At 47.2% G+C, this 125,504-nt stretch overlaps 1 protein-coding gene across 2 annotated transcripts; it reads right to left on the reverse strand.

Moving 5' to 3' along the window:
* Window positions 1-51,557: 51,557 nt before the first annotated feature.
* WNT11 (Wnt family member 11) lies at window positions 51,558-120,560 on the reverse strand. 2 transcript variants are annotated; one of them, XR_014156157.1, is made up of 8 exons: window positions 120,447-120,560; window positions 117,405-118,033; window positions 100,582-100,789; window positions 78,224-78,459; window positions 76,607-76,884; window positions 74,225-74,517; window positions 53,253-55,703; window positions 51,558-53,026 (listed from the first exon to the last, which is right to left on the reverse strand). XR_014156157.1 is itself a non-coding variant. In XM_081860643.1 (7 exons), the coding sequence occupies exons 3-7, from the start codon at window positions 100,656-100,658 to the stop codon at window positions 55,529-55,531; spliced, it is 1,059 nt and encodes a 352-aa protein (XP_081716769.1). In that variant the 5' UTR covers window positions 100,659-100,789; window positions 117,405-118,033; window positions 120,447-120,560; the 3' UTR covers window positions 51,558-55,528. The 2 variants fall into 2 exon arrangements, 1 of the variants encoding a protein (XP_081716769.1); XM_081860643.1 differs by having other exon boundaries at window positions 51,558-55,703.
* Window positions 120,561-125,504: the final 4,944 nt, after the last annotated feature.

Consider the following 125,504-nt stretch of genomic DNA (forward strand, 5'->3'; position numbering starts at 1 on the left):
TATTTATTTATACATACATACATACATACATACATACCCTGCCCATCTGGCTGGGTTTCCCCAGCCACTCTGGGCAGCTCCCAACAGAATATTAAAAACGAAATAAAACATCAAACATTAAAAACTTCCCCAAACAGGGCTGCCTTCAGATATCTTCTAAAAGTCAGGTAGTTGTTTATTTCCTTGACATCTGATGGGAGGGCGTTGCACAGGGCGGGCGCCACCACTGAAAAGGCCCTCTGCCTGGTTCCCTGTAACCTCACTTCTTGCAGGGAGGGAACTGCCAGAAGGCCCTCAGAGCTGGACCTCAGTGTCTGGGCTGAAGGATGGGGGTGGAGGCCCAAGAGAGCTTGGGTTGCAGCAAAAAGTCTCTGGATTAATCTCAGAATCTTATGTCTGAGTCAGGGACCTCACCCCGACACCATCATTTCAGAAATAGGCTGGGGGAAAACAAGGTTATGCTCATATGCCCCCGTTTTAATATGTCCAGGTTGGTGGCTCTTCACTGCCTCCTGCTGGAGAAAATTGCATATTTTATCTATGTGCTTCCTTTTAATGGCATCTACGTTGGAAACTACCACTGCTTACTGTGGGAGAGATTGCCATGGTTCACTAGAGCAAGACGGTTTGAGCACATTACACCGATCCTGGTCCGACTGCACTGGCTACCAGTTAGTTTCCAGGCCCAATTCAAAGTGCTGGTTTTGATCTACAAAGCCTTAAATGGCTCAGGACCGCAATGCCTCAAGGACTACCTCTTCCCATATGAACCTACCCAGACCCTGAGATCATCTTCTGAGGCCCTCCTTCATGTGCCACCTCCTCGAGAGGTCTGGAGGGTGGCAACAAGGGAACGGGGCCTTCTCTGCAGTGGCTCCCCATTTATGGAATGCTCTCTCCAGGGACGTTCGCCTGGTGCGTTCATTACATACCTTTAGGCGCCAGGCAAAAGCATCCCTTTTTGACCAGGCCTTTGGTTGAGCTTATTGACATCCAACACCCTTTTAGAAAGTGGCTTTTTTTGGAGGGGCAGGTGTTTATTGAGTTACTGTTTTTGGTTTGATTTTATATTTTGTGGTCCTGTTGTGAACCACCCTGAGACCTCCTGGTATAGGGCGGTGTATAAGTTGAATAAACAAGAACAACAACAACAACAACAACAATGCACTGCATGGATAAATACTTCTTTTGCAGTGGCGTGTGGTGAAATTTTTCATAGGAGCACAGTTAGGGCCAGATGCGCCAGCTTGCGAAGGTGATTGGCGGGGGAAGGTGAGTCCCGACGCTGCGCGTGTGAGCATCCAGAGCTTTGGGAAGGTGGCTCCAGGCTTTAATACTTTAACACTTTTCAATTATGGTGCTGGAGGAGACACTTGAGAGTCCCATGGACTGCAAGAAGATCAAACCTCTCCATTCTGAAGGAAATCAGCCCTGAGTGCTCACTGGAAGGACAGATCCTGAAGCTGAGGCTCCAATACTTTGGCCACCTCCTGAGAAGAGAAGACTCCGTGGAAAAGACCCTGATGTTGGGAAAGATGGAGGGCACAAGGAGAACGGGACAACAGAGGGCGAGATGGTTGGACAGTGTTCTCGAAGCTACCAGCATGAGTTTGACCAACTGCGGGAAGCAGTGGAAGACAGGAGTGCCTGGCGTGCTCTGGTCCAGGGGGTCACAAAGAGGTGGACATGACTAAATGACTAAACAACAACAACTCTAATTTACCAGGGGCATTTAGAAGACTAGCCTAGTGCCCCTCGTCCACTGACTTCATGACATTGGAGCAAACCTTTGAGGAATAAGGAATGGTGATGGGATCTGTGTGTGTGATCATTGGTTTGAAAATTGCAGGGCTGTTCCAAGAACGCTTGTTTGTTTGTTTACATACACTGGTACCTCTGGTTGCGAACGGGATCCGTTCCAGAGCCCCATTCACAACCTGAACGGAACGCACCCCATGTCTGCGCATCTGCACATGCTTCTGCGCATGTGCGTGACGTCATTTTGCATGTCTGCGCATGTGCGTGCGGCAAAACCCATAAGTAACCCTTTCCGGTACAGTGGCACCTCGGGTTACATACACTTCAGGTTACATATGCTTCAGGTTACAAACTCCGCTAACCCAGAAAAAGTGCTTCTGGTTAAGAACTTTGTTTCAGGATAAGAACAGAAATCGTGCTCCAGCGGCACAGTGGCAGCAGGAGGCCCCATTAGCTAAAGTGGTGCTTCAGGTTAAGAACTATTTCAGGTTAAGAATGGACCTCCGGAACGAATTAAGTACTTAACCCGAGGTATTACTATACTTCCGGGTCGCCACAGGATGCAGCCTGAAAAGACGTAACCCGCAGCGTTCACAACATGAGGTATGACTGTATCAGCATTTCCAAAGGACTGGATATTTAAAATCTCTAAGTGGTGTACAAGGATACAAGGAGTAGAACAGAGATGAAAACAGGACCCTGGTTGTAGTAACCTCTCGGGCTTCCCTCCAGACTAGATAGGATTCCATGCTATGAGCTAACACCACGTCAGTATAACCTCTCTGGTTTCAAGAGTCTTAGCGGAAGAATAAATTTCACCCTCTCCCCCACCGTAAGAGTAACCAGAGCAGGGCTCCCAATACATCACGGCACGCTGATGTCTTGACCCCTCAACTCTCTTCCACGCTGAATGGATTTGTCCTCGCGGCAGAAACATTTGCTACATTCCAAAATCCCAGAGCGTCAAAGACAGGTCAGTTTTTCATGCTAGCTGCACATGTTCAGTTTCAGCTGAGCCCAGCTAACAATGGATTAGTTAAGTTATACGAGAGCAGGATCTCACCCCACCTCATCCTCCCCCAAATGCCCCAGGATCGGCCACTTTCAAATTCCACCATCTGCATTGTTTCAAACACAGAAGAAAGTCCAGGTTAGGGATTCGAAGACTTTGAAGTCCCTTATTGCCTTCCATGACACATTGGCCACGGGATTCAATATGTTGTGAATCTCGGTTTTGCATGTTTCTAGTCCAGTGTGTGCATTGTGCCTCTAGCTAGAAAAAGCGTCTCACTTTTTTTGCAATAATATTTTATTCTTTTTTGTTATTCATTTGTTACTCAACAATTATATTCCAGTTTGACAAAACTGGTGACTTCCCACTCACCCAAATGTTTATAACTCAAATTACATACAATTGTGTTTTAATTTGCGTTTTAATTTCACCCTCTCTAACACGTTGATATATCCTGCTGTTTTCTTACACTTTAAAGCCCACTGTGATCTTTGCACATGGGAAATAACTTTTTCATATAGACTAGACAGGGTTTCCAGTCTTTTTTAAAAGATTCTAAATTTGTACAGTGGTACGTTGGGTTACAGATGCTTCAAGTCAGATAGTCCTTTATTTCCTTGACATCTGGTGGGAGGGCGTTCCACAGGGTGGGTGCCACCACCGAGAAGGCCCTCTGCCTGGTTCCCTGTAACTTGGCTTCTCGCAGGGAGGGAAGTGCCAGAAGGCCCTCAGAGCTGGACCTCAGTGTCCGGGCAAAACAATGGGGGTGGAGGGAAACCCAGCCAGATAGGTGGGGTATAAATACAGTGGTGCCTCGCAAGACGAAATTAATCCATTCCGCGAGTCTCTTCGTCTTGCGGTTTTTTCGTCTTGCGAAGCACGGCTATTAGCGGCTTAGCGGCTTAGCGGCTATTAATGGCTTAGCGGCTTTAAGAAAAAGGAAACAAACTCGCAAGAACTCGCAAGACGTTTCGTCTTGCGAAGCAAGCCCATAGGGAAATTCGTCTTGCGGAACGACTCAAAAAACGGAAAACTCTTTCGTCTAGTGAGTTTTTTGTCTTGCGAGGCATTCATCTTGCGGGGCACCACTGTAATAATATATTATTATTCTTATTATTCTTATTATTCTTATTATTATTATTATTATTACATTGGCCAAACCAGTTTCCAAAATATATACCATATCTAGGCAAGAAAGAGGCATTACCAGAGTTCAAGCCAGGAAGAAACATACAAGGAGGCTGCAAAGCAGGGCATAAGGAGATCAGGTCATGGCTTGGGAAGGTTCCTGGGGGCCAAATAAAGAGTCACAGAGGGCCACATCTGGCCTGATCTGCCCTGTCCCTGATTTAGGACATCCAAGTTCCACATTAACTTAGGAAGCTGCCTTCAACGTGTCTACTCTGCCCCCTTTCTTTAAATATCTAGGTCTGTTTCAAAGTGAATCAAACAATTGCCATTTCCACAGCAAACCCTGTGACCTACAAAGCCGCCCCCCTGAGCTTTGCGCCATTTCATCCCCTCCTCTCCCCCATAACCACCTCCAGCCCTTCCGAGCGAGCGCGGAAATTCTGGCAGCAAAACCCATCCGTCAAATTGGCAACATGGAGAGGAAACGACCCCTGACCCCAGCTTAAAATGAGCCTAGATGAGTCTCCGAAGGAGGAGGGGGGGGGACCCAGCAGGCTGCGCAAACCCTGCTCGCACCCCACCCCAAATCTTCCTAGCCACCCCCACCCCACCCCATCCCGCTGGCCCATAAATGTAATGAATAAAAAGCCAACATTTGGTTGCCATTACTGGTGATTAGGATAAGCTGTTTTAAAATATGAAGTGGGGGAATTTATCTCTATTTCCTAGGACTGCCCAGATGAAGACAGCACAGCCCCATCTCGGTTTTCCGAGCTGTCTCGGTTTTCAATCATTTTTCTTTGTCAGATATTCGTCTTGCTTGGCTAAAGACCCCAACTTAGAGCCAGGGCTGGTGCAGTCTTAGGAGGAGGCATTGACTGGTTATCTGCTGTGGTTAAGATGGCACAAGATGTCATAGAATCATACAATTGTACAGTTGAAAGGGGATGCAAGGGTCATCTAGCCCAACCCCTTGCAATGCTTGAACCCATGACCCTGCGATTAGGAGTCACATGCTCTACTCCTTGAACAGCAATTTCCTGGGGTGGGGAGTGCTGGATTTACATATAAGCTAAACAAGCTATAGTTTAGGGCTCTACTCTCTTGGGGGCCCCAAAAAATTTTAAAGGAAAAAAAAAACCCCTGGATGTACATTTCCAAAATATAAGATAAAAAACAAATAAAATAAAACCTACATACAGCGACAGTGTTTTATGTTGTGTAGGCTGCTGTGATATAAGTCATGGGCCCCGCCTCCTAGCCTGCTCCCTAAAATATCACTGGTTTGCTCCTTCCTATATATCTGGCTGGGTCTTCCCAGCCACTCTGGGTGGCTTCCAACAAAATATTTAAATACAATAATTCATCAAATATTGAAAGCTTCCCTAAACAGGGCTGCCTCCAGATGCCTTCTAAAAGTCAGATAGTCCTTTATTTCCTTGACATCTGGTGGGAGGGCATTCCACAGGGTGGGCACCACCACCGAGAAGGCCCTCTGCCTGGTTCCCTGTAACCTCACTTCTCGCAGTGAGGGAACCGCCAGAAGGCCCTCGGAGCTGGACCTCAGTGTCTGGACTGGATGATGAGGGTGGAGACGCTCCTTCAGGTCTACTGGGCAGAGACCGTTTAGGGCTTTCAAGGCCAGCATCAACACTGTTGCAGCAATTGGGGACCACTCCTCCTCCATCAATTTATGTACCTTTTCCCGATGGGCTGCCCCCACATAGCCAGAGACTGCATCTGCATGTAAGCGGCCATAATTCTCTCCTGGTTCTGGGAGACAGTGGTGTGGGATATGTAAGCAGCCAGCCCCTCCTTTGCCTGGCTAGCCTCTTCCTCCATCTCTGAAGCTCCCCCTGCCTCTAATTCTTGCCTTCAGGCTGATAAAAAGGTAAAGGGACCCCTGACCTTTAGGTCCATTCACGAACGACTCTGGGGTTGCGGCGCTCATCTCGCTTTACTGGCCGAGGGAGCTGGCGTACATGTGGCCAGCATGACTAAGCTGCTTCTGGCGAACCAGAGCAGCGCATGGAAACACCGTTTACCTTCCCGCCAGAGCGGTACCTATTTATCTGCTTGCACTTTGATGTGCTTTCGAACTGTTAGGTTGGCATGAGCTGGGACTGAGCAACAGGAGCTCACCCCGTCGCGGGGATTTGAACCGCCGACCTTCTGATCGGCAATTCCTAGGCTCTGTGGTTTAACCCACAGTGCCACCCATGTACAAGCCCCCCAAAACTACTGCCCCCCTCTCCCGAGTCAAATCCTGGCCCCCTTTACCCTGGTATACCCTCGTCGGCCTCCCGCAAGTCAAAGGCATTTTGTAAGTTATTTTGAGTCGCCTCTCACGAGGGGGGAAAAGTGCCTAATAAATTAACATAACAAATGCTAATAAGAGCAATTAATCTCGTTGGAAACCATTTAAAGTTACGTTACTGTCTGCTCAACTCATCTCTTCGAATGCTGGAGGGGTAATCAAATTTCTCTGGCTCGGGTCGTAAATCATTAGAAAAAATTAATTACACATGCTTGTTTATTTATTTAAACATTTGCATAAATATCAGGTGCCTGAGGTTTCTTTTTTAAAAAAAGATATTCATTTTGATTTTGATTCTCCTTGGAGGGCAGCACAGCGGGGTCCATAATTCAACATTACCCGCATGCAATATGGTTTAAACCAGACATTGATATATGGGTTTGCTCCAGCTTCTATTCAAGTCAATGGAATATTTGCTCAGGGCCTGAAGGAAATAGGCGAAGGTTCCGAATATTAACTTGCCTTTTCCTCCCGAGGAATCTCTTTCTGATTCTTAAAACAACAAACAACGCACAAACCGGTGCAGAGAGCGATGGGATGAGGGAATACAGCATGCCAGAACTCCGCCATAAATTTCAGGAGTTCATAAAGTAAGGCAGTGAAGAGAGAGAAAGAGGAGACTTCGAAAGAGAATGATCCCCTCTCTTTCTTCGTGGCCATCTGGTGATCTGTTTTTGTCCTGGTCGTGGCTTGGCAGAAATATCCCACCCGGGACAAGGAAGGTCACGACCAGACAAGAAGGAAATATAATTTCTTCCTTCCCTGAAGTCCAAAGTGGGGGACAGTTGAAAGGTAAACTCATCCGCCGGTGAGCTACTGCTATTTCCCCGCTAGCCAAGGAAAGCATGTCATGAACATAAAGAGGCCTTTCCAAAGCTTATGGCTTCAACAGAATGCAGATCTTCCTTCCCTCTGACACATAAGAAGAGCCTGCTGGATTGGGACCATGGCCAATCCCAACCAGATGTCTTTGGGAAACCCGCAAGCAAGATTTGAGCACAAGAGAACTCACAAGAGAGCCAGTGTGGTGTAGTGGTTAAGAGCGGTGGACTCGTAATCTGGTGAACCAGGTTCGCTTCCCTGCTCCTCCACATGCAGCTGCTGGGTGACCTTGGGGCAGTCACACTTCTCTGAAGTCTCTCAGCCCCACTCATCTCACAGAGTGTTTGTTGTGGGGGAGGAAGGGAAAGGAGATTGTTAGCCACTTTGAGACTCCTTAGGGGAGTGATAAAGCGGGATATCAAATCCAAATCCTCTTCCTCCTCCTCCTCCTCCTTCCTCCTCCTTCCTCCTCCTTCCTCCTCTTCCTCTTCTTCTTCTGTGGTTTCCAGAGACTGGGATTCAGAAGCACAGTTCTGGGAATGATCCTCATGCACCCGACACCTGTGCACACAAGGGATTTTGACAGATGGGCAGGACAACCCACCTGTCAATCAGTAGCAGAGCTTCAAGCTCCTGCGGGGGAGGCGAAGAGCAGGAGGGGCATGGCTGACACATGTCCTGGGTGTGTGGCAGATATCCCAGGGGTGTGGCACGCGTCCTGAGGGTGTGGTGCACCACCTGTCGGGACCTAGCACTCAGCGCAGGGTGGGGGGCAGCTGTGATGTCACCCCACCGGGATCGTGCTGCCAGGGTGGCACGCTCGCCCCGCACCTCTGTTCCTCTGCCAGTGCTGTCAATTCGTGCCCTGCCCATTTTCTGCAGCTGGTCCACCGAGCCAATAAAGTTCATCACCCCCCTACCCAAACCAGTGCTTTGAAATTGCAATAAAGAAGATTCTGGCTGAACACCAGGAGGAACCTTCTGAAGGCAAGATTTGTTCGACAGTAGAACGGTCTCCCTTGGAAGATAGTGAACTCCCCTTCCCTTGAGGTTTTTAAGAAGTGGTTGGATACTTTAGCTGTGATTCCTGGGCAGGATCCCTTCCAACTCTGTTTCTACAATTCTAGGAGACAGATGAGAGAGAGAGAGAGAGAGAGAGAGAGAGAGAGAGAGATCAGTTTTCACCATCGTCAAGACCATGGAAGTACCTTGTTCTCAGCCTCTTTTGGGCTGAGCACACCTGATTTACAACAGCAATCCCGCAGGCTGATGGACCTCAAGATCTGGCAGCCTCAAGGAAATCTACGCAGACACGCCGCAAATAATGTCGAGTCCATGTCCGTAGAGCTGGACGTGCAGAACTGATGCTCAGATTTATTAGCCAATCAATTTCTTGGAAAGAGAAGCGGAGGAAAGGAATGGTGCGGGAGGAGAGGGCAGAGAGAAAGAATGACAATGAGTTATTTGAAAATATTTCATGAAGACAAGCTGGCCCAGAAGTGTCTGGCGGATAGCTAGGAGAGGGTTGGTTTTTGTTTTGGGGTTTTTTTTGGGGGGGGGAGTTTGCACTGATTTGGCAGTTGCAGTCCCAGGTGGTTGGATATACCCGCTTGCGGAATGAATAACAGGCCAACCATCCAACTGTGAGTCAGGTTTTGCTCGCAAGAGCCGAAGTTGGAAGTTCTCCAAAGACTTCTTGTGGAGAAACTGGGTGTCTTCTAAAGGCCCCAGGCTATGTTCATCACCATACAAGGGGTGAAGGACTCTGTATTTAACAGAGATAATTGGAATTAAAGAGGCAATTAGTCCACTTCACTGACTAATTAGATGTCATGACGCTGTCAGGCAAAAAAGGTTCAGAGTGAAGAATTAACTCTTTATTTTCAAAAGTACACTTACAAGTTAGGAAAAGGCATGTGCACCAGTCCTATGTCTCTCAACTAGGTAAGGTAAACTAGGTAAGGCAAAGGACCCCAATGGCCTAATCCAGCAGGGCTGTTTTATGCCATGCTAGAAGTTTCAAGGTTGAGCAAGGACCTAAGCCAAGGTCACCCTGGTTCAAATCCTAAACACCGCACTGGCATTATCTCCTGCTTGGACTATCGCAATGCGCTCTACGTGGGGCTACCTTTGAAAGTGACCCAGAAACTACAACTAATCCAGAAAGCGGCAGCTAGACTGGTGACTGGGGGCGGCCACCAAGAGCACATAACACCAGTCCTGAACGACCTACATTGGCTCCCTGTACTTTTCTGAGCATAATTCAAAGTGTTGGTGGCCGACATTTAAAGCCCTAAACGGTCTCTGCCCTGTATATCTGAAGGAGAGTCTCCACCCCCATCATTCAGCCCGGACCCTGAAATCCAGCTCTGAGGTCCTTCTGGCAGTTCCCTTCCTGCAAGAAATGAGGTTACAGGGAACCAGGCAGAGGGCCTTCTCGGTAGAGGCGCCCGCCCTGTGGAACACCCTACCACCAGATGTCAAGGAAATAAACAACTATCTGATTTTTAGAAGACATCCGAAGGCAGCCCTGTTTAGGGAAGCTTTTAATATTTGATGAATTATTGTATTTTAATATTTTGCTGGAAGCCACCCAGAATGGCTGGGGAAACCCAGCCAGATGGGCGGAGTATAAATAACTTATTATTATTATTATTAGCATTAGTTTGGCACACATCAGACCTTTATATGCTGAATGGGCAAGTATATGTTGCGCCCAGTTCTGGGCAGGGGCTGTTGAGAGTCTTCCGCCAGCCTTATCCTCTTATTCACCCCAAGAGCATATAAACAAATCAAGAGGTTGACAGGAGTTCGGGAAGGTTGCTCTGCCAGGATAACGGATGGTGTAAACAAGCGCCTTCATGGTGGCTTAATCCCCTCTAGCACCAGCTATGTTAATCTACTCAGGGGTTTGATAAATGGCTTCGCTGCTGAAAGTAACACAAGACATGTGAGATCCCGAGCTGTGGAAATGTCCGCAGCTCTCCGGGTTGTGGAAATGTGATTGCTGCAAAAGATTAGGAGCAGGAGGAAATTGATGGTGTTGTTGGTGTTGTTGTTTCCTACCTGCCCTTCACCATAAGGTAGTAAAGGTAAAGGGAGCCCTGACCATTAGGTCCAGTCGTGGCCGACTCTGGGGTTGCGGCGCTCATCTCGCTTTATTGGCCGAGGGAGCCGGCGTACAGCTTCTGGGTCATGTGGCCAGCATGACTAAGCCACTTCTGGCGAACCAGAGCAGCGCATGGAAACGCCATTTACCTTCCCGCCAGAGCGGTACCTATTTATCTACTTGCACTTTGATGTGCTTTCGAACTGCTAGGTTGGCAGGAGCAGGGACCGAGCAACGGGAGCTCACCCCGTTGCGGGGATTCGAACCGCTTACCTTCTGATCGGCAAGCCCTAGGCTCTGTGGTTTAACCCACAGCACCACCTGTGTCCCTTCACCATAAGGTACCAAAGCAGATTTGGATTGGCGTTTGTCTGTCTCAAGAGACAATGGAGTCTGCCTCCGGGGGTGAAGTCAAAGCATTGCGTTTGAAGCATTGGAGTGACCTTGCTGGGGCGCAAGACTAGGTAGTATGTATGGAGGTCCTTGGCTGCCCAGACAACAAGACTCCCCTCTCAGACTCATTGATATGGCCCAAAAGAAAGCAGAGCAAGACATTTGGCACCAGCTTGGCTGCAGGAGTTGCCTGAACAAAAAGGTGCCATACAACGGTCTTAAGGACTCCACTCTGGATTTGTGTAGGGTTGACTTCTGAGCCTTTTCTTCTCCTGAAGATGTCCCACAAGGCAGCAGAGATTTAGGATCAGTGTTTTCCTTCTTCTAGATTAGGGTTACCAGATGTCCCCGGTTTCCGGGGACAGTCCCCAGATTTGCAAATCTGTCCCCGGACAAATTCCGTCCCCGGAATGTCCCCAGATTTGTAAATCTGTCTCTGGGAAACATGGCAGCAGCAGTCTCAGCAGCCCGGAGCTAGCCTGGTAGCGCAGTTGGCTCTGGCTGGCTTCAGGAGCTGCTCGCTGCTGCCTCCACTGCCAAAGGGGAAGCAGGGACATCCGACGGTCCAGATCTTCTGCCCCCTTCTCTCTTTGTTTTGACAGACAGGGGGAGGCTTGGGAGGCTCAGGCAGGCAGGCGTTGACCGATTTTTTTAAAAAACTCTGCACATTTATGTTTCACAGGGTGTGAAAGAAGGGCTTTGCACCTTGCCTGGCAGAGAAACCGTGCTCCTTGCGCCCCTCCTGGGCAATGGCCGCCCGCCCACAACTCCTGAGCATCCCCCAATCTGTCAAAACAAAGGGGGAAGGGGGCAGGAGATCAGGGAAGGCTCAGCAGTCACGGGCGGGTGGTGTGCCGTTGTCCAGTTTTTAAAAAACTCTGCGCATTTATGTTTCACAGGGTGCGAAAGAAGGTCTTTGCACCTTTATACAATATGCATGTGTGCTTGGGCCTAGGGTCTTTTGCCTCACCATCTCCACTACTGACTCCCTGTGGCTACTTAAAAAAAAATAGTGTCCCTGGATTCATTGAAAAAAAATCTGGTAACCATATCCTAGATGGGCAAGCCCCATCTGCCCCTCACTTCTCTCTACAGCAGGTGCAGTGTTAAGTTGTGGGTGAACATATTAGACAACACAGCGATTCTTCTGACAGCTCTTGTTTATTCACAGGCCAGAACAGAACTGAACTGAAGGGTTATATAGAGCTCAACTACAAAGCAACAGTAACAACTTTCTGTAACTATCCAATCACTGAACATCACTTTCAATTCCTTATTTGCATATGCGGACCTGAGTGAAAACTATTTACAGTATCCCCCTGCTGGCCCAGGGTGAGAACTTCAGTACATAACATGCAGAAACTGCCTTCTTGACCAATGAACCCACTATTGGTCTCGTCTGCTCAATCCACCAGAGCCTGTCTTCGCATGCAGGGGAAGTCCCTAACCCACCGAGGGTTTGAGACCCATTGGGTACCTTCACCTGGTGTGATGGCCTGGGATTCGGATTCGGATGCTGAACCTGAGGAATCCCAGCCTGCACATGATTCCCTGCCGCCAGAACCAGCTGAGCTGGGGCTGGGGCAAGGGTCCTCACCTGTGCTGGATCCTCAGGTGCAGGCACCAGCTGAGTCTGCTCTGGCTCCTGAGGTGATGGAGGACCCATTGCCTGCAGGTGCTCCACTCTCAGCCCCGTCAGATGAAGCTGAGGTTGCCTCTGGGTCCCGTAACCCTCCAGCCTCTCCTGAGCTGCAGAGGCTCAGGGCAGAGAGGCGAAGGGAACTAAGTTCCTGCAGGAGGAGTGCTCGCCTCCAGGCCAGGAGAGGCAAGTCACCTGAGGATCAGGGCCGCCCTGTGCCTCAGGGCAGATAAAAGCCAGCCAGCCTCAGTCCCAAGTTGCAGGAGCAACTTCATGGGTTTTTAGTTCCTGCCTGAACCCTGTCCTGCTATCCTGCTGGAGCTCCTGACCTCACCCGACTCCCTGCCCTGCACCCAGCTTCAACTTATTTGGACTGCCTCCATACTGCACCTTTGACTGGACTCGGACCTCGCCTCTCGGTTAGCCCATGGGACCAGCACACTTGGTTTAGCCAGCCAGTTGGAGCCATTCCTGGGATTGTGGCTGCTGTCACACGCTGACAGCTTCTAGGAGCCACAGGTGAGAGCTGAGTGCCGGTTGGGCCCCAAAGCTGGACAAACTACCCCAGAAGGAGCATGATGCGTCTCTCACCAGGAGCTCTTCTGGCATTTTTCAGTGCTCTATTTTGCTTGCCATTTGTCCTCGTGAACTTGTTGCATATTGTGTAGGTCTCCTCTCCCCCACCCCCTATTGTCTCCTCCTTCCACCTCTATTCTTTTTTGGCAAATCATTTTTCCCAGCTTTTTTTTTTAAAAAAGGAAAGATAGATTAAAAATAAAATAAACCCAGCTTCATGCCAGGCATCTTAAAACCATTTGGAAACTCACATCCTCTTCTGCAATCCATTATCTGAAATTCCCATGTGCTCTCCATCATCGGAGACGGCCAGATTGATAATGCGGTATTCAGCAGGGGGCCCCAGATGGGGTGAGAGATTAGAAATAGGATTACAGCATTCCTAATGTCCAGCCGTTTCCCGCTTTCGTTGCAAACCTGGTGAGGGTCAGGGAGACCTGCTAGCAGAGAGAGGGCAGATTGAGAAGAGAGAGAAAAATCACACTTAGTCCCGATGTTAAAGAGGTTCATATCCAATCACACATAGATGAACTATGGAACTCATTGACACTGGAGCCAGTGATGGCCACTAGCCTGGAGGGCTTGAAAAGAGAACTGGGTAAATTTTGTGGGAATGCTCTGGGGTGCAGGAGAGGATATATTGACTAATTATATCCTTATCCAACTTGTACTAACAAGTTCCCAAAATATCAGCAGAGTTTATAGACATTCCCCTTTAAGTACGCAACGGTAACGCTTGCACAGGTTCGCTAGAACCTCTATAATAATTACTCTGGTAATTTCCCCTTTGTTCCCTCTTAAAATACAAGACACGACACAGTCTTTATAAAAGTATAAAAGAGTTTACTCACGTTCTGTTCACAATATGATCCCAGAAGGTAGGCAGGCTTAAAAAGGTTACATGCACTTAGAATCTATCTTGTAGCAAGATATTACTGTCCTCTCTTGGCTGGGAGCCAAGAGGGCATGTTGCTCCTTCAGAAGATGAAGATGGCAGAGAGGCAAGAGGCAAGAGAGAGAGTGGCTGCCTGCCCTGTGCTTTTATCATTACCTGCACAGGTGAGGCCACACCCACCTCTGGTCACATGCGGAGGAAGTCCGTCCCCAGGAAGTTTACCTGCTTGCTGGACAGACATCCCTCCCCATGTTCTAACATGTACACTCTAGGAATGTTGTCATTGACTGCTCCTGTGTTTACATCCCACATACCCCTTCTCAGGCAATACAACATACACAAAACATAAACAACTTTATTCAACCACCCAGAGTCCCAGCTTGACACGTAGATTCTGGAAACTCTCTCTTGGTAGGGGTTTCGTCAGGATGTCAGCAGTCATCTCTTGGGTGCTGCAGTAGGATAGTTCCACAAGTCCATCCTGGATCATCTGGCGTATGTAGTGGTACTTAACCCCAATGTGTTTTGTTCTGGCCAGGAACTTCTCCCTCTGCGTCAGCTTCAGGCAACTTTGATTGTCCTCTAGCAAGCTGACAGGCCCTTTTCTCACCAACCCAAAGTCCTTTATGAGTTGATCAAGCCAGGCGATCTCTCTGCAGGCTTCTGTTGCTGCAACGTATTCTGATTCTGTGGAAGATAATGCTACACAGCTCTGTTTATAACTGCCCCATGAAACAGGTCCATCACCAAACATGAAAACATGACCACTTGTTGATTTATAATCAGCATTATCCCCAGCCCAATCCGCATCAGTATACCCAACCAACTTAGGGTCTCTGACGGCTGGTAACCTTAATTTACAATTCATGGTACCCTTCAAATATCGCACCACCCTCTTTACACCTGCCCAATCATGCTCAGTGGGAGAATTCACTTTTCTGCTAAGAATCCCCACAGCATTAGCTAAGTCAGGTCTACATGTGGTAACTAAATACAAAAGTTTACCAATCGCCGACCTGTAGTCATTGTTGTCTGGCAACTGCTTCGAATCCTGCTGATTCTTCAGGAAGTCAGTAGCCATCGGTGTAGCAACTGGATGTGCGTCTTGCATCTGCATGTGCTCAATCAGCTCGTGGATCTTCTGTCTTTGGCTGAGAAGAAATGAGCCGTCCTCTTCTCTTTCCACCTGGATCCCGAGGTAGTACTGGACATCTCCTAGCTCCTTGACCTCCACCTCTTTGCTAAGGTGTTTTACTATCTGTGTATAGTCTTTCTCACTTGCTGTGGCAATAATCAGGTCATCAACAAATGCTAAGATATATAAGAATTGTCCATTATTTGACTTACTGTACAAGCACTTGTCAGCGTCGCCTTGCTTGTACCCAAGTTGCGTCAGCATTTTATGCAACTTCTGGTTCCAGGCTCTAGCAGCCTGTTTAAGTCCATAAAGTCCTTTCTGCAGTTTGCACACTAAATGTGCCTCATGTGGTTTCACAAAACCTTTGGGCTGTTTCATATAAATTTCTTCAGAAATCTGCCCGTGTAGAAAAGCGGTAGCAATGTCTATGTGTTTCACTCTCATTTTCTTGGAGGCTGCAATGCTTAAAAGCATTCTTACGCTGCTGTACCTCACGGTTGGTGCAAAAACTTCATCATAGTCTTCACCAAAACGCTGTGAAAATCCCTGTGCTACAAGTCTAGCTTTGTAGCGCTGCACTTCTCCTTCTGACCCCTTCTTAACCTTGAAAACCCATTTACTGCCAATGGCCTTCTTACCGGGAGGCAGCTCAGTGAGTGTCCAGGTCTTGTTCTGATGCAGTGCATCCATCTCCTCCTGCGCGGCCTTCCTCCAGAGACTGGCTTCTGCAGCTGGCATCTCCTGTATCTCTTCCCAAGTGGAAGGTTCCTGTGGAAACGCCGACCCTGCAAAGTAGGACAACCGTAATGGTGGGACACCTTTGTTGGTTCTGGACGAGCGCCTGACCTCTGGTTCTGCGACCGCATCAGCTTCCTCATCCTCCTCCAACGCAGGCATGTCCCCATCTGAGTCCTCATCTTCGTCTCTGGTGCCGCCAGGGTTCTGGTCCTCTGCGTCTTCTGGTGTGTCGCCTGTAGGGGGCGCTGTAACACTTGAAGGCAGATTATTACTTTGTGGGGTCTCAAAAGGGAAATATACAAATTCTTGAGTCCTTTCTGACTCATCAGAAGAATCCACAACAGTGTTCTTAGTGTCTACTTTTCCATATTCATCAAAATAAACCGCATGGTATGCATTTGTCTTACCAGTTTGTAAGTCCATAATTCTATATCCTTTGCCTCCAGAGGCGTATCCCACAAGGATACCTGCTTTTGCCCTGGAGTCAAGCTTGTGTCTGTGTTCCTTGGGCACGTGGAAGTAACACGGACTTCCAAACACACGTATGTGCGACAGATTGGGAGCTTTCCCATGCCAAAGTTCAAATGGTGTGCGCTCTGCACCTTTAGTTGGCAGTCTATTCTGCAAATAGACCGATGTGTACACTCCTTCGGCCCACAGCTTCTGTGGCAAACATGCATCCTTTAGCATGCACCTTGTCATGTCCATAATGGACCTAAACTTTCTCTCAGCTATGGCATTCTGCTGTGGTGTGTAAGGAATTGTGGTTACATGTGCAATTCCTTCCTTGGCCAGGAGAGCCTGCATTTCATTTGAGCAGTACTCACCTCCATTGTCGCTCATTAGCACAGCTGGAGCTCTTTGGAATTTATTCTTGACCATGGCAATGTATTCCTGGAGCTTGTCCACTGTCTCACTCTTCTCTTTGAGGAAATACACAACACAAAATCTTGAAAAGTCATCCAGAAATATTAAAATGTATCTATTCTTTCCCAGTGAGGGAACATTCATGGGTCCACATATGTCAGTGTGCACTATGTCAAGCACTTTGTTGCTTCTTTGTTCTGCACAACGTGGAAATGAAGGTTTTACAGCCTTCTCAGTAATACAGCTTATGCACTTTGCTGGAGCTTTGTTGCTCTGCTTTACCTGCAAACCTCTTACAAGATCTCTTTTCTGTAGATCCAGAATGACGTTGGTGTCTCTATGTCCAAGCCTTCTGTGCCATAGGTCCAGATCTGCTTCATCCTTCTGGCTGGAATGTGCCACTTTTGCAGACTGATTCTCTGAAAGATCAAGCTCATATACACCATTGATTAGCTCTGCTTGAGCAAACACTTTGCCATTTCTAGTCACCTTGCATTCTCCATTTCCAAATGTGATCTGGAAACCTTTCTTGTCCAGTGTGGACACGCTGATTAAATTGCAGCTCAGCTCTGGTACATACAAAACTCTAGAGATTGTGTTCTCAATGCATTCATTGTTTATATTGCATTTCAGACTCATGGAACCTGCACCTTTTGCTTTAACAATGTTCCCATCTGCAATTTCAATTTCAGATCCTTCTTCATCATTTATCTCATTAAAATAGTCCTTTTTATATGAAAAATGCGAGCTGGCACCTGAATCAATTATCCATTTATTACGTCTATTTTCACGATTCTGGACAGTTAAATTCCTTTCTTGCAGTAGCCATGTGCATTCACATTTCCCCTTCTTTTCTCCTTTTGGCTGAAAGGGGTGGGGTTTCTTGGCTTTAGGAGCCCTGCAATTCTTTGCAATGTGTCCTTCTTTGTTACAATTGAAACAAATCACTTTCTTAGGCATCTCTTTGGACTTTGTAAATTGCCTAGATGCATAACTACTGTCTTTGCTTCTAGCATTTCTCACTGGAGATTCAGCTCTATCTCTGCATTCTTCTTTTAAATAACCAATCAAGTCTTTAAAAGTCAGACCTTGTCTATGATCCATCAAACTTACAAATGCGCTAAAGCGTGGTCCAAGTGATGACAACAAAAATGCTATCTTTGTATCTTCATCAAAAGCTTTGGGAGTCAGATCAATTCTTTGAATAATCTCAGTAAACTTGTTGATGTGCTCTGTGAATTCCTCTTTTGAATTCATCCTCACTCTGGTTAATTTACACACCAAGTTTCTGAAGCAGTTTATGCTAGATTCTCCATACACGTGCTCAATATCTCTTAAGATTTGAGATGCATCATCTGTACTATTTATTAATGATAGCTGCTCATCACGAAGTCCACTCAAAATTATGTGTCTAGCTTCGCTGTTCATGCGTTTCCAAGCACTTATCTTGGCTAAAGCTTCCTCAGACGATCCCGTAGGTTGAGGGTTTAAAGCTTCCAAAATGTGCTTATAATCTAAACATGCTATCAAGCGCTGCTTCCAGTGTATGAAATTGTGTTCATTCAGCACAGGCATTCCTAGCTTTGCATCACTATCAAAAGCTGCTCTAGCCATCTTAAAATCCAAAAATTTGAAAATTCTTCAAAATTTCAAAATTTCTCAAAATTTTAAAATCAAAATCTCAAAAATCTCAAAATACAAAACAATTCTTCACTGCCTTGGGTCACTGTGAACTCTGAGGGAAGGGGGGGGTTGCTTAATCCCCACTGCACAATGGAACAAAGGACCATGTGCTTACCAGGAAGTTAACTCAGAAAAATACTACTCAACTCAAAATCACAATCCAACGCAATCCTTCAAAAATACGCAGAAATATGCAATACTGGGCCCATAACCCTTTGTGGGAATGCTCTGGGGTGCAGGAGAGGATATATTGACTAATTATATCCTTATCCAACTTGTACTAACAAGTTCCCAAAATATCAGCAGAGTTTATAGACATTCCCCTTTAAGTACGCAACGGTAACGCTTGCACAGGTTCGCTAGAACCTCTATAATAATTACTCTGGTAATTTCCCCTTTGTTCCCTCTTAAAATACAAGACACGACACAGTCTTTATAAAAGTATAAAAGAGTTTACTCACGTTCTGTTCACAATATGATCCCAGAAGGTAGGCAGGCTTAAAAAGGTTACATGCACTTAGAATCTATCTTGTAGCAAGATATTACTGTCCTCTCTTGGCTGGGAGCCAAGAGGGCATGTTGCTCCTTCAGAAGATGAAGATGGCAGAGAGACAAGAGGCAAGAGGCAAGAGAGAGAGTGGCTGCCTGCCCTGTGCTTTTATCATTACCTGCACAGGTGAGGCCACACCCACCTCTGGTCACATGCGGAGGAAGTCCGTCCCCAGGAAGTTTACCTGCTTGCTGGACAGACATCCCTCCCCATGTTCTAACATGTACACTCTAGGAATGTTGTCATTGACTGCTCCTGTGTTTACATCCCACATATTTATGGAGGAAAGGACTATTGATGGCTACCAGCCATTATGGCTCTGCTCAGCCTCCATGGCTGGAGACAGCAATATTTCTGAATACCAGCTGCTGGTAAACTCAAGAGGGGAGAGTAGCTCTTGTTCTCAAATGGGTTTCCCATAGGGGCATCTGAGTCCTGAATGCTGGACTAGAAGGGCCATTGGCCTGATCCAGCAGCCTCTTCTGGTGTTCTTACATCATCCTATGTTTCTATCAAGGTAAAGGTAAAGGGACCCTGACCATTAGGTCCAGTCGTGGCCGACTCTGGGGTTGCGGCGCTCATCTCGCTTTATTGGCCGAGGGAGCCGGCATACAGCTTCTGGGTCATGTGGCCAGCATGACGAAGCCGCTTCTGGCGAACCAGAGCAGCACACGGAAACGCCATTTAGCTTCCTGTTGGAGTGGTACCTATTTATCTACTTGCACTTTGACGTGCTTTCGAACTGCTAGGTTGGCAGGAGCAGGGACCGAGCAATGGGAGCTCACCCCATTGCAGGAATTCGAACTGCCGACCTTCTGATCGGCAAGTCCTAGGCTCTGTGGTTTAACCCACAGCGCCACCCACTTCCCTCTTCTGTCTCTATCAAAGAAGGCCCTAATTCTGCATATACCATAATTCATTGAGTTGTTAGGAGACCCCTCCCCCATTCCTCTCACAGAGTAAAACCCCTTTGAAGAGAGGTTGACTGTTAAGCCACGCTGGGGATTGTAGCACTGTGAGGGGAACTGCGGGTTTCCTGACAACTCTCAGCACCCTTGGCAAACTACAGCTCCCATAAGTCACTGGGGGAAGACATAGCCATTTAAAGAGGTATCATAACACTTAAGGGACGCGGATGGCGCTGTGGTCTAAACCACCAAGCCTCTTGGGCTTGCCGATCGGAAGGCTAGCGGTTTGAATCCCCGTGACGGGGTGAGCTCCTATTGCTTTGTCCCAACTCCTGCCAACCTAGCAGTTTGAAAGCACACCAGCACAAGTAGATAAATAGGTACCACTGTGGCAGGAAGGTAAACAGTGTTTCTGTGCGCTCTGGCACTGGTCACGGTCCTCCGTGGGCCAGAAGCGGTTTCGTCATGCTGGCCACCCTACCTGGAAAGGTGTCTGAAATCGAGATGAGCACTGCAACCCCATAGTCTCCTTGGACTGGACTTAACTGTCCAGGGGTCCTTTGCCTTTACCTTTTTTTACCATAACACTTTAAACGTATGGTGCAAATGTGACCATTGCTCTACATTGTGTCATTTCCCATAGAATGCTGAGGTGGTTCCATGGACTTGAGATGGCAGGTAGGTGGGGGGGAATACCATGTGGAGCACTTCTCTGTTAAGTAAAAGCTTCATGCTAGAAAACGGACACACACTGCAAGGAATGGGCTGAGTCATAGTATGTTAGGTTCAGGTTTTGTTTTCATTAGAGAGATATGTGAAAAACGACATGGTGAACATTTAAAAATGGTAACCCCTCTCTGTCCCCCATGACTGCAGTGGTGGAGTCCACTCTACCACCCTAGGATTCTACTACCTCATTTGTCCATTGCAGGGGGGGGGGGGAGAGAATCCTTGGCTCAGAATCTAGATTTGCCCCATTCCCCCCCACCCAATGAAATCTATAGTGGATGCGATCCTGGCCTTCCAGGTTAGTGCTCTCGCCTGTTGGACGGCCAGACCCTCTCCACAATCAGGCCGCCCTTGGCTACCATGACGATGGAGCCAACAAACATTCGGCCCCGAAACTGGCACGGAACTTAGGAAGCGAAAGAAACCTGAAACCTGGCCTGGAATCCATAAGTCGTAAACACCCCCTTATGCAGGTCGGCAGGGAGAACACGTGGGACCCCCGGCTGCGGTTCCTGCTCACTGTCTCGACTCTGACAGCTGGGAAATTGATGCACCCGACATGAGGCAACCTTGGCCGCTGCCCATTCCCCAAAGTGAATTATCAAAAGCCCAGATAAGTTCTCCAAAAAAGGCGGCTCTCTCATACGCATCCGTTTAGGATCAGTGCTCTGGCAGCAAGGCAGGTAAACTTGAAAACCCAGAAAGTGGATGCCATGTTCCTGCACAATCTCAAGGGAGCCCAATTTATTCCTTCCAAGAGAGCCAGCATCCTTTGGCATGAATGGAGGCAGGGAGAGATTTTACTTTCTTGGGCTCCATGATAACTGCAGATGGTGGCCGCAGCCACAAAATTAAAAGACGCCTGCTTCTTGGGAGAAAAGCAATGACAAACCTAGACAGCATCTTAAAAAGCAGAGACATCACCTTCCCAACAAAGGTCCGTATAGTTAAAGCTATGGTTTTCCCATTAGTGATGTATGGAAGTGAGAGCTGGACCATAAAGAAGGCTGATCTCTGAAGAATGCATGCTTTTAAATTATGGTGCTGGAGGAGACTCTTGAGAGTCCCATGGACTGCAAGAAGATCAAACTAATCCACTGGAAGGACAGATCCTGAATCTGAGGCTCCAATACTTTGGCCACCTCATGAGAAGAGAAGACTCCCTGGAAAAGACCCTCATGCTGGGAAAGATGGAGGGCACAAGGAGAAGGGGACGACAGAGGACAAGATGGTTGGACAGTTTTCTCGAAGCTACGAACATGAGTTTGACCAAACTGCGGGAGGCAGTGGAAGACAGGAGTGCCTGGCGTGCTCTGGTCCATGGGGTCACGAAGAGTCGGACACGACTAAACGACTAAACAACAACATTTATATCCCCGGCCATCTGGCTGAGTTTCCCCAGCCATTCTGGGTGGCTCCCAATTGAGTGTTAAAAACAATACAGCATTAAATATTAAAAACTTCCCTAAACAGGGCTACCTTCAGATGTCCTTTAAAAACAGGATAGCTGCTTATTTCCTTGACATCTGATGGGAGGGTTTTCCACAGGGCGGGTGCCACCACCAAGAAGGCCCTTTGTCTGGTTCCCTGTAACTTCACTTCTCATAATGAGGGAACTGCCAGAAGTCCCTCAGAGCTGGACCTCAGTGTCCGGGCAGAACAATGGGAGTGGAGACGTTCCTTCAGGTCTACTGGGCCGAAGCTGTTTAGGGCTTTCAAGGTCAGCACCAACACTTTGAATTATGCTCAGACACGTACTGGGAGCCAATGCAGATCACTCAGGACCGGTGTTATATGGTCTTGGGGGCCACTCCCTGTCACCAGTCTAGCTGCCGCAATCTGGATTAATTGCAGTTTCCGGGTCACCTTCAAAGGTAGCCCCACGTAGAGTGCATTGCAGTAGTCCAAGCGGGAGATAACTAGAGCATGCACCACTCTGGCGGGACAGTCCATGGGCTTTCATCATTTTATTTTCTATAGCTGAAATTCTCTTAATAAAATATTATTTTTTTAAAAAGCAGAGGTTGGATGGCCATCTGTCACGGGTGCTTTAGTTTAGATTTAGTTTAGTTTAGCTGATCCTCGGGGTCCCTTCCATCTCTCCAATTCTATGATTCTGTGGCCTGCAACTCCCATCTGCTGCAGCAAGAATGGCCAATGGCTAAAGATGATAAGAGCTACAATTCAGTAACATGGACGGCCATGGATTCCCCATGCCTGTTGTATACAGGGAAGCTTCCAATAAGAGCTGCAGCACATTCAGCTCTTGAACTCAGGACCTGCTTGCAGGCATCCCAGTAATGCATCGGTTGGCCACTGTGAGAACAGGATTCTTGGACAGATGGCTTAATCCTGCAGGGCAGTTCTTATGTTCTTACGCATTTCCATTTAAACAACGACTTCTGCTGAGAACTCCCTTGAGCTGCAGAACTCCAGGTTGTCGATTCCTTTGCAACCGCAGATCTGCAGAGCTGCAGTCGGTCGGATGGGAAATGATTTGTTCCCCAGACAAAGCCAATTTAAATGTATATGAATTGGCAATTTGCAGGAGGATGAGAAATTGCTAAGGCATGGGAACTGGGTCTTTAGGGAGAGAGGAATCTTGGCTAAATGGGTTCCATCCCCACCACTGTAAGCAAAAAAATGAATCCCCGGGGTTTTTTTGCATTTAAGTGCCCTGTTAAGTCACCGGCTTGACAGATACTAATCGTTTTAATAACTGATGACCCCTTACGCTGCTGTCTGAGCTATGCCTGAGCTTCAACATGTCACAGGTTTCCTAGGGCCCTTGATCTAAGATCCGCTCATTGGGAAAGTCTTTCTGACAGTCTAAATATTAGCAGATCTTTCTCGCACCAGCGATGAGTCTCATTCCAGGCTGTCCTGTTGGCACAATCTCCTGATCGCAGCCCAGCTGAAGAGAAGTCGCTGCATTTGGAAATTATTTGGAGTCAATGAGTATCAGTGTGTGTGTGGTCAAAATGGAAAAGGATGTAAAATTAAGTTTGGATGCGTTGTTGAGGAACCACGTCTGACTGATGGGCCCATTCTTTAGCTCCCCATCCCCCTGCGGGCTGCCCACCTGTCAATCACCAGACATCACAATTACATATCTTCTGGAGGAAGAGAGGGGAACCTGTCCTGTTGTATATCAGGGGGCATTGTGTGGAGAAAGTCTCCTTTAAATTCCTGGGAGTTTACCTTAGTGAGGACCTCACTTGGAAAATGAACATAACTCAGGTGGTCAGGAAGGCCCAACAGACTCCATTTCCTCAGGGTCTTGCGAAAGAATACAGTGGTACCTCGGGTTAAGTACTTAATTCGTTCCGGAAGTCCGTTCTTAACCTGAAGCACCACTTTAGCTAATGGGGCCTCCCACTGCCACCGTGTTGCTGGAGCATGATTTCTGTTCTCATCCCGAAGCAAAGTTCTTAACCCGAAGTACTATTTCTGGGTTAGCTGAGTCTGTAACCTGAAGTGTCTGTAACCTGAGGTACCACTGTAATGTTATACAACAACTGATGAACTGCTTTTACTGGTCCACTGTCAGGGAACTGCCATCAGAGCCAGAGGCGGAGGGAGGGCTCCAGAGGGATGCCGGAGAGGGTCCCAGTAGGGAGAGAGGCAGCCCATCTGCTGGGGAAGGAAATCAGCGTAGCACCAGTGGAGAAGAGGGGCAGATGGGGGAATCGGAGAGGGGTCTCCAGGACTCTTCGCTGGAGACCAGCGGGGAGAGCACGGGTCCTCCGCTGCCCACACCCTCCCCGCACAGAAGACTTCCGCACAGGGAGAGTAGGAGGAGACTGGGCGTCAAATAACTTCTTTGCTGGAAGAAGTTCAAGAAATGCCCACTGACGGATTCTGCCAGCGATTGAGACAGCCACGGATGGGTGGCTGTCCGGACAGAAAGGGTTCACCCAGGTAACCCAGCCAGGTGTGGCGACAGCTTACGCACGAGCAACCCCTAGAACCATTACATCCACAATAGAAAGTGTCTTTTCCTATTGTATCACAATGTGTTATGCTGGCCTGACGGTCATGGACAGAAAGTCTCTACAGAAGGTGGTGAACACAGCGCATGATATCCTGGGCTGTCCCCTGAGCCCGCTAGATAACATCGCAAGAGATTCTTGCCTGAGGAGAGAGAGGAAAATTCTCAGGGACGACTCACACCCCGGCCATCACTTCTTTAATCTTCTACCCTTGGGCAGGAGATGTAGAAGTATAAACAGCCTTAGCAACAGACTGAAAAATAGCTTCTATCTGTGGGCTGTTAGGCTGTTGAATGGAAAATAACATAGCGAAATTGACTTGCGAGGTGGTGTGTTGTTCGATAAGAGATTGAGTGGTTTTTTTGGGGGGGGGAGAGGCTCGTTTAATTTCATTGTACACAGGTTGTACAATAACAATAAATGCATTATTATTATTATTATTATTATTATTATTATTAGACCCCATTTCATGGGCACAGTTTGAAATCAGCTCTGTGGGCAAATGACCAGCCTGCAAAGCAGCTTTCTGAGCACTGCAGAAGACCCAAAAGCTGGCTGGCAGTCAGGTCTCCAAGTGACTTGTAGGTGGCGGGAGGTTGAGTTCTTAAACCTAAAAATAAGACATAAGAACATAAGAAGAGCCTGCCGGATCAGGTGAATGGCCAATCTAGTCCAGCATCAGATGTCAAGGAAATAAACAACTATCTGGCTTTTAGAAGACATCCGAAGGCAGCCCTGTTTAGGGAAGTTTTTAATATTTGATGAATTATTGTATTTTAATCTTTAGTTGGGAGCCACCCAGAGTGGCTGGGGAACCCCAACCAGATGGGTGGGGTATAAATATATTATTATTATTATTATTATTATTATTATTATTATTATTATTATTATTATTTTCAGATTTAGTTTCCAGTTTCCCACAAGCATCTGCCTGGCCACTGTGACAACAGGATGCTGGACAAAGTAGGCCTTTGGCCTGATCCAGCAAGCTGTTTGTATGTTCTTACGTTCTGATGCTGAATTCTGAGCTTGGATATCTGCAGTCAGGCATAAGTTTGGCTTGACAAAGAGCAGAGTCCTACATCCGACAGCTCCTTTAATGAGCATCCTTGTGACACGAATCAGCACAAACAGGCGCACACATGCACACCCCACTCTTGCGCAAGTCTGTGGAGGTGAAGGGGCGTGATATAAATATTTCTCCAGACTCTGGGGCTCTCAGGTGTGCATCTCTGGCCAGGAATGGGATACAGCTGCTGCTTCCGGGATTTCATGGCCGACAAGTGGTCTGTTGACATCAAAGCAGCTTATGGGAACAGGTGCTGATGAACCACAATTGTGCATTGTTGGGAGCACAACTGCGGCCGTAACCACTTTCTCTCCCACTCATGAGATACCTGTTTTATTTAGTTTAAGGATTTGAAATCTACAGCAGCAGCAGCATGGCAGTCAGTGCAAGATCCAATATCATATAATGGAAGTATTGTAATTATCATCATCAGATTTATAATGATTATTATTTAGCCTGGGGAAGAGAAGGCTGAGAGAAGGTATGACAGCCATCTTCAAATATCTAAAGGGCTGTGACATGAAAGACAGGGCAAGCTTGTTTTCTCCTGCTCTGGAGGGTAAGACTCAAATCAGTGACTTCAAGGGACAAGAAAGAAGATTTCGACTAAACATCAGGAATAAATTTCTTCCTTTTTTTTGAAATTTATTCACTTTTCTTAAACACACATTACATACAAAAAAGAAAAAAAACAAAGGAAAAAACCACACAAACTAATCTTACATTGGATATTTCTAGATTTAAGGTAGTTATTACAGTTATTACAGTATACATCTCTTTTTTTGAATATTTTATTAGTTGAATATAACAACAACATATAATCAAATACAAGCAATCAAATGCAGTTCTCCCCTAACCCCCGCCCCCCAAAAAACAGCCCCAAATACGTCCAGGTAATTACGTTAGTAATATAATCAAATAAAAAATTATTTCTACAGTTGCTGGTTTACAAAATATTATTACAGTATACATAATCAAATTATCAAACCTCTAGAATAAATTTGTATTAAATAAAAGAAATAAAGAGAGAGAGAGAAAAGAAAAAGGAAAAAAGAAAAGAAAACACACGACAAAAATAATAATGAAAATTTACAAGACTAAAGATACCTATCGAACAAAAAGCATTATTTAGTTAATTCAAACCAGGAAGAACTTTCTGATCGTAAGAGCTGTTCGGCAGTGGAATGGACTCCCTCAGCAGGTGGCGGACTCTCCTTCCTTGGAGGTTTTTAAGCAGAGGTTGGGTGGCCATCTGCTATGGATGCTTTAGCTGAGATTCCTGCATTGTGGGGGGGTTGGACTAGATGACCCTAGGTGTCCCTTCCAACTCTACAGTTCTATGATGCTATGATTTTGTGAAAACTCTCTAAGCGGTGTACTGTACAATAAAAAGAACAGACAATATCATTCAAACAATACAGGAGGCGATCCTTAAGATAGCCTGATCCCAACCAGCGGATTCTTCCCACTCATAAGGAACATCCAAGAAATTTCAATGAAGGGAAAGGGAAAAGGAAAAAATAATTTTGCAAAATAAAAATAAAAATGAGAGAGAGAGAGAGAGAGAGAGAGAGAGAGAGAGAGAGAGAGAGAGAGATTTGCATCTTCCCAGTTAAAATTACAGTAGTCACAAAATTAAAAGATTCCTGCTTCTTGGGAGAAAAACGATGACAAACCTAGACAGCATCTTAAAAAGCAGAGACATCACCTTGCTGACAAAGGCCCGTATAGTCAAAGCTATGGTTTTCCCAGTAGTGATGTATGGAAGTGAGAGCTGGACCATAAAGAAGGCTGATCGCTGAAGAATGGATGCTTTTGAATTCTGGTGCTGGAGGAGACTCTTGAGAGTCCCATGGACTGCAAGAAGATCAAACCTATCCATTCTGAAGGAAATCAGCCCTGAGTGCTCACTGGAAGGACAGATCCTGAAGCTGAGGCTCCAAGACTTTGGCCACCTCATGAGAAGAGAAGACTCCCTGGAAAAGACCCTGATGTTGGGAAAGATGGAGGGCACAAGGAGAAGGGGACGACAGAGGACGAGATGGTTGGATAGTGTTCTCGAAGTTACCAGCATGAGTTTGACCAAAGTGCAGGAGGCAGTGGAAGACAGGAGTGCCTGGCGTGCTCTGGTCCAGGGGGTCACGAAGAGTCAGACATGACTAAACGGCTAAACAACAGCAACAACAAAATGTTGTTCGAGCATATAAATGGCTCCTTTCCCTCCCTTTATTGACTTGTGTACATTACACATCATCTGCTGCTTGGGCCTGGTAACCTCAATGGACGCAACGCCTTCTACATTGGACTGAACATCTCACTACACACAGATCATCCCCGTCCTTCTGGGCTGTTTTGATTTGGTCACAAGCCGCGCTACATCTTTTTCCAATATTATCCCGACGGAGGCCTTTGTTCCCGGAGCCGGGCCATAATATTGCAAATATTTAGTCTCCAGCTCTTGCCAGGTATAGCTTTATTAGTTTTGCCGCATGCGTCGGATCATGGTTTGGATTATTACACAATCAATTCCTGAACAATAAGACATTCCCATCCACTATTGAGTGTTTCCATATTTCCACCGTCCCCTGCAAATTCCTGAGTCCAATAGCAGAAAAATAAAATAATAATTAGCTGTGGCTCTTTGGCCTGCAGACGTCACCTCCCTGGTGGAAGAATGCCCCTGTAGCATCTGGGATCCAATCTTCCAAGCCAAAATCCAATAATTCGTTGGTTACCTTTGACAATATTTCTTTACGGCCGTTTCCTTCAACACCCGTCAATATTTGCATTCTATAGATGGCCAGGCCCTGGCTCCCAGGTTTTGCATCTTGGATGCATGCCCTGGACCTAGCGGGAAAGCCAGCCTTAAGACCGCAAGACCAAATAATTCCCTTTGCTTGTGCAAGGATTTCCCTTCTGGTTACTTGGCTGGGTTTGTGACTTCTGGACCGCCCGGTTCTTTCATTAAAAATGCCTCTTCTCTTATGAAAGGTTGAGGTTGTGCTGGTTGTGTTGGAAGGAACCTCCTGAGGAGAACCACACAAGTGAAAACCCAGCCATTTCTACTTAAGAAACAAGGAGAGGCGTAGCAAAACAAAGGAAAATATGATCCATCTTGCAAGAGGGTTGAGAAACTCAGCTGAGGTCACTGTGTGGAACCAGAATGTGGCAGATAGACTGGAGACTGGGAGCGGCCGCCGAGACCATATCACACCAGTCCTGAAAGACCTACATTGGCTCCCAGTACGTTTCCGAGCACAATTCAAAGTGTTGGTGCTGACCTTGAGAGCCCTAAATGGCCTCGTCCCAGTAGAGCTGAAGGAGCGTCTCCACCCCCATCATTCTGCCCAAACACCGAGATCCAGCTCCGAGGGCCTTTTGGCAGTTCTCTCACTGCGAGAAATGAGGTTACGGGGAACCAAGGGCTTCTTGGTGGTGGTGCCCACCCTGTGGAACGCCCTCCCACCAGATGTCAAGGAAATAAACAACTATCTGACTTTTTAGAATAAAAAAATTCCTTCCAGTAGCACCTTAAAGACCAACTAAGTTAGTTCTAGGTATGAGCTTTCGTGTGCATGCACACTTCTTCTTCAGATACCTGAAGAAGTGTGCATGCACACGAAAGCCCATACCTAGAACTAACTTAGTTGGTCTTTAAGGTGCTAATGGAAGGAATTTTTTTATTTTGTTTTGACTATGGCAGACCAACACGGCTACCTATCTGTGACTTTTTAGAAGACATCGGAAGGCAGCCATGTTTAGGGAAGTTTTTAATGTTTGATGTTTTATCGTGTTTTTAATATTGTGTTGGTAGCCACCCAGAGTGGCTGGGGAAACCCAGCCAGATGGACAGATGTATAAGCAAGCAACAAACAAACAAATTTCTCCTCCTCCTCCTCCCTGAGACTCTAAACTTAGGAATTGGGATTGTGGAGTTTGGGTGCTATGGGGCGATGCTTCCTAATTTGGGGGAGGAGTTAGTGGGAAGGGGTGGAGCCTAGAGGATAGGCATCTTGTAGTCACTGCAAGAATAGACAATATCAGAGATGGGGAACCTAAAACCTCCTAGCCTCTGGTCTCTTGCTAGAGTCTGGCCTGTCTGCCTTGCGGAGGATAAGTTTGCCATTGTTTGACTCTGGCGTTAAGTGGCCTTTAGTGGGCCCAGATTGTAAAATCCCCTTTGAGCCTTGCAGGCAGCTGTTAAGATGTGTTCCTGAAGAGATTGACTGTCCCATCTGGAAATGCCTGTGGCTTCTTAATGGCAGCAAGGCAGGTTTTGGCCAAACTGAAATTGAACAGCAACTGGGAAATCCCTCTGGATCTGCCAAACTAGGTGCGAAATCTGCCACGCTCGTAGTTTGCCCGTCGTGTTTGGATTCTGTCAGCCAGGAGGTTGCATGCTCAGAATTAAATACCAGGGTGCCTCTGAGCACGTTGTGGAGTTGCAAGAAGTTATGGTCAGAACCGGAAGCATAAGTCCTTTCACACAAAAACCTGCTCCTGTTATTTCCTCCAAACAACCAAATTTAAGAAGGGGGAAGATATTTAGTTAGCATTGTTGCTGGATAGCTGGGAATCTGAAACTCTTCATCATCTATTGCCAGTCACCCAGTGATGACACTGGGAGATCCCATCTGCCTGCAGCTCATGCTCAGTGTGTAGATAATGAAATCCCAGATGGTGGTGAGGTCAGATTCTTGCATTCACAACACTGAAGTGACATCCCTGAGGGTGCAAGCCTGGGCAGTTTGCCTGGAGGTCCTGGGCTGCCCATATGATAAAACCCTCCTCTTGGCCTCACCGATGTGGTCCAAAGGAAAGCAGAGCAAGACGTTTGGCACCAGCTTGCCTGCAGGAGTTGCTGGAAGGAGGCGTACAAGGCACCATCCAATCATCTTACAGGTCCCACCTAAGATTTGTATGGGGTTTACTCCTTGGCCTTTTCTTCTCCTGAAGATGTCCCACAAGGTAAGTACTGTAAGTAGACAACTATAGGATTATTCTCCATGAATTTGTCTAATCTTCTTTTACACTCACCCCAGTTGGCGGTCATCACTATATCTTGCAGGAGTTAATTCCATAATTTAAGTAGGCCCTCAGCAGCAAAGATCTTTTGTTTCTCATGAATATGCCAGAGTTCATCCTACACTCGAGTAGAACCCTGGTAGAGACACATGCCCGACTGGCATGTTCTCTCCCTCCTGGTCGATCGTTCAGGAGCTTCAAAAGCTTTCTTCAGCCCAAACATCACAGCGACCGATGCCAGCCAACATCGGAACACTTAGGGATCCGCAGAGTTGTGCATCATGCGTGTGACAGACCTCAGGAACTCAGCATTTTGGCTAATCTACTTTATTTACATATAAACACACACGGAGCACTGCAACATAGCTCCCTCCCTCTCTAGCATCAGACAGCAAAGAGAAAAAGAACAAAGGACAATCGTCCCACTTCACGGAACACAGTAACGCAAACATCCTGTCTCTGTTACTTCCCACTTTGTGGAGTCAAAACATACACCATCATGTGATAAGACAACAATCCCATGACTGCAATCATGGAGCAGGAATTCTAACAGTCTATGAGTTGTCGTGTCAAGTTCTCCTCTCCATCTATTTTCTTCATACCAGGCATTGACTCTTAACCTCCGCCCTCCCTAAAATCTACTCTGCAGAAAGAAGAGAAACAGGAGTGGTGAGGGTGCAAAAAAAAAAGTGCAAGAGTGTTGCAGTTCCTTGTTCCTCTACTGCTGTTTTGGCAATTGGATCTCCCAAAAAAGCACTTGGAGAGTTTAAATGTGTGGCCCCAAGGAAAGCAGAGCAAGATGTTTTGCACCAGCTGGGATGCAGGAGTTGCCAGAAGGCGGCATACAAGGTGCCGTCCAACCAGCCGAATTTGTGTATGTTAGGATATAGTTCTATTCCACCTTAAGAACAGGCATGTGGAGTTGTTGTATGTCATGTCTGTTTACTTCCAGCACAGTCTGCTGGGAACTTCCATTGTATATAGCTTTGCCTATGCTGGGAAGCAGACATGTTTTTCCTTTGTCCTGCTGCTGAATAAATGCTTGTAAATATACTTACACATGTCTCTGTCTGCCACTTCTGTTGTGAAAAGTTATTCATTCTGCTGATAAGAGCATGCTCAGCTTCTGAAGGCTTCTGAGGCTTGAGTCGCAGGTTTTTTTTTAATAGAATATTTATTAAAGTTTTCAAGAAATAATACAATGTAAAATAAAATAAAAAATAACAAAAATACAAAAATACAAAAATACAAAAACAATTAAAAGAAAAACACATAAAATTTCCATTACTTATTTTCTTTTAACTTATTTTCCAGACCTCCTCATACCTCCCTTTCTTGTATTCCAATTCAAATTGTTAGTTCAGCAAATTCTCACCATTAGTTTTTACTTATTTCTAAACCTTATTTTTCATATCTCTTAAGCATTACAGCTGGAAACCACTTAATTTCTGTCCAACATCGTTCTAACATTCATTAATTTTGCAATATTTCTGTAAATAGTCTTTAAATTTCTTCCAGTCTTCTTCCGCCGACTCTTTTCCCTGGTCTCGGATTCTGCCGGTCATTTCTGCCAGTCCCATATAGTCCATCTGAGTCGCAGTTTTGATGCTTTTCCGAGAACCGGAGTTCGCCCAGCTGCCTATTGCCCCCGTCTCCCCGGACACATCCCAACATAATCATCTTGATTGTTACTCCTTTTCTTCTCCCGAAGTTGTCCCACTGGGCACCGCAGGTTTAGGACCAGAGTTTTCCATCTCCAAGATGGACTCCCTTCCCAGGTTGATGAGCCCTATCTGCTTCTTCACACAGTGCAAAGTTAAGCTATGGAACTCACTCCCACGGCGATGGCCACCAATTTAGATGGCTTTAAAAGCAGATTAGACAAATTAATGGAGAAGAGGGCTCTTGGTGGCTACTAATTGACTATGTTCAACCTCAACTGCTGGATACAGATAGGTAGCCATGTTGGTCTGCCATAGTCATGGGAGACATAGTCATGGGAGACATAGACATAGTCATGGGCGCATAGACACCACCTTATACCGTAAACCAACTGACCGACAAACATATCTACATGCCTCTAGCTACCATCCCAAACATACCAAACAGTCCATTGTATATAGCCAGGCACTACGTTACAGCCGCATCTGTTCCAATTCTACAGACAGAGACCCTCACCTAAGAGATCTACAGCAAACCTTTTTAGAACTAAAATACCCAGCAGATGAAGTTAGACAACAGATCAACAGAGCCAGACTGATACCCAGAGAGAACTTGCTGCAAGACAGACCCAAAAAAGAAAATAACAGAACACCTCTAGTCAGCACATACAGCTCCCAAGTTAAAACAGTACAACGCATCATCAGAGATCTACAACCTCTCCTGGACAATGACAGTTCTCTTTCTCAAGCTCTGGGAGGAAGACCTTTCATTGCCTACAGACAGCCACCCAATCTTAAACAACTCCTAACCCACAATAATACTACAACCAAACTTAACACGGACACTGGCACCAGAGCCTGCAATAAACCCAGATGCCAACTTTGCTGCCACATACACCCGGACAACACCATTACTGGCCCCAACAACATCACACATACCATCTCGGGACTATTTAATTGCTCATCGTCTAACATTGTGTATGCCATCAAATGCCAACAGTGTCCTTCAGCTCTCTATATTGGACAAACAGGCCAAACCTTACGCCAAAGAATAAACGGACATAAATCGGACATCAGGAATCACAAGACAGAGAAACCAGTAGGAGAACACTTCAATCTCCCAGGCCATTCTATACAAGATCTCAAAGTAGCTGTTCTATTACAAAGGAATTTCAGAAATAGACTGGAAAGAGAAGCTGCTGAATTGCAACTTATTACCAAACTTAAAACCATGGAGAGACCTGGTCTGAACAAAGACATTGGATTCTTATCTCATTATACACGACAAAGCCATTTTTCACCTTCTCACCCCTTGCTTTTTCCTGTAAGACCTACTGCAGTCGTTAAGAGTCGTCAACAGGCTCATCACAGCTATCTGCCAATCACCCATTCCCACCACCCTTCTGAGTAATACCCCTCCCCACCTTCTCACTATATAGAAGGGTCTGGAAACTTCTGTTTCAGTGTATCTGAAGAAGTGTGCATGCACACGAAAGCTCATACCAAGAACTAACTTAGTTGGTCTTTAAAGTGCTACTGGAAGGAATTTTTTTATTTTGTCTCAACTGCTGGAGGCATTATGCCTCTGAATCCCAGCTGCTGGGAATCATGGGAGTGTGACCCTTGCGGTAAGATCCTGCTTGCAAGCTTGTCAGAAGAGACATCTGGTTGGTCCCTGCGAGAACAGGATGCTGGACTAAATGGACCACTGGCCTGACAGCCATTCTTATCTTCTTATCAGTTGGACTCCGTCACTCACTGGCAACCAGTAGCACATGGTCCCATAAGATGTAAAAATGTAAAGGTAAAGGACCCCTGTATGGTTAAGTCCAGTCAAAGGGGACTATAGGGTTGTGGCACTCATCTCGCTTTCAGGCCAAGGAGCCGGCGTTTGTCTGCAGACAACTTTCCGGGTCATGCGCCCAGCAGGACTAAACCACTTCTGGTGCAACAGAACACCGTGATGGAAACCAGAGTGCACAGAAATGCCATTTACCTTCCCGCCACAGCAGTAAAGGCAAAGGGACCCCTGACCATTAGGACCATCCAGTCGTGGCCGACTTTGGGGTTGCAGCGCTCATCTCGCTTTATTGGCCAAGGGAGCTGGCATACAGCTTCCGGGTAATGTGGCAAGCATGACGAAGCTGCTTCTGGCGAACCAGAGCAGCGCACAGAAACTCCGTTTACCGTCCCGCCAGAGCGATACCTATTTATCTACTTGCACTGGTGTGCTTTAGAACTGCTAGGTTGGCAGGAGCAGGGACCGAGCAACGGGAGCTCACCCCATCGCAGGGATTTGAACCGCCAACCTTCTGATTGGCAAGTCCTAGGCTCTGTGGTTTAACCCATAGCACCTATTTATCTACTTGCACTGGCGTGCTTTCGAACTGCTAGGTTGGCAGGAGCAGGGACAGAGCAATGGGAGCTCACCCCGTTGGGCAGATTTGAACCACCAACCTTCTGATCGCCAAGCCCAAGTGGCTCAGTGGTTTAGACCACAGCACTACCCACATCCCTTTTAAGATGACTACAGCAGTGATCTATCTGCCCAACCCAGTGAGCAGAAGCAGAATTGTACCCTTACCGATGCTTATGGGTCATTAAAGGCTGTTTCCAAAGAAAGCCCCGTGTAGAACGCATTGCATTAATCATCGCTAGCTCCGATGCGGTTCAAGGAGAAGAGCAGATTGCTCCATAAAATATCCCTTCCAAGCCTGACAAGACATCACATCCTAAGGCGAAGTTACACTAAGCAGACACAGCCCATTAAGGAGGGGAACCCAAATATGCACTTACTCCTGTCAGGGCAAATCCTAGTTGAAAACTTTGGTCCTTTAAGAAATAGCCGTGAGAAGATGTTTGCTCTTTAGCTCTATTACGCTAATCTATTCCCTTGTCAGTCCCAGCGACGCAGGGATGATAAATATGGGATCTCCTCAGCTCGGACTCCTGGCGTGTTGCCTATCGTGGGCTGAGGAGCTGCGCAGCTCTCTCATCACGAAAGCCACCTGCTTCCGAATGTCATCGCAGCAGAGCTGCACCAGCAGCAGAGGAGCTCACTAGCTCATCTTTCTGTTCAAGCTTTCCAGCCTGGAAAAAGGAGCACGTCTAGGATTGGGGGGATTTCCTTCCTAAGGGACATAGGAGCCAAGTCTTAGGGGCTGAGGTCCCTTCAGTCCCCCCCCATAAAATATTTGAGGGGGCTAGGATGGAAGGTGAAGAGATGTGTGGGTGTGCGTGTGGTTTTTGAATGCAGACAACTGCACAAAGGTATGAGGCACACTCGTTGCTCCACCCACTTTTACCTTAGGCTCCACCCACTACTGGCATGTGGCCCCTGGAAAATTGCCTACAAGGGATGTGGCCCTGGCACTCATTCTCAGTCCTGTCTTGTAGTTTTTGCTGGCCTGGACCTTTGCCAAATGTTTAAGAGAAATACTTGCTGCACACAGAGAAGAAGCATGTCGGGGAGAAGTCTTCTTATTCCTCTTCTGTGAAAATTCACTTATCCACATGTAGAGAATCATGCCCAAACCTTGCTATACGCTCTGCAGATTCACTTATCCAAACAGCTGACTTCCTTGTTTATTTGTGCTTCGCTGGTCTGTGGCAGCCATTTGCGGAGAGAGAGGGTAGCGAGATCAAATCTAGACATTTTGCCCTTAGTCTCTCTCTTTTGCTGATTGGCTGAAGACATTTCGGGAAGAACCCATGGAGAGAGGGAGGAGAGAGATCGGACAAATCCCGCATTAGAAATATTTCCATATGAAATGATGGAAATTGTGGACTCATTATGTGAACACTCAGCTGATGAAACATTTCCAAGGAATGCATTGTGTTTGGTAAGCAGGACTTGCACACAAAAGTACAAGATCTCGGACTATCGAAAGACTGGAAGGAAATGTAAGATACCAGTGAAGGCGCCCGGTGGGTGCCACAACATAAGAACCCTCTCTTTTCCCATCATTCTTTGAGTCTTCCTCAGAGGGGGGAACCTGGAGAAGGGTCTTAGGTGATCTAAGACAGCCTTTCTCAACCTGTGGGTCCCCAGATGTTGTTGAACTACAACTCCCATCACCCCTAGCTAGCAAGGGATGATGGGAGTTGTAGTCCAACAACATCTGGGAACCCACAGGTTGAGAACTGCTGATCTAAGAGTTCCAGGAGATCTTGGGAGTCCTGAGATGTAAAGGGCTTTAAAGATCAAAACCAGCATTTTGACTTGGAAGCCTAGAGGCAGCCAGTGGAGCTGGAACAATACTGGTGTTATATGATCTGTTCGCCTCCAACGTGTCAACAGTCAGCCAGCCACATTCTGCACTAATAGAAGCTTCCAAGCCGTGTTCAAAGGGAACCCCATGTAAAGAGCATTGCAATGGCCCGGTGTTGAGGTTACCAGGGCGTACATCTGTGTAACCCAACTTTCCATCTGACCTGCTCATTTTCTGCGTTGCACAAAACAAGCTCCTCTGTCTGAAAACATGGATTATAAATATGATTTAATAATATCATGCATTTGTATTTTAAAAGTCATTTATGTTTTTAAAATCGTTGCATACACTTACTAGGTATCCTTGGTTACGAATACGAATACGTTCTCAAGCAGCCGACCAAATTACGTGACTGAAAGCAATGCATAAGCTTGAAGGTTGCCTTGGAATTTTGCTTTCCTATAATTAACAGGCTCCAGTTTTTTGATAAATGTGTTTGGTGCACATCCTTCAGTATTTATTGAATTATATAGCAAGTTTTGTCAACTTGCTATATTCCCACATTTTTCTGTACCATTGCGTCAGCTGGTTTGTCCATTTTCCATTTTCTTGCTACGACTACTCTACTTCTCTCCCTTCACCTCATCACTTTGCGGTTGGCTGCTAAAAGTGTTCCCTTTGCCTGAATGTTGTGCTGAATCATGGATTTTTAAGAGGTGACTTCTTTTTTTGAAAAGTTTTTATTGTTAAAATAATTCATTAATACACTTACAGTGGTGCCCCACAAGACGAATGCCTCACAAGACAAAAAACCCGCTAGACGAAAGGGTTTTCCATTTTCGAGGCGCTTCGCAAGATGAATTTCCCTATGGGCTTGCTTCACAAGACGAAAACATCTTGCGAGTCTTGTGATTTTTTTTCGCTTTTTTCGCCGTTTTTCTAAGCCGCTAAGCCGCTAATAGCCTCTTAGCCGCTTTGCCGCTTAGCCGCTAAGCCGCTAATAGCGCTAATCCGCTAATAGGGTTGCTTCGCAAGACGAAAAAACCGCTAGACGAAGAGACTCGCGGAATGGATTCTTTTCGTCTTGCAAGGCACCACTGTATATTACAAATATACAAACATACAAACATACATTTCATACAATCCTTAAAAGTGTTCAAACATACCTACACTCAATCCCACAGATAATTCCTTTTCCCATCACCATCCACCCCCCCTCACCCCACCTTTGTGTTAGACTTCCAATCTACGCAATTGCAATTTCTTTCCACTTCTACTACTTTCTTTCACACACCTTTAACCTAATTTCATACTTCTTTTTCTATTACCCATTGTTATCCATCTTATTTAGTATTTCAGTATTTGAAACGGAACTTGTTTATTCTAATAGGAGTTCTGATTTTTCGATATGGTTTTGCAAGTATCTTTTAAACACCTTCCAGTCCCTGTCTATCTTCTCTTTTGAGATCCTTCCAATTTCTCCCATTGTTTTGGATATATTGTAGTACTCCAATAATTTGGCAAGCCACTCTCTAATAGAAGAGGTGACCTTTATTCCCACCTCCTGCCAATGTAGTACCTCTACTGTTATTGAACCCTTGATAGGTCGCGGGGAGAAAAATCATTGTCTCCAGGATCCTACAGCTGCCCAGAGGAGGCTGTGAAATCTCTAGATCAGTGTCTGAATGCAGTGGTGAACTGGACGAGAGCCAATGAACTGTGTCTGAATCCTAGGAAGATGGAGAATCTTTGGGCGTGTGGTTCCCATGTTGGGAAAACTGGCAGGTTACCTGTTCTGGATGGGGCTGCAGTATCTCTGAAGGAACAAGTGCATATTTTGGAAGTATTCCTGGAGACATCTTTGTCACTAGAGGCCCAGATGTCCTCTGTGGGTGGCTGACAAGGACTGGCTGGATGCAGAGGACCGCCAAGAGGAGGAAGAGGGAACCCCCCAGAGGAGGAAGGCTCAGAGCCAGGGGATTGGTGGTGGGACTCTACAAAAAAAACACAGCCTGTACATAAATAGTCTCTTAATCCTCTCCAGGTTAAAGGGACTCAACTCCTTCAGCCTTTCCTTGGAGAGCTTGCCCCCAGGTCCTTCACCATCCATACTACACTCCACCCTCCCACCCTCCCACCCATTAGGCTAGGCTCTTTGACGTTGCTATGAACTATGGTCAAGGGACCTGGTAGGAATTTTTCCATTTGGCAGATTGGCACCAGCCACTTGGTTTTTGCCTGCCTCGTAGCAATCTGTCACAACTCCTTCATATTGGCGGTTAGGCATTGGTAAGGGTATTGTTCTATTGTTATGCAGATTAAGGGGGGAAGGAAGCACCATCACCTTCCTCCAAACAAAAGGGTAGTCCGGTAAAGGATTCTGGGGTGTGTGGCCTTGTCCTAAGCCTATGGAGGTGTGGGCCCACGGCACGCCCCCACGCGGTAACTCCGGGGGGAGCTCCTAGTTGACGTGCCTCAGCAGGACTCCCCCTACTGGTGGTTAACCCTCACTGGTCTTCAAGCAAACGGGTTGCAGCCGGTTAGTTGTTAGGACCAATGCCTAAACCAATACCGCTCAATTCCTGTAATCAATGAAGTTGTGGCCTAATTCGACCCATTAACCCGAATTCTTGTGTCTCGTGTCTTTATTTCTGAGGGGGGAGGCGGGAACTCACCACGCAATAGCCTTGTTAAACCATGGTGCTCAGAACGGAACAAAGGACTCCAAGTGAGGTCTGAGCAAAGCAGAAGAGAGCAGAACCATTTGCTTCTTGCCATCTGGCCACTGTAACTTCTGAGGATGCAACCTCGAGTTGCATTGACCTCTTCAGATGCTGCGCCGCTTTGCCAAATCACGCTTAGCCTGCAGTCTACCAAACCCCCTGAGATCCTTTTCACATGCACAGCTGTCAAGTCATCTTGCATTTGTGCGTCTGACTTAATGCAGAACTATTCCTTTATCTCTGTTGAAATGCATTCATTTCTTCCTTGGTTTTTTGGCCCAGGTTCTCCATCCTGTCAAGATAAACTTAGATCTTGTTTCTGTCTCTGAAGGTATTAACCACCCCTCCCCAGTTGGGTGTCATTTGCAAATCTTTCCTCTGCTTCTTTGTCCAAGTCATTTATAAAGATGTTAAGCAAGACTGCACCCCCAGCTGTCACTTCTGTCCCATTGACGAGGCAAAGCTGTTGATGAGACCTCTTTGGGGTGCAAGTCCACCCACCACTTGCCAATCCACTGCCGAAGAGTATTATCATATAGCAAACATTTTTTCCAGCTTGCCAAGAAGAATATCATGGGGGAACCTTGTCAGATGCCTTCAAGATGAATTCAAGATGTTCAGTGTCCACATATAGAGGAGAGCCAGAGCTTACTGTGGAGATGAAAGGGAGACAACATGCTTTAGAATGGAGAACTCCAGATGCAAAGTCGTGAGAGATATGCTTTTGCCCATGCAATCATATGGTTGCTGGCAGACGCTGTGACAGCCATCTTTGAGGATCAGAGATATGTGCTTTAAAAAGAGAAGCATTCCTTACTTTTGAGGTGGACCTGCAGCAAGATGGGCTGACAACTCCCCTGAAAAAAAGATAGCCTGGTCTGATATCTCAGGTTGAGCACTGAGTTGAGCACCTTCTGTTTCAATCGTTCAACGTCTGCTGAAAACATTTGCCCTCTGCCAGGCACTTAAAGATATATCTTTCCATAACAATAATAATATTATAATAATTTATTATTTATACCCCGCCCATCTGGCCAGGTTTCCCCAGCCACTCTGGGTGGCTCCCAACAGAATATTAAAAACACGATAAAACAATTAAAACTTCACTAAACAGGGCTGCCTTCAGGTGTCTTCTAAAAGTCAATTAGTTGCTTATTTCCTTGACATCTGATGGGAGGGAGTTCCACAGGAAGGGCACCACTACCGAGAAGGCCCTCTGCCTGGTTGCCTGTAACCTCACTTCTTGCAGGGAGGGAACCGCCGGAAGGCCCTCAAAGCTGGACCTCAGTGTCTGGGTTGAATGATGGGGATGGAGATGCTCCTTCAGGTCTACTGGGCCGAGGCAGTTTAGGGCTTTAAAGGTCAGACCAACACTTTGAATTGTGCTTGGAAACATACTGGGAACCAATGTAGGTCTTTCAGGACCGGTGTTATGTGGTCTCGGCGGCCACTCCCATAACAATTAGCTGTTGGCCAGGACCAGCCCAAAACATCTTGGTGCCTGAGGCACACCAGAAAATGGAGCCTCCTCCCCACTAGGGAAGAAGGAGGGAGTGAACATCTATATCGGGGACAAGGATGGGAAAAGAGGCTGCTGTAGACGTAGCTTCAGGCATGCTGCTGCTGCTGCTGAGAAGATGGTAGATCCAACATCCAAGGAGCATGCCACAGCTTTCACTGCCACCATGGCAGCAGCAGCAGCAGGTGATGTGTACCTTGGAGGCTGGATCTGCTGCCCCTCCTGGACCTTGCCACCTGAGGTGGTAGTCACACCTTGCTTCACTGCAGTTGGTCTGTGATTTTGCCTCTTTTTTTGGTATCTATTATATTGTTTTGGAGTGTGGGTGGTCAGTCTAGAAGATGCCATGAGTCCCTTCCAATTCTTGAGGTCCCGTTCCTATTTAGGGTTGGAATCTAGCAGAGTTTGCTGAACTAAGGCAAGTTTCTTTGTGAGATAATGACCTTAAAAAGGTAAAGGTAAAGGTACGGGCCAGTCTTGACAGACTCTGGGGTTGTGCGCCCATCTCACTCAAGAGGCCGGGGTCCAGCGCTGTCCGGACCAGCGCTGTCCAGCGCTGTCCGGGTCACGTGGCCAGCGTGACAAAGCTGCATCTGGCAAGCCAGCGCAGCACATGGAAACGCCGTTTACCTTCCCGCCAGTAAGTGGTCCCTATTTATCTACTTGCACCCAGAGGTGCTTTTGAACTGCTAGGTTGGCAGGCGCTGGGACCGAGCAGCGGGAGCGCACCCCGCCGTGGGGATTCGAACTGCCGACCTTTCGATCGGCAAGCCCTAGGCACTGAGGCTTTTACCCACAGCGCCACGCGCGTCCCTAATGACCTTAGCTGGCCTCTTAGGTGTCCTCATCAGCATCCCAAAAGAATGAGCTCCATCGCAAGATCTGCAACTAAGAGATGGTGCCCTCCCGGATAATGGGCGGACCTTTCCTCACCCGCCTCCTCTCTCTAACACCTCCAATGGGTTTTCTGCTGACCGGCCAGCATGGAACTCACTCCTCCTGGAAGCAGTGATGGTCACCAACTTGGATTGCTTTAAAACAGGATTTGGCAAATCAATGGAGAAGGCTACTAGCCATTATGTCTATGTTCTGCCTCCACAGTCAGAGGCAGCAATGCCTCTGAATACCATTTGCTGGAAACCACAAGCTCTCTGATATCGTGCATTGTGTCTGGGTGCAAAAACTTTGCTCCCGGTTCACAATCCAAAACCCTGAGCCGCGTTCTCCAGTTCTTCCTTTTCCCCGAGGACTCAGCAAAGACATGCAACTGAAGAAGGCAGGAAATAAACTGTGTGAAGTAGCCTGAGGAGGATGGAAGACTTGAGAGGGATGACGGAAGGGGTGCGTGGAGAGATAAAGGGATGTGCGAGAGATTAAAACCTTTTCTGGTTTCTGTTCTTTCAGCTGACAGTCAGGAAGCTGGAGATCTCACAGCCTTCTCGAAGATTATCCCATGGGAGGCAGCTGGAGACTCCACCGCTTTGAATGTTTCGGAGACAGCCCATCTTGGCTTAAGCGTGGAAGAGAATTACCTCGCAAGGTGGGATGGAGACAGAAGCACTCTGTTTTCGCACATTTCAGGGTCCTTCCAGATGGTCTCCCACACCCAGGCGACTGATGGGATCACTAGTTACAAAAACAAGTTCTCAGCTGTGATGGCAGGAGCAACAGTCCTGCAGACACACCACTGTTGTGTGAACCACATCCTTGCCAATGACACCGGCTATTGCTCTGCACTAGGGCTGTGGGTGGCGCTGTGGGCTAGGGCTTGCCGATCAGAAGGTCGGTGGTTCGAATCCCCGCAACGGGGTGAGCTCCCGTTGCTCGGTCCCTGCTCCTGCCAACCTAGCAGTTTGAAAGCACAACAGTGCAAGTAGATAAATAGGTGCTCCGCTCCAGTGGGAAGGTAAACGGTGTTTCTGTGCGCTGCTCTGGTTCGCCAGAAGCGGCTTAGTCCTGCGGCCACATGACCCGGAAGCTGTACGCCGGCTCCCTTGGCCAATAAGATGAGAGCCGCAACCCCAGAGTCGGCCACCACTGGACCTAATGGTCAGGGGTCCCTTTACCTTTTATTGCAGTGCACTGGGTTGGGCTAAATTCCGAACAGGATCAGGCTGATTCAGGGAGATCTGGTGGAGACAGCCTCAGATCACTCTGGGCTGGGGTGCACCAACCGAAGCAATCTGGGGATGTTGGAAAGCAGGAGAGGCAGGCAGCTTCTGCAAAGAGCAGCATGGGGCTGTTTGCAAAAGGACTTTTAAACAGCCCTGCACTTCGCTTTGGCTACATGCCAGGAACAGTCAACTGAAGACATCTGAAGGCAGCCCTGTTTAGGGAAGCTTTTAATGTTTGACAGACTATTGTATTTTAATCTATTGTTGGAAGCCACCCAGAGTGGCTGGGGAAACCCAGCCAGATGGGCGGGGTATAAATAATAATAAATTATTATTATTACTCCGCTGGCTGCATTGGTCTCCTTCTATGGCATGTTTTACTTATCACACCTATATCCTACCTTTTTCTCCAAGGAGATCAAGGTGACATACGTGGTTTTATTCCTCCTCAGCTAATCCACACAACAACCCTGTGAGGCTGAAGTAAGTAAGTACAGTGGTGCCCCGCAAGACGAACGCCTCGCAAGACGGAAAACCCGCTAGACGAAAGAGTTTTCCGTTTTGGAGGTGCTTCGCAAAACGAATTTCCTATGGGCTTGCTTCGCAAGACGAAAATGTCTTGCGAGTTCCTGCGGGTTTCCCCCCTTTCCCCCCCCTTTTCCTAAGCCGCTAAGCCGCTTATCAGCTGATCCACTGATAAGCCGCTTAACAGCTGATCGCTAAAAGCCGCTAAACCGCTAATAGCGCTAATCCGCTAAGCTGTCAGTGGGCTTGCTTCGCAAGACGAAAAAACCGCTATACGAAGAGCCTCACGGAACAAATTTCGTCTTGCGAGGCACCACTGTACCTCTCACCGACCCCTCTCGCTCTCCAGGCTTTAGCGAAAGCAACGCGAAGCCTCTGGAGCATGGAGGGAGCGCTCCCTCTGCGCTTCGGAGGCTTTGCGTTGCATTCGCTCCATAAGACGCACACACATTTTCCCTTAATTTTGGAGGGGAGAATGTGCGTCTTATAGAGTGAAAAATACGGTAAGTAAGTAAATTTTTTTTATACCCCGGCCAAGACCAGGCTCAGGGCGACTAACATCAACTGTCAAATACATTAAACCACAATCAAACACTTGATTAAAATACAGCTTAAAAATTAGAATCAGGATAAAATTAAATGACTGCCCATGAGAGGCAGCGACAGGCCCAAATGAGCTTCATGGCTGAGTGGGGATTTGAACCCTGGTCTCCCCGGTCCTAGTCTGATACTCTAACCACTACACCACACTGGCTCTCAGGTTCCCTGCAGGACTGAATCCTCCACTCAGCAGGTCACCAGCTCACTGAGGGGAATGCACTAGCGAAGGAGACCCCTGGAGTGAGCAAAGGGTTCAGTCCTGCCCAGTGTGGTTTGTGTGCATGTTCCCCCGCTGAGAAGAAGCACCTCCAGCCAAATAGCACCATGGGGCTGTTTAAGCCTTGTTGAAATAAACCCTGGACTGCTGTATCATAGTATCGTAGGGTCATCTAGTCCAACGTCCGCCCTGCAAAGGTGGTGTTGCGGGCTTCACGCCCCCTCCACATGATTGAGGGAATCCCTGGCCGCGTCACCTCCTGGTCAGCCAATCGGCTGGCTCAGGGAGCGTGGCCTGCCCTATTTAACGCAGGCACAGCTGGGGATCTCCCCCTTTTGCCGCCTCCAGCTGCTCCGGTTTCCCACCCTCCCGCCCTTTAAGGTTTTCGTCCTTGACCTTGCTATGGACCTCAGTTGGTTGCCGTTGAGGGGCCTGGTAGGAATTTCTTCCACTTGGCAAACTGGCACCAGCCACTTGGTTTTCGCCTCCCTCGTAGCAAATCGTCACAACTTTCTTGGTATTGGCGGTTAGGCATGGGTATGGCTATTGTTTTGTAGATGAAAGAGGGGAGGTAGTGCCATCACCTGCCCCGCATATTGAAGGGTAGTCCGTTAAAGGATTCCAGGGGCTATGGCCCTCTCCGAAGCCTAAGGAGGTGAGGGCCTAAGGCACACCCCTGATCGGTGACCCTGGGGGAATTCCTAGTTGATGTGCATCAGCAGGACTCCCCCTACTGGTGGTTAACCCTTCCTAGACTTCAAGCGGACGGGCTGAAGCCGGATATAGTCAGATAGGACCAATGCCTAAGCCAATACCGCTCATCACCTGTAACCAATAAAGTTGTGGCCTTATTTAGCCCATTGTTGTTGTTGTTTAGTCGTTTAGTCATGTCCGACTCTTTGTGACCCCATGGACCAGAGCACACCAGGCACTCCTGTCTTCCACTGCCTCCCGCAGTTTGGTCAAACTCATGTTAGTAGCTTCAAGAACACTGTCCAACCATCTCGTCCTCTGTCATCCCCTTCTCCTTGTGCCCTCCATCTTTCCCAACATCAGGGTCTTTTCCAGGGAGTCTTCTTTTCTCAAGAGGTGGCCAAAGTATTGGAGCCTCAGCTTCAGGATCTGTCCTTCCAGTGAGCATTCAGGGCTGATTTCCTTCAGAATGGAGAGGTTTCATCAGGGAACTGACATCGGAGCCAGGAGTGGAGGCAGAGCTCCCAAGCGATGCCGGAGAAGGGCCAAGCAGGGAGAGAGGGAACTCATCGGCTGGGGAAGCAAATCAGCGTAACACCAGGGATAAAGGGGGGCGGTTGGGGGAATCGGAGAGGGGTCTCCAGGGGTCTTCGCTGGAGACCAGTGGGGAGAGCACAGGTCCTCCTCTGCCCACACCCACCCTGCGCAGAAGACTTCCGCGCAGGGAAAGTAGGTGTAGACTTGGCGTCAAAGAGCTTTGGTGCTGGAAGAAGTTTAAGAAACGCCCACTGACGGATTCTGCTAGCGACTGAACAGCCACGAAGTGAAGGGCTGTCCAGCCAGGAAAGGTTTAACCAGGCTAACTAGCCAGGCATGGTAGCAACTTACGCACGAGCAACCCCCATACATTCATTACAGGTTCGATCTTCTTGCAGTCCATGGGACTCTCAAGAGTCTCCTCCAGCACCAGAATTCAAAAGCATCCATTCTTTGGCGATCAGCCTTCTTTATGGTCCAGCTCTGACTTCCATACATCACTACTGGGAAAACCAGAGCTTTAACTATACGGACCTTTGTCAGCAAGGTGATGTCTCTGCTTTTTAAGATGCTGTCTAGGTTTGTCATTGCTTTTCTCCTAAGAAACAGGCGTCTTTTAATTTCGTGACTGCTGTCACCATCTGCAGTGATCATGGAGCCCAAGAAAGTAAAATCTCTCACTGCCTCCATTTCTTCCCCTTCTATTTGCCAGGAGGTGATGGGACCAGTGGCCATGATCTTCGTTTTTTTGATGTTGAGCTTCAGTCCATATTTTGCACTCTCCTCTTTCACCCTCATTAGCCCATTAACCTTAATAATTGTGTCATGTGTCTTTATTTCCACTGGGGGGGGGGGACTCGCCACGCAATGCAGGAATTGCAGCTTAAGAATCCCTGACAGATGGCCATCCAAACTCTGCTAAAAAACCTCAAACTCCACTTCCTCGTTGCGACTTACGGCTGGCTTGTTCCTGCCCCATTTGCAGGAAAAAATGGAATCGCAGGCAGCCATTATTATTATTATTATTATTATTATTATTATTATTATTATTATTAAAGATAATCTTTATTGATTTTATGATTACATACTTTACATATACACATTACTTTACATTTACATTTACTCCTAAGAGTTGACTTCCTCCTTCCATCTTCTGGCTGGCTTTTTTATGTCATCTCTAAGTTTTTCGCATTGTCTTTATCGATTTTGTATATCGTTGTTCTTCTCTCAACTTTATCCGTACATTGTCTATTTGTATATAGACACTGTATTATTATTAATAATAATAATCAAACTTATATAGCATCCTTCATCCGCAGGGCAGTTTACAGTAATTTTGCTCCAGGCAAAAATCCCTCTCTCGTGCTGTTTGCAACATTTTGGGAAGCTATCCTGTGTCCCTGGCCATCCTTGCACGTTCCGTACAGAAGAGGTTGGGGAGGCCATGTCACAGGGAGTGGTGCATGCAACCTGCGAGAAGGAGAGAGGGCTGGTTTCTCTTCCCCGGCACACCAGCCACATGGCTTCCACAGCAAGACACATTGAGTGGTTCTGCCTTCAGGGGTCTGTTTTCTAGCAGGAAACAAGGCTGATCCCTCCGGGACCCGTTTATCACTTTCCTGACAAAGCCATTGTTAATTGCATTCAGATTGCAGTTTTCCTCGCCCAAACCCTCTTCTGTCTCTCTCTCTCCCCCCCCCCCCCAAACTCCCAAATGTGTAGCTTCATGGGAAACAATGTCATTTGCCTTGTCTGTTGCGGTGTGTGTGTGTGTGTGTGTGTGTGTGTGTGTGTGTGTGTGTAAAGGCACTTTCCTCTTTTGCCTGTGCAACAACACCACACACACACACAGAGAGAGAGAGAGAGAGAGAGAGAATAAAACCCCACAAAGGGGCAGCTGGGAGTTTTCTCAAATGGACATCATTATTACCACAGATGAGGCGAGGCATCCAAAGGATATTAGACAGCCTGGAAAGAGGCCAAAACACAAGGAAGGGGGCTTTTTCTTCCTTTTTCTCCCCCCTCCTTTTTCCTTTCTCCTTCTGTGATGGAACTCCTATTTGGGGACTTCCCTGGCTTTTTTCTGGCCCACATAGGACCAGTCTGGATAGTTGGCCTTGGTGAAAATTTGACCTTTTCATCCCCCCAAAAAGTTTTTGATTCGAGTTCCGACTGAAATGAGGCTGCATTTTAATGTTGTATTTCAATCAATTGTTTTTATACTGGTGATAGCTGCCCTGAGCCCGGTCTTGGCTGGGGAGGGTGGAGTATAAATAAAATTTGATGATAATAATAATAATAATAATAATAATAATAATAATATTTTTTCTCAGCCCAATGGCCACATAACTTTCTAGGCAATCTTCAGGGGGCGGGGCACATCCCATGGCTGGGCGGAGCCGGAAGCAAAAGTGGGTGGAGCAATGAGTGAAGTTCACCTACTCAAACCATCTCTCCCTCATCTTCATCCATGCAGGCAAGAAGGATTATCCGAGTTCAGGGGTACATTCTAGAGGGGCGAAAAGAGGAGATTGAAAAGGAGGGCCGGGATGGGGTGTAACCTGGGGGGAGTCCCAGGGGCCAGACAATGAGGCTGAAGGGCCGCATGAAAGCCCCCAGGGCAGAGGTGCCCCATCGTTGCCACAGCAGGTCATGCAGGATGGTCCATATCAGTAAACAGTCCTAAGAACTGAAAAGGGAAGTGACAAAGGAATGGAAGAACAGCCTGCTGGATCAGGCCAATGGTCTAATAATAATAATAATAATAATAATAATAATAATAATAATAATATTTTATTTATATCCCCCCTCCCCAGCCAAAGCTGGGCTCAGAGGGGCTAACAACAATAAAAGTAACACAGCATTCTAAAATCAATTCGTTCTAAAATCAATTCAAAATCAAATGAATGGCAACCATTGGGCTAGAGTTCTGTGAGGATTACCAAAGGGGGGTCAGGCTGTGCCTTGGCCAAAGGCCTGGTGGAACAGCTCTGTCTTGCAGGCCCTGCGGAAAGATGTCAAGTCCCGCAGGACCCTAGTCTCTTGTGACAGAGCGTTCCACCAGATCGGGGCCACAGCCGAAAAAGCCCTGGCTCTGGTTGAGGCCAGCCTAACCTCCCTGTGGCCTGGGACCTCCAAGATGTTTTTGTTTGAAGACCATAAGGTCCTCTGTGGGACATACCTGGAGAGGCGGTCCCGTAGGTACGAGGGTCCTAGGCCACAGGGGTTGTGGGCCCTGTGGGGTGCCAGAGGGTTCTGTCTTGGGCCCAGTCTTATTCAACATCTTTATCAATGACTTGGATGATGGACTCAAGGGCATCCTGATCAAATTTGCAGATGACACCAAACTGGGAGGGGTGGCTAACACCCCAGAGGACAGGATCACACTTCAAAACGACCTTGACAGAACTGGGCCAAAACAAACAATGATGAATTTTAACAGGGAGAAATGTAAAGTATTGCACTTGGGCAAAAAAAATGAGAGGCACAAATACAAGATGGGTGACACCTGGCTTGAGAGCAGTACATGTGAAAAGGATCTAGGAGTCTTGGTTGACCACAAACTTGACATGAGCCAACAGTGTGACGCGGCAGCTAAAAAAGCCAATGCAATTCTGGGCTGCATCAATAGGAGTATAGCATCTAGATCAAGGGAAGTAATAGTGCCACTGTATTCTGCTCTGGTCAGACCTCACCTGGAGTACTGTGTCCAGTTCTGGGCACCACAGTTCAAGAAGGACACTGACAAACTGGAACATGTCCAGAGGAGGGCAACCAAAATGGTCAAAGGCCTGGAAACGATGCCTTATGAGGAACGGCTAAGGGAGCTGGGCATGTTTAGCATGTTTAGCCTGGAGAAGAGGAGGTTAAGGGGTGATATGATAGCCATGTTCAAATATATAAAAGGATGTCACATAGAGGAGGGAGAAAGGTTGTTTTCTGCTGCTCCAGAGAAGCGGACACGGAGCAATGGTTCCAAACTACAAGAAAGAAGATTCCACCTAAACATTAGGAAGAACTTCCTGACAGTAAGAGCTGTTTGACAGTGGAATTTGCTGCCAAGGAGTGTGGTGGAGTCTCCTTCTTTGGAGGTCTTTAAGCAGAGGCTTGACAACCATATGTCAGGAGTGCTCTGATGGTGTTTCCTGCTTGGCAGGGGGTTGGACTCAATGGCCCTTGTGGTCTCTTCCAACTCTAGGATTCTATGATTCTATATAGGGCCTTAAAGGTTAAAACCAGCACCTTGAACCTGATCCTGTACTCCACCGGGAGCCAGTGCAGCTGGTATAGTACCGGATGAATGTGATCTTGCAGCGAAGACCCCATAAGGAGTCTCGCCTCGGCATTCTGCACCCACTGGAGTTTTTGGGTCAGTCTCAAGGGCAGCCCCACGTAGAGTGAGTTACAATAATCAAGCTTGGAGGTGACCGTTGTGTAGATCACAGTGGCTAGGTCAGGGCAGGAGAGGTAAGGAGCCAACTTTCTTGGCAAGTGTGCCGTGATGCCAAGGTGGCAGCTCCTCTCCCCTTTCAGGACTTAGAAGCATTCTAGAGAAAAGAAGGCAGCGTGCAGCTACAGCCTCAGGGGGGCGCTCTGCTTTGCAGTGTGCCCGCTGTCCTCAGAAAAATATCAAAGCACAAGGGTCTCTTCCCCACTGCCACCTCATAAGCTTCCTTGGGGAGACCCCCAGTATGCAATGGGGATCCCCCAGAGGATAACTGTGCCCAGGGCTCCCAGTGGCTAGGTCAGGGCAGGAGAGGTAAGGAGCCAACTTACCTGTCTGGTCCATCATCCTGCTCACACAGTGGCCGACCAGATATTCCAAAGCAGGCCCATGAGCAGGACCCAAGAACACGCTCCCCTCCTATAGTTTCGAGCAAATGGTATTTGGTAAACTTACCGCCTCCAACTGTGGAGGCGGAGAATAGCCACCATAGCTAGAAGCCATCTCTAGTCTTCTCCATGCATTTGCCCAACCTTCTTTTAAAGCCATCCAAGTTGGTGGCCCTCACTGCCTCCTGTGGCAGTGAGTTCCATAGTTTAACCTTGCACTGGGTGAAGAAGGACTTTCTTTTGAAACAGCTTCCTATGTCCCTCTGTTGATGTCCTTCATATACAGGCTAGAAGAGAACCTCAATGAAGGGCTCTCTAGTGCACCCACCAATATACGGTGGTACCTCGGGTTACAGACGCTTCAGGTTACAGACTCCGCTAACCCACAAATAGTACCTTGAGTTAAGAACTTTGCTTCAGGATGAGAACAGAAATCACCCTGCGGCAGCGCAGTGGCAGTGGGAGGCCCCATTCGCTAAAGTGGTACCTCAGGTTATGAAGAGTTTCAGGTTAAGAACGGACCTCTACAATGAATTAAGTTCTTAACCCAAGGTACCATTGTATTATGTTCCTATGTGGTTGGGACCTGAAAGACATACTGGATAACAGTGTTCCAATGTGCAACAGGAGGTTGAGAGCAGCCATTTAAATTCCCCACAATGCCTTGGGGTGAAGCTACTTCGTGGATGTGGTAGGAAATTGGCATGGGGACTGTGAGACCTAGATGGTGGGCATTTCTTGGTGGTCGGGAAATTCAAGCCAGCATCCATGGTGGGTTTCGCCAGTGCCCTGGGACTCCCAGTATCTACCAGAGAGTGCTTTTCTATGGGACTGGCAGAAATGACCGGCAGAATCCGAGACCAGGGAAAAGAGTCGGCGGAAGAAGATTGGAAGAAATTCAAAGATTATCTTCAGAAATATTGCAAAATTAAGGAATGCTAGAATGATGTTGGATAGAAGTTAAGCGGTTTCCAGCTGTAATGTTTTAAGAGATATGAAAAATAAGATTTTGAAATAAGCAAAATTAATGGCGAGAACTAATAATTTGCTGAGTTAATAATTTGAACTGGAATATAAGGAAGGGAGGTATGAGGAGGTCTGGAAAATAAGTTAAAAGAAAATAAGTAAATGGAAATTTTATGTGTTTTTATTTTTTCTGTTTTTGTACTTTATGTATTTTTGTTGTTTTTTCTTTTTGTTTTACGATGTATTTCTTCTGGAAAAGTTTAATAAATATTTATTTTTAAAAAAAAATACCAGAGTGCTTTTCACTGGTGCAGGTGATGATCATGTGACCCTGCTCATGTATGCATTCCGTTTATATTCAGTCTCTCCCCCCCCCCCGTTTTATTCTCACAACAACCCTGTGAGGTAGGTTAGGCTGAGAGGCAGTGACGGGCCCCAATGTCACCCAGTGAGCTTCATAACTGAGTGGGGATTCGAACCCTGGCCTCCCAGCTCCTAGCCTGGCACTCTAGCCACTATGCCACACTGCCCCAATGGCATCTGAGACGCAAGTTGTCAGCGTCTGCCTAGGAAAAGCATTGCTTCAGGCTAATAAGCATTCTCAAGATTTGTGTGCAATTCCAGCCTTTATTTCATACCATTGTTAAGCTTGCTTATAATATATATATATATAATATATATAATATTTATATATAAAGTAGAATAGGGGGAGGGGAAAGCATCGGATATATTTTCATAAATATTTCTGTATGTTCCGCATACAAAACAAAATATGTACACCTGCGAAAGATAGTGGTTCTGTGCTGGGATTAATCCTGGCAGGAACGTGTGCAGCCTGTCCCAGTGTTTTCAGCGAGGTCTGCCAATAAGGGACAATGTCAGTGTCTGAAATTCATGCATATCCTTCTGTGGGGGTCTCAAGACTCTTTGTCTGTAGCTAGCATACACACCCAAACATGCACCCCCCCTCCAGAACCAACTGCAGTGAGACTCAGGGTACCAGCGATAATTCTTTAGTTGTGATTCCTGCTGGTCAGGGGGTTGGCAGAGATGACCCATGTCCACACCTTTCTCATCCCTGGCCTAGCAGAACCACCCACAGCCCAGGTGTGCCCAACACAAACCTTTCTCCTTGTCTGTGGTTGGGTATAAGCAACATTGCCGTTCATGAGAGGGCAAGGCTGAGACTAATAGGTAAAGGTAATGGGACCCCTGACCATTAGGTCCAGTCGTGACCGACTCTGGGGTTGCGGCGCTCATCTCGCTTTACAGGCAGAGGGAGCCGGTGTACAGCTTCCGGGTCATGTGGCCAGCAGGACTAAGCCGCTTCTGGCGAACCAGAGCAGCACACGGAAATGCCGTTTACCTTCCCGCTGGAATGGTACCTATTTATCTACTTGCACTTTGATGTGCTTTCTAGCTGCTAGGTTGGCAGGAGCTGGGACAGAGCAACGGGAGCTCACCCCGTTGTGGGGATTCGAACCGCCGACCTTCTGATCGGCAAGTCCTAGGCTCTGTGGTTTAACCCACAGCGCCACCTGTGTCCCTGAGACTAATAGATAGTCAGGGATGAATATTCTTTGCGGTTTCCTGCCAAATTCCCAAGCTATACCCTTCCCCTTCCCAAACTCTTCCTTCCCCTCTCTTGCATGAAGCAGCCACGAGAAACCAGCTCCCACCATGTAAGGTTTAAAATCCAAAGCCATCCTTGTAAATCTGAAGAAACTATGAGTAAAGAACCGTTTTTTCCTTTACCAACGAGACTTCTCTGTGTTTTATGAACTTTTTTAAGCAATGCAAGTGATGTGTGAATGAGACAGATTGAGGGACTGGCTAGATCCAGCTTCCAAGCTTCGAACTCGGCTATACAGTGGTACCTCAGGAGTCGAACAGAATCCATTCTGGAAGTCCGTCCGACTCCCGAAACAGTCCGAGCAGCCAATCGGAAGATCGGGAAGTCGCGTCGGACGTTTGGGTTCCAAAGAACTTTCGCAAACCAGAACACTCACTTCCGGGTTTGTGGCATCCGTGAGCCAAAACATTCAACTCCCAAGGCGTTCGGCTTCCAAGGTACGACTGTACAGTGGTACCTCGGGTTACATACACTTCAGGTTACATACGCTTCAGGTTACAGGCTCCGCTAACCCAGAAATAGTGCGTCAGGATAAGAACAGAAATCGTGCTCCGGCGGCGCGACGGCAGCAGGAGGCCCCACCATTAGCTAAAGTGGCGCTTCAGGCTAAGAACAGTTTCAGGCTAAGAACGGACCTCCAGAACGAATTAAGTACTTAACCTGAGGTACCACTGTATAACTATATATATTTTTTTAAAAAAACAACAACCACAAAATCTGCCATGTGGTTTTCCTCAACGCATCACTTGCCGTGGTTATTTTAGGTCCCATCTGTGCTACACACTTGCAGCAGTGCCATGCCACGATTCCCTGCTTAGGAATAATAACAGCTTAACTTTGGGTACCAATCCAAGATTATGCACATTCCCAGCCATATCTTGCCACCATGAGTGGGACGCATGAGATTGTCCTTTGCCGCCGAAGCTCTCTTTCAAGGTGGATCGATGCAAGGATCAGTAGCTGGCAGGTCTGGGGCCAGGGCATAAGGAAGAGCCCTACTGGATTGGCACGAAATCTCAGCATCCTGATCCCGGGAGTGGTCCACCGGGTGTATCCCAGAATCCCACAAAGACAACAGTTGCCATCCCTGACCCTGTATTCCCAGCAACTGGTATTTCGAGAAAGACTGCTCTTGAACCTGAGGCTCCACTGACTTTTCACGGCTGACAGGGGTGAAGCCAGGCCTGGCGTCGGCACCCAGCATGCTCAGGCAATTGCCAGGGCAACCTCAAAGTGCCCACTGGTGCTGATGTTGGTTGCTGGCATCGTTTTCTTTTGTTTGGCTTTCTTGGCAAGTGTGCCGTGATGCCAAGGTGGCAGCTCCTCTCCCCTTTCAGGACTTAGAAGCATTCTAGAGAAAAGAAGGCAGCGTGCAGCTACAGCCTCAGGGGGGCGCTCTGCTTTGCAGTGTGCCCGCTGTCCTCAGAAAAATATCAAAGCACAAGGGTCTCTTCCCCACTGCCACCTCATAAGCTTCCTTGGGGAGACCCCCAGTATGCAATGGGGATCCCCCAGAGGATAACTGTGCCCAGGGCTCCCAGAAACCTGATGCCAACTCTGGGGGGAGGCTACCCTCCAACTGCCCAGCCCCAAATCTAAAGCTGGGGGAGGTAGTGGTTGCTGCAAGTGTAGGATTTGAGCACTTCCAGATGGCCTGCTTATTGAGCATGCATCTTGATTTGCCTGCAGGGAGGTTAGGCAACCAGCAAGAGCTCTTCCCCATCACTTTCCTTCCAGCAACAGTCCCCAAGACTGCTAGTTTGGTTCCAATTGTGCAACCTGTCTTTGCTGGTCTGCAACTGAATCCTACCCACAAAACTAAGACAGCCTGGAGGTGCCCCAAGTTTCTCCCGTGTTGTTCTTGATGTTTGCGCCCTCCCCCTCTGCCAATTCAGATGCATGGCATACCGCCTCCTTCTGGACATGCTCTGCAAGCGCAGGAGCCTCAGAGCAAGGCACACAAGAGAGAACTGAAGAGATAGCGAGAAACATCGTGAAATTCAAAACAGCGAGAGCTCACTTTTGAGGAACGGGGCTCGATCCTTGCCTGCTCCTTTCTGCTGCGTCATCAGCTTCTCAAAGTGACCGTCTGTCGAAAGCAGGGTTTCCCAAGCTTGGGTCTCCAGCTGTTTTTGGGACTACAACTCCCATCATCCCTAGCTAGCAGGACCAGCGGTCAGGGATGATGGGAGTTGTAGTCCAAAAACAGCTGAAGACCCAAGTTTCCTGGTCAAAAGCAATCGCTCACACCAGGCACAGTCACTCAACCCTAGAAGGATGGGGAAAACGGGGGCAAAATACTATGGGGATCTTTCCTCCTTTGACGGCACTCCCATCCAATAAAAGAACGATGTTGTGAAAAGGGATCCAGTGGAGAGAGGGAGAGAGGGAGAGGGAGAGCCTCTGCAGTAAAACACTGTAGAATTTCCTTTGTCCGCTATCAAATGTCATGTTACATTACAACAGAGAAACAAAGGCTCTCCTGTATTGACTTCCATGTGTTTTTATCCCATTCCTGGCAACCCGCTTCCCATTCCCCCAGCCCATAGCACACACAGAAGGCACTCAGTGGCCACGTATTGAACAATAACAAGAAGGCCGGTTGTCCACTATATAAGAACCAAGTTTGGTCTTTGTGGTTGTTTTGGCAAGGCAGATCCAAGCGCCAACACCTGTTTGCCAGCTTTAGCCACGCCGTCCTCCATGGATTGCAAAAGATGCTTCCCCAAAGGTGACAATTTATGAATCGTCTGGTCATTCCAGCGTTGCGATGGCTTTCCAACAGTCTTGTGGGTTTCTTGTTTTAAAAAGCAAGGCAAACATCGTCCAGGGTTCGGAAAGCTTTTCTCCTGTCCGAAAAGCACTGGGGAGGAGGGTGGGGGATGTGGCACAGATGTCTCAAGTCTGTGGGCCCAGAGGGGAGCCGAGTGCCGCAAGAAGGGGTCTCACTTGCACACGTATCTCTCGACAGTCCTCTCGCACTTTTTGCAGGTGACGTAACAGCACCAGTGGTACTTGCAGTGGCAGCGCTCCACCACCTTGTCCATGTAGGGGTTGTAGCCGCGGCCGCAGCACATAAGGTCACAGCTGTCGCTGCCGTTGGAGGTCTTGTTGCATTGCCTGCAAGAGAGAAAACGTCATGAGCTCGGGATGCCAAAGACTAGAGGGTGGGGAAGGATGCCTGAGGAACTCAGCTGCGAAGCCCATCAGGCTCCTTGTGGGACTGGGAGCTGGAAGGGAACCAATACATCATCAGGTTGGAAGCAGCCAAAAGCATCTCCGCCTGGGAAGACTTTTCCCTTTCGGGGAAAGGGCTGTAGCTCAGCCGTAGAGCATCTGTTTCGCATGCAGAAGGGCCCAAGTCCAATCCTCAGCATCTCTCCATGGAGGGCTGGGAATATCCCCTGATTGGAACCTTGGACAGCCTCTTCCAAGAAGGACCAATAGTCCAGTTTAGCAGAAAGTGACGTCCTACGTTTCTATCCTCAAACGCAATGCATGGTCTCCCCCTGACATTGCAGGAAGAGGAGACAGGACACAAACAGAGACACGTCTGCCGAAATTGCAGCATTTGCACAGGTTGCAGCATCCCACTTTTCCGGGCACTGAATTTGGATCAGGACACTCTTGTTGTGGGTGCTCACGCCTCCAAACTGGAAGGGGCTGATGCACACCTTCCAAAATTTTCTGATGGAAATAGGGACGTCCTAGTCCATACCCTCCAACGTTTCTCTGATGAAAATAGGGACATGTAATCCATACCCTCCAACGTTTCTCTGATGAAAATAGGGACACCCTATTCTGTACCCTCAACATTTCTCTAATGAAAATAGGGACACCCTATTCCATACCCTCCAACTTTTCTCTAATGAAAATAGGGACATGTAATCCATACCCTCCGACGTTTCTCTGATGAAAATAGGGACACCCTATTCTGTACCCTCAACATTTCTCTAATGAAAATAGGGACATCCTATTCCATACCCCCTAACATTTCTCTGATGAAAATAAGGACATGAAATTCATACCTTCTAATATTTCTCTGATGAAAATAGGGGCACTCTATTCCATACCCTCCAACATTTCTCTGATGAAAATAGGGACAGTCTATTCCATACCCTCCAACATTTCTCTAATGAAAATAGGGACAGTCTATTCCACACCCTCCAACATTTCTCTGATGAAAATAGGGACATTCTGTTCCATGACCTCTAACATTTCTCTGATGAAAATAGGGACACCCTATTCCATATCCTCCAACGTTTCTCTGATGAAAATAGGGACATTCTATTCCATACCCCCTAACATTTCTCTGATGGAAATAGGGACACCCTATTCCATATCCTCCAACCCTTTTCTGATGATAATAGGGACATTCTATTCCGTACCCTCCAACATTTCTCTGATGAAAACAGGAACGTCCTAAGGAAAAGCAGGACATTCCTGGATCAAATCAGAAACTGGGACAGCTAATATAAATCTAGGGCTGCCCCTGCAAAATAGGGACACTTGGAGGCATAGGCGCCGACTCCATGGGGCCTGAGGGGGCCCGAGCCCCCTCAAAAATTCGTTTGGGGGGGCTCTGCCCCCCCAATAATTTAAGAAAATTATTACTGTAAGTTTCGCTCTATAACACACAGATTTTTTCTCCTAAAAAGTAAGGGGAAATGTCTGTGCGTGTTATTGAGCGAATGTGTGGTCCCTGGAGCCGGAGCGCAGGGGCAAAAATAGGCAAAAATCAGGCAAAAATAAGATCGGTCGGTCGGGCAGAGGGAAGGCAGAAGCTGCTGCTTTCCTGCATTCTGCCTCAGGGTCTTACTGCCCACCCGCTTCTGTTGCTGCTTTTGCTCAAACTCAACAAAGAGCAGGGAATCCCCTGCCCTCCTGGCAAGCAGAGGGTTAAGGAAAGGATCGAGTCCTTCCTTCTAATTCTTTCCTAGTCACACTGCGTGCAGGCTCCAGCCCACCTCCTCCTCCTCTCCGTGCTCTAGGGACTCGCAGGTGGGAGAGAGAGACAGGGGGGGCTGGCTTGGGGGGACCGGGACTTTTGCCTTCCTTTCCTCCCCCCCACCCCGTTAAACTCCTTCCCTGCATTCTTAGCCAGCTGCTTCTCCGCACACCCCTCTTGTGCTTCTTGTCCCTTCTGTGTTTTTCCTTCCCTCCCCATTTAAAACGTGGTTACAAAGCACGGATCCACATGGATCCTCAGGATTTTTGCATTGGGTCACCCCAAATTCACCATCAGATCACATAGCATGTTCATGGCTACATCTTGCACCAAAAAAATCACGCACCCACTGTTGCCTAGGGTCACAGTGGTGCAAAAACGTGGTTACAAAGCACGGATCCACATGGATCCTCAGGATTTTTGCATTGGGTCACCCCAAATTCACCATCAGATCACATAGCATGTCCATGGCTACAGTCTGTACCAAAAAAATCACGCACCCACTGTTGCCTGGGGCTGCAATGGTGCAAAAACGTGGTTACAAAGCATGGATCCACAGGATCTTTGCACTGGGTCACCCCAAGTTCACCATCAGATCACATAGCATGTCCATGGCTACATCTTGCACCAAAAAAATCACGCACCCACTGTTGCCTAGGGTCACAGTGGTGCAAAAACGTGGTTACAAAGCACGGATCCACATGGATCCTCAGGATTTTTGCATTGGGCTACTCCAAACTCACTGTCAGATATTAAAATTTTTTATAAAATAGAGAATTAAATACATACAGAATGTTAAATTTTCAGTTTTGAAATATTAGTACTAGTTTAGTACTGTATTTCTATATTACTATAGTACTGTATTAGTTATTTTCAAATACTTAAATATTTTTAGGGTGTAAGACCCAATTAAAGCCCATTATTTACATACAGTATTACAGTATTTACATACAGTATTAGGCATATTGTATTAACTTTATTAACTGTATTAAAGCATTAACTTTGAGATATTATTTTTATTTAATGAACCCTCAGCCTTATTCAAAGTAAGCTTAAATTAGCTATTTCACTTATTAATCAAAGTGCTATTACTGTGCGACAGCAATATTTTATGTTTTATTCTTTTAATGATAGTTTAGGATTTATTTAAATATCATTTCAGTCTTTTCAGAGCTATATATTCACTGCTCTGTAATAGTCTATAAGCATAATTGTTACTTTAAATTAAATTAGCTTTTTACGAAAATACCGTGCGTGTTTATGTTTTGTTTCTTTTTTCAAAGCCAAAAAGTGTTTCAGCCTTGTCGAGTTTCCCGGAGTGTGGAGTTATAGAGAGTTGAGTTTTCGGGGTTCTAACGTTGATCATATGACTCTAAAATACTTTTTAAAAACTTTAAAACTCACTAATTTTCATCTAAAATTTAGAAAATTTCCCGGGGCAGGACCCCGGTATGGGCCCCCCCAATATTTTTTATAAGTCGGCGCCCCTGCTTGGAGGGTCTGCTGATGGAATCACCAGAACAAGGATACTGCTTTGAAAGGAAGGGGGAGGCAGTTTTCACTGTGTTCCTATAATCTTTCAGGGGACATGTGAAGAGGGGTGAAAACACTTGTCTCCTTTGAACTGCCACATTAAAGGAAGCCATCCCAGCAGGGCAATTCTTGCAATGCAGCTGAGGGAGTTGTTTTTCTTTCTGCTCAAAGGGGTGCTGTTCTTTTCTTAATATTGGGGTGGAGGGAATCCCCCCTCAAAACGCTGCCTTTTGCCGTGACCACACGAATATAAGAATGTGCTTTATGCCAGATCAGACTATTTGTCTATTGAGCTCAGTGCTGTCTACTCCAGGGGTGAGAAATGTAATTCCCCACCCCAATTTTGGGGGACAACTCACATGAGCCCCACACAGCTTTGTCTAGGATCAGGGATGGTGGGGTTTTTAGTTAGTGATGGGAACATTCTGTCAGTTTTCCGTTTCTCTCAGCTTCTTACTTTGCCGGCCTTAAGTTCAGTTCTTCACACTGCCAAATCAGTTCCCCCCTTTTCTTAAAAAGGTCCTCATGCAAATTCATCAGCATTCCTGTGTGAATTTCTCCTAATACACACAATTTTTGTTTGCAAAGCAATTTCCCCTAATGCAAAGCTGCAGCAGCCTCATATCTGGTGTTGCTTGGGGATTCTAAGAAACCCCAAAATCAGTGCGGTTCTGAAAGGTTCTGCCCGCCATGTTGATTCAAAATGGCACCTAACTGTATTCAAACATAGACAAAAACCTGCTCCCTGACCTCAGGAACCACCATGCAACATTTGGTGACGATAATGTGGTCTTAGATTGTCCTTTAAATGTGAACCCAATCAGAATTCTCTACAAAAAATGGGTATCGCCTACCCCTGGTCTAGTCTCATCTGGCTGGGTTTCCCCAGCCACTCTGGGTGGCTTTCAACAGAACATTAGAAACAGAATAAAACTTCAAACATTAAAATCTTCCCTAAACAGGGTTCCCTTCAGATGTCTTCTAAAAGTCGGATACCGTGGTACCTTGGGTTAAGAACTTAATTCGTTCTGGAGGTCCTGTCTTAACCTGAAACTGTTCTTAACCTGAGGTACCACTTTAGCTAATGGGACCTCCCACTGCTGCCGTGCAATTTCTGTTCTCATCCTGAAGCAAAGTTCTTAACCCGAGGTACTATTTCTGGGTTAGCGGAGTCTGTAACCTGAAGCGTATGTAACCCAAGGTACCACTGTATTTCCTTGACATCTGATGGGAGGGCGTTCTATAGTGCGGGTGCCACCACTCTGCCTGGTTCCCTGTAACCTCATTTCTCGCAGAGAGGGAACTGCCAGAAGGCCCTCGGCGCTGGACCTCCAAGTATGAGCAGAATGATGGGGGTAGAGACACTCCTTCAGGTATACTAGGCCGAAGCAAAGAATTTTTTGGCAAGCCCTAAATCTCATTCCTCCAGCAACCCCCCCCCCAAATACCACACAAGGCCATGCATCGCCCCCTCTCAACCGTGATCCAAACTTCACAGCAGCGCCATTCTGGGCTCAGTTTCTGGTTGCAGCTGCACGGTGCCAACTGCCAATAAACACAAGGTCCAATGGATGTGAAAAAGCTGTGGGTTTTTTTTCTCTCTCTCTTTACAAACGGCTTCCACGTCGCTTCCAAAACAGCCTGGCGTGCTCCATCGCTTTGGACACGGCCGTAATTCAACATGAGATCTGGTTGGCGAGAAGCAGGGGAGGGAAAGCGAGGTGGTGGTGGAGCTGAGGATTGCTGGACCCTACGCCGTGGACCATCGGTTTATGGATGGAAATGAATCCGAAGAGATTTGTATGAAATTCCTCATGAGGTAATGCTTATGAGAAGTTATGGGATTAATGAAGTGCTGAGATCTCGTTCTCGGCCTGTCCTTTTATTTATTTCTGACTCAGCCTGGCCTCCTGTTTGTTATTTCAGATTTGAGTTCCTATCCAGGTTTAACTCTCCCTCCCCTTTCCTGGCTCTCTTAAGCCGGCCGTTCTCATCACCCACTTCTTTTTTTTCCAGGGGTGTGGGGTGGTCTAAGGGGGGAGAAGAGATGCATGCAAATATTTACAGATCTCTGGAAGGCTCGGTGAGCCTCGTTCATTGCAGAACGTCCCCCCCCCCCCGGAGCCAAAAACCCACAATTTGCGGCCACATGCTGCATGTTTGTCTAGTGCTGGACTGAAGGCGTCTCTCGAAAGACACCCCTGCGAGCCAGGATGGCCGCCGGCAGCAAACCTCAGCGCAATCCCTCCTACACAAATTAGCCGAGAAGACAAATATTTGGAGCAAAGGTTCACAAGCTGAAAACAGGCGTGCGGGAGAAGGTGGAGGGTTCGGGAGGAACTTTCGTGACTGTAAACCCCCTGGATTGCCAGAAAATCATCAGCAGGGAAGGGTGTGATTTGTAGGAGAGAAGCGTGGGGTGAAAGGCGTGAGAGGATTAGACCAGTGTTTCCCAACCTTGGGCCTCCAGATGTTTTTGGCCTACAACTCCCATCATCCCTAGCTAGCAAGACCAGTGGTTAGGGATGATGGGAATTGTAGTTCAAAAACAGCTGGAGGCCCAAGGTTGGGAAACACTGGATTAGACAAATTCATGGAGGTCATCACAACTATGTTCTTCTTCCACTGCTAGAGGCCCTACGCCTCTGAATACCAGTTGTTCAGGAACACAAGTGTTCTTGAGCTCAGGTCCTACTTGAAGGCATCAGGTTGGCCAACAGGGTGCTAGACTAGATGGCCCATTGGCCTGATCCAACAGGCTCATCTTCTGTTCTTCTCATGTTTAGACTAGGACCACAGCCCTGAATCTGCAGATGTTAAGACACACAGCATCTTAAAAAGCAGAGACATCACCTTGCCGACAAAGGTCCGTATAGTTAAAGCTCTGGTTTTCCCAGTAGTGATGTATGGAAGTGAGAGCTGGACCATAAAGAAGGCTGATCGCCAAAGAATTGATGCTTTTGAATTCTGGTGCTGGAGGAGACTCTTGAGAGTCCCATGGACTGCAAGAAGATCAAACCGATCCATTCTGAAGGAAATCAGCCCTGAGTGCTCACTGGAAGGACAGATCGTGAAGCTGAGGCTCCAGTACTTTGGCCACCTCATGAGAAGAGAAGACTCCCTGGAAAAGACCCTGATGTTGGGAAAGATGGAGGGCACAAGGAGAAGGGGACGACAGAGGACGAGATGGTTGTATAGTGTTCTCGAAGCTACCAGCATGAGTTTGACCAAACTGCAGGAAGCAGTGGAAGACAGGAGTGCCTGGTGTGCTCTGGTCCAGGGGGTCACAAAGAGTCGGACATGAATAAACGACTAAACAACAACAACAACACACCACACCACACTCTTTCCGCCATTGCCCTCATGCCCTACAATGATGGGCTTCCCAGAAAAGACATCTCTTCTGCAGTAGGAAACAGCATGGTGGACCTTTAGCCTGGCCGGCAGATGCAATCTTCTGATATCTATGTTCCAGATAAGAATCCGTCTCTCCCTTCACCACCCTGCAAACTCTTCTGCTTTGTTCAGAATTTGTTTCCTCCCCCTTTCCTTTCTTGTCTTCGACTTATCCAGGCAGCAAAGATCACATCATGCCAAAGAACAAAGGAGCGTAGATGAATACCGTGTGCTAAATTCAACTGTTTTCCCATTTACGCCAGTGTAGTTTATTCTGATTGGCATGGGCATCCCAATGGCTGTTTGAAAAGAACTCCCAAGTGCCCGCTACCAGAGATTCCTGCTTCTTTTTAGATTACCTGCTCTGGGATCCCACAGCTAATTCTCCCCTGGTCTCCCAGCTGGCCCAAATAGGACTAATTTAGCCAGCTAACTCTGGTGATCATCTAATGTTTATTGGACGGTGTCAGGGGTTCAGGAGCAGAGGCAAAGCAGAGTGAGCAAATCGAAAGTGAGGAGGAGGAGTACGAAGGGGGAGCAGGCAGTGACAGTGGGCAGAGTCAATCCACAAGCCTCTCTAGCGAATCGGAGGACTCACAGAAGGGAGCACCGATGGCCAGAGCGAGGGGGGTTCCAGGGGGGAAGCCCCAGGAGGGAGGGGCCAGCGGGGAGTCCCTGAGCAGCAGTTGGAAATCAGGACCAGCTTCTCCACCAGAGCGCAGTGGGGAGGGGGAGTCCCAGGAGTCGGGACCAGTGTTCTCATCTCCAGCGGGAGGAGAGGAGTCAGGCTTGGCAACGCCCACATCAGGGAGCGGGGAAACGGTCAGAAGGAAAGTTACCGGCTGGGCGCGCGCGCCAAGTTCAAATGTACAGGAGAGTGGCACAGCAGGGAGTCCTGACAGGGAGCCAGGTCCTAAAGCCCGCCGAAAGGAAGGGCGAGACTCAGGGGGGTCAGCGTCAGAGGAATCCAGGAAGGAGGTAAGATCAGAGGGCAGAAGGACCCAGAGGAGGAAAGAACAGCGTAGGAGGTGGAGCAAGGCTAGAATCTTAAACTGGTGTGGGTTCAGCAGCGAGTCAGAGGGAACTTAGCCGGTCTAGCGTCAAGACGTGGGTCTGCGCGCCCAGAGCTTGGAAATGGAAACTAAACTTCAATAAAGACTTTTGTATATGACATCCACTGGGCGCTGGTCCTCTGTGAGCTGGGACCTAGCGGCAGGCCTGACAGACGGATTTTTCCCTTAAATTGATTTTTGAATTTATTGTTATCCCCATTTTATACTGTATTTTATGCTGTTTTTTGTTGCATCAATTAAGTGTTTTAAATTTGTCGTTAGCCGCCCTGAGCCCGGTTTTCTGAATTGGGAAGGATGGGGTATAAATAATTTATTATTATTATTATTATTATTATTATTATTATTAGTCTGCAAATATCACACAACCAATTAATGTTTCTACAGTTTGCCTTCTGTTAAAATGCACAGCCTGTAGCATATAAGGAGATGAATGAAGCAGGTTTTAATGGAAGCAAAACTGTAGCAGAACAGAAAGTGCAGATTGCAATGAACATAGGGCAATATGAAAATCACTACCTCCTTACATCCCTGGCTTTGGCTCTTCCCCATAGCTGTTCCACAAACCAAACCAGAGCTCACTAATCTAAAAGGGATGGGGGAAAGTTAAGCATTTGACTTTCCAAGTATAATTGCTCATTTCATAGAGAATTGAATCAACTGATTTATTTATTTTTTGGAAACCTAAGTTGTTTCACCCTTTCCAGTGAAGGGCAGAGATATTCCTGCTTTGTCTTTCACTCTTTCCCCTATTCTCCATTTCCCTTTCCATTAACTGCATCCTAGTCTGGTATCATTTACCGCTTACAGTGGTGCCCCGCAAGACGAATGCCTCACAAGACGAAAAACTCGCTAGACGAAAGAGTTTTCCGTCTTTTGAGGTGCTTCGCAAGACGAATTTCCCTATGGGCTTGCTTCGCAAGACGAAACGTCTTGCGAGTTCTTGCGAGTTTGTTTCCTTTTTCTTAAAGCCGCTAATAGCCGTGCTTCGCAAGACGAAGAGACTCGCAGAACGGATTAATTTTGTCTTGCGAGGCACCACTGTATTTCAAAACTGTTGGTGAATGTTTTAGGAAGAAGGTGGGAGGCTGGTGCTAGGAAACTCGAAGGGCCTCATTTAAAAGATAAGGTTAAACAGGGTTTTCCTTACAAGGAAGTTCCATCCCCAAAGCTGAACAGAAACCATATTTTCTCCCCAGTTCAGCACATGCTTGTTACTGGCGCTCATAAATTGGCGGAGCTGTTTCGCAAACCGGTTCCTGTCAAGATTTATCTTCCTCTCCAGGTTGTATTTCTTTTGCTTAGCAAAACCACAGCAGAGATAATCATGAGGGGACAGCTATCTACGCAATAGCGCTGGCCCATTGGAAACGTAATTCTCAAGATGCAGAGTTGCGCACCAATTCTGTGCAGTTTAAAGCTATTGGTTCCAGAGAGCCAGTGTGGTGTAGTGGTTAAGAGCGGTAGTCTCGTAATCTGGGGAACCGGGTTCGCGTCTCCGCTCCTCAACATGCAGCTGCTGGGTGACCTTGGGCCAGTCACACTTCTTTGAAGTGTCTCAACCTCACTCACCTCACAGAGTGTTTGTTGTAGGGGAGGAAGGGAAAGGAGATTGTGAGCCGCTTTGAGACTCCTTTGGATAGTGATAAAGCGGGATATCAAATCCAAACTCTTCTTCTTCTTCCCATCTAGGCCTTGTGCAACTTGGCCGTTTGCAGAATCTGGGAGGGTTCTGGGAGAATCCAAGAGGGCAGGGCGCATTCAAGCTACGAATGCTCCCTAAAGCTTGGGTGTGTTTAGATTTCAGGACTTTGGTTCAGGACCGCTTCCAGTTTCAACATTTTTGTTGTTGTTGAAAAAGAGGAAGGAAAGAAAGAGCATAAACGAAAACAGGCTTTCTTTTTTCCAACATGGCCCCAGCATAACTAAGAACGAGTCCCAGGTTTCCACTTAAAGCTTTCAAAGCACCACCATGCCCTCATTTGGGTGGGTGGGGTGAGCGTTTTGCATAGACCTGTTTCAGTCATTTGACTCCCCCCAGGAATTCACCCGTAGGGGGAGGATGCTAATTGGGGAATGATCGTTAGGTCAAAATGGACACATCCTCTTCAGTTAACCAATGCATCCACCTGCTGGCATGAAATTGTTCCCTGCGGCGCATGATGCAACTGCATGCATAACATCATAGACAATGGAACATTCTCCCTAATTATCCCCATCATCCTGTTAAGTGGGACGCAAGAGAAGTTTCCCACCTTCGCTTCTGCTTCTTTTTCCACACGTTCGTCTTCTCCCACCCGCGAGTCCCTCCTTCTTTCCAGTTCCCCCTTACAAGACCATTGGGGGAAACAATGGATTCAGCAGAGATCTTGGGTTTCTAAATCACATGAAGGTACCGAGTCAGAGAGTTGTTTCAGATAGCCTTGCCTTGTCAGCAACTCTTCTTTGAAACACAGGTGCAAGGGACTGACCTTGGAACTTGTAGCACGTAAGGTGGGTTATTTATTTGCTAATTATTACAGCGTGATCACAGGGACGTGGGTGGCGCTGTGGGTTAAACCACAGAGCCTAGGACTTGCCGATCAGAAGGTCGGCGGTTCAAATCCCCACGATGGGGTGAGCTCCTGTTTTTCGGTCCCAGCTCCTGCCAATCTAGCAGTTCGAAAGCACATCAAAGTGCAAGTAGATAAATAGATACCACTCCAGCGGGAAGGTAAACGGCGTTTCCATGCGCTGCTCTGGTTCGCCAGAAGAGGCTTAGTCCTGCTGGCCACATGACCCGGAAGCTGTACACCGGCTCCCTCAGCCAAGAAAGCAAGATGAGCGCCAGAACCCCAGAGTCGGTCACGACTGGACCTAATGGTCAGGGGTCCCTTTACCTTTTTACAGCATGATCATATCTGGTGCACGTTCAGCTCATGTAGTTTCATCCACACGCAGTTGACACCTGGCTGGTTAAAAACCCACAAGTTAGCTCAGCTGATTAGAGTGTGATGCTGATAACTTCCAGGTCATGGGTTTTATCCCCATACAGGCCACCTACATATTCCTTCATTGCAGGGGATTAGACAACTCTCGGGGGCAGGCCCAGATTTAGGTTTGATGAGGCCCTAAGCTACGGAAGGTAATGGGGCCCTTTATATGTCCAGCTGTCCTTTGTCAACAACAAATTGTCGCTGTTTTTTGTGTTGAATATATGCTAGATGGTGAGAGATGGACCATAAAGAAGGCTGATCACCGAAGAATTGATGCTCTTGAATTCTGGTGCTGGAGGAGACTCTTGAGAGTCCCATGGACTGCAAGAAGATCAAACCTATCAATTCTGAAGGAAATCAGCCCTGAGTGCTCACTGGAAGGACAGATCGTGAAGCTGAGGCTCCAGTACTTTGGCCACCTCATGAGAAGAGAAGACTCCCTGGAAAAGACCCTGATGTTGGGAAAGATGGAGGGCACAAGGAGAAGGGGACGACAGAGGACGAGATGGCTGGACAGTGTTCTCGAAGCTACCAGCATGAGTTTGACCAAACTGCGGGAGGCAGTGGAAGACAGGAGTGCCTGGCGTGCTCTGGTCCAGGGGGTCACGAAGAGTCGGACACAACTAAACAACAACAACAATTTGTGGACCTAATAGGTCTCTCAAGCCATTTGCACATGTTGCCATGCAACCAGTCCGTGCAGAATGGAGGCACCCTATATAAAGAAATGAGTGAAACAATGATATTTTAGGGAGCAGGCTAGCAGGCGGGGCCCATGACTTACATCATAGGAGCCTTCACAGCACAAAACACTGTTGCTGTATGTAGGTTTTATTTTATTTGCTTTTTATCTTATATTTTGGTACATCCAGTTTTTTCCCCTTTAAATTTTTTTTGGGGGGCCCAAGAGAGTGGGGCCCTAAGCTATAGCTTGTTTAGCTTATACGTAAATCCGGCACTGCTCAGGGAACCTTCCATCTAAACAATTCTTATGATTCTATGAAATTCAAGTAAAGCAGAGAGCTTGTTGGGCTTCCTGAGGCTTCACTATGCACTCTTCCCCAGTTCTTAGTAATGCTTTATTTTACTTCATAAATTTATTTTGAATTACATGGAGGGCACCAGAATCTTTGCAGCGCTTGGGGCCTCTCAAGGCCTTACTCCAGCCCTGGGCAGGGAGTTTAGATGATGATGCCTATTTGTTCTGATGTGTTTGGAGGGACACTAGATGACGTTGCATCAAAATAAGTGCGATCCCACACTCCCCAATGCATTTCCAGCACCCTTTTTTCTGCTGGGGGGAGCAGGTTTGTTGCACAAGACCACCCTATAAAATACAACAGGGCAATTTATCCAGATGTGATGGAATCCCACCCGAAAACAGCGATAGTCTGGAAGCCCTACACTTCTATACGGGACAGACCACAGGCGCTTATTTGTTGAGCATCGCTTCCAGAAGTACAAAGCCAATTCTGCAAACCACAAACAGATATTGGATATGTTGGCTCCTATTTCCATGAGTGAGTGAGGGAAGCTTAAATCTGCTAGTAAAAGTATTGGACAGATAGCTTATCAGCTCTTTCTGAGCATGTTAAGCATCTGAGCTGCTCCAGACAATAAGGTCTGCATTATGCATTCCTGGAAAGTCGATCCCAGATATGGAACTCATATCATGGTTCTGGAGAAAACAAAGTTATCTTTTTTCCTCCATACATTTTTTGTTTCTTTTCTAAAGGGGCTTTTAAAAAAGGGAGAGAAGCAATGATAGAATCAACTACTACTGGCTACTTGCAATATTACAAAGCATATAACTAGATGCATGCAAGCAGTGGATTGCCTTGTTCTGCACAGATAGCTGCCTTAAACTAAGTCAGACCATTGGTCCATTTGACTCAGTATTGGCCACACAGGCTGGCAGCAGCTTTCCAGGATTTCAGGCAAGGGATATCCCAAGCTCCATCTGATGACTGAACTGGGCACCTCCTGTGTACAAAGCAGATCTTACACCGCTAAGTTACAGCAACCATTCTCTTGGATATGTGTTATGTAGAGATCTCAGTTTGGGCAATCAACTTCCAACCTCCAGGGGTTTCCTGGCTATAAAAGGGGAAGTCACAGAGAAATTCAGAGAAGTTTTAAAATCGGAAGAGAGGCGAACTAATACCAGTGTACTGGAAGAAGCAAAGATCACCCGTGTTGAGGCAATGATTCTTCAACATCAACTTTGCTGGTCTGGTCATGTTGTGCGGATGCCTGATTATTGTCTTCTAAAGCAACTACTATATTCCGAACTTAAAATTTGAAAGCGTAATGCTGGTGGTCAACAAAAGAGGTTTAAAGACCGTCTCAAGGCAAATCTAAAAAATGTAGTATAAACACCAACAAATGGGAAACAGTGGCCTGCAAGTGCTCCAATTGGAGAACAGCCTTTTCCGAAGGTGTCATGGGCTTTGAAGACACTTGAACTCAGGACACAAGGGGGAAACGTGCTAAGAGGAAGGCATGCTTGGCAAATCCACACTGTGATCAACTCCCACCCGGAAACCAATGTCCCCACTGCGGAAGGACGTGTGGATCCAGAACTGGCCTCCACAGTCACTTACAGACTCATAGTTAAAACCATGTTCATGGAAGACAATCTTACTTGGCTACGAGGGATTGCGGAAGAAGAAGAAGAAGAAGAAGAAGAAGAAGAAGAAGAAGAAGAGCTCAGAAGCCTCCAGATGACTGTAGTAACAGCTGTCAGGATTTAGAGCTATAGGTGGCCCACCCTTTCAGCATCACAACTCCTGTTTGCAGTGTTTGGTTTTGCACGACAGTAAAGGAATTGATCTGCTGGTGTGAATGAGTGAGTGAGGGGGCTCTGTGTGGATGCCTGTAACTCCCATTCTGATGCCACTACAGTCACCCAGAGCCTTCTGAATGTGTGGCGGCTGGCTCAAAGTCTAATGTGTGAACTGATGGGCAGTTTATGAGCTTCTTGTGTACTGCTCCACTTGTGTTCTTGTAGGTTTCATACAAGCAGGAATTGTGGACAATGTTAATCAGAAAACATTTCACGCATAGTGCTGGACGCACAGCTCCAAGTTCCATTAAATATGGCAGCGCTTCCCTATAATTAGGACAGAGATGGAGAAACTCAGGCTCAATGCGGCCCTTCAATCTCTCTGTCTGGCCCTCAAGACTCTCCCCAAGCCACATCCTCTCATGCCTCTGCTTTGATTCCTTCCTAAGTAAGTTTGCCTGGTTTGTTGAACGCTGTTTGCTTATCTGGCTGGAGGGCAGAGAGATCAATCTTATTGTACAAAGGTAAAATTTACATTCATGGCTCTGCCCACTTTTGCCACTGGCACATGGCTCCCAGAAGGCAATGCGGCTCTCACATTAAGAAAAGTTATTCACCCCTGGCTTAGATAAAAAGGGTAAAAGGTAAAGGACCCCTGCATGGTTAAATCCAGTCAATGGTGACTATGGGGTTGCGGTGCTCATCTCGCTCTCAGGCCGAGGGAGACAGCGATTTTTCACAGGCAGCTTTCCGGGTCATGTGGCCAGCAGGACTAAACCGCTTCTGGTGCAACGGGACACCGTGACAGAAACCAGAGTGCATGGAAATGCCGTTTACCTTCCCGCCGGAGTGGTACCTATTTATCTAGTTGCACTGGTGTGCTTTCGAACTGCTAGGTTGGCAGGAGCTGGGACAGAGCAACGGGAGCTCACTCTGTCATGGGGATTCGAACCGCCGACCTTCTGATCTGCAAGCCCAAGAGGCTCAGTGGTTTAGACCACAGCGCCACCCACCTCGCTGGCTTAACCCTTTCCGCACTCACTGCTTCTCCCAGGCAGTCACTTCCCCTGGATCTTTTTCTCTGAGATGGAGCAACATGCTTGGGAATCCAGGGACAGGGGAAGGAGGCTGTGGGTAGCAGCATCCTCCAGCAGTTGATATGGTGGTAGACTACCCCTGAGCCTGGAGGTTCCATTGGACCACGACTAATAGGCATTGATAGACTTCTGTTGCGCAACCCACAGCCCAGATACACCTAAGAGAATCCAATTCATAGCAGCACTGCCTGAAGTCCATTCTTGAGTACATAAATCCATTAATAACTCCAGTTAATCCACTAATGTTCTCAGAGGAGGGGGAAGCGGGAAGGAGGGGAAAGAGAAGCTAGTCCTGGCGACATCGCCTTTCCGACACCTCTGGTTTGCTGATCCCTGCTCCAACTTGAAAGGGAAAGTGTCGTTTCTTCTTCCTCTGCCAGTCCAGAGCGAGCAAGTGTGAATGGATGAAATGGGAACGCATTATTGCTGGGGGAGGCCGGTGGGCAGGCAGAAGGATGCACACCTTCTGAGAAAGCGCTTTCGGCCCAACGGATTGGTTTTAAAAGGCAGCAAGTGGTGGGGTCTTCCAAACGTGGAAGCTCAAACAGCGTATAATATTATAGATGCCCCCGGGGGCCTTATAAAGCTATTTGGAAGAGGTCCATATGAACATTACGCTTCTTTATGTGTGGGAAGTGTGAACTATATTTTATATATTTTCACACACCCACACACACAGAGATTCCATAACGCCTTTGGCTCCTGCATGAAAAGTCTCTGCTCCCTTATATGACCATTGGGAAACTGCCTTAAATGGAGCGAGACTTTTGGTCCATTGAGCTCAGGCTTGCCTACACTGACTGGCAGAGGCTCTCCGGGGTTTCAGACTGGGGACATTCCAAGCCTGGAGATGCCAGTGGAGATTGATCCGGAGACCTTCTACATGCAGCGCAGATGCTCTCACACTGAGCTATAGCCCCAGTTTGTCAGGACTAGAGTCAGGCACAGGCCATCCACCTGGTACGCAGGATGAGACCCTCCTTGCCCGCAGACTGTCTCACCAGAGTGGTGCATGCTCTAGTTATCTCTCGCTTCGACTACTGCAATGCGCTCTACGTGGGGCTACCTTTGAAGGGGACCCAGAAACTACAACTAATCCATAATGTGACAACTGGACTGGTGACTGGGAGTGGCCGCCGAGACCACATAACATCGGTCCTGAAACACCAACATTGGCTCCCAGTACGTTTCCAAGCACAGTTCAAAGTGTCGGTGCTGACCTTTAAAGCCCTAAACGGCCTTGGCCCAGTATACCTGAAGGAGTGTCTCCACCCCCATTATTCTGCCCGGACACTGAGGTCCAGCTCCGAGGGCTTTCTGGCAGTTCCCTCACTGCGAGAAGTGAGGTTGCAGGAAACCAGGCAGAGGGCCTTCTTGGTGGTGGCGCCCTCCCTCCCATCAGATGTCAAGGAAATAAACAACTATCTGACTTTTAGAAGACATCTGAAGGCAGACCTGTTTAGGGAAGTTTCCAATGTTTGATGGTTTATCGTGTTTTTAATATTCTGTTGGGAGCCTCCCAGAGTGGCTGGGGAAACCCAGTCAGATGGACGGGGTGTAAATAATAAATTAGCATCATCATCAACAGAACAGTAACTCCCGAAAAATTAAAGGAATATGTCGAGCAAAGATTTTCAGAGCAAAGAGCAGCCACTGTTTAACTGAGCACAGCAATATTGCCTGGCTGACTGAAGGCAGCAATTCAAGACGGCAAGAACGAGGAGGGAAGGAAGGGGGGAAAGCAGACGATTATTAAAAATGTGGTTGTGTCCAACTGGACAATTCTGAAAGGCAGAAATTCAATGCTTTGAGTGGGAATTCAACCAGGATACGACTTTAAAAACAAATAAACGTGTGCTGAGGGATCTTGGATAACCTCCCTGTACAAATCCAAAGCACTTTGGATGTCAACGGTGTTGGGTTATCTCCAGGCCAGTTGGAGGGCTGACTTTTGGGTTCTCCAATCCCCAAACACAAGCCCTTTTGTTTTGCCACGGACACAGGTCATTTGTCTGACAATGGATCTTCCAGATGGAAAACAGGATACCAAGACAAGACTGTGCAGCTGAGGAATGAGGGCAGTAACATGGAGATGGTGGAAACAGCCTTAGATAGAATCAGATCCTTGGCTTGTCTAGCTTAGCATAAGTCTATCTAGATACAGTTCCCAGGATTCTTTGGGGGAAGCCATGACTGTAAAAGTGGTATAGCAGTGCTTTAAACTGTAAGGTGTGGCCTCGGTCTCGGCCACAGAGCCTGATTCAGCATGGAAAAATAGGAAGCCACCTTACACAATGTCATACTATATTCAACTAGCCAAGCATGGTCTACTCTGACTGGCAGTGGCTCCTAGGATCTCATGTATCATGACCTTGAACTCAGAGGAGGAGGAAACAGAGCCTGAAGCAGTGTTACCTGTTCCACACCTGACCAATAGCTCAGGTAGCATGGCAAGTGGGAGACCACAGTAAGTCGAAGAAGTGACTGCATGTAGGCCAGAAGGTTGGTTATTAAGAGCCCTAATATTTCGGGTAATAGAGTGGAGCTTAGGAAGAAGGGTCTCATAAGGGCCTCAGCTGACCTCCAGCCTTGGTCGGAGCAACGTGGCTCACTGGGAACTATCCGTGGTGCTGAAACCACTGGGCAACAGGTGCTGAAACCTGCGGGTACCTGGGGCACAACTTTGGACTGACCCAGCCAGGACTCTGCTTGTTTTCTTCTGGACACACATAAAGACCAGACAGTCAACACCCACACGTTTGGACAGGCAGGTACCACGCTCACTCACATCCGTTCAGAACCCCCACACTTCTGCCAAACAGCAGAGAAGTGAGGGGGGGTTCTCCCCATCACAGTGCTACAATTGGATGGGGAAAGCAGGGGGAGGGAAGACCTCTTCATACATTTAAAAGCCATTGCATGAAAGTCTTGACAAACAGAAAGGTGTCCTCCTTCCCTGAGCTCCAAGACTTTCTTCCAAAGGCACAACGGAAGAAAGGGTCCTTTCTAGAGGTAAGAAAAAGTTCCTTGCTTGGGGGACTATAGCTGTTTTGGACACCCAAGCATACCCCAAACCACTAACAAGAACCCCATGGATGAAGAACAAGCAGAAAATAGGTTATTATAGTTATTTTAAGAAGACTAAAACTTTTTTTAAAGAAACACTTGGGGACTGGATGCCACCTGCAGCCTACAGATTCTAAGGATGTGTTCTACTCCTGGGCCTTTTAGGAATACATTTCTGAATGAATCAGACCCCACTGAGTCCCTGCTCCGAAGCCCAATGGATTTGCAAAACACAGACCCTTGAATCAACCACTGGACTGCAGGGTTTTCTGGACACTGGCGCCAAGTCTTGTTTCCTGAGTATTTACTGAAGAAAGAAGATTTTAACGACTTTGGCTTAGTGGTGGTGATTTGGAGGGAACTACTAAGTTAAACCACAGAGCCTAGGACTTGCCGATCAGAAGGTCGGCGGTTCGAATCCCTGCAACGGGCTGAGGTCCCGTTGCTCGGTCCCTGCTCCTGCCCACCTAGCAGTTCGAAAGCACGTCAAAGTGCAAGTAGATAGATAGATAAATAAATAAATAGGTACCGCTCCAGCAGGAAGGTAAACAGCATTTCCGTGTGCTGCTCTGGTTCAGCAGAAGCGGCTTAGTCATGCTGGCCACATGACCCGGAAGCTGTACGCCGGCTCCCTCGGCCAGTAAAGTGAGATGAGTGCCACAACCCCAGAGTGAGCCATGACTGGACCTAATGGTCAGGGGCCCCTTTGCCCTTTACCCTTTACTAAGCGAGAGGAGGATGAAAAACAGGTTCCACCTGGAGAGCATTTACCTGTCCTGAGTCCCGTGCGATCCCACTTTCTCGTTCTTCATGCAGAAATCAGGCGAGCTTTGCAAATAAACCAGCTCCGTCTCCTTTACCGGGCGGATGTCAAGATCCTTGGGGACTAGATGCTTGCGGGTGCCCATAGGCCGATGCACCACCTTTGTAGCTGAAAGGTATTTGTTTTTTAAATCCAGGGCAATGTCTCTCAGTTCCTGAAGGCCCCTCCAGCAGGTCTTGATCGAGCAGGAACCAGATACGCCGTGGCATTTGCATTTCATCTCCAGAGAAGCTTTCAGGGCCTGTAGAAAGAGCAGCACAGGGATTTTGAAGTGACTTTCCTCTTTTTCCTCTAACACTCACCATCACCCCCCAACTGTTGCTGCCCCTCCCAGGGAAAGGCTGAAAGGAGTAAGTTCCCTCACTGTGTTGCAATCAAGGCTGTGCGTCTTGGGCATGTGAATGAAGCTCATTTGTATATACTGTATTTTTTGCTCTATAAGACTCACTTTTTCCCTCCTAAAAAGTAAGGGGAAATGTGTGTGCGTCTTATGGAGCGAATGCATGCTGTGCAGCTATCCGAGAAGCCAGAACAGCAAGAGGGATCACTGCTTTAGCTGCGCAGCGATCCCTCTTGCTGTTCTGACTTCTGGGATTCAGAATATTTTTTTCTTGTTTTCCTCCTCCAAAAACTAGGTCCGTCTTATGGTCTGGTGTGTCTTATAGAGCGAAAAATATGGTGATTTACATAGGTCTGGGGAAGCATTTCAATTCCGCCCCTGTTTATCTCTCTTTGCCCCTTGACTCCACCTCCCTGCCCCACTCCGCCCTCCGCTATCTTGCCCCACTGCCGCAATTTAGATTGTAAGCTCACAGGGGCAAGGACCCACCATATTTTGCTTACGCTACTCTGTTACACCATGAAACAATTCGCCCTGCTTTTGCTCATTGTGGGAAAAAGTACACAGAAACACATCTCTGAGTCGTGGTGGAGGATGTGGCTCAAACAAACCCCTTTACAAGTGGAGCCATTTCTTTCTTTTTAAAATAATAATAATATACAGAAATGGAATTCAGAAGCATGAAAAGTCACTCCATCTGGAATCTACCAGCCAAAGAGATTGCTTCATGTCATGCCACAGTGAGGATGGCCTCAGTAAGGAGTTGACATGCCCACTCAGGCAAAATGTAAAGATAAACCATGGACGGTTAAATCCAGTCAAAGGCAACTATGGGGTTGTGGCGCTCATTTGTTTGTCCACAAACAGCTTTCTGGGTCATGTGGCCAGCATGACTAAACTGCTTCTAGTGCAACAGAACACCGTGATGGAAACCAGAGCGCATGGAAATTCCATTTTCCTTCCCGCCACAGCGGTACCTATTTATCTACTTGCACTGCCATGCTTTCGAACTGCTGGGTTGGCAGAAGCTGGGACAGGGCACCACCGAGATTCGAACCGCCAACCTTCTGATTGGCAAGCCCAAGAGGCTCAGTGGTTTAGACCACAGCGCCACCTGCGTCCCACTCAACCAATGGGCAAAATCCCTGGAAAGTTTGGTTGCAGTTTTGAATGGGCTTCTGCACTTTTAGAATTCATTTGCAGAAATCTTCTACTTTTAGATTCACTTCTCCACCTGTTTTTGTCCATGCAGCCGCCTCTGAAAGTGAGCAGCCAACCCCACCAGCTGGTTGCAGAAGGATAGTTAGCTTAGCAAGCAAGCGCTACGCAGCCTCCATTGTAAGCAGCAAGCCTAAACATCTCCATTCAGGAGTAAAAGTCCTATTGATTTGGGTTAGGGTAGGCAAACTCAGCCAGGTATTTTTGCTTGCCGAGCAAGGGCAGTGGGAGCCAGACCAAAAGAGAATGCTTAGTGGAAACTGGGGGGAAAGAATGAATGGCAAGCCATAACATGGATATACAAGGCAATAACTGAAACATTAATGGGCACAGAGCAGAGAATGGATGGACTCCCCCAGAAACGCCAAAGGGTTGGGACTCAATGAGACCATCAAGCTGACTGGCACTGGCTCTCCAAGGTCTCAAACAGGGACCCTGAAGATGGCAAGGATTGAACCTGGTGCCTGTGCTCAACCACAGGCGTGCAGGGTAAAGATTTGGGGAAAGGGCCTTCTCGGTGGAAGCCAGAGCACAGGCCAATATCTGGTGCAATGGGTCTCCTGCCCAGTTTCCCTTAATGGTACCCACAGTCTGCCAGCTTGAAGATTCCAGCTCCATTTGCTTCTTGGCTGGGTGATGGCCCAGCCCAAAGCTCTCCCTTTGTACACAGGTTCAGCCCAATTGCTGGTTGAATCTGTACCGGCTTCCAACCCTTTTGTTAACCCCGGGCGGCGATTGCATAATGAGAACATCTCTTTTCGGAATTGGTTACCTGTCTCCCTACTTCACTGTTGTGCAGATGCATCAGCTTATTGGCTTGTGATCCTGATTTTTTCATCTTCATGGGAGCATCTGAAAATTTGGACCCCATGACAAGACCATAGTTGAGGTTGTCAGCACATCCTCCCCAGCGATACCCACGTCCAGGTGTCTCACCTGGGATGGGACCACAGGAGCAGCCAGGGAGGTCCCCGGTGGTGCAGGCTCTGGCGATGGTGTGGCTGATGGCTGCGGCGGAGAGGGCGTACACAAAGGCCGACTCCCTCGTGCCTGCGGAGACAGAAAGGTCGGTAGGAATACATTTCCACTGGATTTTCAGCCGGGTAGAAAACAAACGGGGGAGGGAAACATGGCTCAATGAAAAGGAAATCTCAGAAGCTCTCGTGATAATCAGGCTGTCAACCTCTGAAGCTCGCTGCTTCTCATCTAGCAAGTACTGTCAGGTGCCCAAAACACCTGCCAGGAACCACCCAAATCTGTAAAATGTCCAATATTAAATAAAATACCCAATACAGTCGTACCTCGGGTTGAATGTGCTTCAGGTTGAGCGCTTTTGGATTGTGCTCCGCGGCAACCCGGAAGTAACGGAATGTGTTACTTCTGGGTTTCGCTACTCGCGCATGCGCAGACGCTCAAAATGATGCCACATGCATGTGCGGAAGCGGCAAAACGCGACCCACGCATGCACGGACGTGCCGTCGTGTCTTACGTTCTATTCAGGATGTGAACAGGATGCCTGGAATGTCTGGAATGGATGCCGTTCGCATCCCGAGGTACCACTGTACAGAAATCACAGATATCACGGGATGCCAAATGCAGGCACTGAATATTCACTGAAAATAGAGCCAGAATACTAACATATTCTTATTTTCTGTATTCTTATTATTATTATACCGCCATATACCTGCAAGTCTCAAGGCCGTTTTGGGAACTCACTGCAGCTCGATAGCAAACTATACACAATCAAGGTATAGTTGAAGGGACCTTGAGGATCATTTAGTTCAACCCATTGCAATGCAGGAATATGCAGCTGTCCCTTATGGAAATACAACCTGTAACCTTGGCGTTATCAGCACTAAGCTCTGACCAGCAGAGCTATTCATCTAATTAAGAGATGAGAGAACCAGCCCTATCATTAGACAGAGTGAAGTCATTGCCTCAGGTGGCAGACACAGGAGGGCAGGCCCCTCCAAACTGTTCCTCCACCTGTGCCCCCTGGCGATTCCCCTCTGCTGGAGGGCATAGAGAAGTGTGCCGTGGGCCTGTTAAAGGGGGTAAAGGGTACCCCTGACCATTAGGTCCAGTTGTGGCTGACTCTGGGGTTGCGGCGCTCATCTCGCTGAGGGAGCCGGCGTACAGCTTCCGGGTCATGTGGCCAGCATGACTAAGCCGCTTCTGGCGAACCAGAGCAGCGCGCGGAAATGCCGTTTACCTTCCCGCCAGAGTGGTACCTATTTATCTACTTGCACTTTGACGTGCTTTCGAACTGCTAGGTTGGCAGGAGCAGGGACTGAGCAACGGGAGCTCACCCCGTCACGGGGATTCGAAACGCCGACCTTCGGATCAGCAAGTCCTAGCCTCTGTGGTTTAACTCACAGCGCCACCTTACCTCTCTCCAAATCCAGGAGGTAGTTGGGCGCCAGCTCGATGGAGGAGCAATTCCATCGCATGTCGGAGAACGTCTTGCGGCACGTCTTGATCACCTCCCGCGCAGCCTGGATGATGGTTTGCATCAGCTCCAGGTTGCTCCGACACAGCTGGACTTGCGAAACCACCAACCCTTCCAGCTGCTTGCAGTGCTGCGTCTGGTTCAGGGCTAGAACCGAGGGAGTCTTGAACAAAGCTCTGGGAAGGCAAAGAAAGAAACACACCCGGCCGTCACCATTAGCAATTTTGGCAATCCTCAAAGGTCCCAGAGAAGGAGACTTGGCGCTCCTAGAACCCTGACAGGCGTCCCCATTCGATCCGGCTTTAATGAATTTTATAACCAAACACACAGCATCTCACGGTTGACGGAAACCAGTTCCCAGCTTGCAGCACACTTCCCCATTCCCCTAATCCCTATCTGAAAACATCCTAAGTAGTTTGCGCAGCCGTAAGGCTGGACTGAAGTGAACCATCTCATTCTGTGTCTGTTCTCAGAAGCAGCTCCCCGTTGCCAGAGATTTCACGTCCCCACTGGGCACAGATCTTTGATTGATTTGCCGTCAGTGTCCTTGAGTCTCATGCCCACTATTTAATCCTATCAACAGAGGTGATCCCCATGACTTTCCCAACGATGTTGTGATGCTAAGGTAAAGGTGAAGTTGGTCTTTAAGGTGCTACTGGAAGGAATTTTTTTTGTTTTGACTATGGCAGACCAACACGGCTACCTATCTGTAACCCCTGGACAGTTAAGTCCCATTTGACCATGGGGTGCAGCACTCATCTTGCTTTTCAGGCTGAGGGAGCTGGCCCTCGTATCTATGGGACCGCCTCTCCTGGTCTGCCCCACAGAGGACCTTAAGGTCGATGAATAACCATAGTTTAGAAGTCCCAGGCCCTAAGAAAGTCAGACTATGCTCCACCAAGGCTAGGGCCTTCTCAGTGATGGCTCTGACCTGGTGGAATGCTCTGTCCCATGTGACTGGGACCCTTCAGGATTTAACTCCCTTCCATCAGGCCTGTAAGACAGAGCTATTCCACCTGACCTTTAATATGAATTTAGCCTGATCTTTTATTTCCCTTCTCTTCCCTCCCCCTCCCCTTTTATGAAGATCACCCACTCTGAGACCCCACAGCTAATTCTCCCCTGGCCTCCTTGCTGGCCCAAGTAGGACCAATTCAGCCAGCTAGCCCTGGGGATTATCTAATTGATTTTTTATTTTTGAATTTTATTGTTATTCATGTTTTTATACTGTATTTTATGCTGCCTTTATAATTAAGTGTTTTAAATTTGTTGTTAGCCGCCCTGAGCCCAGTTTTTGAACCGGGAAGGGCGGGGTATAAATAAAATTTTATTTTATTTATTATTATTATTATTATTTGTCCACAGGTAGCTTTCTGGGTCATGTGGCCAGCAGGACTAAACCGCTTCTGGCACACGTGACACTGTGACATGTGCCAGAGTGCACGGAAATGCCGTTTACCTTCCCGCCTATTTATCGGTACCTATTTATCTACTTGCACTGGTGTGCTTTTGAGCTGCTAGGTTGGCAGGAGCTGGGACAGAGCAACGGGGGCTCACTCTGTCGCACTAATTCGAATTGCCAGCTTTCTGATCAGCAAGCTCAAGAGGCTCAGTGGTTTAGACCACAGCACTACCAACATCCCCACATGGTGACACTATGCCCAATGATATGGGATGGTCTTACAGACGCTTATATCTTATAGGTAACTACTGGTGTCAGCCCAAGAAATTTTGCTGCTTGAGGCAAGGTATAGCAATTATATATAGTGGCCTTCGGAGATCAGGGTTCAAATCCCGACTTGGCCATGAGGTTCTCTGGGTGACGTAGGGCCGGTCATCACCTCTCAGCCTAACAACATCACAGGGTTGTTGTGGGGATTAGCTGGTGTGGGGCAGAACCATGTATGTCACCTTGAGTGCCTTGGAGAAACAGGTGGGATAGAAATGTAGTCAATAAGGAAATGCATACATGAACAGGGCCATGGAATCATCACCTGCACCAGAAAAAAGCCCCTTTTGGTGGAATGATGGTTGTTCTGAGATTCCACAACAAGCCCTAAACAGCTGCAGCCCCGTATACCTGAAGGAGCGTCTCCACCTCCATCGTTCAGCCCGGACACTGAGGTCCAGCTCTGAAGGCCTTCTCGCGGTTCCCTCCCTGTGAGAAATGAGGTTACAGGGAACCAGGTAGAGGGCCTTCTCAGTAGTGGCACCTGCCCTGTGGAACACCCTCCCATCGGATGTCAAGGAAATAAGCAGCTATCTGACTTTTAGAAGATATCTGAAGGCAGCCTTGTTTAGGGAAGTTTTTTATGACTGATGTTTGAATGTGTTGGAAGCTGCCCAGAGTGGCTGGGGAAAGCCAGTCAGATGGACAGGGTATAAGTAATAAATTGTTGTTGTTGTTTGAACCCTGGATTTCCTGGCACCAGACTTTTCACTGCTAACCCACACAGCTGTCTGGAGATTCAGTGAATACTCATAAGGGACCCCTGACCATTAGGTCCAGTCATGACTGACTCTGGGATTGCGGCACTCATCTCGCTTTATTGGCCGAGGGACCTGGCGTACAGCTTCTGGGTCATGTGGCCAGCATGACTAAGCCACTTCTGGTGAACCAGAGCAGCACACGGAAACGCCGTTTACCTTTCCGCCAGAGCGGTACCTATTTATCTACTTGCACTTTGACGTGCTTTCAAACTGCTAGGTTGGCAGGAGCAGGGACCGAGCAATGGGAGCTCACCCCGTCGTGGGGATTTGAACCGCCGACCTTCTGATCAGCAAGTCCTAGGCTCTGTGGTTTAACCCACAGCGCCACCCGCGTCCCTCATTCACTCACACATTACTCTTAAAAGCTGCACTGCTTTTGAGTGAAAGTGGAGGCACAATGCCTAGACAATAATAAGAAAATGGGAAGGGTTGCTAGAGAGACAGGTAAAAACTCCCTTCGTGGAGCATAAAAGGCCCACAGTTGACCATGTTGCGGCCGAGAAGACGGTGTTTTGTCTCCATGTTGCAGCTGGAAATCTGAGGGGTAAAAGGAAGGGAAGCAGACATTTTGGAAAGGATTGCATCCCAGCCAGGTCAGGCTGAAACACAAAGAGATACTTCCCGTGCAGCTTTTATCATCTAGCTGGCGTGGCCGTAAACCGTTCTCCTTTTGCTCATAAAAAGTCTTTTACGGCTCACAGCTGGAGAATGACCCTCTCGGCAGTTCGGTGACGGCCACGGCTCGAAAGGAAGGTCCACCTCTAGCTGTGCTAACATGACACTTGCTCCTCGCCTCGGTTTCTCCGTGTGCCATCTTGAGACCCTGAGGTGAATATGCTTTGGTCGCTAATGGACACGTTTTATGGGTGTGATTTATTCCCTGCCACCGGCAAATGGCTACTTCGCCGACTCTCTTAAAGACCTGGATTAGAGGCGGGCTTGGAACCAGATGCTTTGATCAGGGGAACCCTTATCCGGAGCCGCCTCTGAGGAGTTTGAACCCGCGCCATGTGAGGCTTTTACCTCAGCAATGGGTCCAGTTACAGATAGGTAGCCGTGTTGGTCTGCCATAGTCAAAACAAAACAAATTCCTTCCAGTAGCACCTTAAAGACCAATTAAGTCAGTTCTTGGTATGAGCTTTCGTGTGCATGCACACTTCTTCAGATCTCAGCAATGGGCTTAGCCATTAGTCACCACCCCACCCCTTCAAAGCCTTCTCCGGCTCTGAACTTTGAAAGTTTGGTTTGGCAAATGGGACGGCCGAGACTGCCAGATCTGACTGAAAAGCAAGGGGAAAGGAAACTCTACATAATGTTCTGGAAGCGCATGTAAGGATGGGAAGGGGACTTTGATGCCCACAAAGCTGCTGACGGGATGTAGCCTGGACCTATATTTTCATGCTTTTTTGTTTTTAAACTGTTTTAACTGTTTAGCTGTTTCTAATTTATCTGTAAGCCTCCTTGAGTCCCTGTCAGGAGGGGAGCCAGGATAACAACAACAAGAAGCAGTATTTTTAATACCACTTTTCAATACTAATTTTACAGAGCCGTTTACAGCATAAGAACATGATAATGTGACTATTTAAGCCAATAAAATAAAACAACAGGAGGGGCTGATTAAAAATTAGGTTCAGTCAGGTAGAAGATTATCAGAAAGCTGCCTCAAAAGCTAGACAAATCGGGTCCTCCCTTAAAGAGGGCATGTGTTGCGGTGAGACCTGGCAACCTAACCCTGTGTTGTGGGTGGGTACGTTTGGATAGCCACAACACCCGATTGGTAGGACCCTCAAAGCTGGGTACAATCAGGCCAACGGGACGCAGTCCAGACGGTTCGAGGGACCTATTTATGCCCATGCATATGACCCAGAGTGTCCTCTTTCGGCACGTGCATTTGGAACACCCACCCACCTCTCCCTACTTTTAGGGCTTTGCGCTTGACCATGCTATGCTGTCGTGTGTTGTCTGTCATTGGGACAGGGGCACGGCAGGAATTTCCCCCACTTGGCTGATTGGCTGTTGCCATTTGGGTTTCGCCTGCCACGTAGCAAATCATCACAACTTGTAAGGTTCAGGGGATATGGATGGGAAAATGCTCTCGCCATCCCTATGTGAAGGGTATTCCGTTAAAGAAATCCAGGGACTCGATGGTTTGGTCAAGCCCTGTGGGGGTTGTGCCCGTGCCTGAGTCCAGGGGGGCATTTGGGTGGCAGAGATAGCCTGTTCCCGGCTTTCCGCTTATCCAGGTGTTCACCCTTGGCTGACCTATGCTGGTGCCCTGGGTCAGTGCTACCTGCAACAGTGCAGGGAGCTAGTCGAACCAGAGCCTATGCAACCAGTCATCAATAAAGTTGTGGCCTAAATTCTGCCAAAAACCAAAATTTGAGTCTTGTCTGAATTTATTTAAGGGGGAGGTTTAAAGGTCTAAACACGCAAAACTTATCCATTTTCATCAGCTTTTGGTATGGGCTGAGGAGTGAACCTCGGGGGGGGGGAGAGGTTCCACATTTGGGGCGTGAGTGCTGAGAAGTGGGTCAGGGTCACTAATGGGGCACTCGTGGGCTTGCATGCATCTGTAGAGACCTGGGTTGATGTCAACAGTGTCCCGTCTGAGACTAGACTTTATTTCACCCGGGTCAAAGACTCAGTTTGGCACACCCACCCCAATGCACATTTGCGTACACGTACACCCACACCCACACAGACTGGAAACTTCAATGGCGCCCCTCTGGAGGCTTGTCCTGGGGGGGGGGTGTGGCTAGCCTCCACATAGCTATGGACCTGCCCTCTCCCCCTTCCAAAATTAACGTAAGAACATAAGAGGAGCCTGCTGATTCAGGCCAGTGGCCCATCTAATCCAGAATCCTGTTCTCACAGTGGCCAACCAGATGGCCCAATAGGAAACCCACAAGCAGAACTTCAACCCAAGATCCCTCTCCCCTTCTGTATTTATCCAGACCCTCCAAGGGTCCCTATTTTCCAGGGACGTCGCTGATTTAGAGAAGCCGTCCCAGTTTCTGAGTTGATCCCCTAATGTCCCACTTTTCCTTAAGATGTCCCTATTTTCATTGGAAAAATGTTGGAGGGTGTGGACTTAACCGACCCCCGAGCCATCTGTGTGGGATGTGAAACACAAGAGCAGTCAAATACAACATTCCTAGAGTGAACATGTTTACACATGGGGAGGAATGTTTGTCCAGCCAGCAGGTAAACTTCCTGTTTCCTTCTGGGCTGGGACAGACTTCCTCTGCATGTGACTAGGGGTGGGCGTGGCCTCACCTGTGCAGGTAACGACAAAAGCACAGGGCAGGGCAGCCATCTCTCTCCCTTTTGACTACATACATCGAAGAAGCAACATCTGCTTAGCCAAAGATGCTCTCTTGGCAAGAGAGGACAAAGGGACTGTCTTCTTATGAGATAGTTTCCAAGTGTATGTTAGTTTTCTATGCTAAGTCTGCCTTCTGGGATCCGATTGTGAACAGAATGTGAGTGAGTAAACTCTTTTTATACTTTTATAGAAGACTGTGTCGTGTCTTATCTTTTATGAGGGAATAAGGAGAAAATACCAGAACAGTTATTACAGAGGCTTTAGCGAGCCTGAGCAAACGCATCCGCTGTGAGTTTAAAAGGGGGAATGTTACTCTGCTAAATTGTGGAACTTGTTAACACAAGTTGGACAGGCTATAATCAATATATCCTCTCCTGCATCCCTGAACATTCCCACAATCTGAAGGCAATCCTGTATAGGGAAGGTATTCTTTTAAAGTTTTATTATTGTTTTATATATGTTGGGAGTGGCTGGGGCAACCCAGTGAGGTGTATGGGGTATAAACGGTAAAATATCATTATGGAATGTGACTTCCCTATTTTCATTGGAGTAATGTTGGAGGGTATGGGTTTCCAGCTGTTCTGACCCCAAAAAAATCAACTCAGGTGTGTGTGTGGGTAGAAGAAAGGGCAGATCATTCAATCAGGTAGGCAGAAATGTTCTAGCTCTATATTGAATTCCTCCCTAAATTGTGTGTTTGTGTGCCACATGGAGAAATGTACAATAGATGGTGTCCTGGTCTGGAGAAAGAAAAAACTTTGTGCAAAACAGCATACTACAAATGGTGGCATTTAGTACTCTCAAGCATTCTGTGAAAGGAGCTTATAAACTGGCAACTGTTTTCATCAGCGAAATGCGTTAAAGAGCACTTGGTTATAACTTTTGCCAATTCCGGTAGAGTAAGGGAGGATTTGTGAGATGACAGAAAGCGAGACATCTCAAAATGCGGAATCAAAGAGAGGAATTTGGTTAACTCTTAGGCAGGGCTGTTTCTCATAGAGCCAGTCACACTCTAAAGAGCCGACCATGACGGATAAATATAGTTTCTGATCGTCTTTCACGTTTGAACCTCTTGCTTTAAAGCTTCGTAATTGGAAACATCTCTGTGGGTGAATCGGGAGAGAGGCAGAAAAATTATGAGTGTTCTGGCTGGCATTTCTTAGAGCACAACACGGCATTTGGTGGAACTCAACACAGAAATGGCCGATCTTCCTTATGCCTTGGCACTGCAGCCTGCATATTGTTTTCAACTTCTCCCACCACCTCTGAAGTACCCGGTTCTGTTTGCAAGATGAGCTGACGCATTAGGGAACCCTCCACTGTTATTTTTCCTGGATAATAAGTTTGTACAGATATGGGGCCAGAGAATCAAAATGCAGAGGTAGAATCATAGAATCATAGAGTTGGAAGAGACCACAAGGGCCATCGAGTCCAACCCCCTGCCAAGCAGGAAACACCATCAGAGAACTCCTGACATATGGTTGTCAAGCCTCTGCTTAAAGACCTCCAAAGAAGGAGACTCCACCACACTCCTTGGCAGCAAATTCCACTGTCGAACAGCTCTTACTGTCAGGAAGTTCTTCCTAATGTTTAGGTGGAATCTTATTTCTTGTAGTTTGGATCCATTGCTCCGTGTCCGCTTCTCTGGAGCAGCAGAAAACAACCTTTCTCCCTCCTCTATGTGACATCCTTTTATATATTTGAACATGGCTATCATATCACCCCTTAACCTCCTCTTCTCCAGGCTAAACATGCCCAGCTCCCTTAGCCGTTCCTCATAAGGCATCGTTTCCAGGCCTTTGACCATTTTGGTTGCCCTCCTCTGGACACGTTCCAGTTTGTCAGTGTCCTTCTTGAACTGTGGTGCCCAGAACTGGACACAGTACTCCAGGTGAGGTCTGACCAGAGCAGAATACAGTGGCACTATTACTTCCCTTGATCTAGATGCTATGCTCCTATTGATGCAGCCCAGAATTGCATTGGCTTTTTTAGCTGCCGCGTCACACTGTTGGCTCATGTCAAGTTTGTGGTCAACCAAGACTCCTAGATCCTTTTCACATGTACTGCTCTCAAGCCAGGTGTCACCCATCTTGTATTTGTGCCTCTCATTTTTTTTGCCCAAGTGCAATACTTTACATTTCTCCCTGTTAAAATTCATCTCCCTGTTTTGGCCCAGTTCTCTAATCTGTCAAGGTTGTTTTGAAGTGTGATCCTGTCCTCTGGGGTGTTAGCCACCCCTCCCAGTTTGGTGTCATCTGCAAATTTGATCAGGATGCCCTTGAGTCCATCATCCAAGTCGTTGATAAAGATGTTGAATAAATAAGGTAGGAACTGAACATACCAAGGGCAGAATTTCCTTATAGTGGCCAGGTTGTTCTGATGCTCAATATATTTTAGACATTGACCAATTAGACTGTTTGCTTTAATGGGGCCCATAGCGAGTAGGTGTTGTGGGGATAGGCCACAAGAGTAAAGTTTTTGATAGACGGTTTTAAGCCAGGCACTTTTATGGAAGTCTTGAAGTACTAGGGATAGTAAACCAGGGGGATTTGAGTTTATTTCTGGCTTTGTGCACCATCGCGGCTAGCAGTCTCAGTGGCTCTGTCTTGCCTCCCAGTGTTTGAGGTGTATGTCTTTGAACATCACTTGGTGGGAATTGAATATGGGGAGAAAGCCGTTGCACTCAGATCCTGTTTGTAGGCTTAAGAACGAAAGAAGAGCCCGCTGGATCAGGCCAATGGTCCATCTAGTCCAGAATCCTGTTCTCACAGTAGCCAACCAGGTACAAAGCAGATATTACGCTGCTAAGTTACAGCAACCATTATCTTGGATATGTGTTATGTAGAGATCTCAGTTTGGGCAATCAACTTCCAACCTCCAGAGGTTTCCTGGTTATAAAAGGAAATTCAGAGAAGTTTTCAAATCGGAAGACAAGCGAACTAATACCAGTGTACTGGAAGAAGCAAAGCTCACCCGTGTTGAGGCAATGATTTGCACACAAAGCAGATGTTCTGCCACAGAGCTATTGCCCTTCCCTGACCTGGGCTTGCACCGAGGGCCAGATTTAGCTTTCTTGAGGCCCTAAGCCACTGAAGGTAATGGGGCCCTTTATATGTCCAGCTGTCCCTTGACAACAACAAATTGTCACTGTTTTTTGTGTTGAATAAATGCTAGATGATAATTTATGGACCTACCGTATTTTTCGCTCTATAGGACACACTTTTCCCCCTCCAAAATTAAGGGGAAATTTGTGTGTGTCCTATGGAGTGAATGCAGGCTCCTTGGCTTCAGCGATAGCAGCGTGAAGCCTCCGAAGCGCAGAGGGAGAGCTCTGCCCGTGCTCCGGAGGCTTCGTGTTGCTTTCACTGAAGCCCCTGGAGCCCAGTGTGAACTCCCACTGTGCTCCGGGGGCTTCAGGCAGCTATCTGCAAGTCTTCGGACAGCAGTAGGAGTTCCCGCTGCGCTCCAAAGGCTTGCAGATAGCCATCTGGTGAGCAAGTGGGGTCGGTGCACACTGATCCCTCTTGCTCCGAAGGCTTTGCTTCGCTGGAGAGGCGCTGCACAGTTTTCCCTCTCTGCGCAGCGCCCCTTCAGTGAAGCGGGAGGAGAAATGGAAGGGGCTCTGTTTCTCCTACCACTTCGCTGGAGGGGCGCTGAGCGGAGAGGGGGAGAATTCCCCCCCCCTTCTTCCCCTCCTATGGTCCGGTGCGTCCCATAGAGCGAAAAATACGGTAATAGGTATCTCAAGCCCTTTGCACATAACAGTCCATGCAGAATCTAGGCACCCTATATATAGAAAGGAGCAAACCAGTGATGTTTTAGGGAGCAGGCTAGCAGGCCCATCACAGGAGCCTACACAACACTAAACACTGTTGCTGTATGTAGGTTTTATTTTATTTGTTTTTTATCTTATATTTTGGAAATGTACATCCAGTTTTTCCCCTCTAATTTTTTTAGGGGCCCCCAAGAGAGTGGGGCCCTAAGCTATAGCTTGTTTAGCTTATATGTAAATCCATCACTGCTTGTACCCTCCTATTAGGTGAAATTTCCTGAGCTACAGTTCCCCCTGCCTGAGATCTTGAACAGAGCTGGGTTTTTTTTATTCTTCTCCTTCTAAAAAAAAAAAGTTATTACCACTCTTCAGCCCTTCCCCTGATAATATAAACAAGTGTCAAATCCGATTTATACCGAGTTGATGAGGCTTTCAAATAGTGTTAGGGATACTGTCAGAAAAGCATAAGCCTGATTGCCACAGACTCCCAGTCCAGGCGCATATTGCGGGGTTTGTCAGCTTACGTAATTGGCTTGGGCAGGCTGAACACATTCACTCAGAAGCAGGAATAAGGTATAGCAGGTAACATGGTACAAGACCCTCTCCAGTTCTTTGAGTCTCTAATCCTCTGGAGAGAATTTTCCTGACTCTAGAAAACTGAAGGCTCCGGTTGCATAAATAAGCGCTGAACCACATACTATGGAATAGTGCCACTGTATTCTGCTCTGGTCAGACCTCACCTGGAGTACTGTGTCCAGTTCTGGGCACCACAGTTCAAGAAGGACACTGACAAACTGGAACGTGTCCAGAGGAGGGCAACCAAAATGGTCAAAGGCCTGGAAACAATGCCTTATGAGGAACGGCTAAGGGAGCTGGGCATGTTTAGCCTGGAGAAGAGGAGGTTAAGGGGTGATATGATAGCCATGTTCAAATATATAAAAGGATGTCACAAAGAGGAGGGAGAAAGGTTGTTTTCTGCTGCTCCAGAGAAGCGGACATGGAGCAATGGATCCAAACTACAAGAAAGAAGATTCCACCTAAACATTAGGAAGAACTTCCTGACAGTAAGAGCTGTTTAACAGTGGAATTTGCTGCCAAGGAGTGTGGTGGAGTCTCCTTCTTTGGAGGTCTTTAAGCAGAGGCTTGACAACCATATGTCAGGAGTGCTCTGATGGTGTTTCCTGCTTGGCAGGGGGTTGGACTCGATGGCCCTTGTGGTCTCTTCCAACTCTATGATTCTATGATTCTATGATTCTATGATTCTATGATTCTATGATTATCACGCGGTGCAACCTTTCCAGGGACAGCATCATTGGCCAGGTCAAAGATTTGTAGGCCCCCAAATGTCTGTAGCAAAGGGGACAGAGTGGCTTCCTGACTCTAAGCCTGATGCTGACCCTCCAGGCACAGTCACCGAATTTACAGAAGCCGTCCCAGTTTCTGACTTGAACCGAGAATATCCCGCTTTTCCTTAGGATGGCCCTATTTTCATCAGAGAAATGTTGGAGGGTATGGAGTTATGCGACCCCCCCAGCCAATAATTATACAACCTTTGAAGATGTTTGAAGGCAGCCCTGTCTAGGGAGGTTGTTTAATGCCAGACTGGTGCATGCTCTAGTTATCTCCCGCTTGGACTACTGCAATGCGCTCTACGTGGGGCTACCTTTGAAGGTGACCCGGAACCTGCAATTAACCCAGAATGTGGCAGATAGACTGGTGACTGGGAGCAGCCGCCGAGACCACATAACACTGGTCTTGAAAGACCTACATTGGCTCCCAGTATGTTTCTGAGCACAATTCAAAGTGTTGGTGATGACCTTTAAAGCCCTAAATGGCCTCGGTCCAGTAGACCTGAAGGAGCTTCTCCACCCCCATCATCCAGCCCGGACACTGAGATCCAGCGCTGAGGACCTTCTAGTGGTTCCCTCCCTGTGAGAAATGAGGTTACAGGGAACCTGGCAGAGGGCCTTCTCGATAGTGGCACCCACCCTGTTGAACGCCCTCCCACCAGATGTCAAGACAATAAACAACTATTTTACTTTTAAAAGACAACTGAAGGTGGCCCTGTTTAGGGAAGTTTTTAATGTCTGATGCTGTATTGTTTTTAATATTCAGTTGGAAGCCGCCCAGAGTGGCTGGGGAAACCCAGCCAGATGGGCGGGGAATAAATAATAAATTATTATTATATTATTATATTATTATTATATAATATATTATTATATATGTTGGAAGCCACCCAGAGTGGCTAGCGCTAGCCCAGTCAGATGTGATAAAATAATAAAATAAAATAAAATAAAATAAAATAAAATAAAATAAAATAAAATAAAATAAAATAAAATAAAATAAAATAAAATAAAATAAATAAAATAAAATAAAATAAAATAAAATAAAATAAAATAATGGGATATTGTACCTGCCCTTCGCCATAAGGTCCCAAGGCAGGTTAAAACAATAGAACATGCAATTATTCATGTGTGTTTTTTAAAAAAACAAATTAAATCATTACCATTCTAAAACAGAATGGTATAAATTGGGTATAAGCCCAAAAGGTGGGTCCCACAAAACCTTAACTGCCAAAGGCCAAGGCAAAGAGATGCAACTTCAGCATAGGGCAGAAGCTGTACTATGAGGATGCTAGAAGAAGCTCTGTAGGGTGGGAGACCCCGCAGTTCATGGGCTGTCACTGAGAAAGCTCCGTCCCAGGCTGCCATTCCCTGCACTTTTGAGAGTGGTAGAACTATCAAGAGAGCTCCTTCTGCAGAGCTTAGCGCCCAAGAAGGTTGGTAAGAGTGGAGATGGTCTTTCAGATATTTTGTGCCTGAGTTATTAGAGCTTTAAGAGACTCAAAACCATGGATAGGCAAACTAAGACCCAATCGCCTTCTAAATCCGGCCTACGGACAGTCCGGGAATTGGCGTGTTTTAAGGTGTCATTTTACTTAAAATGCACCTATGGGTTGTTTGCAGGGCATAGGAATTCGTTCATTCCCCCCCCCCAAAAAAAAACTATAGTCTGTCCCCCCCAAGGCCTAAGGGGCAGCGGACAGGCCCCTGCTGAAAAAGTTTGCTGACCCCTGCTCAAGACAGTAGGTCCTAAGAGAGGTGAGCTGCAAGGTAGAGGCTCAAAGGCACTTAGTTTGACAACAGCCTTTCTTGGAGCACGTTGCTCACTGGGATCTCTCCATGGTGCTGAAATAACCAGCCAGCCTTGCTCCATTGGATCCTGCATGGAACCAAAACAGGATGGCTGTGATAATGCTCCATCATGTATATAATCATAATCATCCTGTTTACATCTTGCAAAACTAATACATACTAGCCTTGAATTATGGTGCTGGAGGAGACTCTTGAGAGTCCCATGGACTGCAAGAAGATCAAACCTCTCCATTCTGAAGGAAATCAGCCCTGAGTGTTTACTGGAAGGACAGATCGTGAAGCTGAGGCTCCAGTACTTTGGCCACCTCATGAGAAGAGAAGACTCCCTGGAAAAGACCCTGATGTTGGGAAAGATGGAGGGCACAAGGAGAAGGGGACGACAGAGGACGAGATGGTGGGACAGTGTTCTCGAAGCTACCAGCATGAGTTTGACCAAACTGCGGGAGGCAGTGGAAGACAGGAGTGCCTGGCATGCTCTGGTCCATGGGGTCACGAAGAGTCAGACACGACTAAACGACTAAACAACAACAGCCTAGAAATTCCTCTCATTTTGGAATGATTGAACTGGATGGAGATTATTTAATTCAATTTCCAAGCATTTTGAAACAAATGCATTGAGGAATGAAAGGGAATGATTTTCCTTATTTCCACTATATCATAGGAACATACAAAGAGTCTGTTGGAGAAGGCTAATTCCCCATCTAGTCCAGCAACCAGATACCCATTATGATGCATGGGGGGGTGAGGGTAAATAGAAGTGGAACCCCCCCCCCCGGTCACTCAAGAATGTCCCAGGATGATGTAACCTCTGGGACATTCTGGTTTTTAAACTGGTAGCTACCAGAAAGAGCTGCCAAAGGAGGGGAAGGACACACAGGGAAACAATTGCAAGCTAACAAAACAAATCTAAGTGCGACAACTGAATAATGAAATAAATGTGATTGTAACAAAGATAAACCAAAGATGGATTGGAGAACAAAACAAGTGCGGCAATGAAATTAAAAACTTCTTGTTTTGCACCCCTAACGCCTGACATGCTAACTATCCACAGGCAGAGTATTTCATTGACTTCCAACATTTCACAAATCAGGAACATACACTTGTCGTCATGCCTTAGAGCTTACAGCCAAAGGTCATTGCCCAAACTCGACACACACACACACACACATAGAGAGAGAGAGAGAGAGAGAGAGAGAGAGAGAGAGAGAGAGAGAGGTACACATGCACCACAATTCATGTGTCAGTAGCCTCATGATTAGACTACTGCAATGTGCTGGTAGTTGAGTAGGACACCTGGTCATTTGACATCACACTACTGCTAAGGCAGGGATGTCCCAGGTTGATCGGGATCGAGTGTTCTGGACCTCCGGAACAAATTAAGTACTTAACCCGAGGTACCACTGTTTTTCTCTCAACAACATGACTTTCCTCCCTCCCTTACAAAAGCTTAATAAGTTTGACTCAACCCCCCCCCCCAATGGAACTTTCCTCTCTTAAAAAAGCCCTCAAAAAGGGAGATCACTGCCAGTTTTTTACAGTGGTACCTCGGGTTAAGTACGTAATTCATTCCGGAGGTCCGTTCTTAACCTGAAGCACCACTTTAGCTAATGGGGCCTCCCGCTGCTGCCGCGCTGCCGGAGCGCGATTTCTGTTCTTATCCTGAAGCAAAGTTCTTAACCCAAGGTAATATTTCTGGGTTAGCGGAGTCTGTAACCTGAAGTGTATGTAACCTGAGGTACCACTGTATTCTGTGAATAGATCGTAGTCTCTTGGGAATTGAACGTCCCTGTACTAAGGGAACTGCACAAGCAACCAATGAGCTATCAGGCTATGTTCAAGGTTTTATTGTAACCTATGAGGCTCAGCAGGGACACGAGTAGTGCTGTGGGTTAAACCACTGAGCCTAGGACTTGCCAATCAGAAGGTCAGCGGTTCGAATCCCCGCAACGGGGTGAGCTCCCGTTGCTCGGTCCCTGCTCCTGCCAACCTTGCAGTTCGAAAGCATGTCAAAGTGCAAGTAAATAAAGCGGGAAGGTAAACGGCGTTTCCGTGCGCTGCTCTGGTTCGCCAGAAGCGGCTTAGTCCTGCTGGCCACATGACCCGGAAGCTGTATGCCGGCTCCCTCGGCCAATAAAGCGAGATGAGCGCCACAACCCCAGAGTCGGCCATGACTGGACCTAATGGTCAGAGGTCCCTTTACCTTTACTTATGAGGCTCAGCACCAGGTTGCCGGAAGGATCACCTGGATATACCTGGATCATCTGGGAAAATGACACCACACCTTACAGAGTGTCTCAAGGAGGCCCAAATTGGCCTTTTCCATCATGGCCCCTGAACTCCGAAAAGCCGTTCCTTTTGCCATTCAGGAAGCATCAGCTATCAACTGCTTCAGATGTTCTGTAAAGGCACTTCCAATGATGCCTTGCCCTCAAGAGGGAGGCTGCCCGTCGCCTCTCTGCATGAAGAACTCTTAGTTTTGTACTGGAATGCAGCTTTTGTGGCTTGCCCTCAAGAGGGAGGCTGCCTGTCGCCTCTCTGCGTCAAAACCTCTTAGCGCTGTGCTGTATTGCAGCTTTTGTCTTCTAGGCACAGCTTTCCCAGGGCAACCATTTAGCGTGGGGAGAGGAAGGGACATGCCTGGGAAGCAATTGCCAGCCCCCCCCCCCCGGAGCCCGGCATTCAGAGAAGCCAAAAAGACTGTGGGTTAGCCAACCCAAACCGAAATGTGCGAACAAGGTCTGAGTCAACAATATGTGTCACCCCGCTCTCCCGCTCTCCTTGGCACGCGGCTGAGATTTTTCAGCAGGAAAATATCAGAAGAGCAGCCAGCCTTTAACAAACAACGGCGATGTTTGCCCGCTGGACGGGAAAGAAAGGGAAGGAGTTATATGATCTCGGCTTGTCGACTCGCAAAGGGAACGCACAGAGCAAGACAATCATCTTTGCGCAATGAGCCAGCGCTGCAGGCTTCCCACCCCATTACTCAGGAGTAAGCTCACCAGAGGCAGCAGAGCTTCGGAGCAGCAACCCAGAGACTGCAGGCTAAACAAGTCAAATATAAAATATTACGTGCCGCCGAATGAGGCTCAGCCAACTCCTCTCTGGGCATTGGCAGGCCCTGCTTTGTTGAATTCAAATAGGAAACCCGCCTTGAAGTTCATGCCAGCTGCGAGAGTTTGGCTCAGTGAGCACACAGGGAGGCCAGCATGTTCGGGGACATTTGTCAGCTTTTGTTTGGTGCGGTCAGCCCCAAAGGCCGTGTGAAGCTGCCTCCCACCGGGTCAGATCATTAGCCCATCTGTGCAAGGTCTCAGAGAGATCTGCAACCTGGGATCCCTGATTGTTTGGAACCCCCATATCCAGGGATCCTGGTCAGGGAATTCTTTTCAGTGTTTGATGCTGTATCATTTTTTGTTGGGAGCTGCCTAGAGTGGCTGGGGAAACCCAGTCAGATGGGCAACATATATTATGATTATTATCAATATTATTATTATTATTATTATTATTATTATTATTATTATTATTACAATGGTACCTCTAGCTGCGGACACGATGTGTTCCGGGGTGCCATTTGCACCCTGAAAAGGCCAGAACTAGAGCGGCGCTTCTGCGCAAGCGCAGAGCGTGATAGAGTGCTTCTGCGCATGTGCAAAGTGTGCAGAATGCTTCTGCGCATGTGCGCACTGCAAAACCCGGAATTATACACTTCCAGGTTTGCCGCATTCACAACCAGAAAAGCCGCAACGTGAAGCAAACGCAACAAAAGGTATGATTGTATTATTATTATTATTATTATTATTATTATTATTATTATTATTATTACTATTACTATTACTATTACTATTACTATTATTTTATCAAATGTGCAAAGAATTCCCTGACCAGGATCCCTGGATATGGGGGTTCCAAACAATCAGGGATCCCAGGTTGCAGATCTCTCTGAGACCTTGCACAGATGGGCTAATGATCTGACCCGGTGGGAGGCAGCTTCACACGGCCTTTGGGGCTGACCGCACCAAACAAAAGCTGACAAAAGCTGACAAAGTAAGTGAGATTAGTGGTTCATCGAGGCCAGTTTTTGCTTTCTCAGACTGGCAAACGTTCTCCAAGGCCTCAGGAAGAGTGAGAGGCCTTTCTGAGCAATGCTAGCTGAGATTCCTGGCTGCAGTGTTGTCTCTCAATGAGTGAGATTTTTCACCTTTTTTCCTTTAAATTTTGCCTTGCTTGGTACCAATTAATTTTTTCTTTAATAAGGATACCCTTCGTGTCCGTACTGCCAGCAACTCCCCCTAGTGGACATCTTTAAAAAGCCATTTCCCAACTCCTCATAATCTATTTCTTCCACATACCCAGCACATGTTACAGAACTGGGGGCCTGATCCTAGGCGTGCAAATTCCAGCTCCCGGGAACTGGGACTGAGCAACGGGAGCTCACCCCATCGCGGGGATTCGAACTGCCGACCTTCTGATTGGCAGGTCCTAGGCTCTGTGGTTTAACCCTTCTTCCTAATGTAACATTTCTTCCTAATGTAAGCCTAATGTCTCAACAAATGAAACTGACCTATGGAAAATGTGGTTTAACCCTCAGTGCCACCTGCATCCCATATATGCTTAATTTCCAACAGTCCTGGATTTACAGAAGCCATCCCAGTCTCTTATTTGATCCCAGAATGTCCCACTTCTCTTTAAAGGTAAAGGGACCCCTGACCATTAGGTCCAGTCGCGAACGACTCTGGGGTTGCAGCGCTCATCTCGCTTTATCGGCCGAGGGAGCCGGCGTACAGCTTCCGGGTCATGTGGCCAGCACGACTAAGCCGCTTCTGGCGAACCAGAGCAGTGCACGGAAACGCCGTTTACCTTCCCGCCAGAGCGGTACCTATTTATCTCTGAGGTGCTTTCAAACTGCTAGGTTGGCAGGAGCAGGGACCGAGCAACAGGAGCTCATCCCATCGTGGGGATTTGAACCGCCGACCTTCTGTCGGCAAGTCCTAGGCTCTGTAGTTTAACGCTTCTTCCTAATGTAACATTTCTTCCTAATGTAACCCTAATGTCTCAACAAATGAAACTGACCTATGGAAAATGTAACTTGAAAAAAGAGACATTGTGCATACCTTTGTAAACCAAGAAAACTTTAACAAAATATTTTTTTTAAAAAAATAAATTATGGCTATTGTTATTACCATGGTTCTTTAGAGTGAGAGGTGATGCGATAGCTATCTTCAGATACTGGAAGGGAACAAACACAGACAATCATAGAATTGTAGAGGTGGAAGGGACCCCAGGGGTCATCTAGTCCAACCCTCTGCAATGCAGGAATCTCAGCTAAAGTATCCATGACAGATGGCCATCCAACCTCTGCTTAAAAACTTCAAATGAATGAGAATCCACCACCTCTAGTGGGAGTCTGTTCCACTGTCTAACAGCTCTTACTGTCAGAAAGTTATTCCTGATGTTTAGTCGGAATCTCCTATGTTGTAACTTGAAGCCATGGGTTCGAGTCCTACCTTCCAGAGCAGGAGAAAACAAGCTTGCTCCCTCTTCCATGTGACAGCCCTTGAGATCAATATCTCAATGGCTATCCTATCTACTCTCAGACTCCTATTTTCCCAGCTCTTTTCTAAGCTAAACATCCCTAGCTCCTTCAACCATTCCTCATCAGGCTTGGTTTCCGGACCCTTGGCCATCTTAAGACTCCCTCAAGAGCTTCTGGGCTCTCCTTCCTTGAAGGTTTTCAGACAGAAGTTGGACGGCCATCTGTCATGGGTTCCTTAGTTTAGATGCCTGCATTTCAGGGGGTCAGACTAGAAGACCCAACTACAATTCTGGGGTTCAACTTCCTACAAGCTGCTTTGAGGATGAATACAGAGAAACTAGGATTAGGACTCAGAAGAAGAAGAAGAAGAAGAAGAAGAAGGGGAGTTTGGATTTGATATCCCGCCTTTGACTCCCTTTAAGGAGTCTCAAAGTGGCTAACATTCTCCTTTCCCTTCCTCCCCCACAACAAACACTCTGTGGGGTGAGTGGGGCTGAGAGACTTCAAAGAAGTGTGACCAGCCCAAGGTCACCCAGCAGCTGCATGTGGAGGAGCAGAGACGCAAACCCGGTTCCCCAGATTACGTGACTACCGCTCTTAACCACTACACCACGCTGGCACTACACTCACTGCTGGAAGGAGGGAGAAATGGAAAATCTGGAGTGAGGAAGAGAAATGGAATGGAGCCGCTGGAATCTTGAACAGCTGCACTCCACATGCCAACATTTTGGCTGCGTACAACGCCAAACTGTTAAATCGCCATTTGAAGCACATGACTCCCGTGCCCTGCTAGAATCCTGGGAGCTGTAGTTTAACCAACAAAGAGCCACTATCCCCAGCACCCTTAAGCAAGCTACAGTTCCCAATATTATTTTGGGAGGGAGTTCCGTTCTTTCAATGGGCTCTAAACATCTGGATCAGCTGAAGAGCCCCACATGCGGGTGCTACGATGTCTGATCTCACAACGAATTTCGCTCTTTCCATTTTAACGCAGCAGACACTCAAAAAGGCATGTGGCAGCCGTTTCCATCTGGCTATGGAGCATGATCCTGCCATGTGGCAGCCGTGTGTGCTGGAGGAGACTCTTGAGAGTCCCATGAACTGCAAGAAGATCAAAGCGATCCATTCTGAAGGAAATCAGCCCTGAGTGCTCACTGGAAGGACAGATCCTGAAGCTGAGGCTCCAGTACTTTGGCCACCTCATGAGAAGAGAAGACTCCCTGGAAAAGACCCTGATGTTGGGAAAGATGGAGGGCACAAGGAGAAGGGGACGACAGAGGATGAGATGGTTGGACAGTGTTCTCGAAGCTACCAGCATGAGTTTGACCAAACTGCGGGAGGCAGTGGAAGACAGGAGTGCCTGGCGTGCTCTGGTCCATGGGGTCACAAAGAGTCAGACACAACTAAACGACTAAACAACAACCAGTTACAAGCAAGACGTGCCTCCCCTTTCCAAGCCAAGCCAGCGATTCAACTCTCAGCGATTCCAGGGAAAGGGATGGCCTGAATATTAGAATTGCAAAGTTGGAAGGGACTCCGAGGGTCATCTAGTCCAACCCCCCGCAATGCAGGAATCTTTTGCCTAACGCGGGGCTCAAACCAAAGTCCCTGAGATTCAGAGTCTGATTCTCTACCAACTGAGCTATCCCCACCCACCCAGACTACTCTACAGCAAATTTGAACACCCTAACACATTTTTAAAAGACATTAAAAGGCCTTGGTCCAGTATATCTGAAGGAGCATCTCCACCCCTATCATTCTGCCCAGACACTGAGGTTCAGTTCCGAAGACCTTCTGGCAGTTCCCTCACTGCGAGAAGCCAAGTTACAGGGAACCAGGCAGAGGGCCTTCTCGGTGGTGGCGCCCGCCCTGTGGAACACCCTCCCACCAGATGTCAAAGAGAAAAATAACTACCAAACTTTTAGAAGACATCTGGAGACAGCCCTGTTTAGGGTAGCTTTTAATGTTTAACAGACCACTGTATTTTAATACTTTGTTGGAAGCCGCCCAGGGTGGCTGGAGAGACCCAGCCAGATGGGTAGGGTATAAATTATTATTATTATTATTATTATTATTATTATTATTATTATTATTATTATTATTGGGTGGTGACCCAGCTGAGACAGGGATGGGAGCTTCCATCCCAGGGTTCAAGAGCATCTCTCCCACGCTGTCTATCCAGCCTCTGAGACTCTTTCTCAGGCCAGCTTGAAGTTCCACTGGTGACCTTTTCAGTCCAAGTCTGGTTCAGAGATTAAAAAGCCAGGAGTCAGTGGCATCTGGTCAGTAGATTGAACAGGAAGACAGGCCATTTGGTGCCTTCTCCACTAGGGCGAAATGCATTGCATTTCTATGTAATTTATGGTTATTAATCCTACATTTGTGTCTATATGCATACATTACCATGTGTAAATCTTATGCAAATGGGTGTCCTCTTTTCTGCATAACTCACTACAATAGGACAAACTCACAGGCAGGGCCGGATTTAGGTTTGATGAGGTCCTAAGCTACTGAAGGTAATGGGGCCCTTTATATGTCCAGCTGTCCTTTGTCAACAACAAATGGTCACTGGTTTTTTTGTGTTGGATATATGCTAGATGGTAATTTATGGACCTGATAGGTATCTCAAGCCTTTTGCACATAACAAAATATGTATTTTATCAAAGTAATTGTTGAAAAGTCCATGCAGAATGTAAGCACCCTATACAGTGGTGCCCCGCAAGACGAACGCCTCACAAGACGGAAAACTCGCTAGACAAAAGGGTTTTCCGTTTTGGAGGCGCTTCGCAAAACGAATTTCCCTATGGGCTTGCTTCGCAAGACGAAAATGTCTTGTGAGTTCCTGCGGGGTTTTTTCCCTCCCCCCCCCCTTTTCCTAAGCCCTAAGCCGCTTATCAGCTGACCCGCTAAAAGCCGCTAAACCGCTAATAGCGCTAATCCGCTAAGCTGTCAATGGGCTTGCTTCGCAAGACGAAAAAACCGCTATACGAAGAGCCTCACGGAACGGATGAATTTCGTCTTGTGACGCACCACTGTATATAGAAAGGAGCAAACCAGTGATATTTTAGAGAGCAGGCTAGCAGTCGGGGCCTATGACTTACATCCTAGGAGCCTACACAACACAAAACACTGTTTCTGTATGTAGGTTTTATTTTATTTGTTTTTTAATCTTATATTTTGGAAATGTACATCCAGTTTTGTTTTTTTTTCAATTTCTTGGTGGGCCCCAAGAAAGTGAGGCCCTAAGCTGTAGCTTGTTTAGCTTATACATAAATCCGGCACTGATCACAGGTTGAGTCAACCAAAATCAGCTATCAGAGGAATCAAGGAACAACTTGGAACGAAACGGCGTGAGCTTTAGCTAAAGCCTGGGTGTAAACTGTTGGGCTGACTTGAGTGATATTTCTTGACGTTCCCTGGCAAACAGAAAAGTCCATCTTTCAAAATCTGACCAGTTTCCCTTAGCCAAAAGCGGTTGGGAGAGAAAGTTGTACATTACACACATGCACACAAACACCATCCATGTAGGTGGTATGTTTAAAGAGATTGTGTGCAATAAATATGGGTGAATGGTACTGGTGATTTTCAGAAGATCAGCAAGGCGGCTTGACTCACAATTGTTTAACAACAGCAACAACGAAACAATTTTTTTCTACCTCAATTGGGCTGAAGAAATGCTATCTACGTGCGGATGTCTGTGTTGAAAAGACCATGAGTTCAGTTCTGGTACTGTAAATAAATCTATGGGCTTTCATTCTGTCTGTTGTTTGAACCTAGCTCTGGTTGGTAGATATTGGGGTTCCAGTAAGAAACCAAGTTAAAATTGCGCACATTCCCCCAACTATTTTCACCGTTGGGGCAGATACATGAATAAACAAGGATAATGCTTCCCTCAGGCCTAGTTGGACCTTGGGTTTTCTGCGTCCACCCTGACACATGGTTTAAAGTACGTGGCAAAATTGCAAATCGTCACACAATGCCTGGGCAGATTTTTAAAAAATAATAATTAAAGACAACACTTACAACCACTTGATTCCGTTGCAGGTCCCATTCTGTAGGACGAAAGCCAGGAAAAAGGCCACCAAAAATTGCCGTGTCATCTTTGCCCGGTTCTACCTCTCTCTTTTCGCCACGAAATCTCTTCAGGAAAAAATAAAAGTGGCTTTTGGGAAAAGAAAAAAACCCTCCTTTATGGGAGAGGGAGGAGAGAGGAATTCCTCAAAATGCCAACCTGAAATTGAGTAAGCGGAGAAGAAAACAAAAACGGGTTAACGCCGCGCCTTTTTACACCTGTACCGAAAAAGAAGTCAAATTGCAAAGGAGTGGTTTGCGAATCGCGAACGAAATTCGGGTTCCCGCCACCACGGAGTCCCCCTGTTCTTGATAGAAGCGATGTAGTCCCAAAGACAGGCAGACTGGATGGCTTGAATTACAGCAAAGGCACTCAAGTCCTATTGCATGGTTTTGGTTAACTCTGCATATGGCAGATTTTCATTCTTTATCCTGCCTTTATCCCTCCCCATTTATATATATATGTATGGCTGAGAAGAGGAAAGGGGGGAGAGAGAGAAATGTATGGACATCAAATCTCCACCCTCCCTGGAGGTTTTAATCTTCATCCTTTTTTCATTTGCAAATATATTAAAAGTCGAAGTGGAGGGAAAGAGCCCTTTTTTTTTTAAGGAGACGAATTACAGGAACGGATGTCGGCTAATGGAGATGCCCTCTCTGCTTGCAGATGTTGGAGGCTGCCTGGAGTGCCTGTGAGGGATGCTCGAAGCTGCCTTCTGCCTCTTGATTTCCTTCGCACCTCATTAGGTGGAGTATCTCACTTCTCCCACATACTCAAACACCTGGACCCCAAGGAACAACCGCAGCTGGGAATTCCGCAGGATGATCAGGCAGGGCTTTGCAGGAGGTGTGTGTGTGTGTGTGTGTGGAAGGGATAATAATAGTCCAGGATTTAAATGCATTTATTGAATCCTTCTCTTCACTCAATGACCTCAGAAGAGCACACATGAAATGCATCAAGGCAGGGGGGAAATTGCACCAGTTTTCCCGATTAGAACGCTAGCATTTCTGTCCTGCTTCCTAGCATTCCTTTCACACCTGCGTTATGGAACGGAGGCTTCTGGAGCAATATAAAGTCATACCTCATGTTATGTTTGCTTCATGATATGTTTTTTCAGGTTGCGTCCCGCAAGCACTGGAAAGGGTTACTTCCGGATTTCGGCGCTCGCGCATGCGCAGACACACGAAATGATGTTGCGCGCATGCACAGAAGCGACGAATCGTGACCCGCACAGATGCACCGCTGCAGGTTGAGTTCTTTTCATGTTGCGAACGGGCCTCTGGAACGGATCCTGTTCACAACCAGAGGTACCACTGTACTGGCATGTCGTGCTAACTCTCATGCACACCAGTGGGTAACAACAACAGACATTACTGGACAATGTCGCTACCCCCTCCCTTCAACACATGCACAATTCTGTTCCCAGATTATTCCTCCATGAAAATGGTGGGTATTAATTGTCTGCTTTTATACTGCTAGAGGGACGTGGGTGGCACTGTGGGTTAAACCACAGAGCCTAGGGCTTGCCAATCAGAAGATCGGCAGTTCGAATCACCACAACAGGGTGAGTTCCCGTTGCTCGGTCCCTGCTCCTGCCAACCTAGCAGTTCGAAAGCACGTCAAAGTGCAAGTAGAAACAAAATAAAAAAAATCCTTCCAGTAGCACCTTAAAGACCAACTGAGTTAGTTCTAGGTATGAGCTTTCGTGTGCATGCACACTTCTTCAGATACCTGTGCAAGTAGATAAATTAGTACCGCTCCGGCGGGAAGGTAAACGGCGTTTCCGTGCACTGCTCTGGTTTGCCAGAAGCGGCTTAGTCATGCTGGCCCCATGACCCGGAATCTGTACGCAGGCTCCCTCGGCCAATAAAGCGAGATGAGTGCCGCAACCCCAGAGTTGTCCGTGACTGGACCTACCGGTAATGGTCAGGGGTCCCTTTACCTTTACCTTTATACTGCTAAAGCGTGTTGAATTTATCAACTTTCAAATTCAAAAAAAACAAGGGGTGCTAAAAAGAGGACTTGCAAACTCAAAAATATATTTTGGTTAAATCAATATAATTTGGTTTTGCTCTGTAAATGAAATGTGTGTAAAATTGCATAGAAATCAATAAAAATGATTGCCAAGAACTTGCAGTGAGTATTTTTATTTTATTTATATATTATACCTATTTTTAATGACCTGACATTTTTAGGAGGCAGTATTAAAATTATTTGGTTTGCTGGGATGGCTCAGAGACACTGAATCTCAGGGTTGTGGGTTCAAGCCCTATCTTGGACAAAATAATTCCTGAATTGCAGAGGGTTGGACTAGATGACCCTCGGGGTCCCTTCCCACTCTACAATTCTGTGAGTTGTTCAGCCCAAGAGCAGTTTGTGTGCTTCTTAATCAAACATAAACTTACCAAGCTAAATGATGGCTGATTGTTTTTAAGACCCTTCACTGAAGAAATGTTCAAAACTTAATTTTAAGTCTTAGAATGACACAGCCTAGTATACCACCCCAAATTTTGTCCCTCGATCATCCAGGTTAGTGGAGTTGCGAGAGGTTATTTCCAGAACTAATTAACACAGAAATAAGGGCTAAACTTCTACTAGAAGTAGCTTTTGCCTCATGTGAAAGCTCAAATACGATACAGAAATTAACAGTTAGGGGAAAGTCCGGGAAACTGAACGAACTGCAGTGTGAACGCAGATGTGGTTTCTTGCACACACACAGCATAGCAGTTTCATCCTTAAAACAATACTGCCAGCTAAGTCAAGATCATGCCATGAACTTCATGGCTGAATAGAATACAGAACAAGGATTCTGTCTGAGCTCAGAATCCAGTACTGGGTGCATAATTCAGCACCCTTAGGGCACATGCAGACTGTCAGTATTTCGTGTGAGTAATTCTATCACATAACAAAACGTTAGGTTTTCATGATGAAAGCAGATGAAAGTGCTGCCTTGCCCCAGCACAATAAATCCACTTTTTTAAAAAAAACTTTTGAAACTTTATTGAATTAAAATAACACAGCATGCAAGGACAAAAAACAAAGACATCAGATTATTTCATTTGCAAGATAAAGAGTATCTACAGATGAATAGAAAGCCAGACTTGGAAAGAAAGAGGCAATCTATTCACCAGAGGGTGGGGGGTGAGAGGCAGTGAGGAGCAGTGGTTAGAGGGTTGGACCAGGACCTAGAAAACTAGGGTTCAAATCCTCTTTCTCCCCAACCCCACTTGGTCATGAAGTTTATTGGGTGACCTTGGGGCCAGTCACTGCCTCAGTGGCGTAGCGTGGGGGGTGCAGGGGGGGCCAGCCGCACCGGGCGCAACATTTGGGGGGGGTGCGCTCGCACTCGCAGCTCTCTGCCCCTACCTGGCTCACTCACTCTCTCTCACCGCAGTGCTGGCTGTGCGAATCCGATCCGAGCTGCCGGGTCGCCGCCCACTGTGGAGGGGGAGGGTGCCAGGCGCGCCTTGCGGAGCGGAGCGGAGAGAGAGCGAGGGAGGGACTATCTGGGGGAGGGACAATGCAGCGGCCGCCCAGCACAGTGCTGAGCGCGGGAGAGAACCACACCCGACCAGCCCAGGCAGCAGCAAGAAGAAGCTGGCAGCGGCGGCAGGTTAGGGGTTAGGGGCGCAAATTACTTGCCTTGCCCCGGGTGCTGACAACCCACGCTACACCAGTGCACTGCCTTTCAGCCTAACCTACCTCACAGGGGTGTTGTGGTGATTAATTGGGGGGGGGAGGAGATCCTCGGGGGGGAAATATGAAATATAGAGCAGACACATCCAACAAATAGATCGTGATCTGTGGTAGATCACTGGCACTCACAACTTTGGCTTCCTTAAAAAAAGCTCAACATTTTAGCCCTGCAGCCCATAAACATGGGGCTTTCCTCCTCCCTAAAAAGCCCAAAAATTATTATCTGAACTCCTAAAAAACAGGCCTTTCTCCTTCTTAAAAAAAAAAGCTCAAGAACTTTGACCTGAATCCCAAAAAACAGGGCATTCCTTCCTAAAAGCTCAACAACTTTTTAACTCTGCAAGTAGATCGCGGACTCCTGGGTATATGGGCACCCCTGATATAGAGGAAAGCTTCTATGTGCGAGACATGGGCTAGGACATGGGTAGGCAACCTAAGGCCCAGGAACCGGATCCGGCCCAACTGCCTTCTAAATCTGGGCCCCGGACAGTCCGGGAATCAGCGTGTTTTTACAATGCTTTTATTTAAAATGCATCTCTGGGTTATTTGTGGGGCACAGGAATTCGTTCATCCCCCCAAATATAGATATAGATATAGATATAGATATAGATATAGATATAGATATAGATATAGATATAGATATAGATATAGATATAGATATAGATATAGATATAGATATATAGTCCAGCCCCCCACAAGGTCTTAGGGACAGTGGACTGGCCCCCTGCTAAAAAAGTTTGCTGACCCCTGGGCTAGGAACTGTCTTTAAGAGAGGATTCTGCATTCTTTAAATATATACTCTTACAAAACTGCAGGTTATTACAATAATCCTGCCAATGTTCTAATCTGTTTACAATTTGTCTGTAAATACAGTGGTGCCCCGCAAGACGAACGCCTCGCAAGACGGAAAACCCGCTAGACGAAAGGGTTTTCCGTTTTGGAGGCGCTTCGCAAAACGAATTTCCCTATGGGCTTGCTTCGCAAGACGAAAATGTCTTGCGAGTTCCTGCGGGGTTTTTTCCCTTTTTTCCCCCTTTTCCTAAGCCCTAAGCCGCTTATCAGCTGATCCACTAAAAGCCGCTAAACCGCTAATAGCACTAATCCGCTAAGCTGTCAATAGACTTGCTTCGCAAGACGAAGAAACCGCTATACGAAGAGCCTCACGGAACGGATTAATTTCGTCTTCCGAGGCACCACTGTATTCAATAAGCCATTTCCATTCTTTTATAAAACGTTGGTTATCTTGATTTCTTATTCTTCCACTGAGTTTTGCTAGGGCCATCTAGTCCAACCACCCGTAATGAATGAATCTCAACAAGATCATACGTGGCAGGTGGACATCTAACCTCTGCTTAAAAGCCCCCAAGGAAGGAGAGTCCACAACCTCTCAAGGGAGACCATTCCACTGTCGAACAGCTCTTACTGTCAGAAAGTTCTTCCCGATGTTTAATTGGAACCTCATTTCTTGCCATTGGAATTTATTGGTTCGGGTCTTGCCCTCCGGAGCAGCAGAAAAAAAGCTTGCTCCATCTTCCAAGCGACACCTCTTCGGACGTTGGCAATTCTATCACCTCTTGCTCTTCTCTTCTCCAGGCTAAACATACCTGTCAGAGCTGCCTCTAGGTCCCAGCTCATAGAGGACCAATGCCAGGCTGATGTTATGTACAAAAGTCTTTATTGAAGTTTAATTTCCATTTCAAAGCCAGAGCATGCAGCCCTACGTCTAAACTCTAGATCGGCGAAGTCCCGTCTGAGTCTCCGCCCCTTCCACACCAGTTTAAGATCCTAGCCCTGCTCCACCTCCTGCGCTGCTCTCTTCTCCTCTGGGTCCTCCTGCCCTCTGGGGCATTGCCCTTTCTGGACTCTTCTGACGCTGAGTCGCTTAGCTCCTCCCCCTGCCTCCGGCGTGCTTTAGGACCCGGTTCCCAATCCTCACTCTCTGCTGTCCCGCGCTCTTGTACATTTGAACTTGCTTCTCGCGCCAACCCAGTGACCTTTCTCCTAACCGTTACACTACTTCTATCTCTGCTTCCCTCTTCCGTGACACTGGCCGGATCTGACCTCCCCTCCGTTGTCCGACTCTCCGAGGGAGGCGTGGTAGACTCTGCCTCGTCTCCTCTCCCTGGTGGGGAAAGCACTGGCCCCGATGCCTGGGACTCTTCCCCCCCCCCACTCTGCTCTGGTGGGGAAGCTGGTCCTGATTTCCAACTACTGCTCTGGGAGTCCCTGCTGCCCCCTTGCTCCTGGGGCGTTCCCCTTGGGACCCCCCTGCCCCTGGCCACTGGCGCTCCCCTCTGTGAATCTTCCGATTCGCTGGAGAGGCTCATGGAATCCCTCGGACCACTGTCCCCTCCTACGCTCCCTTCGGATTCCTCCCCCTCGCTCTCCATCTCCCATCTTCCCTGTGCCTCAGCGCCTGAGCCCCTGACAATACCCAACTGCCTCAACCGTTCCTCATCAGTGTGGGAATGTTCAGGGATGCAGGAGAGGATATATTGCTTGATTATAGCCTTTCCAACTTGTGTTAACAAGTTCCACAATTTAGCAGAGTAACATTCCCCTTTTCAAACTCACAGCGGATGCGTTTGCTCAGGCTCGCTAAAGCCTCTATAATAACTGTTCTGGTATTTTCCCCTTATTCCCTCATAAAAGATAAGACACGACACAGTCTTCAATAAAAGTATAAAAAGAGTTTACTTGCTCACATTCTGTTCACAACTGGATCCCAGAAGGCAGACTTAGCTTAGAAAAGTAACATACACCTGGAAAACCTGGAAACTATCTCATAAGAAGACAGTCCCTTTGTCCTCTCTTGCCAAGAGAGCATCTTTGGCTAAGCAGATGTTGCTTCTTCGACGAAAGTAGTCATAGAGAGAGAGATGGCTGCCCTGTGCTTTTGCCGTTACCTGCACAGGTGAGGCCACGCCCACCTCTAGTCACATGCAGAGGACGTCTGTCCCAGCCCAGAAGGAAACAGGAAGTTTACCTGCTGGCTGGACAAACATTCCTCCCCATGTGTAAACATGTTCACTCTAGGAATGTTGTACTTGACTGCCTTTGTGTTTCACATCCCACAATCAGGGCTGGTTTCCTGGCCCTTGATCACCTTGGTCAACCTCCTCTGCACATGTTCCTTCTTCTTCTTCTTCTTCTTCTTCTTCACTCTTCGGTCCCAGGGCAGGTTAAAACACAATATTACAAACAATTTTAAAAAATTAAAAACCCTCATAATCATAAAGATAAGACTGGTTCATATATTTTATATAAATTGGTCATTTGCATTATTTCCCATATTGCAGATAGGAATCTTGAGGTCTGCTTAAAGCCACCCAGCATGTTCACAGCAGAGGCAAGCTTTGAAACCAAATATTTGTTGATTTGCTACACCAATTGCACTCTCTCTTGCTTGCCTTGGTTCTGCACTGGCTTTGCGGTTTCATGGTTTTATAGCTTTACTTGTACGCCTGACGGTTTTAACTTGTAAACCACCCATGATTTTTTCCTCTTCAGTTGGGCAGCCTAAAAATGCAGCAAACATATACATGGATTGATTTGCAGCTCAGTCTCTTTGCTGCTATGTCACCCTTTGTTTATCATCACAGCAGACATGTAAAGACAGCAGTCGTAAAAAACAGCTTTATGCCCACAAAGGCAACTGGGTGCAAAGAAATCATACATAGTTGTACCTTCACAGCCTGGCCACATATTTGAGGAAAACTCCCTCTCTTTTTCCCCACCCATCTAATTCTTGTTGTTTAGTCGTTTCGTTGTGTCCAACTCTTCGTGACCCCCTGGACCAGAGCACACCAGGCACTCCTGTATTCCACTGCCTCCCACAGTTTAGTCAAACTCATGCTGGCAGTTTCGAAAACACTGTCCAACCATCTCGTCCTCTGTCGTCCCCTTCTCCTTGTGCCCTCCATCTTTCCCAGCATCAGGGTCTTTTCCAGGGAGTTTTCTCTTCACATGAGGTGGCCAAAGTCTTGGAGCCTCAGCTTCAGGATCTGTCCTTCCAGTGAGCACTCTGGGCTGATTTCCTTAAGAATGGATAATTTTGATCTTCTTGCAGTCCATGGGACTCTCAAGAGTCTCCTCCAGCACCATAATTCAAAAGCATCCATTCTTCAGCGATCGGCCTTCTTTAGGGTCCAGCTCTCACTTCCATACATCACTACTGGGAAAACCATAGCTTTTACTATACTGACCATCTAATTCTACCTAATGGAAGTAAGGGCTGGAACTCAGTAGCAAGGCAGACTCTGTAAGAGAAGGTCTCAGGGTCAATCACAGACAATGTAGACAATGCTGAGCTACCTAGACCATTGGTCCATCTCAGTGTAATGCACTTTACTACATTTTTTTCCATAGTACAGCCTTAAGATAAGCAGGGGGTTGGACTAGATGACCCTCAGGGTCCCTTACAACTCCACCATTCTATGATTCTACAATGCACAGCTTGATCCATCCTGGATCGCTTTCAACGGGAAGGAAATGTTATTGACCTCAGTCCAAATTTATTTCTAAGGCTGCAGTCCTACGAAATCCTTGCTTGGAGATTATTTATTGTTATTTATGTCTTCCTCCTATGGGAGTGGAGGGCCATTTAAAACACAGTCAAGTAACCAATTATGCAACAATCAGTTAAAAAACATGTCTCTTCTTATTTGGCGATCACTCATAGCCGAGTAAGATTGTCTTCCATGAATGCGGTTTTAACAGTGAGTCCGTAAGTGACTGTGGAGGCCAGTTCTGGATCCACACATCCTTTCACAGTGGAGACATAGGTTTCCGGGCAGGAACTGATCACGGTGAGGGTTTGCCAAGCCTGTCTTCCTCTTCACACGTTTCTCCCTTGCATCCTGAGTTTGAGCGTCTTCAAAGCTCATGACACCTTTGGTAGAGGCTGTTCTCCAACTGGAGTGCTTGCAGGCCAGTGTTTCCCAGTTATACGACATTTTTTAAAGATTTGCCTTGAGAGAGTCTTTAAACCTCTTTTGTTGACCACCCACATTACGCTTTCCATTTTTAAGTTTGGAATAGCGTAGTTGCTTTGGAAGACAATAATCAGGCTAGATAACTATTCAACCGAATAATTTCCACGATACAGGAGACTTCAAACAATCACTAAAAGTGTCAGAATCTACAGGAGCTTTAGTGAACAGATGCATCTTACATACCCTCCAATATTTCTCCAATGAAAAGAGAGACGTCCCCTCCAACATTTATCTGGTGTATATGTTGTTGTTGTTGTTTAGTCCTTTAGTCGTGTCTGACTCATCGTGACACCATGGACCAGAGCACGCCAGGCACTCCTGTCTTCCACTGCCTCCCACAGTTTGGGCAAACTCATGCTGGTAGCTTCAAGAACACTGTCCAACCATCTCGTCCTCTGTCGTCCCCTTCTCCTTGTGCCCTCCATCTTTCCCAACATCAGGGTCTTTTCCAGGGAGTCTTCTCTTCTCATGAGGTGGCCAAAGTCTTGGAGCCTCAGCTTCAGGATCTCTCCTTCCAGTGAGCACTCAGGGCTGATTTCCTTCAGAATGGATCAGTTTGATCTTCTTGCAGTCCATGGGACTCTTAAGAGTCTCCTCCAGCACCATAGAATGTCCTATTCCATATCCTCCAACATTTCTCCAATGAATATAGGAATGTCCTAAGGAAAAGCAGGACATTCTGCATCCAGGATCAAATCAGAAACCGGGACGGCTTCTGTAAATTCAGGACTGTCCCTGGAAAATAGGGACACCTGGAGGTCTCCTAGCCACAAGGGCTGTGTTCTGCCTCCACTGTCTGAATGTGTGTTCCTGATGGGGAGAGTTGCTGTTGCTCTCAGCTTCTGCTTGCAGCCTTCCCATAATAGGCAGCTGGTTGGCCACTGGTAAGCGTAGGAAGCTGGACTAGATGGGTCTTCGGCCTGATCCAGCCAAGCTGCTCTTATGTTCTTACACGCCCTACTTTTTATGAGTGTGTTTGAACCACCTGGGAGGGTCAGTGGGGATCAATCTCTGAGCATGACTCTGGAGGAGAGAGCTGTGCTCTGCTGTGTGTGCTAGAAAGTTTTCGTTCAGGGAGTCCCACCGGCCTCGGAATCTACTCTCTCCAAACGCCGTTCCTGGAAAAGTGCCATTATAAAGAGCAGACTTCTCTTGGCAGACCTCCTCTTCTAACTTCTTTTTTTTAAAAAAAAAATCCCCAATCACTGCAAGCAGAGATAAGTTCAGTCCATCGCTGGCCATTTTTATCCTAGTTTCTGCCTCTGCTGCCACTGGAGTGTTTCAAATGCTTTTTATCTCTGCCCCAAAGAAGCCCCACTTGAAAACTTCACTCCTTAAAGCATTCACTGCACTGCTTGAAATGGGCTATTTTGGAGCCTCTATCTCTCTGATGGATTTGGGCTTCTTAACAACACAGGCTCCTGTTGCTGCTGTTTCCTAAAGCAGCAGTTTGCTATATTCCAGAGGTGAAACTCAAAAACCCAATTTGCAGAGTGCAGATCCTGAGAAAAACCAGTAACGTACCAACACTGCACTGTTTTTATGAAATAATTCAACAAAACGAACAGGATCTGCTGCTATGCGTTCCTTCCCAATCATCTCTATCACTAACTGCTGAATGATGGGCCAATAACAATGAAAACAATTGGCCTTAGTTTAGTCTTTGGGACTAAAATGGGCTGAATTTGTGTTTTTATTCCATTGGGTGATGGCTTTTATTCCTGATGGCTCTGCCTGATGACTCATTCAAAGTCTATTCTCTCCTTAAATGCTATTTGTTTAGTTGTTTAGTCTTGTCTTCGTGACCCCATGGACCAGAGCACGCCAGGCACTCCTGTCTTCCACTGCCTCCTGCAGTTTGGTCAGACGCGTGTTTGTAGCTTCGAGAACACTGTCCAACCATCTCATCCTCTGTCGTCCCCTTCTCCTTGTGCCCTCCATCTTTCCCAGCATCAGGGTCTTTTCCAGGGAGTCTTCTCTTCTCATGAGGTGGCCAAAGTATTGGAGCCTCAGCTTCAGGATCTGTCCTTCCAGTGAGCACTCAGGGCTGCTTTCCTTCAGAATGGATTGGTTTGATCTTCTTGCAGTCCATGGGACTCCTCCAGCACCAGAATTCAAAAGCATCAATTCTTCGGCGACCAGCCTTCTTTATGGTCCAGCTCTCATTCCATACATCACTACTGGGAAAACCATAGCTTTAACTATACGAACCTTTGTTGGCAAGATGATGTCCTTTATTAAATGGCTCAATACAGCTGCGTGCATTTTCTCCCCAAGCATCAACATTTATTTCTCCCTGCACACCAACATTTGCCACTGCCCACAAATCTGTCCATTTCCTCTTTTTAAAGCCAGCAGCAGCCAGAGAAGAAGCTATCTTTCTCTACAAACTCACACAGATGTGTTTAAAAGGGGGGTTGGGGGACTCAGCCAAAGGCAAACAAGGTCAGGTTAGTAGCAGCAGATAACAAGCCACTTGTTCCTGCCTTGACTTGTGACCTGACTTTTCACCTTTGTAAACAACACATCCGATTTCACCGCCCCATCCCTCATCCTTTCCTCCCCTTAGAAATTCCTCTTCAGGTTACACCTTTAGCTCCCTGTGACCTCAGGGTATGCAAAAGGAGCTTGCAAAATATGTGACACATTTTTCTCCACCTGTTGATGTTTTGATCCTAAGAATCTCTATTCTGGCAGAAATTCTGGTCTTCTAAATAAAAAAAAATGACAACATGCCACCCCATAAAATAAAGTTTTCTGGCGGCTTACAATAAAGAAGAAAAAGTCCAATTTACAGTGGTACCTCGGGTTACAGACGCTTCAGATTACAGACGCTTCAGGTTACAGACTCCGCTAACCCAGAAACAGTACCTGCGGGATGTCTCTGCTTTTTAAGATGCTGTCTAGGTTTGTCATCGCTTTTCTCCCAAGAAGCAGGCGTCTTTTAATTTCGCGACTGCTGTCACCATCTGCAGTGATCATGGAGCCAAAAAAAGTAAAATCTCTCACTGCCTCCATTTCTTCCCCTTCTATTTGCCAGGAGGTGATGGGACCAGTGGCCATGATCTCAGTTTTTTTGATATTGAGCTTCAGATCGTATTTTGCGCTCTCCTCTTTCACCCTCATTAAAAGGTTCTTTAATTCCTCCACACTTTCTGCCATCAAAGTTGTGTCATCTGCATATCCGAGGTTGTTGATATTTTTTCGGCAATCTTAGATGACACCCTAGGACACCCTAAACAGCATGGGATCACCACAATACCCAAAGGACAGCCTGAAGAAATCACACCCAAATCTTTCCACGGTGGTTCCGGAGATCAAGCAGCAGGTTTTCATCTACTTTGGGCTACAACTGGGTGTCTTTTTGAATCAAAATGCCAGGCTGGACCCTTCAAACCTGCACTGATTATGACCCATGGATTTCAAAACTGCACTGATTTCAACCACCCATTTCAAAGCTGAACTGATTTTAATCACTGATTTCACAATTGTACTGATTTTCCCCCATTTTGAATTCATGAAAAATGCCAATTACAAGGCTGCTGGCAGTTTATATTTAAGGAGGGAAGTTCAAGGCTTTGCTTTTTAATCAGATATTGAAGATATTTTGGCCGCTGTGTTATCTTGCTACTGTTTCCTATTGGCTGCTACATCCATATATCAACATTTTTTCACAAAAATGTATACTGCTCTGATCTCCTAAGGGAAGAAAAGCGGGATATAAATGATGTTAAGCTAATGGATTGTTTTAAAGAAAACATTCCTTTAATTAACTCTCATGTCATGCCTCCCTAAATGTTATGTAAGACAAGGGAAGAAAGAGAGAGACGGGGATTATATTTTCAGCCGCAAGATGACATTACTCTTGTTAACATCTAGTTCCAAGTCATTGAAAGTTTGCAGGATGGAGCTCTGCCAGGACCAGATGTTTTGGAGTTCAGGAGAAATCCTGTCTGTGGCACTTTGCCTTCAACAAAATGTAGGAATAATGTAGGGCCAATTTACACAATCGGCAACTATATATATATATATATATATATATATATATATATATATATATATATGGTAAAGCATATCTTGAACTACCAATTTAGGCTACAGAAGGGGGGCTGATTGCATGTCTGGCTACCCCTTCCCAACAAAACCATTTGCAACCCATGAATAAATAGCTTAGAATCATAGCACTGTAGAGTCAAAAGGGACCCTGAGGGTCATCTAGTCCAATTCCCTGCTGTGCAGCTGTCCCATACAGGGATCAAACCTGCAACCTTGTCCTTATCAGCACCATGCTCTAACCGACTGAGCTATTTCCTCAGCTTCTCAAGAGAGAAGACGAAACCAAACTTTCCTCCCTGACATGCTATGTTTCCCATTGCATGGAGTTGTGCTCCCGTTCTCCACAAAGGGAAAACAGTCATAAGCCCAGCTCAATTTAGACATGGTCGTTAATTTCAGCGAGTCTACTCCGAGTAAAAACTTAGTTGAAGACCACCCAGAATATACAGTGGTACCTCGTGTTAAGAACTTAATTCATTCCGGAGGTCTGTTCTTAACCTGAAACTGTTCTTAACCTGAAGCACCACTTTAGCTAAATGGGGCCTCCCGCTGCCGCCGCGTGATTTCTGTTCTCATCCTGAAGCAAAGTTCTTAACCCGAGGTACTATTTCTGGGTTAGCGGAGTCTGTAACCTGAAGCATCTGTAACCCGAGGTACCACTGCATATTGAAGGCTTAAGCATTCAGCTACTTTATATAAAGGGACGCGGGTGGCGCTGTGGGTTAAACCACAGAGCCTAGGACTTGCCGATCAGAAGGTCAGCGGTTTGAATCCCCGCGACGGGGTGAGCTCCCGTTGCTCAGTCCCAGCTCCTGCCCACCTAGCAGTTCGAAAGCACGTCAAAGTGCAAGTAGATAAATAGGTACCACTCCGGCGGGAAGGTAAAGGGCGTTTCCGTGTGCTGCTCTGGTTCGCCAGAAGCGGCTTAGTCCTGCTGTCCACATGACCCAGAAGCTGTACGCCGGCTCCCTCGGCCAGTAAAGCGAGATGAGCGCTGCAACCCCAGAGTCGTCCACGACTGGACCTAATGGTCAGGAGTCCCTTTACCTTTAGGAACATGCAAACTGCGTTAAAGCACTGGTCCATTAGCCCATGACTGGCATCAGTTCCCTGGGGTCTCAGGCAGAGAGAGTCTCCCCCTGCCCATTAGTGATTGAACCCGCGGTCCTCTGCACATGCAGCACTGAGCTACAGCTCTGCCCCTTGACAAACCAATTTTCTTTTTCATGCAGCGTAAGAACATCAAATGCTTTTAGGAAGCCCCTGGGCACCTATGAGAGCAACAGCGCACCTGCCTCCCCACACCCAGCACATAGTATTCAAAGGCAAAATATATTCAGCCACACCCCAGTTTGAATTAGAGTACAGCCACCCAGGACCAGAAAAGCTTGTTTTGTGAGCCTGATCCTACCTTTGAAAAACCAGCCGGCTCTCCTTAAATGCAGTCAGAAAGCAGCTAAAGACCGGCCTGAAGGCGCGTGGGGCTACCATCTTTCTGAACCTAATAAGCAGGTCTAGGTCAGCTCTCTGAGAACCACACGTAGGACACATACATAAAAGGCAGAATACAAATGTAAGAGGTGGCAGCCAGAGTCGCAAACCTTGATGAAGATTCATTTATGGCCTGTTAGGCCGACGGAGGTTTGTTGTTGTAGGTTTCTATGAAAAGTATTTTTGTGTTCTTGCGCTGTAAAACACACCCTGTGTTCCTCAGATGAAGGACAGTGTGGAAACTTAAAATATAAGCAAGCAGAATGCGCTTTCCCCCTTTGCAAAATTCACAACAGGGACGCCGCGCCTGCCAGCAATTATATCTGGCTCATCCTGACCACAGGTTTGGATTTGCAAATCCAGACTCCTGTGAAATCACATCTGTGGAGTGGTTGGGGGGGGGGGAGAGGCGGAGAACGAAAGCAAAGATTTTCCAACACCAAAAAGTCTGCACCCATAACGTTTTGTCTTTACTAGGTGAATTGCCGACTGCCTGGGACGCAGTAAAATAGATCATGTTGCCACCCCATAGATGTCCACACTCCTACAGCATCTCCTGTTTCCCCCCCCAGTTCTCAGCACACCCCCTTTTTCATCTAAAGGCTCCCCACAACCTTTGAAAGCTTGCTGGCTCAGTCAAACCTCCTGAATCGTGCCTATCATCAGTTTTTAACAACGGCAACAAAATGAACCTGCCTTTCCAGCTGTTTTAGGGACAAGGAACACCTGCCTTCTGCTTGCGGGTGTTTGCAAGAGCCACTGTGTGCTTTCGTAAAAATGTGAGGCATATATTAAACTAATAATAATAATTGATTGTTATATTAATTGGCATTTTAAATTATTTTTTCCCCTAATGCTTTTACTCATGTTGCTATAGCCTTGCATGCTGCGCAGCACCTTTCTGTACTCATATAAAAGTATGAATTAAAAATGCTTTGATAAACAAGCAAAGGAGAGGGCTGTTACAATCCTGGGTATATTTAACAGGGAGGGAGTTCAGCTGAGTTCAGTGCAGCTTACAAACCCAAAAAGTATCCCTAGATCATGGGTGGGCCCCCACTGTCAGCTATCAACAAAACTGGCAGCCCAGGTCCATGCATGTTTGCTCATGAGTAGGACCCATTTTATTAGCGCCCCCCCTACCTTTCAATGAACAGCTTTGCAGCTCAACTTCTTCATGTGATTGCTCAGAATTAATTCCCACTGAGTTCAATGGAATATTGTCCAACAAGTGCGTTTAGGGGTATAAAATCCTATACACATTTACACCAGGAAGCCCCGTTGGGTGCAACGGGGCTTACTACTTCTGAGTATAAATGCTCCAATTTAAATGTCAGCAAGCTTGCCACCTGACTGCCAACAGCTCCTTTTTCCTTTTTTTAGCTCCCAGAATATTATCTAGGGTTGTCACCAGCGCAATTCGCATTGAGCTCAAAGGGTCTTACGCAACAGGCATTCTTGATGGCTTGCGCTCCAAGTTTCTAGACCTCGTGATAACGCGAGGAGGGCGAATCCAATTAAAATGCATTCCCTCGACAAAGTGACGTACATTGTGGCGCAAAGGCAGAATAAATGTTGGCAGCGTTATATTAAAAGGGGAAGGGGGCCTTCTTGAATTCTGGTTCTGTGTTCGGAAATAGGAACGTGACTATTCTATATTTCAAGCAATCCGGAATCAGAGGTTACACTTGAAAGAAAGGCGCTTGTTTATTAGAGCCACAGGTGTGTGTTACAGCGGGTCACACGCGGACCCCTCTCTGTCTGTCTGCACGTCCGGATAACCCGCATCTAGAGATAGTTTTCCGGCATACAGATAACGAGAGCAGCAGTTTCTTTCTCCAGAGAGCAGCCTGGCAAGCCACGGCGCATCTGCTTCCATAACCACACCGCATCGCATTTCCTGCTCTCTCTCGTGTCTTTTTTTTTTTTTTTACAAAAAAGCTGACTTCTTTTAAAAATAAGAGCTCTTTACAAGCAGGCTCAGCAACCCCGACCACTTTTAAACGTGGGGGTTTTACAGCAGCGCAACGCGCCTCTTGGCCGAAGTACCAAACGCTTGCGATTTCTGCTCACGCGCCACCGCTCCAGGTTTGGAAACCCTGACTTTTTGCCATCCCTGTTTTGCAAAACTGGCCAACTGTCGCCAATCAAGGGCTGTGTGAAACACACAAAGCTGTGGCTGTTTTAAATAAATAAATAAGTGTGTATGTGTACACTTTAACATAAACTGCTTCCACGGACTTGCATTTCCACCCTCCGAAACAACGCAGCGCCGTCTTGCCAATTTCACTGAAACGGACCACACAGCGCCGCTTGAGCGTAATTGGGTATCCGGGCGCATCAACTTTCCGTCAATGAATAAATCCCAGACTTTTCGAGCAAGCCGGATCTAATCGATCTCCTCACCCTCTTAGATCATTCAGCCAGGAATTACTAGGACCGCTCCTCTCCTCTCCCCAACCCAAACCAAGCCTCAAAGGATCGCAGCGTTTACTAGTAAAAAAAACAGCAACAGAAAGTCCCTCGCTTCTCCTTACCTTTTGGCAGCGGTGGGGCGGGGGAAATCTTCTTCCTTGTCCCTTCTCCAAAATCGTCTTCCAAAAACTGGGGTGGGGAAGGAAGGGGATTTGAGATGGGAGATCTCTTCAACAGCCCCGCTTCTCCTCTGCAACGAACATCAAATGTTTCCTGGGCAGAGAGGACGCCTCGGTTTTGCAGATGTTAGCAGCCCAAGATACGGTTCCCAAACACGGTTCCCGAGCGCAGGAAGCTCAGCCGGAGGGAAAATAGATGTTAAACTGAAAAACACACAGCTAGGACGGGCGAGGGATTTGGAGAGAGAGAAAGAGACGCTGGGAAGTTGGAGCGGAGGAGCAAATTCGGGAAGGAGGGGGAAAATGATTGCAAAAAATAATAATAATGCAAGAGAGGCTCTGGGAAGATGTTGCAAAGTGTGCGTCTTTTTCTCTCTGTGTGTGTGTGGCTCCTGAGTCGCAGGCGATCGCCCCTTCTTCTTCCTAAACCCCCGTCCAGCTCCACAGCTGCAAAAGTCCTTTATGGCTCTTCTCCGGCTGGCGGAACCTGCTTTTATGCGCTCCTCGGGGCTTTGATGTGAGTGGTGATGTCAGCCCGTATTAGCATAACAAAAACGTGCGGGATTTACTGCCTTGGAGAGAGAGAGAGAGAAAATACAGGATAAATAAAACGTGTTTGATCTGTTCAGCGGGGAGTTAACAAAAAAAGAGAGGGGGGAGTATATATTTGCCCAGGATTCTCCCCCCCTCCCCCGACACACAACACTGTCCCTCTGCAGGCCCCCCTGCAGCAAAACTCCTCTCGCGTTTCCCCCTTCCGTGCACAGAAATAAACGCCAGAGGGCAGGCGGGGGAGCGTGGAAAGAAGCCGCAGGTTGCTGCGCGCAGGCTTAAGCGCCACTGCAGACGATCCCAGGAGCCTTTCCTCATAAGAACCCAGCTCTCCTGGGTCAAAGCCAAAGGGGTCCATTCTAGTCCATTATCTGGCAGCACCGGATTTAGAGTGGTACTGCTGGCTTCCTCCACATGACGCACAAAATAGTGTACTTCAGAACATGTGCAGAATGGAAGGAGAGACAAGGGACGCATTAACGAACTCTGTTCCCAAAGGAATCATCGTTCTACCCGGACACTGAGGTCCAGCGCCGAGGGCCTTCTGGCGGTTCCCTCGCTGCGAGAAGCCAAGTTACAGGGAACCAGGCAGAGGGCCTTCTCGGTGGTGGCACCCTCCCTGTGGAACGCCCTCCCACCAGATGTCAAAGAGAACAATTACCAGACTTTTAGAAGACATCTGAAGGCAGCCCTGTTTAGGGATGCTTTTAATGTTTGATGCATTACTGTATTTTAATATTTTGTTGGAAGCCACCCAGAGTGGCTGGGCAAGCCCAGCCTGATGGGCTGGGTATAAATAATAAATTATTGATTGATTGATTGATTGATTGATTGATTTTTACCCTGTCCATCTGACTGGGTTGCCCCAGCCACTCTGGGCAGCTGCCAACATATATAAAATAATTGAACATTAAACATTAAAAAGCTTCCCTATACAGTGGTACCTCGGGTTACAGATGCTTCAGGTTACAGACTTCGTTAACCCAGAAATAGTACCGCAGGTTAAGAACTTTACCTCAGGATGAGAACAGAAATCACATGGTGGTGGGAGGCCCCATTAGCTAAAGTGGTGCTTCAGGTTAAGAACAGTTTCAGGATAAGAACGGACCTCCGGAACGAATTAAGTTCTTAACCCGAGGTATCACTGTACAGGGCTGCCTTCAGATGTCTTCTAAAGGTTACATAGTTACTCATCTCCTTGACACCTGATGGGAGGGCATTCCACAAGGAGGGCGCCACTACCAAGAAGGCCCTTGTGTCTGGTTCCCTGTCACTTCGCTTCTCGCAGGGAGGGAACTGCCAGAAGACCCTCGGAGGAGGACCTCAGAGTCTGGGCTGAGCGATGGGGGTGGAGACGCTCCTTCAGGTCTACTGGGCCAAGGCCGTTTAGGGCTTTCAAGGTCAGCGCCAACACTTTGAATTACGCTCGAAAACGTACTAGTGAGACTCTTAAATTCAGGGTAGGGGATTCGAGCCCCATGTTGGGCAAAATGTTCCTGCACAGTGGAAGTCGCAGGGCCGGCCCACTCATGAGGCTAAGTGAGGTGACTGCCTCAGGTAGCAGAGTCCACAGGGGCAGCAGATCCAGCCTCCAATGAATGCAAAACCTGCTGCTGCCACCATTTACGGTAACCTTACTCTTTGCTTTCACCCTGCTCAGACTGAAGAGCTTTCCATGTGTTCAGTATATGATTTCTAGTCCAGTGGGGAGTTTCCCTTCGACAAAGTGTAGGATCATGGCAATGAAAATAATGAAACAGAGTTGGGGCGATAACACAACTCTGTTTAACACCTGATCCCACTGTGAACGGTTCACTTTGAGAGCCATTGTTATCTGCGATTGTTGCTTTCATATTATCATGGAGGAGCTGAAGGATATTCACAAATTTATCTGGGCAGCCAATTTTCAGAAGGACAGTCCACAGGGTGTTACGATTTACAGTGTCAAAAGCCTTAGTCAGGTCAATAAACGCCATATACAGGGGTTTGGTTTTGCTCTCTGCATTTTTCTTGAAGCTGTCGAGGGGTGAAAATCATCTCCGCTGTCCCCCTAGAAGGCCGGAAACCGTTTTGAGATTCAGGAAGGGTCACCTCAGATATTGTTAAGAGATGGTTTGCAAAGATCCTTGCAAGAATTTTTCCTGCCGCAGCTCATAGAGAGATGTCTCGATAGTTTCCGCAATCAGTTCTGTCACCTTTTTTAAAGAGAACGTGTGGATCCAAAATTGGCCTCCACTGTCACTTACGGACTCACTGTGAAAACCGTGTTTATGGAAGACAATCTTACTCAGCTACGAGTGATCGCCAAAGGAGAAGAAGGTGGTTGGCCACTGTGAAATTTGCCATTGGCATTGCCATTGGCACTGTGAAATTTGCCAGCAAGCATTTCTTACATTCCAAAGTCAAAAGGAAACACAACTTTTAATAACTCACCTTTGGTTCCCTCTTGACGGAACATGCCCGAAAGCAAACAGATTAACAAATAATAAACAGGTGTGTGCCCTGAACTTCCAGCCTCACCAATTAAAGTTTGCCTTGCACGATTCCACTGCGGCCCTAGGAAAAAGAAACACCGTGCGTAATAAATTAAACGTTTCTGTTTGCAAAAGCAGCAGCAGGATATAAAATAACAACGCCGCAGCCTGCCCAAGGATTTAAGATGTGTAAACTTTTAAATGGGTTATTCTCCCTTTTCCCTGCCCCCTTTCCCCCAGCAAATGGCTTAGGCATCCATATTTTCTGCTCCATAGGAAATCTTCATGCTAGAATTGTCCTGAACATGATTCCAGGGGATGGCTAATGATTACCAAGAAAAATAAGCAAGTTAACCTTTCAGACGGAACTCTTTCATGTTACCTTTCCAAAGACTGGCAGCTATTGACTGATTCCACCGGCTGATTTCATAAGTAAACCCGAGCAATATTAATATTTTTTAGGCGGAGTTTTTCTTTTGCTGAATGTATCCTCCCATCTGATAAAGAGAATGAAAGGGCAGAGGTAAAATGCCAGAGGAAGTGCGTGGAAGATTGGGAAGTTGCGGGTGCACACACACAAACACACAAACCCTGTTAAGTATTACAGCTAAGCCTTAAGATTATATTGGCCAGATTCATTGGAGGCAAGGAATCCTTTGCTTTATTGAAGCTGGAAGCACTCCTAGAGCTATAACTGGGGTGGAAAACCTTGCACCTGCAGGCAAAATATTGCCCTCCAGCCCTATCTGGCTCCTCCTGAGCCATGCCTCTTCTCCCCAGGCCAGCCCTCTCTCTGGCCCTGTTTTTCACCCTTTTGGCCTGGCTAAAATCTATCCTTCATAGAGTTGGAAGGGCGCCTCGTGATCATCTAGTCCAACCCCCTTGCAACGCAGGAATATGCAGCTGTCCCATGCAGGGATCAAACCTGCAACCTCGGCGTTATCAGCGCCACGCTCTAACCGACTGAGCTATCCAGGCCCTTGAACTGTGATACAGTGGTACCTTGGTTCTCAAACTGAATCCATTCCGGAAGTCCGTTCCAAAACCAAAGCGTTCCAAAACCAAGGCACGCCTTCCCATGGAAAGTAATGCGAAACAGATTAATCCATTCCACACTTTTAAAAGCAACCCCTAAAACAGCAATTTGACATGGATTTTACTATCTAACAAGACCCTGGATCCATAAAATGAAAACAATAAACAGTGTACAGTGGTACCTCTGGTTGCATACTTAATTCGTTCCGGAGGTCTGTTCTTAACCTGAAACTGTTCTTAACCTGAAGCACCACTTTTAGCTAATGGGGCCCTCCGCTGCTGCCGCACCGCCGCTGCGAGATTTCTGTTCTCATCCTGAAGCAAAGTTCTTAACCCGAGGTAATATTTCTGGGTTAGCAGAGTCTGTAACCTGAAGCATATGTAACCCAAGGTACCACTGTACTGCAGTCATACAATCGTCAATCAGTAGCTGAACTGGGTTCCACAAAGTCACAATTTTTTTTAAAAAAAAAAGTGCGGCAAAAAAAGAAACGCAAAATAAATAGCAAAAACAGACAGACCTCAGTGTAACACTTCAAACAGAAGTGTGGCACTCAAATTGGAAGCGTAACACACAAAGCGGAGCACATTTGGCTTCCAAAAAAAGTTCACAAACCGGGTTTGCAGTGTTTGGGTTCCAAGTTGTTTGGGTACCAAGGCATTTGAGGACCAAGGTACCACTGTACTGCCTCTGCCTTGCCGAGATTGAGAATGGAGAGCCAGGCGTGGTTGAAGTGCTCTTGCACTCGGATCCTGTTTGCAAGTTTCCCACAGGCATCTGGTTGGCCTCTGTGGGATGCTGGACAAGATAGGCCATTGGCCTGATCCAGTAGTCTCTCCCTATGTCCTTAGCTGATGACGTGGGCATGGTCCTTGCAGCAATCTGGCCAGCCACGTGTCTTCTCGACCCTTGACTCTCTTAGCTTATAATGCTTGGTCAGGAGGGGTGCAGCATCTTAAAAAGCAGAGACATCACCTTGCCAAGAAAGGTCCGTATAGTTAAAGCCATGGTTTTCCCAGTAGTGATGTATGGAAGTGAGAGCTGGACCCTAAAGGAGGCTGATCACCGAAGAATGGATGCTTTTGAATTATGGTGCTGGAGGAGACTCTTGAGAGTCCCATGGACTGCAAGAAGATCAAACCGATCCATTCTGAAGGAAATCAGCCCTGAGTGCTCACTGGAAGGACAGATCCTGAAGCTGACACTCCAAGACTTTGGCCACCTCATGAGAAGAGAAGACTCCCTGGAAAAGACCCTGATGTTGGGAAAGATGGAGGGCACAAGGAGAAGGGGACGACAGAGGACAAGATGGTGGGACAGTGTTCTCGAAGCTACCAGCATGAGTTTGACCAAACTGCGGGAGGCAGTGGAAGACAGGAGTGCCTGGTGTGCTCTGGTCCAGGGGGTCACGAAGAGTCGGACACGACTAAATGACTAAACAACAACAACAGGAGGGGTGATCAAATGGGTTCAAGTTGCTGGTTTTGGTGTATGAAGCACTATATGGAATGGGACCAAGATACCCGAAAGACCATCTCTCCCACAGGTGCCAACACCCTGGGGCACTGGGGGCCTGAGCACCCACAAAATTCTCCACGAAGGGGCTTGGCACCCACAAATTGTTGGTGCCTGGGCCATGCACGCTGCATAGTACCCAGGGACCCGGACACCCATGGCCACAGGGCCAAGCTGGCACTCTGGGTCTCACCACTTACGTACCTGATAACTGTGCCCCGCAGGGTTAGGTCTCTTGCAGATATCATCTTATCAGAAAGTCTGCTCTGCACAGCACAGAAAGTAGGTCTTTAGCTTATTACTGTATTTTAATATTTTGTTGAAAGCCACCCAGAGTGACTGGGGAAGCCCAGCCAGATGGGCGGGGTATAAATAAATTATTATTATTATTATTATTATTATTATTATTATTATTATTATTATTATTATTATTTAGCTTGGTGGGACTAAACCAGCAACATCGCTGACATCTTTTTGGTGCCTGGTGAAGACTTTGCTCTTCCAACAAGACTTTTCAGTGGAGATCTTTCCCTGCCTGCAAAACAGCAACAAAGAACTGAACGCATTCCTATACAGCGGCTTCCTGCTTCTCGCCTACAATTGCAATTGTGTTTTAAACGTTTTAATTTAAAAAAAAAAAAGATGGTTTCATTATTTGACAACTTGCTCTTTGCTGCCCTGGGCTCCTTTCGGAGGAAGGGCGTGATATAATTTTAAATGTCACATCGGGTGACAAAAATCTTGTTAAACAGGCAAACAGTTTGACCTGCACCCTGCGTACATATTATCGGGAGGTAGCAAAGTCTCAGAAACAAATCACGCAGCGTGCAGCCTCCTTGGTGGGTTGGGTATATTTTGCGGGGCTCACAGGCCTATTTAATTTATTCCTCGTGGCACCATTGCGGTTACCCTTGCGGCACACCATTTACAAATCAGCGTCTTAAGGCAACAAGATGTTTGGTTTTCCTCAAGCTTACAGAAAACCCTTCTCCCCGCTCTCTCCCTTCCCCTCTTTTCCACGGAAAGGTGCATCTGTATCTTCTTAGTTGGATAATTCAGATGTTTACAGGAAGGACTACACAATCTAATTAAATTTCATTGCAAGTAAACAGAAACACCAGCCCAAACATTCAAATTGAAGTCAGATTGCAAGACAGACTCCATTCCATCTCTCTCTCGGAGGAGGAGGAGGAGGGGGGTGATAAAGAGCTGGAGGGGGAAATTTCTTAAAGAGTATGTAAGAACATAAAATGAGCCTGTTGAACGAGGCCAAAGGACCATCTAACCGAGCATCCTGTTCTTGCAGTGGCGGACCAGGTGTCTGTCGGAAGCCCGCAAGCTGGACATTTGCACAACTGCACTCTCGCCTCCTGCAGTTTTTGGCAGGTGGTACAGTGGTACCTCATGGGACACGGGTGGCGCTGTGGGTTAAACCACAGAGCCTAGGGCTTGCCGATCAGAAGGTCGGCGGTTCGAATCCCTGCAATGGGGTGAGCTCCCGTTGCTCGGTCCCAGCTCCTGACAACCTAGCAGTTCGAAAGCACGTCAAAGTGCAAGTAGATCAATAGGTACCGCTCCGACGGGAAGGTAAACGGTGTTTCTGTGTGCTGCTCTGGTTCACCAGAAGCGGCTTAGTCATGCTGGCCACATGACCCGGAAGCTGTACACCAGCTCCCTCGGCCAATGAAGCGAGATGAGCGCCGCAACCCCAGAGTCGGTCACAACTGGACCTAATGGTCAGGGGTCCCTTTACCTTTACCTTTTACAGTGGTACCTCTGGTTACAGATGCTTCAGGTTACAGACTCCTCTAACCAAGAAATAGCACCTCGGGTTAAGAACTTTGCTTCAGGATAAGAACAGAAATCATGTTCCGGCGGCGTGGCAGCAGCAGGAGGCCCCATTAGCTAAAGTGGTGCTTCAGGTTAAGAACAGTCTCAGGTTAAGAACAGACCTCTGGAACGAATTAAGTTCTTAACCACAGGTACCACTGTTTTTAGAAGCACACTGGGGAACATAGCCATAGCAGCGAGTAGCCATCAATAACTTTCTCATCAATTAGTCTCATCGTATTTTAAAGTAAAAAAAAAGGTAAAGGTAAGGGGCCCCTGGATGGTTAAGTCCAGTCAAAGGTGACTATGGGGTTGCGGCCCTCATCTCGCTTTCAGGCTGAGGGAGCTGGCGTTTGTCCACAGGCAGCTTTCTGGGTCATGTGGCCAGCAGAACTAAACCACTTCTGGCGCAATGGGACACCGTGACAGAAACCAGAGTGCATGGAAATGCCATTTACCTTCCCACAGGGGCGGTACCTATTTATCTACTTGCACTTTGACGTGCTTTCGAACTGCTAGGTTGGCAGGAGCAGGGACCGAGCAACAGGAGCTCACCCCGTCGCGGGGTTTCGAACTGCTGGCCTTCTGATCGGCAAGCTCAAGAGGCTCAGAGGTTTAGGGCACCCAAGTTGTTGG

Source organism: Podarcis erhardii (assembly GCF_964252035.2).
Source record: "Podarcis erhardii genome assembly, chromosome: 4".
NCBI lineage: Eukaryota > Metazoa > Chordata > Lepidosauria > Squamata > Lacertidae > Podarcis > Podarcis erhardii.

Excerpts from the sequence above, each read along its gene's own strand:
- WNT11 (XM_081860643.1), bottom strand. The coding sequence starts at position 100,658 with ATGACACGGCAATTTTTGGTGGCCTTTTTCCTGGCTTTCGTCCTACAG. Across the intron at positions 74,518-76,606 it reads ACAGTGAAGTAGGGAGACAG|GCCCTGAAAGCTTCTCTGGA; the intron begins GTAACCAATTCC and ends CTCTTTCTACAG. Across the intron at positions 55,704-74,224 it reads TCGCACGGGACTCAGGACAG|GCAATGCAACAAGACCTCCA; the intron begins GTAAATGCTCTC and ends TCTCTCTTGCAG.